The sequence below is a fragment of the Erythrolamprus reginae genome, chromosome 2, assembly GCF_031021105.1.
Source record: "Erythrolamprus reginae isolate rEryReg1 chromosome 2, rEryReg1.hap1, whole genome shotgun sequence".
NCBI lineage: Eukaryota > Metazoa > Chordata > Lepidosauria > Squamata > Dipsadidae > Erythrolamprus > Erythrolamprus reginae.
This window is the reverse complement of record NC_091951.1, coordinates 291,571,178-291,715,356: the sequence shown is the minus strand read 5'-3', so window position 1 is coordinate 291,715,356 and position 144,179 is coordinate 291,571,178. Positions and strand designations below refer to the sequence as shown.

The following is a 144,179-nucleotide window of genomic DNA, read 5'->3' as shown; positions in this document are numbered from 1 at the left end:
TCTTCCTAAATAGGAAACCCCTGTGGCCAATAAGGCTTTTGTTTTGCAGAGTTTCATTTGGTGCATCAGGTGTGCGCTTTTCTGGTTTTAGTTGTTCTCCAGACCCTCATTAATGCTTTAGTCCAGTGTTTCTCAACCTTGGCGATTTGAAGATGGGTGGACTTCAACTCCCAACGCTGGCTGGGGAATTTTGGGAGTTGAAGTCCACCCATCTTCAAACTGCTAAGGTTGAGAAACACTGCTTTAGTCACACCAGGGTTTGACTGTGACTATTGCAATGTGCTCTATGTGGGACTGCCCTTTAAAAGACTCAGAAACTTCAATTGGTCCAGAATATAATGGTGCAAGCTGTAAAGAGATGCCTTGGTTTGCACATTTGATACCTGTGCTTTAATGATGGGCTCTTGCTGGTATAGCTAATTGCATGAAGCTCCATGACTCTGGCGCAAAATTGTGGGATCAAGCACAATTTTGCTTCCCACACCTGTGCAAGTAGCAGAATTTTGCACGGGAACTCATGTGCATGCACGTTTTGGTAAGGATTTTTTTGCTTCCCCACATGCTGTGCTTTGCTGGTTTCCCTCTAGGTCTGATTCAAGATGCTGATCATGACTTATGAAGCCTTACCTCGCAGAGGACCTGTTTATTTCAGTGACTACCGATCTCCTCTGGTGTCTTCCTGATTGGTATGAATTAACAGAATGGATGTATTTCAGGTCCTTTCAATAAAATGGTGTCATCTTTTGTGACGCAGGGAATGTACCTTCTCTGTCATGATGATATGAAGTTCCCCTTGTAATCCAGATGGCTCTCAACCTAATAGCATTTCAGAAGGATTGAAGATCTGGCTCTTTTCCCAGGCCTTTGGCTAAGGTAGCTGGATACTCTTGTGATTTCCATTTTTGCCAAGTTGTTTTTTTAATCTACTTTTACTTATTTGTATATGGGAAGGGGGCTATGTTTTCTGAACTGTACTGCATTTTAATTTTAATTTTATTTTTTTGTAATACTAAGATTCCTTCAGGGTTGTTTGGACTCAACATCACTTTAATGAATCCAACTTAATTGAATTGATTGTTATTGTCAATATTTGAATGCAGTAGATAGTTTGTATTTTAGTGCTTTTTCTGTAAGGGTTTCAGATATCATGTTCTGCACCAAAGTTGACTAAAAAGGCAGAGAAGGACCATATGTTTTTCATATCTACTTTCCCATTTTTCATTTATTTTGCAGTACTTACATTATACAGGTTCTGTAAAAAGTTCTTTTTTTTACAGATTCTTGTTCACTATTTTATTGGATCCAGTAGACAAAAACAATAGTTGCAGTGAAAAGATGGTTTTTTTTAAAAAAAATATTGGGTAGGGGCTGAGCAGACAATTAACATTATAGCTATTAGAAATACTCTGGCCATACAGTTTTCTCATAATCAGCTGATGAAAAATCAGTAGAGGTAGAAAGTAATTATTATTTTTACTAATTATCTTATATTCACCTAATAATAATAAATATGTTTGTGGTTGCAAAGGGAGGGTACATATCTACGTGGTATGACTTACAGTCAGGGATACCCGGATGCGGGGGAACGCAGTGGGGTAGCAAAAATGGAGCTCCACCCCAGAGCACCCAATTTGCACTAAAAGATGTTGAAAGAAAATGCAGAGCATCCTGCATAAGCCACGCCCACAGTGTAGTAGTAAATGATATGTATGTAGGTGATTTTTAACTGTTTTTTTCTTAATATTTTATGATGTTTTTAAATGTATTTTATATCCTAGTTTAAGCTGCCCAGAGTCCTTCGGGAGTTGGGCGGCATAGAAATAAAATTAAACAAACAAACAAACAAATAATTTTGCTGATCTCAGAAGGAATGAAGGCTGAGTCCACCCTGAATCAGTCAGAATTTAACTCCAAGCTGTGGGCAGAGTTAGCTACAATACTGCATTCTAACCACTGTACCACCACAGTTCTTTATATCAGACATCACCAAACTTTGCAGTTTGGTGGCCCAGCTGGGAGGGGAGGGGAACCAGGCCACATGAGTAGTAGGCTGGCAGGCATGCAGCTCAACTGAGTGGCAGGTCAGCGTAGCCATGCAAATTGAGCTGCACTTGCATGCACCTGCATGCTGGCCTAATACTCACAGGAATTGAGCTGTGCATGCATGTGTGTGCACCAACCAATGTCCCCCTAGTGGGCCAAGGTCTGGTTACAAATAGGCCATGATAAACTAATGGGCCATGGACCAGTGGTTGGGGACCCCTGCCTTATATTGATCCAGCAGGTTAGTGATATCCCACTTGAAAACCATCACGGATCCACTGTTAGAAACCCCCCCCCCCTGCAATTTGCATACTGAGCAAATAGATCGAAAGATGATGCTGTTGATATGGCTGTGCACTACATCCTACAGCATCTTGAATTTCCAAAGATCTATGCTAGGCTCCTTTTTGTAGACTTTAGTTCAGCATTCAACATCATAATACCAGACTCTTTAAAAACAAGCGGCTCTGGGTAGCATACAAGAGATCTAAAAGAGTCAATAAATAATAAATAAAGCATAAAAACCAAAGTAAAACATTGAATAATAGATGAAGGGATATTAAATAAAGAGGGGCCACCTTACTAGTTCACATGTCCCCTGGGGTTCCTGTTGGTCTTGAGGAACCTCCAAAAACTCAACAGTGATAAAGCCAGCCACACCTCAGGGAGGAGATTCCACAGTATTTAGGCATCACAGTATAAAAGGACCACTGTTTATATTATATATAGGCCTTTATATTTTTTATATTGGAGAGGGATTATTTTACACTGTGGTGAGAGATGATGTTTTACTATATGGATTGTTTTTATGCTTTGTCCTTTTCCAAAATCCATTATTTTTTCCAACGTGCTATGTAATTTTTTAATCCAAAGTAAACTTGTAAGAATTCTCTCTTTCCTTTATCACTTTTTTTTTCTATTTTGTGAAGTGGATGCATTGTTTTCTTTGAGAACCAAATGGAGCCAAGAAAAGGAAAATTACTTACATTTTCTATTGTCTCATAATAGACGGAACAATACAATGTGCATGTACAGTATTTATTTTATACCCGAGGGAACTGACAAATTACAATCTTTAGACCGATTTAGATTCCTTAATACCTAGCATGCATAGCATACATAGCATGCATAATGCTCAGAGACTTTACTCATTTTTTTATTCTACATCTAATGTCAACAGAACTGGAGTCCTAACCCTCTCTGGGAATTTAAGCGCCCCTTATAATTGAGCTGCCTGTTTCTCTTGCCTGCTGATTCCTTCTATTCCTGCATAAGAAAAGACTGCTAAGAGCTAAGGAATACAGGAACTGATGCATGGAATAACATACACTTCTTGCTTTTTTGATGTTATTTTCATCTATGAGTCCCATTGGTATCTTTCTCTCCACCATTCCCCTCCCTCCCTCCCTCTCTCATCCTCTTTTTCTTCAAGACCAACAAATGGTCTGTTTCCTATTGATTCCCTATGTTTTGCAAAAACTTAACACTTATCTGGAAGCACCACACACACACAACAGCAAAATAAGTCAGCATGAGCTCACCTGGGATGAAAAGCCAGCCCCATCAGATTCTGAACTGCAGCTCTTAGCCTCCTTCACTATTGATCATTCTGGCTGAGGCTGCTGGATACGGTTGCTCAGCAATATTAAGGTGACACAACTACCATTCCAATGATCTATATTTTATTTTCACCCCATTAACTGGGACAAGCTTAGAACTGAACTCACACAGATTAAAGAAAAAAAGGGGGAGGGGGTTCCAACTTCTGCTCTTGTAGTTAGTTGAAACAGATTTAGCACCAGCTAATTCCTGGTGACTAAATATCTTCAGCAAAACACACACACATAACAAAACAAAATAATTTTTTAAAAAACCTTGTAGCTTTTTTGAGGACAATTCTACAGTTTCTTCATTCCACTTTATCACCCATTGTCTTTTCTTTAATCCTTCTTTCAGGGAGTTTACTTTTTCTGGTCCATTATCTGTTCATGGAACTGCAGTTTAATGTTTCCAAATGTAAAATAATGCACTTGGGGAAAAGGAATCCTCAATCTGAGTATTGTATTGGCAGTTCTGTGTTAGCAAAAACTTCAGAAAAGAAGGATTTAGGGGTAGTGATTTCTGACAGTCTCAAAATGGGTGAACAGTGCAGTCAGGCGGTAGGGAAAGCAAGTAGGATGCTTGGCTGCATAGCTAGAGGTATAACAAGCAGGAAGAGGGAGATTATGATCCCGCTATATAGAGCGCTGGTGAGACCACATTTGGAATACTGTGTTCAGTTCTAGAGACCTCACCTACAAAAAGATATTGACAAAATTGAACAGGTCGAAAGACGGGCTACAAGAATGGTGGAAGGTCTTAAGCATAAAACATATCAGGAAAGACTTAATGAACTCAATCTATATAGTCTGGAGGACAGAAGGAAAAGGGGAGACATGATTGAAACATTTAAATATGTTAAAGGGTTAAATAAGATCCAGGAGGGAAGTGTTTTTAATAGGAAAGTGAACACAAGAACAAGGGGACACAATCTGAAGTTAGTTGGGGGAAAGATCAAAAGCAACATGAAAAAATATTATTTTACTGAAAGAGTAAGTAGATCCTTGGAACAAACTTCCAGCAGACATGGTTGATAAATCCACAGTAACTGAATTTAAACATGCCTGGGATAAACATATATCTATCCTAAGATAAAATACAGAAAATAGTATAAGGGCAGACTAGATGGATCATGAGGTCTTTTTCTGCCATCAGTCTTCTATGTTTCTGTTTCATGTCACATGGGCCTTAAGAGCAGGCATTTCATTTATACAATCAAGTACAGCCCACTTACCAGGATCATTTCCAAGCTATCTGTCTGAGCCCAAACCTCCAAGTTAGTTTATTATTCTTGACTACAAGGAGAGATGATTTATCCAAATGCTTTTATTCAGTCCACCCTCGCCTTAAACAGCTACATTAAAGCAACAAGAGATGTTCCAGATAAATTGGATTAATAAACAAAAAAGGCAATATTTATTTAGAGACAAACAATTGCCTCTCTTTAGAGACAAACAAGACGGCATCATTCTCATGTCCTCTTAATTGAGTCTGAAAATAAACTCTTTTTAAAATTTATCCCCTGAACTGGCGCAGACAACACATTTTGTTCGGCACAAAAGTTTATTAACCCTTTAAGAGACGCCAAGGCTACCCCATTCTTCAGGATAGGTAGAAACAAGCAGCAGCTTTGAAAAGCGGGATAATATTTTGAAGAAAAACACCTAGGAAAGTATACCCACCCACCCCGCACAAACACACCCAAACGCGCAGGAATAAAGTCAGAGAGGATGGGGAAGAGAAGCCACAGAGGAAGCAAAGGGACGAGGGGAGAACTGGGACTGGGCGAGAAATGAAGGCTGGAGACGGCAGCGAGGCAGGCAGGAGAGCCCAAGGAACGCCCGCCAAAGAAAAGGTAGAAGGGAAGAGGAGGAAAGGAGAGCAAACGCACCACAGGACCTGTGACAAGAGGTGTGTATGGGGGGGGGGGTGAGAGGTAGGGTGGAGAGGAGCGAAAAATAAGTGAGCCTGAGGCGAAGGAGTACAGCAGGGGAGACAGGGACGCGTGGTCGGTGAGGAGAACGGCCGGAGGAGGAGCGGGCTTGAAGGGTCTATTTCAGCACCGCAGGAGCTTAGGTGGGTGGGGAAGCTCCAGCCGTCCAAGCCTTCAGCTTCGGGAGAGCCGACCGCCGGCCGTCACCTCTCCGCCCGCTCTTCCTCCTTCTCCCTCAGGGCCTCCCTTTGAAGTCACGTGGCAAACCGCCCCCCTCCCTTCTCGGCAGCCCCCCGAATTCCCGGCGTGGGGAATGGCCTCGGCTTTATTGTGACGCAAGCAGCCGAAGAAGCCGGCGCTCCGCGTCCCCAAGCCCTCCCGTGCCGCGTTCTGTTGGAGCCAGACGGCAGCAGCAACAGCGGGAGGAGGAGGAAGCCGGGGCTTGTCGAGCCGCCGCGGCGAGGAGTCCCCGGAGGAGCCGAGAGCCTTGAGAGAGAGAGAGAGGGTGAGTGCGAGCAAGTTCCACCTGAGGGAAGACAAGAAGGCACGGGGGGGGGAGCTCGGGCGGCTGCCACAAGTTTTGCTGCGGGGACTCCCCTCTCTCTTGCCGGCTGCCTGGATTTTTTATTATTATTATTAATTTTTTTTTTAGGGGAGGGCGGGAAGAGGCGGAGAAGGCGCCGAGCTCGGCTGGGACTCGGTCTGCCCCGGTCTCGCGCGGGTTGCCCCAAGGTTTGGCGCCGGTGTCTCTATAGTAACAACGCCGCGGCTGTGGGGCTCTTTGAATGGGAAGCTCACGCCGGCAAGCAACAGCTCCCAAGCAGTCGCCTGGTCCCTCTTGTTGCTCGCGTCTCTCTGCGCCGTTCGGCTTCCTCCTTTTGTAGCCTACCTTCTTTTTCTCTGTTTCTCTTATCCCCCCCCCCTTTCCCCTTCCAGCTTTCTGTTCAATCAACAGTTTCCTGCCAAGCGGGAGGCTCTGGATAACAAAATGGGACGGAGGCTGCCTGTAGTAGCAGGGAAACCTCTTAAATCTGTGTGTGCGTGAGAGAGAGGGAGAGGGAGGGAGGGGGAGAGAGTGTGTGTCTGTGTTTAAGTGAGATATGTTCCCATAGCCAACTATGGAAAGACCACATCTTATCCACTCGAAAAAAAGGGGGGGAGCTGTCTTAGACTACGGTAGTCTTTGAATGGTACCGTACTTTGAATGGGCGGCTATCAAACAGCGTATAGTAGAAACCAGCAACGTATAGTAATAGTACAGCACTGAGGATGAGAAAGGGAGGGAGAAAAGCATGCGGGCGAGCGAATGAGATCAACGAGGATTTTTAAAAAAAGGGCAACGGACCTTGAAAGTCCCATTTACAATTTGATTCGGAGATTTGCGAGCCACTTTTATGGACGGCTAAGAGGCTCTCTGAATTCTGACTTGCCTCTGATGGTGTGTAAACACCCCCTCCCATCCCCCCCTCCCTCCTTATCTCCTGATGCTTCCTGAAACAAGTCAGCGAGATGTGCGAACATTTCATTGTGGCTATTGTCAGAATGCCTACGGTGTATCTATTTATGTTGTTAAAAACGTTTTTTTTAAAAAAATAGCGAAATTGGTGGGATGTTACCGCCGCCCCCTCCCCCCCAAAACAAAGTTTCCACAGGAAATGCTAGCATTCTTTGCTGAAGTCCGTGCAATGAAGAAATGGTCCTCAGAAATAATCATTGTTGACAATTCTCGATGTTACTTTGAGCAAAACTCTCAGATGTAATTGGTTTTTCCTGTTGCATGTTATGTTTGCATGGAATAACCGGTGAGCAGGATGCCATAGCCCTGCTGTTAGTTTATGCTTCCTGATCTTGCTCCTATGGTGAATCAAGGGTCTAATCAAGTTGCAGTTGACAGGTATCCATCAGAGAACAAGAGTGTTCAGGCTTCTAAAGGATAAAAAAACCCTGAACTACTCTGCTGTAGTGTATTTTTTAAATGAAATCTAATCTAGAAATCATGTATTACTATTTTAACCATAACCATATCAGATCTCTGAAAGATCACCGTTATCTTAATTTCAGTGACTTCTAAATAAATTATTATATCAGCGCAGATTGCTTACTTCTGAGTCAGGTCTGTTTTACACTGAAAATATTTAAAATGACAGATATTCAAATTCCATGTAACAAAATTTAAAAGGAATTGGCGATAGATTGGGTCCAGTCTTCTGTGTTTTTTCAAAAGATGTTGGAGGAAAATGTTGTCCAATAATGGTCTACAAATTCTTTGTCTTTTGCATATCTGATGTAAGTTCTAACTGGTGTAAGTGCTATTTAGTGCTTTGTAAAAGATATCTGTCAAATACATGATAAGGAATCTAAGGAATAAGACTTAGAGATTAATATTGCAATTTGCTCATACAAGTATTCTAGTAAAAAAAACTGAGATATTTTAAACATTCAGTTGGTTGGTTGATTCAAGAATCAGGATGATACCTTTATCCCATATTTCATGTGGAGGAGAAATTGGGTGTGAAAAGCACTTTACTTTGGAGATGGGCTCAAGGCCAATTACAGCAAATTAGTTGCCATTCAGTACATTTTTCATCATTATGTTCAACTTGGAACATAAGGCCAGTGGCCTGCAATTCAGCATTTAACTTTTATAGGTAGTAAGAAGAAGTCTGCAAACAGGTTATAAACAGTGAAGGGCTACCAAAAGTTTACTACCACACTGTGGCCGTGACTTATGTAGGATGCCCTGAATTTTCTTTCAATATCTTTCAGTGCAGTTTGGGTGCTCTAGGGTGGAGCTCCATTTTCACTGCCCCACTGCATTCCCCCTGCCATCCGGGCAGTAGCCCACCCCTGGTTATAAAGGCTACAACATCCAGTATTCAAGAACAAATTATGTTCAGAGGATAGGCATATTGTCTCTGATATTGAAAATAATGCATACTGTAATAAAGTTGAGCAGTTTTATTTACTCTGCTTTTGTTATTTGCACATATTTGTATTATTTGCACACAGAAAAAAGACATCCACCTTTTCTCTTTATCATGTACAAGCATTAAAAAATTGCAGGAGCATTGATGGGAAGGACAAGATCAGGGTTCCAAACTTGTCCCCAAACTTTAAGACATGTGGACTTCAACTCCCAGAATTCTCTAGCCAGCTATGCTTGCTGAAAAATTCCAGGAGTTGAAGTCCATAAATCTTAAAGTTGCCAAGTATGAAGCACCTTGGACAAGGTGGTTTATTTTTGAAGGTTAAATATAATCCACTGGGCTAAGAATACAGGGCCCTGTCAAACGTGATTTCTTTGAGGGCTGCATCAGGGTTGTGTTTGACCTTGGGGGGGCTGGGATGGCATGGCCACCTCAATGAAACTCATGTTGCAAGCCACCACCAAGTGTTCTGCCAGTGAAAACAAGCTCCCGAGCTCCATTTTTGGCTAGAAAAGCCTCCTCCAACTCTCTGCCAGTGAAAACAGAGCTTGGAAGGTCTTCCATTTTATTGGCGGGCTGGTCCTTCACCATTTATGGTTTCCTGTGGGCCCGACCTAAGCACCCTGCAGGCCAGATCCAGACTTTGACACCCCTGCTTTAAGAAGATAATCACCTTACTGTGCAATGGTGTATGATGATCAAATGGTTTGCCTTCAGAATCCGTGGGTTCTCTATCGCTGGAGATTTTAAGAATAGATTGGACAACCTTTGTCTGAAATGGTATTTGGTTTCCTACTTGAGCAGGGATTTGGACTAGAAAACCTTCAAGATCTCTTCCAACTCTGTTATTCTGTACAGTCAAGCCTACCTTCAAAAGAAATAAAGAAGGAGAGTCTTCACAGGAATGTTTTAAAAGGGAAAGAAGAAAGAAACTTTCAAACATTTAAATTTTGAAGGGTTTTTTATCCAAACAGATTCCAGAAGGGATTCAGTTCCCTTTTATTCTATTTTCTCTCAACCTTCAAGAATAAGATGTAATTAAAGGGATTGAACAATCAGAAAGTGCACTAATTTATAGTCAACGTAATTACTAACTAGTAGTAACTTTATAGGACTCAGATTGTTGGGGGCACTATGCTGACTCTCTGCTTAAAGAGGGCTGTAAAACACTGTGAAGGGGTATATAAGTACTATTGTTATTATATTTCATGAATTTGCCTATTCCCTTAAAGTTTACAAAGTGGGTGCCATCACTGCATCGCTGTCATCCTCCTGATTGGAGCTTCAGCTGATTGAAATGCTGACTTTTTTTAAAGGAACAACTGAAAACCTAACTATTCACCCATACGCTAGTCCAAGACTAACAGTGTTTGATTTACTGTGATAAATATAACTTTTTAAATTTAAGGATGACTGATTTTATATATATTTGTTTTTATTCTGCTCTAGGCTATTTTGAGAGAAAGTTCTATTCAGAAATAAATTACGATTCTCATAATCTTGCAGTAGCAAATTTCAATTTACCTAAACACTGTGTGAGAAAGGATTTCCATTTGTTTATCTTGTACCGCTCATTATTCAGTGTAATTGAATAACCTCTCGTTCTAGTACTGTATTAGAAGAGGGAAATAATTGTATCGTTATTTTTCTATTCCATTCCATTGCATTTTCCCATTTTTGTACAATGATCATAACTGCACACAGATATTCCAAGTAATATTATAGTATAGATTTTATAAAAGCAGCTTTATTTTTTTTTAATTATTTCTTATTTCCCCCCCATCAGTATAATTCTTACCTTTTTATTATAGCTTTACACTAGATCATGGATTAAAAAAAAACCCAACCACCACAACCTATGCCTTTGATGTACTTTGGTGATGAAGTGGTTAGAATACAGTACTGCAGGCTACTTCTGTTGACTGCTGGCTGCCAGCAGTTGGGCAGTTTGAGTCTCACCGGCTCAAGGTTGATTCAGTCTTTCCTCCTTACAAGGTTGGTAAAATGAGGATTCAGATTGTTGAGGGCAATATGTTGACTCTGTAAACAACTTAGGGATGTAAAGCACTGTGAAATAGTATATAAGTCTATTGCTATTGCTATTTATTTATTTATTGCTCCTATATAAATAATTTTACACATTCCCTTGTTGAACTATATTTGTCATTTTCATTTCAGTCCTGCTGTTTTGATGGATCCCCTAAGCACTCTTTGCTGTCCTATTTTTTGTTAGGTTTTCTAAATAATTAAGTGTCATCAGTAAGCATAACCTCTTGATTCCAAATAATTTATAAACAAGTTTAAAGCACTGGTCCCAATTTAGGATGAGCAGAAAGTATTTGTTTTGACAGATTTCCAGTCTAATGGGAAAACTTTGTCAGGTTGATTAAAGGGTATAGAATGTTCTTTGCAAATAAACTTCAACAGTATTTTTGGGGAGAACCACTGTTGTCACTGGATAATCTAGGGATCAATATGAGAGAAGCAGCTTTTTTTTACAAAGGATCTTGCGCTGCAGGGAGAAAAAAGAGAAAAAAATCTCCCTGAAAAAAAAGTGTACTCTCTATCCTGATTCACCTTCATGTATTTTTATATGTGAAATTAAACGACAGCCAAAATTTGCTTTGTGCTGTCTTTCTATCTATCTACCTACCTATTTTCTAGGCCATCCAACTCCAAAGTGCCTGTGGTGTCTTCACAGGATTTATTACATCCATAGGCCTGTAGCTATGCACTTGACTCTGCAAAATTAGAAACCATTTTGATTTTCCAGCAAGAATTTTCATTCTACAGTGTTAGTCATTTTATCTTCAATGTTTTGTCCTGGCAAGGATATTGATGACTAGTAACCTGGTCTGAGTTATCACAGTCAGCAACAAAGTTGGCATCCAGTCCAAGGTTCAAGCAAGAGGTAAATAGCAAGCAGTTCCAAATACAAAATCCAATGTCAATCTAAGAGTTAAGTGACATTAAATCAACATCAAGGATAAATGTAGGCATATTATCAGAAGCTAATGGGACATTATTTCCAGCATAATGGAAACAATGAGGCTTAGAATCAAGGTCTTGTCAAACTAGACTCACTGAGTATATCCAGTACCCAATTCTGATATAGTATCCTTCCAAAAAACTCTCTTATGAGTTAGAGCTCTGTTCCCACATAAGTCCTTTCAAAGAGGACAATGGAAATATGCTTTATCTTTGGCTCTGAACCAACAAACTGTAAGCTTTCTATGCTTGGTGGGTTTTATCCTATCCAACTTTGAATCCTCAGTATGAGGCTGAACCAGTTGTGACCTTGACGTTCTTTCCTGCCTCCAGATTTAAGGAAAGAAAAAAAAATTGTTCAATGATTCTCTGTGCTATTTTAAAAATAACACATGAATACTTCCCACAAATCTATCCAGAACTGGCGTTTACCTAATCAGGAATAATCTCTGCTAATCTCCTGAATCTTTCTTGATCTTGTAGTGTAAAAGGATAAACAGGGGAGGAGGGTGTGCTGTTAGTCCTCTATCTAAGAACACTGATTTAGAAAATGCTACATATTTCTGAGCATTTTTACAGTTGAGTTCCTTAAGAACTTTGAATGATTTCCATTTGATCTCATTAATTTGTTTCATAATATAGCAAAAAAGGGGGAGTACTCTAAGCTGTTTAAGATAATCAGTTTGAGTCAGAGAAATATAATTATTCTCAAGTAATCAAGATGATATATTCAGGCAGATTATTCTTTTGAATTATAACTTAAATCATGCAATTCTGACCCATATAACTCCTTTTGTAATGTTCCCCTGATTTGGTATGAAGTGTAATTGTTTGGCTTAAATATTGGAGTTCACGATACAAAGGCCTACTCAGTTTTGCAGCTTGGTCTATCCAGGACGCAAAAATCCAGATGGTGGCAAAGTAACTGAGAAAGCTTTCTTTGCTGCTATCTGTTAACTGTGGTATTTTTGTAGCCCTACCTAATTGACATGATTACAGGGGATATCTGCATATCCCATTTAAAATGCCAGTTTTTTTGAGATGTAAAAAAATCCGACCAAGATAAATTGCTTCAGAATTTCATCTAGATATTGCCAAAATTGTGGATAGACTAGGGTTGGCGAAAATAAAGTCATTCAGTGTGCCTTATCATCCAGTGAGGCTTCAATTTGCTGAATATAAGCATTAGGTTTATATCTTAATTTTATCTCTTACAGATGGCTATAAAAATAACACTGGGTTTTGGGGAGAAAGATGAGAACCAAAATAAGTAATTGTACAGTAAATATTTAACAAATTTTCCTTACACAATTTTTCTGTTTTCCACCAACCAAATGGTGATGGGAAAACAGTCATAGGGCAACTTTTACAGCCTATATTTTTGCTACCAAGGTCTGCTATTCTTGTCTAACAGCTCTTCTACATAATTGCATATAACTTTCATAAGACATTTTTGTCTATCATACCAATGGCATAAACCATTGTTTACTAAATGTAGTGGCTGGTTTTATGTAGTATGTTAAGACACAAATAAACTAATAATATCCACAATCTCAGTCTCTCATGGAAATGTTGTTATAGTAGGTCATATTGTACAAGCCAATTTTTCTTTTGTCCCAATGCTTAGGTAGTGGTAACTCTGTGGATGCCATAATGCATCTCTATGGATGCCATAATGCATTACATCTCTGGAAATATCAAAGAAGCCAACTAATGGTTTCTCTACAGCATTTTATATTCTTCACATGTTAGTGCTGTGAGACTGCCTAACCCTGCTTGTTTTCATGACATTGTGATTCTTTTGCATCATTAGGCTGTTGCTGGATCCATCATTACATAAAAATGTTTTTCATGCTTCCACCGGTTCAAAAATTGGAATGGCAAAAATTCTGGATGATTAAATTGCTAACAGGAGACAGGAAGATATGTCAGTTGCAAATGCTTCATTAAAAATATTCAGTAGATACCTCTGATTCTTTGATATCCATATTTATACTGCTTCCTGGATTAAAGAAGTATATTTCTTCATATTATTATTAGATAAGGCATATTCAGAATATACAATATACAATAATACATAATAAGATCAACCAAAACAGTATCACAACTGTTTGCCAGTTCACTTGTGATCTATATATCCCTATTTTTCTCCAGCACTTGTAGTAATATTCAAGTTGTATTGTTAATTTTTAAAGCTTGTTTTTCAGCACAGTGCAAAAGTATGATTTGTAGTTGTTCTGCCTTGAAAACCTTTAAATATTTTCCCCCAAGTGAATATGGTTGCCCAAATCAAGATTCCATCTTTATTTTTTCATGAGAAGAAAATTTAGCAGGAACTTTTATAAAGCTAACAGGGCCCATTGACATCATTGTGGCTTTCAGTAGCATGTAAAATGTGCCAATTGTGTACAATATTATAAGTTTTGATACCATCCAACATTGGGAAATCCCTTGAAATCAATACTAGGGTAAATATCCCCTAGAGAAATACTGAGTTTTTCTATCCATTACAGAGTCACTACCTGTTGATTAGGTAGCTAAGCACTCATATTTAGCTGAAATCAGATTTTCCCTTTTATATTCTTCCTGGAGTTGGGCGATGTAGCCAGATGTCCATTAATTTGAATTCAGTTGTTAATGACTGAGCCTCGTCAAAGCTTCAAGAACACTGAATAACAAACAGTTTGCCTCTTAGAGGTTTGCTTTTATGCTTATTAAGCAATGGCCTCATATTTCTCATACCTTTCATGTCACATAACTTTTGCATATATTGTAACATTTGAAATGAAAATGCAAAACTCAGAAGCAGTCATTTGAGGAATAGAAAGGCGCAGCTAAATTCTTAACAATCCTGAGTCCTGACTTTAAATATTGACTTGATAGCATCAGAAAAAATGTTTGATAAAGAGAAAAAAATGCAGATGACTGTAATAGATGATTCCATCCATAATTGCATACAATTAAACATTAACTGAAATAAGAGTAGTGTGACTGGAATATACACCTAAGAAATATTTGAACTTCATTGTACTTATTCAGCTCAGTATGATCATATTTAATTTAAATTTTTTGTCGACCTTCATTTTATATTTCATTTTTTCCTCTAGAGCTTTGGCCTTCTTCCAGAAAATCCTGTAATTGTACATACACAGCCTTCAAATACAAAAAATTAGATCCATTTTGTTAAAAAGAAAGGCAAAAAGGAGACCAAGTAGTTAAGCATTGGCATAATATAATAATTTTATGAGACATGTCTGTGTGTATAAATGAAGAACAGCCAGAAGGAAAAAAGTGTTAATGCTTTGAAAACTGCTGTGTTTAATGACATACAGATTTTTTTTACATTAAAAAACATCAGGAAATGGATTCAAAGAGCTGCACATATTATTTCTACAACTTCTTTACAAGTACTTGTAACAGGTTGCATGAAAGGAGGTTTGTCTAGATATATCCTAAGCTTGAATAAATTTATATCATTTTATAAGATATGGCATTTGTTCTCTCTTCTTGCACAAAACTCTTCTTCTGTTTCATTAAGAAGGATGTTATCCAGCCATCCATGACTATGCTTGCAGTTTATCTTCCATGACCAATTGTTCCCAGAAGGAAATTAATGCCCACCCAATAACAGACATGAAGAGAAAAAAAACCCACCACTGCTTGGGAAGTTACTGGTGGTATTTCATAGGGGGATATATACTGTATGTTTGGTACGGTATTTAAAATTTTTGTCTTGTTTTAATCATAGTTGGTTAGAGAGTAGCTTTTTGTAGTCATGTTAGTTTAAAAAGTTTATTAGTCATTTAATAATGTTTTCAAAGAATTACTACTACAGCTTTTGCAGTTATATTTTATATGAAATAATAAGATGACATACATGTGTTTCAATTATTTTTTTCCATAACAATGCAAGACAGTAATATTGTTAAGTTTATTTCAGTCCCCTTGACCCTAGTGAGAAAAATGTATGTAACTGTATTGTAATTCTGCTATAGAAATTACTGTTCGATTGAATTCAATTCAGATGTTTTAAGTTCTTCCACATGAAATAGTCTGTGGAAGGATATGTACAACTAATGATGCATGCTTATAATAACTGGTATTGTTTATTGGCAGAGATAATATAAATATGATTGCTATAAAATATTTTACTTTACTGGCACAAATAATAAATTGAAGAAATGTTAATAGGCAAATCTGTAAAGTTCTCTACTTCCAAACATGGCATCTTTGTTCTTTGGAAATCAATTTGCAATTCTTAAATTATATTTTTGTAATAAAGCATTATTTAATCTTCAAAATTGAAGTTATAAAGTACAAACTTACAAAGATGGAAAATAACACGAATCTATTTTAAATACTTATATTCACACTTTATAGGTCATAAACAACACTTTGAATAGTATTCGGAAACCAATTGACAATCAATGCAGTCCGCAGAGTGTTGGAGAGACATGGGCATATCTTGGAAGGCCCAAGACTGCATTTTGCACCATCTGAAATTTCAGAACATTCTTCAAATGTAGCCCCATATGTAGAGAGCATTGCAGTAGTCGAACCTCAAGGTGATATGGGTGTGAGTGACTGTGAGAAGAGACTCCCAGTCCAAATAGGCTTGCAACTAATGGACCAGGCGAACCTGGGCAAACATTCCCCTCACATTGTATTGAGCTTAGATTACCAGAGGTGGTAATCTAAGCTCAGCCCCACGGTAATGGACCGATAGGTGGGTTTGTCCTTGGGACAGTCACTCCATCTTGTCGGGGTTGAGTCTGAGCCTAAAGAGCCTCCAGACACCAGCATATCACTTCCACTGCTTCACTGAATGGACATAGGGTGGAGATGTATAACTGAGTATCACCAGCATATTGATTGGTTGCAATAGGAATTGACTGACCTGCTTCTCAGCCAAAGTTGATGTGAGCTGTAATATGGTGATGAGCCTAAGGTCACCCAGCTGAGTTTTTTGCGTAAGGCAAGACTTGAACCCATAGTCTCCTAGTTTCTAGCTCAATGTCCTAACTAGTAGACCAAACTGGCTCATTGTCTCTTTACATAACTTTCCAAAATGCTGCACAATCTTGATAAAATTAGGAAAGGAGAATATCCATCTAAAATTGCCAAAATATCAGCATACAAAAATAACACAGTCTGCTACTATATCTAAAGAGTGCCTTATTATGATGGCCAGAGATTTAAGAATCAAATTAAGTAGCAAGATGAAAGTGAGCAGCCTTGCCATGGACTCTGAAATTTATTTATTTATTGGTTGGGTGGGTGGTTTTGTATGCTGTCCAACTCCCAGAGGACTCTGGGTGGCTTCCAAGGAATAAAAAAATGCATAAAAACAATATAAGACAATATATAAAAACTGTAAAAGCAGGATAGAAACAATATAAGGATTAATAAACCCAGCCAACTTACAGACTCTCAGTCACATACCTAGTAATCTAGGATTCCATTCACTCAATAATTCCAGGCCTGCCGGAAGAACCAGGTCTTGATGGCTTTACAGAAGGCTGGCAAGGTGGGAAGAATGTGAATCTCTGGAGGCAGTTTGTTCTGTAGAGTCGGAGCCCCCACAGAGAAGGCCCTTCCCCATGGGCCCACCAGCCAACCTTGCTTGGCTGACAGGAAGAAGGCCAGAGAAGGCCAACTCTGGGCTCTTATCAGCCACTGGGAAGTATGCGGCAGAAGGTGTTTCTGAAGATAGTCTGGTCCTGAGCCATATAGGGATTTATAATTCAGTTTATTATAATTCTGGCACAAGGTTGCACACAATGTTTTTCTCTCAGACTGTAAAAAATTGTGGAAGAGATGATCGGAATTTAAAAAAAAAATCAAAGTAGTCATATTTAAAAGGAGGGGAAGAGTAATGATGGTAGGCAAGCTGTACAAAGGTACCTCAATACTCAACTGCTTCAAAGCTCTTTGAATCAATGGAGTAAATACTGTATTTCTGCAATTAGAACCAGTGGTTCCCTTTTTTTAAACTACAATTGATTTCAGCAAAGAACTGATAACTGGGTCAATTTTTGGCACAAATCTGATAATTTCATAATGTTGATCCAGGGTCATTTTAAGAAAATAAAATACCATTCAAATGTGTCCCTATTAAAAACCGGTCAGGCAACAACAGAGCCAGCAATATAATTTTTTTATTAATGTATTTGATGAGCATCATACTTACCTTACAGAAGAAGTCTTGAAGAGTACAACAATATAGAAGAATATTTCCAGATCCTTTTTATCTTTCTTATTTTTCCATTCAATTAGGAAAGAATTTTGGCTCTAAATTATTAACACTTCTGAATATAGTTAAACACAAGCTATTTTACTAATTTCTGATTTTTAAAAAGTCTTATTTAATAGAGAATGCAAATAGTAAAACATTTGCTAATAAATCATTCATATCAGCTACAGTATTGCAATTTGATGTTCATACAGTGCCACATTTCTGAAAACACATGGCTAAAGTTGTTAAAAGCCAATCAATTTGCACTTAGCTATCCAAGTAAATCTTGGATTTATTTCAGGTATTCTTGTGATCAATAGAAATACAGTTTTGGTGATATTATTAGCACATTGTTTGAAATACTCCTTTGTGTGTAGTGTGAAGTCTATGATGACAGTTTTTATATTGCTCATGACAGTTTCTAATTTCAAACAATGAAAAAATAATTGTAAGCTTACTAATTGTATCCTCTGTTTCATGCATCCCAAGTATGGTATTTCCGATTGCATTCAGAGCTGCTGGAATGTGTTAAACAATATGGACTATACCAGTGATGGCAAACCTTTTTTTCTTCTAGTGCCGAAAGAGCATACGCTGCACTATTGTCCATGTGTGAATGCCCACACCCATAATTCAATACCTGGGGAGGGCAAAAACAGCTTCCCACACTCCTGGAGGCCCTCTGGAGGCCAGAAATGGCCTGTTTCCCAACTTTTAGTGAGCTCAGTTAGTGAGCTCAGTTTCGCTCTCTAAAGGCTTCCCTGGAGCTGGGAGAGAGTAAAAACACCTTCCCCATCCCCCAGAGGCTCTCTGGAAGCCAAAAATACCCTCCCAGAGCCTCTGTGAGCCAAAAATCAGCTGGCCAACACACACATGCATGCTAGAGCTGAGCTAGGGTAAAGGCTCGCGTGCCAGCAGATATTTATTTATTTATTATTTATTTTATTTATTCTATTTTTATGCCGCCCTTCTCCTTAGACTCAGGGCGTCTTACAACATGTTAGCAATAGCACTTTTTCACAGAGCCAGCCTATTGCCCCCACAATCCGGGTCCTCGTTTTACCCACTTCGGAAGGATGGAAGGCTGAGTCAACCTTGAGCCGGTGATGAGATTTGAACCGCTCACCTTCAGATCTACAGTCAGCTTCAGTGGCCTGCAGTATAGCACTCTACCTGCTGCGCCACCCCGGCTCCAGATATGGCTCCGCATGCCACTTTTGGCACTCGTGCCATAGGTTTGCCATCACTAGACTATACTATTTTATAAATGAAACATGAATGAATTTGTTGGGCAATGAAATACATTTTTATACTGTTGCAAAAAATCCTTAAAATATTAAAGATTTTTTGAAGTCTCTTGTAATGATATATTTGCACTGTTGCTATCTGGGAATCATATATTGCTTTTGATATAGGAAGGAAATCTGACTTTTGAGGTAATGCCTATTTCAGCTACTGACTGACTTTCTTGTTCTCCCTGACGACGATGATGATGATGATGATGATGATAATATAATAATAATAATATAACCACCACAACAACAGAGTTGGAGGTCTTCTAGTCCAATCCCCTGCTTATGCAGAAACCCTGCACTACTTCAGACAAATGGTTATCCAACATCTTCTTAAAAACTTCCAGTGTTGGAGCATTCACAATTTCTAGAGGCAAGCAGTTCCATGGATTAATTGTTCTAACTGTCAGGAAATTTCTCCTTAGTTCTAAGTTGCTTCTCTCCTTGATCAGTTTCCACCCTTTGCTTCCTGTTCTACCTTCAGGTGCTTTGGTGAATAGTTTGACTCGCTCAGGCAACCCCTGAGATACTGGAACACTGTTATTATGTCTCCTCTAGTTCTTCTTTTCATTAAACAAGACATACCCAGTTCCTGCAATTGTTCCTCATATATTTCAGTCTCCAGTCCCCTAATCATCTTTGTGACCAGAAGGAGGTGAACCCTTTTGAAATCAGAAATGTGAGAATAAAATAAGATTTGGAAACTTTAGGATGAAACGATCATTAACAAATGTTATTAAACTCAATGCTACTGTTCATTCATAATGGTACAATGGTGCATTTGTAAAATGGGATAAACTGTTAAAATATTTATTATCCTGCATTTTTCCCCTTTATGTGTTATTTTCCCATTGTGTAGGTGCCACTGCACCTTTTTCTCACAACAGTTCTGTGAGGTAGACTGGACTGAGAGACAATAACTAAGCCAGTCACCAAGTGAGCTTTTATTTCTGAAAATGAATCTGCACCTGGGTATCTTTAGTCCCAGTCCAATATATTAAATGCTACACCAGCCTGGGTCCCTGTCCAGCAATACAATTCAATAGTAAATTGATGACTTTTTGATTAAGTTGTTTTGCAGTTAATTTTTCTTTGTAAGTATTATTTCAGCTGTATGTCATGGATATAGCTTTCACCCTTAATGGTATGAAATTCATTCAAAGATTCATTCAGAGAAATACCTAAGAGTAATTTTCTCCTAAAACATGTATTAAATGAAAACTAATTTGGAAGAACCCATTCAGACTGCATAAGTAGATAACCCCTGTACTGATTATTAAAGCAGACATATCCTTTTGGGGGCTTTCATGTAATTTTGAAAATTGATAGTTCTGCTTTAAATAGTTGAGTTTACAGAGCATTTTTTTCAAATCATTTTCAAAGTGTCCCTAACTCTGTTTTCGAGTTCAACCTCAGTATTTCTATTTCAGAGATTTTAAAGTATTTCAGAATGGATTACATAACCCCTCCCAATACCAAGTTGAGACACTGAATATTCCAAAATGATAGCAGAAGGGTTTTGTTTTATCTCCCCTGGGTGTCATCACATACTTATACTTGATTCTGCAACATTGTGTTATTTTGCAAAACAGTATATGCTTTGATGTTGGCAAGGTTTTTTGGACAATGCAGCCCAGCACTAATTTACTTAATTGTTTTTATTCCTGGTTTTAAAGCTTTGCTGGTAGAAAGATAATGGAATTGGCATGAATGTCATATTGCATCTAAATGGTATTATATTCATCATCAGCTGAGGGATTCAATTGTTCCTGAGTCCTGACTATATTCTTTCTGTTCCTACAGAATGTTCCGTGTATTATATAGATTTTATTTTCCCATTTTCAGAAAATATGTGAATGGTTAGTAGTTAACCAATTTCAAATAGGGTTTGTATATTGATTATCCCACTACATTTTGGCTTCTAGCTGTTCTGTGATACTAAGGACACTTAGATGGATAATCTATCCCAGAAAAAAGGGATAGGCAGAATATGATTCTAATTTTTCTGATTATTCATATAATTTTGATAAAATCAATCCTGATATCATTCTGTCATTTGAACTGCATATTGAACAATTGCTTTGATAATTTAAATGCCAATGGGTATAACAGTCTACTCCATGAAGTGAATTTACTTTTGTTGCCAGAGTGAAGATGAAAGGAGGGATTTGTTGTGCTCATATCCTACTTTCCATGTGGATCTAGTTGACCATTATAAGGAAGGAATACTGGGTTAGGTAAACCTTTGGTCTCGACCAGCAGGTTTCTTCTCTCTATACAATACTGGTACCTTTCTATATGATGGAAAAGAAGGGAAGAAGAGAAGAGAGAAGAAAAGAGAAAAGAGAAGAGGAGTTGGAGATAGGAATCATAAGTATTATCATAATTTATGAGTATTATCATCATTTACAAATGAAAAATAAAGGACTAGGAAATGTCTGTTGTGTTTTTTCTACTGATCAAGAAGAAGGACTCTGGACCCAGCATTTAACACTGCTTGCTTTACTGAAACTGCCAGAAACTAACTCCAGTGAATTTGAAAGAATTACAATATATACCAGAGTCCAAGGTAACAAGTAATTGCATAAGGTCACTAGCATATTTAAGCAGCCAATTAAGCTGATACACTACAATGATAAACAATATGTGACTCAGTAAAGGCAAAGGTGCCTCTGGACAGTGAAATTTGTTCTAAAAGTAGTTCAATTTGCAGTTCAACATTAATCTGTATAGTATTGTGGAAATTATAGAAAACCATTTACATAGCTCTACCTCAGGACTGCTATTCCTGACATCATACTATAAGAAGTACAAAACATTTATAGTTGGGAGTTCCTTATTTGCATGAGATTGCCTGGAGTTTAGGATTTTGTGTAAATATTACAATAGGAGATATGTAAAGTAAGGAATATATTTACAAACATATTTTTAATATTCATTATCCTGGTAAAGTGAAATCCCAATAAAATACATCTGGTGGGTCAAAATGACATTATTTATTTATTTATTTATTTTATCAAATTTCTAGGCCACCTTTCTCCAGGGGACTCAGGGCAGTTTACAGGATAAATGTTAATTGAACTGTTTAACATTTTAAAAAAAACGTTTGGCTGAGTCATTTGTAAAACGTTTAATTTTTTCAGAAAATTAAACTGTACAGTGCTGTCAAAATTAGTGGAGAAAGTTAAGGGTAGATTTATCAAATGCTTTTGGTGTGATTTTGAGCCGGGGTGGCGCAGCAGGTAGAGTGCTGTACTGCAGGCCACTGAAGCTGACTGTACATCTGTAGGTCAGCGGTTCAAATCTCATCACCGGCTCAAGGTTGACTCAGCCTTCCATCCTTCCAAGGTGGGTAAAATGAGGACATGGATTGTGGGGGCAATATGCTAGCTCTGTTAAAAAGTGTTATTGTTAACATGTTGTAAGCCACCCTGAGTCTAAGGAGAAGGGCGGCATAAAAATTGAATAAATAAATAAATAAATAAATTTCATAAACATACTTAGGTCACACATTTAAAACTGAAGACTAACTTCAATTTCAATATTAGGATGTACATACCGTAAAATCACCAGTAAATTAGGTTATGAGAATGTTAAAAAAAAACCCAAACATAAAACTGTTTGAGATGATAGCACCTCAGGACTACTTGTATTGTAAATCCGCTAATGTCTTTTCTGCTGAAAATTCATTTCTCAAAGGTTTTATCCTTTGGAACCAAACATTTTAATTTTATGAGGAGGTTGGTAGCACCTGTCCTGACTGACAAATTCTATTAACAATAACAATAGAGTTGGAAAGGACCTATTTCAGACAGATGGTTATCTGGCATCTTCTCAAAAACTTCCAAAATTGGAGTATTCACAACTTTTAGAGGCAAGCTGTTCTACTGATTAATTGTTCTGTTAGGAAATTTCTCCTAAGTTCTAAGTTACTTCTGTCCTTTTTAGTTTCCACCCATTGCTTCTTGTTCTACCCTCAGGTGCTTTGGAGAAAGGGTTGACTTTGTGGCAACCCCTGAAATATTGGAACACTGCTATCATATCTCCCTTGGTCCTTCTTTTCATTAAACTAGCCATACCCAGTTCCTGCAACCATTCTTCATATGTTCTTCATGTATTAAAAGATATGCTTTTTAATGCAATTCTACTTAGCTGTCCTTATCTAATGTCTGTTTTTAAGATAAAACAGTGTCTAGAATGCCATGATGTTCAATAGATGGAAGAACCTAAATATCTCTTCTGTTTCCCCTCAACTTTTATTAAGGCTTTTTGGCCATAGATGATTTTCCCTCTGATGTGCTTACCCTACAGCCACTCCGTTCATGCCTTTTCAGTTCCAGATTTTTGTGAATTAAGCCTAGGCCTGAAACTGTAGAAGAAATAAAGGTGCCTGAAAGATCAAAAGTTTCAAATCTGTTAATTTAGTTACATTTTTAAATTAATGTAGAAAGCTGCTTATGGGACTTATCTTTTAAAGAATGCTTGGAAATTTGCAGATCATACTATTTTATATTAAATGTATTTAATAGAATCTTATCAATTTAAAAGTAAGAAAGGACGATGATCTTCAGATTGGGTAGTTCCATGTTCTTTGTTTTGAATGGCTTCTGCTTCTTTCTGTTGAACTTGTCCAGCTACTGTGGTCTGGAGGTGGAGCTCTTGCCTCACAATCAGGAGGTTGGGAGTTCAATCCTAGACAGAGACAGATATAAGGACTCCTGCTTGGGCAAGGGGTTGGGCTATATGACCTGCAATTTTCGTTCCAACTCTGCTAAAGCTGAATTTTATTCTGGAAGACTAATATAATAGTCTTATCTAAATTGTCTAAGAATGTAGTTCCCCAATAGATGTTCAGTTCCTCTTGGAACTGAACTAGAGTATGGCTAATCTCAATAGAGATATTCATAAGATTCATAAGATTTTTCTAATTAAGATTTTATTAAAATTGATTTTATATGAGGAATCGTTAGCCTCATTGATCCAGCAACCCTATGAGGTAGACAAACAGTAAACATGACCAGATAAGTAAATTCAACTTTTAAAAAGATTACATAACAGAATCCTGTAAGTCTGAAAGCATTACAGCCCCCAAATCAAATTTTCAAGCCTTTTAGTCTTGGGTGGTGGAGCAGAAGGGAGAATGTTTAAGTAAAAAAACCCATCCATCTACCAGAAGGCATAGTTGAATAGGCTCTCCTCCTGTCCCTTAAAAAGCTTCCTACCATCTTTAGGTTTATCTTGATAATGGTCAAGTGGGCATACTTATGAACAAAATGAGCAGCAACCACCTATTTTTCTTAACTTTAGGAAGGCTTATGAGGCTTTTTATGGGGACAAGAAATATGATACCAACTGCTTTGCACAGTGCCCAGTTCCTTCTGATGTTCTCAGAAAAGTATAATGAAGACACATTTGAGGCAGTCTGTATACCAAAAGGCATAGCTAATCTCCAACCTGATTGTAGAAGGCAGAGTGGAAAAATTACATTCTTATCTCAAAGCTATAGTATAGAATTTGAAGCCGTATGCTAGTAAAGTGGACAGTTAGCTTTCAATATGATTGTTGTCAGTGACTTGGCAGTTGCCTTTGATATTGTATGGCAGGCATGTGCTTTCCCCCTCTCCAGGTTGTGTTATTTGGAAATTCTTTGTTGAAAACAGCATGAAAATTAGCATGCTTTTATCCCTGCAGGCTTTTCATTCTTTTTTAGTGTTCTCTCCAGAGAAATAGCTTTAGATTACATATTTTATTGACAGTTTTTTAAAGGCATCTCAGTCCAGTATTCATATCCTTTTTTATTTGCAAGATATATTTTTCCCCTAGATGTTCAAGTAGGCTCCTTGAGAATGTAAAAACCTCTGCCTTATCTGTGAGTAGTTCTTTTTATTGCTATGCTGGCTGATTTCAGACTAACATTTCCCACTAGAGAGAGCATGATTGCACAATATTCCAACCTAGGCACTAAAATATATTCAGAAGAGTATGATTTAGATTTGGAGGCTTTTTAACTAGTGTAATATTTATTCAGAATCAATATACATAAATAGAACATTTCCACAAATACATTTTGAACAGAGTTCAAGATAGAAATTTGAAAATGAATAACAATATTTAGTCAGTAACTGCTCCACATGCTATAGCTGATGGGTTTGTTTCTTAAAGGCAGCAAATAAAATGGTGTGTGTGTGTGAGTGTATGTGGAGAGAGAAAGTGAGAAAACGAGAATGCACTTGTACAACAATATCCAATAAGGAATACAATTTATATACATCAAGAATTCTGATAATACTCTGTGCATCACGGCATTTGTTCCAGAAGCATTTTGTTTTGTGCATTTTTGAATTGTTTTATTTTGTGTATTTATTTTTTACAAGTTACTTATTGCCTCAAGATGAGGCACAATTAATTTCTTTGTTGTTTATACAAGAGGTGTAAGGATAGATTCATAACATCTACAATAATTTGTAGGGAAAAAAGAGAAAGAAGCAACTCTCTAAAGGTGAAGGCATAAAAATCTGAAAAATAGTAGCCTGTTCTATTACAGGATGGTGTAACAGGATGTAGGAAGTAACAAATTAGCTAAGAACAAAGAATTAAACAGGTGTTATTTCTCAATGAAACTCTCTTTTTTAGCTTTCAGCAGTATTCATGATTTGATTTCTGTTGTTAGCCTATTATGTCAGCACTCTGGAATTATTAACCCCAAATGAATAGGTTACATAGTTTTTCTATGCTTTGAGTTTCAGCTTTGTAGTAACAATATTAATATGTTTCTGGTTCAGAGTTGGGTCTAAATTTTTACTAAAGATAATTGAATGATATAAGTACCGTATTTTTCAGAGTATAACGCTTCCCTTGTTCCTCCCTAAAAGAGGGTGAAAATTTGTGTATGTTTTATATTCTGGATGTAGCTTTTTCAAAGCTTTCCCCCCCCCAGCTCAAGCTAAGTGCTAACAATCTCCCAGGCTTCCTACTCTCTCTGAAGAAGGTTTTTTCCTGTCCCAAATCTTAGCAGGGTTGTTTTCATTCCTACTCCCTCTGAAAAAAGGCTTTTTCAGACCTAATGGGATAAAATAATGTGCTGAAGCTGAACAGACTAAGGACACTAGCTAGATGAATACCTGGTAGGTAAATATTTTGCCCTGTTTTACTCCCCAAAAAGTAAGGTGTGTTTTATACTCTGGTGCATCTTATACTCCAAAAATATGGTACTTGTTATGAGTGATGCTATACAGTATTCACTATATTGTATATTTCTTGATCGTAAAATGGTTTGTCATTATTAAAAACAGATAAATATGTATAGTTGAAACATTAATATATGTGTGTAGCGAGTATAGGAGTGGGATCATTGTCAAGCCTATCAAAGGGTGATAACTGTCAAGCCTATCTATTTTTCAAATTTGTTATTTAATATTTTTACCTTATTCTGACATTTTTACTTCAGCATCTATAATACCCTCTTTCTTCTTGCTATTTTTCAACTCGCCAGATTTACAAAGGTTTTCAGTCCATCACAGGAAATTTCTAAAAAAGAACAGCTGGTAAAATCTGAAAGTTTATTGCTTGCACGCATAGACATCACATCATTGGATTGTGGCCATATCATATATATATACTGTATGTATCAGACTGTTAAGTCTCACTCTGAGTTTCTTTTAACACTTAGATTTTTTTCTTCCAAGGCAACAATTACAAGTACAGTGGAAAATGATGTGCAGCCAGCCAAAAATATACATTCATAATGTAAATTCTTTTTCACATGTGCAACATTAATTTTCTTTCAGTGTTGCTTTTAGACTTCAACATATTATTCTTTACAGGTTCTTTTATGCTATTGTCTATATGGAAAATGAATTAACTACAGGTCTTGTAAGATGTTAGAAAATTAAATAATGTGGCAAGATCTACTTATTTTCTTGAATTTGCCATTGTCTACATATCCTGAAATACCTAGCCAGTAATTTAGTATCTCTCACACACATACCTGATGTATCTCTTCAGATCCCTGCTTGCAAATTTCCCATGTTGACTAGTAGATTAATTGGGAATGTGAGAGGGAAAATGGAATGATCCAGTTAGTCCACTTTACAGTACTCTCTGGTCGGCTTATAATTTAAAAGCTTTATTTGCATATTGCCCTCATGTTAGTACTATGTACAAAACAGTTGGGTTTGTAATATGTAAACAAGCTAACAATGAATGCTTGTATGTATTGAAGTACTATAGCTTCAAAAGGTAGTGTTGCAGATTGCCACAAGAGGGAGCCAGAAAGCATGATTCTCTCTCTGTCCTTTCTGCTGATTCTATGGGATGGATGTAGTAAGCTCTTTGTCTTTGATGATGGTTTGATGTATTTGTAAACAGTAATGTGTTTCTGATATGTAAGATAAAGATAGGGTTATAATAGTATTATTGTATTGAGAGATATTGACTGATTTGAATGTGCATGACCAGACTTTTTAACTTGACTATGTTATTTCTAAAGTAAACACTATTTTATACACTTTAATGTATCTGTCTTGTATGACTGAATAATTACTTATATCTCCTAGATATCTCTGCTGGCATCCCACATTTTCTTTTGTGCATGTCCTTGATAACTCAACGGTTCTATACACTCCATAACACCCCACAATCTGTATCCTCATTTTATTCATCTTAGAAGGATGGAGTCAACCTGGAGCCCTGTCAAAATCAAATTCCAGGTTGTGTGGAGAATTTGCCTACAATACAGCACTTTAACTGTTGCACCACCAGGGCTCCTGATTTTTAGTGGTGTTTCAGAATAAAATGTAATTAAGCACAATATTTAAATAGTTCCTCTTTACCATGTTTATAATAAGTTAGTGTAGCAACAAAGTTTGGTTACTTTCTACTATACTAGTATACTTTGGTTACTTTCTACTATACTATCCATTGATGGTGCACTAGCAGTTACATCATAGTAAGCTAGTAAATCACAATCATATTACATGTACTAATTAACTGATGAAAGATCTGTGGGAACTTAACTTACTATAAATTCATTGCCAGATAGGAAATTGGAGAGATAGTTTCCATACATAGAATGGACTGATCAAACAATTTACTAGAGGGAGTGTAGCTGCTCACATCAGTTAAATATTTGATAATAACTTTAATTAGCCATTTTGAAAGATGATTTATTCCTTACTGGAAGTGCTCTTCTTTTCCCACCAAGTTATAATTGGGGATATTGTATTAATTTATTTAAATTATTTATATGGTTGTCTTTATCAGAATAGTGGTACTTTTTTCTTGTCTTTGTGGACAAGAGCCCAAACGGGTACAATTTAATTCATAATTGTAATAATATTTTTTTCATTCCTACAGCACAATGCTTAATTACAACATTTGAGTGTTCAACCTATTCCCTTGTCAATATATTTAGGATTATTGCTGTAAATGGCACAATTTAAAATGGCCTATTTAAAGTATATATATTTTTCAAACTCGTGGGGTTTTTTGGGCGTGTTTATGTTTCAGTATGACTTCAGTAAGTGTTTGTGGTTTGGAATTGTTATTAAATTATCAGTGTGTTATACACAGAATTGTTTTTCAATGTTTTCCTAATCAGAAATAATACTATGAACTATGATTTAATTGTTCTCAATAGATATAATCATTTTTATCAATATTCACATGTAAGTATTAACTATTTTATTTATTTATTTATTTATTTATTTAATTAATTAATTAATTTGTATGCCGCCCCTCTCCATAGACTCAGGGTGGCTCACAGCAGTGATAGAAACAATGTACAATGCAAATCTAATAATACGAAGTTAAAAACCCATAATTTAAAAAACATGCACACAACACAACACACCATACATAAATTATATAGGCCTGGGGAAGATATCTCAATTCCCCCATGCCTGACAGCAGAGGTGGGTTTTGAGAAGTTTATGAAAGGCAAGGAGGATGGGTGCAATTCTGATCTCTGGGGAGAGTTGGTTCCAGAGGGCCGGGGCCGCCGCAGAGAAGGCTCTTCCCCTGGGTCCCGCCAAATGACATTGTTTAGTCGACGGGACCCAGAGAAGGCCAACTCTGTGGGACCTAACCGGTCACTGGGATTCGTGTGGCAGAAGGCGGTCCCGGAGATATTCTGGTCCGATGCCATGAAGGGCTTTATAGGTCATAACCAACACTTTGAATTGTGGCCGGAAACTGATTGGCAACTAAATTACTATGATGATGATTTTTTTTTGCATTTGATACAATAAACAAATATTGAGTTTCCTTTCATGTAAACTGAAAATCTTCTAACCAAAATGATTCCTATTATCAGTTACATTGTGGTCAGGAGAGTCAAACCTGGTAAGGAAACATAAAACATATAACAAAGAGCTTCCAGAAAGGATCACTTATTATAGATTCAAGTGGTGTGAAAGTGTACAGGAGGTGTCCTTGTGTATATTTCTACTTGAAATAGAGTGTTGCCTACATCCTTGAGCCCATGAATTATTTCACTAATCAAACTGAGATTTATTGTAACACTAGAAAGTTACAAGTATAGCAAGATCATACATAACATCATCATCTTGAGAGTACAGGAACTGTATTTTAATCAAAATAGCCATTACGAGTACCATATATTTCAAGAGCTCTTTCAAATTCAGCTGAATGCAATTGACTTTGAAAACGTACCTCTCTAAATGTAAGGATCTAAGAATAAACTGAAGCCTTCTACTATTCCGAGATGCCAAGAGAAAAAAAAGAGCTATAAAATCAGTACAGAGGCCCATATTTGAAAGAATAATCTCACTCATTTCAATTATTTTATATATGTAAGGTTATTAAGAAATAATTTTGAAGTCACTTGTATGAAATGGCTTTATATACAGTGATACCACGTCTTACAAACGCCTCATCATACAAACTTTTCGAGATACAAACCCAGGGTTTAAGATTTTTTTGCCTCTTCTTACAAACTATTTTCACCTTACAAACCCACCGCAGCCGCTGGGATGCCCCGCGTCCGGACTTTGGTTGCCAGCGAAGCGCCTGTTTTTGCGCTGCTGGGATTCCCCTGAGACTCCCCTCCATGGGAAACCCCACCTCCAGACTTCCGTGTTTTTGGGATGCTTCAGGGAAATCCCAGCAGGGGAATCCCAGTAGCGCAAAAACGGGTGCTTCGCTGGCAACAGAAGTCCGGAGGTGGGGTTTCCCAGCAAAGGGAGCCTCAGTGAAATCGCAGCATCGCAAAAACACAGAGGTCCGGAGGTGAGGTTTCCCATGGAGGGGAGCCTCAGGGGAATCCCAGCAATGCAAAAATGGGCGCTTTGGCTGGCAAAAGGGGTGAATTTTGGGCTTGCATGCATTAATCACTTTTCCATTGATTCCTATGGGAAACATTGTTTCATCTTACAAACTTTTCACCTTAAGAACCTCGTCCCGGAACCAATTAAGTTTGTAAGACAAGGTATCACTGTATTTGTTAAAAAATATATCCACTTTAGTCTCAATAGTTTTCAAGAGATTATATGTTGCTCAATAAGATCAATGTCAGCTAAGTTGAATTTTGACTAAATGTAATTTTAAATAAAAAGCAGATTCTTCAGTATGACGTTCAGGAAGTATGCAAATAAATGAACAAATTCATTTAATGAGAAGGCAGGAAAACAAATATTGTGTTGGCCTTTCACTTAACCCTAAGTTACAAAGCATCAAACCAATTCATTTATTTTCATCTATTGTAATATGACTAATAATAGCTGTAGTATTTCTTTTTAATTGCATTTTTTATTCATATTCCATAGGGTTCAAATTTGACTGAACAGAGAGTAATTTGAAGCCAGGGGAGTGAATGCCAGAACTACTAGTTCATTCTCTGGCTAAAGTGTAGAGACACTCAGCACCTTGTCTCTTTTAAAGTCAGAACTAGCTTTGAACTTAGATGCACATAGATCTAATGACTTGTGCTGTGTAATATCTCTGATTTTTAAATGATTTTGTTTGAATTGGCAGCAACATCCCACAAGTCTGTTAAGTAAATTTCAACAGCATTAGCAGCCAGTCTTTTGTAACTGCAGTTGCTGTAGATCTGAAGTTCAGACTATATATACTGTATATGTGTGTATGTGAATGTATATATATGTGTGTGTGTGTGTGTGTGTGGGTGTGTGTGTGTAGATTGTTCTGAGATTGGGGTTTGCCCCGTGTAATATTTTGCATGTCTATGCAACGTTTTGGTGAATCACATTCACCATCATCAGGCTGAAGTTGTAAGCTTCGTGCTGCTGTAGATATAGTTTGTTTATATATATCTGCAGCAGCACGAAGCTTACAACTTCAGCCTGATGATGGTGAATGTGATTTCACCGAAACGTCGCATAGACATGCAAAATATTACACGGGGCAAAACCCGAACTCAGAACAATCTACATACATATACCCGTGAAAATCTATGAAAACAAATATATATATATGTGTGTGTATATATATATATATATATATATATATATATATATATATATATATATACATACATACATACATACATACATACATACACGCATACATACATACAGTGGTACCTCATCATACGAACTTAATTGGTTCCAGGAGGAGGTTCGTAAGGTGAAAAGTTCGTAAGATGAAACAATGTTTCCCATAGGAATCAATGTAAAAGCAAATAATGCGTGCAAATCCTTCAGGAAAATCCCAAACTTTAGAAGGGAGGCGAGCAGAGGGCAGGGAGGAGCAGCTAAAGGGGGCGGGTGGAAGAAGCAAGGCTAGGCTAAAGGGTGAGTGGGAAGGAAGAAAGGCAAGGGGGGAGCCCCTCCCTTTTCTTTCTTAAAAAGACACCCTTTCAGTTCCTTTGCAAGCAGGTTGTTCTCTGCAAAAATTTTCCTCACCCAAGCTGCCCCTCCCTCTTCCCTTTTCTTTCTTAAAGAGACACCCTTTCAGTTCCTTTGCAAGCACGTTGTTCTCTGCAAAATGTTTCCTCCCCCAAGCTGCCTCTCCTCCCTTTTCTTTCTTAAAAAGACACCCTTTCAGTTCCTTTGCAAGCACGTTGTTCTCTGCAAAATGTTTCCTACTCCAAGCAGCCCCTCCCTTTTCTTTCTTCAAAAAAGGGGAAAAAAAGAAACCCCTTCATCCCAGCTTGGGTTCGTAAGGTGAAAATAGTTCGGAAGAAGAGGCAAAAAAATCTTAAACACCGGGTTCGTATCTTGAAAAGTTTGTTAGAGAACATTATAGGAATATGTAAACTCAATCTGGTGAAAATAAGCATTCTACTACCAATGAATGGTTGAAACTAAAAAAGTTTGAGAGGAGGGAAGTATTTTCTTTATGTTCTCATGTTCTTTCTACTTCAGTGTGTGTGAGAAGTTACAAGACATTGGATATGCAAGCAAAACAAAAAGCAAAACAAAACCCCCAATGATTTAGAATAATTTCTTTTTATGCAGATATAAAAGCAACAGAATTGTTAATCCAACCCACCTGCCTCAGGTTGCAATGAGTTTGTGCAGACTATAATACAACTTCTAGCTAACTTGACACTGAGCTTTTTGTCTATGTGCTCCTCTTTGATTCTGCTCATTTAAAATTACATATTTTGCTTCTGGAAAGTGTTCCTTTCAACTTCCACACGTGTATGTAGTTGTCCACTTTAGCCTTTTCTAAATTGCTTTCTTCCACCACAACTATAATTCTACCAACTGTGCTGGTGGGTGCTAGACCTTGTAATGCTACACATCTGGAAATTATTGGGTCACAGAATCCTATAGCACAAGGGTCCCCAACCTATGTCCATGGCATGTCAGAAACCGAGTCACACAAACAAGTGAAGCTCCATCTATGGGATGCAGGCAGCACATGAAACAATGTCCCCTCCAGTTTGTAGAAAAAGCTCTCTCCATGGAACTGGTCCCTGGTGCCGAAAAGGTTGGACGCTACTGCCACAGTACATCCATGAGAAGTACACAACCATAGATGCATAAACTTGAACTTTGAGATTTTGAATAAGTGTGAAATTTTCAGAATTGCTTGTAACTGAGGCCAAATAAAGATTTATATGTACATTCACTTGCTGCTAGAAGAACATGAACAAGTCCAGTAAATATTATGTAAGCATGTCAGATTGAAGCATGGTATTATAATTGAAAAATCTAAAATAAGTAATGTCTCAACAACTGTTGGACAGTTATATACGTATTCCATGATGGATGGTTCAAATCTGCTGTTCCATCTTTGCTTAGCAAAAGGCAATGATCTTTAGTTTTTGTCATAAAATGTTATAGAAATGTTTCTATAATAGCCATGGGTTCCCTATTGTAACTTCCACCAAACAGCAAAGGAGCAGTAACTGGAATTCTATACAATTAATAATGAATTCAAAATGAAAACCACAATAACTTAAACAGGGAGATTATTTTTTATTCACGATGTGTCAATAACATGGGAAGTGACCCAACTTCTTCTTAAAATCATTTAACGCTGGCCTTTGGAAGGGGGTTGATGGTATGAGAGATCTTAATTTATTATAAGGAACATACGATTACTTTCTGCAACCTGGATAGGTTAAACTTTTGGTAAATACTAACTTCCTCAAATTATATCCTGGGAAAAGAATCTGTGCCAGCTGGACATGTAATTACATTAAATGAACAATTGTAAAAAAAAAAAAACCCTTCTAAATAAATGTGGCTTGCCTTTTTCTCATAAAAGATAGGTCCACATGCATTTAATGTAATATTACTTTATTGTCAAGTAGTATAATAACCAAATGTTCAATTTTGCATATTGAAAGCTATTCTGGTTTAATGGTTAGCATGTTGGACAGGATGATATTTTACTCTTCTGTGTTAGAGAGCTGGTGTGAACTGTCTTGGCAGTCTTGCTCCCAGCCTTGTTTACCGAGTCTACGGAGAGGGGCGGCATACAAATCTAATAAATAAATAAATTTCAAGTTTGCTGTGAAAGTAAAAAAGAGAACTGGAAAGCTATATATACTTTTTGACTACCTAGAAGAAAGGAGAATTTAAAAGAAAGGAGAAGGAGAAGCCCAATTGTCAAACTTGTACTTAGATCGCAGCTTGCTTTTTAATGCCTTCAACTGAAATGGAGGTTGTGCTACTATATAGAGGAGAAACTTTGTTCATAAAATTTACTTTATCCTAAGATACATTAGCACAAAACTAGTTTGGAAATGCAATGCAGATTAATACTGACAAAATTCTGCCCTTAAATGAAGCCTCAATATTGCATTCATTGTTTATTACTAAACAAAGGTTACGATCTCCAACCATTGGGAACTTCTTAGAAACTTCTTGTTGTCCACTGTTGCAGAAAAAAATGCTGGTCAGTTTAATCATCCTTAAATATGGTTATGCCAGCCCCATTTTTGTTATAATAGGATTACATCACCAAAGGGATTCAGATATTTGAAATTGAATTTGGGATTATTTTCATTGGATTTAACTAAATTGAATTAGGTTTATTTGCTGAGTCTTCTATCATTTTAGTCTATATTTTGTTTACTTTGCTTTGTTCTTATAATTTTCAGGAAATCAACTACTGTAAAAGTAAAATACTTCTTTTATTGCAGTTATTTTGTCATAAAAAACAAGAACCATATAATGTGCTCTTATAAATTGATAATATATTCTTTCTATAATGATGAGGTATTCTTAAATATATTGCAAGAGTACATAAACTCTATTTTGACTTTTCTCAACCCTTGAATTTATCCTTTTCTCATTGTTTTATCTCTATGGGGAGATTCCATCCATATCAAATTTATAACACATATAATCATATGGGTTGTCTCATGGTATTTTATAGTGATACCCTAAGTAAATACAGAATGTTATGGTCTGGTCTTTTCAGATAGATTATTGCTTTGAAGGAAGAGACTGAGCATGTGTGTCAGGAGGTGTATTTAAGAAAAACCTATAAAAATGTACTGTAGAAGAGTCATATAAAGAAAGAGATGGATCTGTGCCAACAAATTAGATTTTAGAATGCGGATAAAAATGCTTGCTATGTCTCATTGTATACATTCTTCATGTGATTATTTCTGTGCATCCAGCAAAAAAAAAGAAAAGAATGTATTCTGCCATCTGCTGAACGGATACATCTTTGTTTTATTTAAGCATAGCTATTGGCATAAGATATTGAAAATGACATGAACAAAGCCTGGTATGTCAGGGAACCTGAATCACAGCTGATGCCATTAGCAACCAAGATTATGTAGTTATTTCCAGCTGAGTTGGATTTACACTTGCACTCCGGCACTTGCCAGGTCTTTCATTGATTTTCAAAGATACAGAAAATTACGGTGATAAAAGTTCAAACTATTGAGCTACTTACATACAAAATCAAGCATTTTCTCTGATGTTCTTGTTTATTTGGAAGTGAAACAGGATTTTGTTGAACTATCCAGTGTGCTGAGCCTTTGAATTAAGAGCCAAAGTAGAAGTCCTATAAAATATTTCTTTGTGTTTAACGTACAGCATTTGTAGCAATGTAAATGCAATCATGTTGGAGGTTGAGGAATAGTCATTGCATTGGAAAAGATCCTGCTCTGATAAGGATACATATAGTCCTTGACTTATAACTATTCATCTAGTCATCAATCAAAATTACAAACAGCACCAAATGCATACTTACTTATGGCTGTTTTTCACACTTATGTTGTTGCAATATCCCCATGGTTATGTGATCAAAATTTGGATGTTTGGCAACTGGCCTGTATTTATGATAGTGTCCACAAGCTTAACAACTGAATAGAATAGAATAGAATAGAATAGAATTTTATTGGCCAAGTGTGATTGGACACACAATGAATTTGTCTTGGTGTATATGCTCTTAGCGTACATAAAATAAAATATACATTTGTCAAGAATCATGTGGTACGACACTTAATGATTGTCATAGGGGTCAAATAAGCAATGAAGAAGCAATATTAATAAAAATCTTAGGATATAAGCAACAAGTTACTGTCATACAGTCAACATGGGAGGAAATGGGTGATAAGAATGATGAGAAAAACTAGTAGAATAGAAGTGCAGATTTAGTAGAAAGTCTGACACTGTTGAGGGAATTATTTGTTTAGTAGAGTGATGGCGTTCGGAAAAAAACCTGTTCTTGTGTCTAGTTGTCTTGATGTGCAGTGCTCTGTAGCAACGTTTTGAGGGTAGGAGTTGAAACAGTTTGTGTCCAGGATGTGAGGGGTCAGTAAATATTTTCCCCGCCCTCTTTTTGACTCTTGCAGTATACAGGTCCTCAATGGAAGGCAGGTTGGCAGCAATTGCTTTTTCTGCAGTTCTGATAGTCCTCTGAAGTCTGGGTTGCAGCACCAAACCAGACAGTTATAGAGATGCAGATGACAGACTCAATGATTCCTCTGTAGAACTGTATCAGCAGCTCCTTGGGCAGTTTGAGCTTCCTGAGCTGGCGCAGAAAGAACATTCTTTGTTGTGCTTTTTTGATGATGTTTTTGATGTTAGGTGACCATTTTAGGTCTTGAGATATGATAGAACCTAGAAATTTGAAGGTCTCTACTGTTGATACTGTGTTGTCTAGTATTGTGAGAGGTGGAAGGGTTTCTCCTAAAGTCTACCACCATTTCTACAGTTTTGAGTGTGTTCAGTTCTAGATTGTTCTGGTCACACCACAAGGATAGTTGTTCAACTTCCCGTCTGTATGTGGATTCATCATTATCTCGAATGAGTCCAATCACTGTTGTATCATCAGCAAACTTCAGTAGTTTAACAGATTAACTATGTTACTAACTTAACTTCAGTGATTCACATAGACTAGAACAGAACAGAACTTTTTTGGCCAAGTGTGATTGGACACACAAGGAATTTGTATTGGCGCATAACATATGTTTCGTAATATAAGACACACTTTAGTTTTGGGGGAGGAAAATAGGGAGAAAAATCTAGTGTCCTTAGTCTAGTCAGCTTCAGCCCATTATTTTATCCCCTGGTTAGGGCTTAAAAAACACCTTATTTGGAGAGAGTAACAATGGAAGAGCTTGCAAGCTGGTAAGAGCTGGCAACATCGTTAGCACCTCGTTAGGGCTGCAAAGAAACATTCAGAGCAAGAAGAGCAATGAAAAATACCTGCAAAGACCTAGGACTTGGAAAACATTCTCCGCAGAGAGTAACAATGGAGCCTGCAAGGTAAGAGCTGGGAAGATCATTAGCATCTAGTTAGGGCTGAAATAAAAGCTTTGAAAAAAACCTACATTTATAAGTGCAGGGCATGTGCGTAGGCTTGGGAAGGGTTAAAAATGGGCCACTGGAAGTTTAGGAAGTTCAGAAACAGGCCTGTTTCTGACCTCCAGAAGGCCTCTAGAGCCCAGGTAGGGCAAACCCCTCCCAACGTGGTACAGGAGGCCAATTAGGCCACAGCCCACACCCATTATAGCTATGGACAGAACCCCTTGCAAAAAATTTTGAAGCCCACCCCGATCCGATCCAAAGCAAGCAAGAATGCTCCCTATCTGGTTTAGGCCATCCTTTTAAAACAGCAAGTGTTTATCCTGGATTTATTTATTCATTCATTTATTTATTCATTTTATTTTTAGACTCAGGGTGGCTTATAGCATGTTAGCAATAGCACTTTTTAACAGAGCCAGCATATTGCCCCCACAAACCGGGTCCTCATTTTACCCACCTCGGAAGGATGGAAGGCTGAGTCAACCTTGAGCCGGTGATGAGATTTGAACCACTGACCTACAGATGTACAGTCAGCTTCATTGGGCTGCAGTATAGCACTCTACCTGCTGCGCCACCCCAGCTCAGATTCTTTGCCTGTTTTGGATCTGAAAAAAAACTAACACAGATCACTTAATCTGATCAGAATAACTTTCCTTTGCTTTTTGCTCATAGTGGTAGAAAATAGCAGGCATGGAGAGATAAACTTTCTGCTTGGATTATAGAAGCTAGAAAATCTGAAAAGTGCATCCCAGGGCCATTGGTAATAAATTCACCCATAGAAAAATTAGAGATACAGTGCAGTGGACTAATAGATAATCTACTCAGGTTCTATTATTCACAAAAATCTTGATTTTCCTTGATATGTCCAAGGATTTCTTTAATGTATGAAGGGTAAAAAGATATATTTTAGATTCGTAATCACAGCCTGTTAAAAAGTGTCATGGTTATAATAGATATATGGATTTTATGTTAATCTTATGCAATTCTAATACAAGAATAGGCATATAGTAAAGAGTTAGAAATAGTGCTTCTTGATATTCAATCTCTTCTAAAAAATTAGGAAATAACAGTGTAGCCATAAATATGGAAGAGAAAATAAATGTCGTTATAACTATTTGTTTTAATAATTTATGGTGTAGAGTTTTCACTCCCTGTAGTATGATGAATTTAACAGCTGGACATCTGTGATCTGCCTTCATTTGTACTAGGAAAACATGGTTCTTGGCAAAAATGCAAAGCCTGACATAATGCTACAACATTTATTCATTATTTTATGGAAGGAATAAGAAATGAAATGCAGTCTGCACATAGAGAAGGTAAAAGCAGATTTCTATAACTTTACGCACACACTAGCCTTGTTTCCTACTTCTATCCTGAATGTGATTTTTATTCTTTGTATAATGATCAAAGCAAAAATGCTTGAATGCTATGATACAGAGAACAATATTGTCAAGAAAATGTTACAGAGGTCAAACTCTTTCATCAAGGAGGTTGTCCAGAGCATCAAACTAAGTAAGGTGCCAAATTTCAAAGATGTAACAATAAAAATAATTTTTTTGAGGCTGAATGTGCTGATTGCATGGTTCTACAAAGGTACATATATATGTTCACCCGAGCACAAAGCCGAAGCAATTTCAACCAAATTTGGTAAACAGATGACTTACTCTCTAGAAACAAATACTCCGGAAGTAAGACACCCCTAGCACCTCTGTGTGTATGTTTCAGCATAATTCTGCAATGTCTTGAGCAATTTCAACCAGACTTCGTACACAGATGACTTACTATCTGGAAACAAATACTATGGAGATAAGACACCCCAACACCCCTGTGTGTGTATTTCAGCATAATTCTGCAACGTCTTGAGCAAATTCAACCAGACTTGTTACACAGATGACTTACTATCTGGAAACAAATACTGTGGAGATAAGATACCCCAACACCCCTGTGTGTGTATTTCAGCATAATTCTGCAATGTCTTGAGCAAATTCAACCAAACATGGTACAGATGACTTACTATCTGGAAACCAATACTGTGGGGGGTAAGAGACCCTGAGCACCCCGTGTGTGTGTGTGAGTGTGTCTGTGTGTGCGCGTGTGTGTGTGTGTGTGTAGGGGTTTGTGTGTGTAGGGTGTGTGTGTGTATGTATTCCAGCATAACTGTGGAATACCTCGAGCAATTGCAACCAAACACATGCACAAACCTAGGGATGCTAGGGGTCTCTTACCCCACAGTATTTGTTTTCAGATAGTAAGCAATCTGTGATGCTATGGGGAGCCTTGCAGTTGTGACTGGTGCCTTTCCAGGAACTGTGCAATGAGCTCTTCTCTAGCCAGCAGAACAGTGACGCATTGAGCAGCCGCATCCCCTTCATCACGGCACGCTCCATCTGGTCATCCATGAATGACACTCAGCTCCCTGTTCAACGCCCACCCATCCCAACAGGGTTGCCCCAGCGAGAATTGCCACTGCCACCACTTGGCTTCCTCTGGCTGCTATGGGAACCTCAGCGCCACAGTGGTTTCTGAGCGGCATCATGCACAAGTCCCAGCAAAGCATCCCCTGACAGCAGCTGGGTACTCCACCATGTGCAAGGGGGTGGGGGAACTTGCTGCCTCTGCTGCGGGGGACACTCACTGAGCTGACTGGTGGAGGCAGTTGAAATTGCTTAAGGTATTCTAGAGTTATGCTGGAATACTCCCACAGACACACCCACAGTCCTAGGGGTGCTACTCTCCGAGCTTCAAACAAAGAGGGCAAATTGTCAGGGGAAGTGCCTGCTAATGCAGACAATCCCCTCAAAGGCTGTTCCCAGTAGAATTTTTCCCATACTGTTGACCAGGGCAATTATTTGACACTATAGATATAATTCATTCCTTTTCCTGTTTAATACAGGATTGGGATAAATAAATACCCAAGCATCACTAGTATAATATGATGATGAATCCATTTCAGAAACACATCTAAAAATGAACAATACACTTTTCAAATAACCAGAAATGCTGATAGAGATTCAATATATGAATACAATCTGCTCATGAGAATATATATAGGAACACATGCTGAGGTTATGCATTATAAGATTGTTAAATCAGCTAGACTAGTTCTTTGGTAACTGGACTCAATGAACCTGTAATTTATAATGTATGAGTTAATTGCAGTGCTTCATAGATGATTTCCTATCAACACTAGGGAAATGTAATTTTTTTTTCAACCTCATTGTGACTATTTCACATATTCAAAGTATAAAGCAAAGAGCTTTGTTTTGAAATACATTTTTTTTAATAGTTCTGCTTTGAAAATTCCAGCTGTTTTAAGCGCCAGGCTTGGGCTGTTGATTTGTAATTGGGCTAGGTTTTTTTTTTAAAAAATGTTTTTTTAAATACTGTTTCTAGCCTAACCAGTATACTGGCAAGAACCAATCATGTGCTATTAAGTGCATAGTCAGACAAAAGAAGATGATAGTTTATAGTTGCATATTTGTCAGGTAGTAATACGATTCATGACAACAACCTGGTAGCTAAGTTATTTCTATTGTTAGCAAGCTTCCCTATTAGAAAATTACAGGTGAGCTGCAAAATCATTAGGCTGCATTGCATTTGTAATTAGAGACTGCAGAATTCAATCTCCCTTCTGAAGTATGGTGACTCTGCTTTAAGCTTTGCCACTGTGAAATTAGTTGAATCAGAGGTGGATTTCTACCAGTGTAGTCCAGTGCGGTAGTCGAGCAATGGCCCGCCCATTGTGCAATTTGCGCACAACAACTCCTGTGTTGTCTTTGCCGGTCCGCAAAGTGCCATTTTTAAAAACTAATTTTCAGCTATTTTTTGCTTTTGTTTTTATGCGCGGAAGCAAAATCAGCGAGGGATGCCCATGCATGATTTTTGGCAATTTTTTGCTTCTGCACATGCATGGGAGTAAAATCACTTGAAATGTCACTATGCGCATGCAATGCACTGGTATGGAGGTAAGAGGAACCCGTCCCTGAGTTGAATGATTTCTGGAAGTAAAGTCTCTAAACTGAATATGCTTTATAACAGTGTTTCCCAACCTTGGCAACTTGAAGATATTTGGACTTCTGGGAGTTGAAGTCCAAATATCTTCAAGTTGCCAAGGTTGGGAAACACTGCTTTTTAGGAACTCCAGATAAAGTATTCTGGACCAGATGACTCTTGAAACCACTTCTAGTTTAGTTCATTTATTTCTTGAAACCCACTGAATCATTTCAATAGAAGAGAATTTGTGCAGTTCAGACAGCACCAAGGACCCATTGAATTATTTCAGAACAGCATGGTTTGGAGCCGGGATGCATAGCTTGGAGGGGAAACTTAATGTTTTAAACTTGTGCCAGCTGATGCAAAACAGAAAGCAAGCCAATATTAGTGTAAAAAGCTTTATTGCCATGCAGTAAACTTACTAAGAGCAACTGAGGTTAATTAGCTGGAGAACATGAGACTTGCCTTCAAACTTAAAACATCAGTGATCACTTAGCAGGAGAAAGGCAGACATGGAGACACAAACTTTGTCCATAACCATCCTGAGTTTTAGCAGCAGAGAATTTCCTGAGTTGATCTCAGCATCAAACCCAGGAACTGAACGCAGGGCAAAGAGCAAAAATAACAAGATATGCAGGTGCAGAGTTGTTTTCAATGAAAAGGTAAAAGCCTGGACGCTGCTGCCCTCTACTCTCATGGAGGTGTGCTGATTGCCCTTTATAGCTACAGAATGTTCTCAGACCAGGTGCTATGCTAGAATATAGCCTTTCATTATCTTAACAGATCTGCCCCAACTGATAGCTGCTGAGCAGTATTAGGTTGCTACTGCAATGGTGGAGGACACCCTCCCGGTAGCAAAAATGGAGCTGCATGCACAGTTCCATCTGACCAGAAAGCGGGCACATCAGTGTGAGATTCAGCTTCTGCGCATGCGCCGGAAGCCAAATCATGTACGAGGATGTGCGCATAAGCAAGATTTTTGCAATTTCTGCTGATTTTTTTTGTTTCTGCGCATACACAGAAGCAAAAGAATCGGTGAAAATTACTGAAATCTAACACTCGTGTGTGCCCTCACTCAAGATTTGGCTTTTGACACATGTGCAGAAGCTGAATCTTGCGCCGATGCGTATAAGTGTGTACCTGGGTTTCAGAGCTCTGCGCATCGGTAGCGGCGGTGGCGAGGAGCCCTTGCCTGCAGCTGAGGCTGTCAAAGTTTTTCTGGTCTGCCTCTTCAGCCTCTTGAGTTAGAAGATTTAGAGCAAACCATAACAGGAATTCTCGACTTGAATCAGTGATAAGCCAGAGCAATCACAGCATGCAAGGAAAAAATGATAACAGTATACTAAGGGTATTTTTGTTGAGTTTACACCAAACAGCTTGATTGCAAAGACAAAAAAACCCTTTAAAATAGTAAACATATTAAAACTTTCTTGATCTTAGTAAGTGGAATGCCAACATGGAAAAATTGTTCAAAGAGATTTTTTGGGTACGTGTGTGCAAAAATAAGGCAATCTTACAGAGAAAATGTTGTAATTGAAAGAATTGTTAAAGTAACAAGCTGCTCCCTGATTTTTATTTGAGAGCTATATGTTCCAGAAGTTTTATTTAAACTGAAAACATATTATGTTTTCTCTGTTGAAAAGGGGAAAGGATGGAATACTTTTTTAAAAAGTAGAAGACTCTTAGCAAAATATAGCTTTGTATTCCAACAGTTTATATGAGGATAATGTATTTTAATGTTTTATAAATCATCACCTCACCCAAATTTTCTGGAGTTTGATCTTACTCAACAAAGAATTCATGTCCACATACTATTAGGGCACCGGGGTGAAAAACAATAGACCAGAAGCTGATCCTAAACTTCCTAAGTTTTCAATGGCAAAAACACTTGAAATATGTCACTGTTATTGTTTCAACAAATTCAAGCCCCTCATAACATTTCAAGTTGTGTCCCATAAGAATAAAGCTATATCCCGACATTGAATATTTTTGTTTTTACATGAGAACTAAAATGTCTTTAATATGCAATGATTCCAGAAATCTGTATTACTGTTCTTTTGTATTTTTACAATACAGAAGAGAACTGCATACCGTGTTTCCCCGAAAATATGACACTGTCTTATATTAATTTTTGCTCCAAAAGTTGTACTACGTCTTATTTTTGGGGGGTGCCTTATATTTCTCAAATAAGACAAATTCACAGGCAGAAAAGCTGACTCCCCAAAGAAAGTGTACCGTACGGTACACTGATTACGGTACGGTACCTGTCAGTATGGTACCCACACACACAAACGACAGCACTTATATGGTACAACAGTATACTCCCGCTATTGCAGCTTCCGGCCACCAGAGGAACTATAGTCTACGCACTGTAGTGGAGACTGTAATGGCGGTGAGACAGCAGCAGACTGTGTCTGCTGTACTAGCTGGTACAAAGCAATAGAAGGGCCCAGCAGGGGATGCCACATTATTACGGTACCGCTATGAACAGCTTTGAATGGTACAGTATGTTTTTCCACCGTACCGTATGTAAACTTGACTACACCTTATTTTCGGGGGGTGCCTTATATTAGCAAATTCTGCAAAGCCTCTGACATGCCTTACTTTCGGGGTACGTCTTATTTTCGAGGAAACAGGGTATCTAAATGTAGCTTATCTCTGTTAATACAAGAAAAGGGAGAATATTTGCAGTCCCTTCTTTTTTGGCATGTCTTAGTGGTGAAGTGATTAGAGTTCAATACTGCAAGCTACTTCTGCTGATCACCAGCTGCCAGCAGTTTGGCAGATCGAATCTCAGTAGTCTCAGGATTGACTTAGCCTTCCATCCTTCCAAGGTTGGTAAAATGAGGACCAAGATTGTTGGGGGCAATATGCTTACTCTCTGTAAATTGCTTACAGAGGGCTGTAAAGCACTATGAAGCGGTATATAAGTCTAAATGCTATTGTTATTGCTATTAATTGCAATTAAAAAATCTAACTGATAAATGTTAAAATCTCTGACCAGATTTTTCACATAGCTGAACATGATAGTCAGTAAAAACATTTTTAATGATAAATGTGTGAAATGTTCATTTATTAACAGTTTGTATATGATTTGTCAGCATCTTTCCACAATTTATGCCACATGAGCAGGAGTGAAATGCTCCCAGTTCTCTCGTGCCTGTCAGTTGTCAGACAGCCAGTTGTGAAGGTAGAATGAGGCTCCACTCACCTATCTGGATGCTGCCATTTGGGTTCTTTTACCCTCTGTGCTTGCATAGAACACTTTGTGCACACACAGAGGGTAAAAGAACCCAAATGGCGGTGTCCGGGCAAGTAGGCGGAGCCTCGAGCTGCCTTTGCGACCAGCTCTCCAACGACCGACAGACACGAGCGAAATGGGAGCATTTCACCCCTGACAATGAGGATTTGAGGTATATTAATATAATCCATTGTTAGGTGTGCTTTTTTTTTTTTTTTACTAATTTTTAAATTTCTTTAAAGAACAATTTTGCATAGCACTTTTTCATTTCAAGAAATACTTGCAGATATATAAACATGCAGTCCTCTCTCTCTCTCTCTCTCTCTCACACACACACACACACACAAACACAAACGTTTAATTGATATATTCCTTGTTGAATATATTCCCTCAATTAATGCATCAGATATAAAAACTGCGTTTGGTTTGGTTTTAAATGATTATCAATTCCTCATTCAAAGTTGGCTCACAGAATATTCTTTCTCTATACACTGAGTACTTTTGATTTCCCCCAGGCATATATTCACAAAATTAATATCACAGATTTTGATTTCCTTAGCAAATCAAAACCTGTGATTTAATATTATCTACCAATGTATTTATATTATTTGCTCTGCGGGCAATATCAGGTTAGTCAATTCCTTTTGCATATAAGCTTATTTTTGTTTCAATAGCATTATTTTATCCTGCCAAGATGTCTAATAATACCTGTCATAGTCCATGTTCCCTTTGGGGATTGTTAACATATTTTACTTATGTGCTCTGAACTACCACTATTATCAACAAAGAGCAGCTTTTAAATGTTGACCTTTTGCCAGAGGACAAATTTCAATTGGTTTCCTAACCACTCTTTGAGAAGTTCCTGCCTGATTCCTGTTATTTTGCATTGACTCTTTCATTCATGATTCATCTCAGACCAGGCTCTGGAATATGGCTTGTACTCTGCTGCTCTTAAATATTTTCTCCCACTGAAGAACTGTGGGTATTGAAGAACTCCTCCTTGGCTGATTTTATACAGAGTCTAAAGGTACACTTGTTTTATTTAGCCCTTCATTTTTATTCTGCCAAGTTGTTTTTCTACTGCAGTTTAAACATTGATTGGTTTGCTTTCATAAACAGGATATGTGTATCCTTATGAGGATTTGGTCATGTGAAACCTAGAAAGAAAGTTTAGTTGGTACAAATGGAGGAAATAAACTTATTTTTCTAGTTTTCATGGAATGTGATCTATCGATGCTTTTCCAACCCTGTTTGAGGGCTGTTACAGGGAACATTTTGGAATTTATCCCAAAGGTACTTTTTCAAGAGGCAACTGGACTTTCTGGTGCAACCAGAAGAAAGGGACCATAACATGGATGCCTGAGAATCCCCATAGACATTTTGGAATTTGCAAACTCTGAAATTTATGGTGATACATTTGAAATGCATTTTGTGTGCATTGTTTCCATCCAGTTTCTTTAAAAAATACATTTAATGTTCTGATTTTCCCCATGATGTCTTTTTAATGAAATTGGTTGGATCCAATTGGGTTATTGTACTATAGTGATGTAACTATTTAAAGAAATAGAGCCTTGTGGGCTTTGCACTGGATAGACATGTAAAACTATAGAGAGTAATCTACTTAGTCCATAAAGGGAAAGGCCCTTGTTATATATGAAAAGAAGTTATCCTTAAAATCTGGACAGCCCACAAATTGCAGAGACCCCATATAACTTCTCTCTGAATTAATGTTAAAATGTGGTGATCGAACAGCAGACATTACTGGAAGTCTCTGATCATCTGTGTTATTCTCAGTGACCTCCACATTCATATAATGGAGTGTGATCAGTTATTAATTGTGCAATACATTTTGATAGCTTTTGTGTGCTAGCTTTAAACAATACGTTTATTCTGGCTTGCTTCAAATGTACCAGATCTCTATGGGCAGCTATGAACTTTTGAACTTAGGGAGACTTCTGAATAAACATGATAAGGGATAAGGTAATCTCGCTCCCAGAATTCACTTCTCCACCGAAATCAATCACATTGTTTTACTCAGTGGCCCAGCTGCTAGTCTTTTGTTTTTCTTAGAAAAAAAGTGTTGCTTCTAATTCATGTATGGGCTTTGAAAATGCATCTAACCCTCCCATTTAAATTTTATGTAAGATGACTGAACACATAATTTATCCTGTAACATTTGTTTTTCTTGGCACACTCTGTTAACAAGAAGAGGAAAAATGAAAGGGGGAAAAAGAAAAGCTGGTGCTACAAAGATGCTCAGTCAATGAGAGAAAAGCCAGACTATGTACATGACATTAATAGAAACAATGTTATTTTACTTCATTTAGACAGAGGAAAAATGAGCAAAAGAAGTTCTAGCAGGTAGAAATAATCAGTGCTCCTGAGACCATATTACAATCCCTTATCTAGCTTATTACTGTCAAAGCAATGTCTTGATATGTCAGATTGTCACTTTGTTTGGATATGCGAATTTATAGCATAATACTGTTAATAGACCATCTTTCTAGTAAAACGTTGTACACCCCCCCCCCCCTATTCTTTCTCGGTTTTGTTTTTGAAGTGTTTTCTATAAAGCATCAATATAAGGAATGCAAATGTAAAATTGGAACAAATAGACTTTTAAGACAACATATTTTTCTAATATGCTCAAGGATTTTGACACAAAAGGAGCAAAACGAATTCTAAAAAGTGCTGCTTAACCTTATTGTGCAGATCAAAATTTTCTTGAATGATGGTTGGAAAGATTTTGATTTTTAAATGTACAATTTTTATTTAATTTGTTGCCAAGTACCATATTTTTCGGTGTATAAGACACACCTTTTCTTCCCTAAAAGAGGCTGATAATTAGGGTGTGTCTTATACTCTGAATGTAGCTCCCCCCCAATTAGCTGCTAACGATCTTCCCAGCTCTTACTTTGCAGGCTATTTCATTGTTTCTCTCTGCTAAAAATGATTTCCAAGCCCTAAGTCTTTGCAGGGTTTTTTTCATTACTCTAACTTGCTCTGAGTAAGTTTCTTTCCAGCCCTAACCAGGTGCTAACAATGTTCCCAGCTTATAAGCTCTTTCATTGTTACTCTCTGCCAAGAATGTATTTGAAACCCTGTCTTTGTAGGGCTTTTTTCATTGCTTTATTTGCACCAGATGTTTATTTCCAGCCCTAACCAGGTGCTAATGATGTTCCTAGCTCTTACCCGCTTGCAAGGTCTTTCATTATTAGTCTCTGCAATGAAGAATGTTTTCCAAGCCCTAAGTCTTTGCAGGGGTTTTTCCATTGCTCTACTTGCTCAGACTGTTTCTTTCCAGGTGTTAATGATGTTCCCAGCTCTTACTGGCTTGCAAGATCTTTCATTGTTACTCTCTCCGAATAAGGTTTTTTTAAAGCCCTAACCAGGGGATAAAATAATGTGCTGAAGCTGACCAGACTAAGGACGCTAGCCAGATGAATACCTGGTAAGCAGATTCTTTTCCCTATTTTCCTCCCAAAAAACTAAGGTGCATCTTATATTCAGGTACATCTTATACTCCGAAAAATACGATAATCGATTAGCACTGAAAAGCATTTGATTTTTAATAAAAGAAAATAATAAAAAAAAATAGATATTTCACTAATTGCCCAAATTTTGTGAAGAAAAAAATTCCTTGATAAATTTGAATGATTTAAGCCTGAGAAACATAAATATATTTAAATAAAGCAGCTTATTTTAAATAAATTCTACTAGCAGATTTATATGTAATATGCTTCAGTAGAAAAAATAGCATAGGAAATAGGAATTTAAAAACAGTCGCAAGCCATCAGGACAAAGCCAGTCATAGTTTCTAGCATTTTGTTTTTCACAGTGGTCCACCAAATATCCATGGGCTGCTTTCAAAAAAAGTGAAGACATAATCATTTCTCTTAATTCCATTGCAGCTCATAGTTGGCTGCACGCTGTTACCTCAATTCAGAGGTAACATTGAGACCACAAGAGACCAGCCCTTGATAGACCTGTCTGTCCTCCATCAATGTACACAACCATTTTTAAAGAAAAACTCAGCAGGATAGCAGTTATTATCACATCTTGTAGTAAGTACCGTAATTCCACAGCTAATTATGCACTGCATAAGGAAATGCTTTTATCTCACCTGATTTAAGACTCATTCAATCTACTTTATTGAATGGCTCTTGGTCCTAGAATTAGAGAAAGAAAGAACCAACCAATGGATCAAGATTCGGTTGATCCAAAAAACCCCAAGCCCTATTTTTAAAGAAAAAAAATGCTAGGAGGAAATTTTTAAAAATAAATGCAATGATAATCTATTTCAATAAAAGATTAAAAGCAACCAATGTTCCCCAAAGGTAAAATAACCTTTAAATAACAAAAATCTAAAAAGTTACACTAATAGGCAGGTATTAGTAAAATTCAAGATCATGTCCTCAAAAATATTGACAGATGCCATGCAACATTTTGCAATATTGTATGGAGCACAATTTTCTTTCTTCTTTCTCATAATAGGAAGTTAGTATAAAATTAAATAGACCAACCTGGGACATGGAATAATAAAGGAAAAATTAGGTTTCTTCAGCTATCATTATAAAAGGAAGAATGGAATAATATATGAAGGGCGGATTCAATTGCAATAAAGCTACAGGGGCAGGTTTAGCAGGCTATAGGGACTTTATTAACCCCATGTATAGGATAGAATGTCAAATCTGGCCTCAGAGAATAATCTTTGTTGGAAGTAAGTGACATAACCCAACTAACCAGTTGCCATATAGGGCTTCCTCTTTAATCTCTAGTGTGCTTTAAGATCAAACTGCCTTACTTAAAAGCCTTTCTCTTATGATTTTATTGGCCTAGATATATTCTAAAAATTGCAGAACATCTAAAGGAAGGCACATAATGAGACTTATATAAACATTTCTTGAAAATGCTGAATGAAAACTGAAATTGGTCCAACAGGATACAGTAAAAGGAAGTAGCCCTATGGGGGAATAATGGCATTTTAACTAGTAATTAAATATTAACAATCATGCTCTTCAAAGAACCAATTTTTAATGTCAGGGCTGATACATATTTAGGTGCTTGAAATGCTGCTGTTATAAATTTAATTTGTCCTGTTTGTCTATGACTTATAACTTACAACCTCTCTGAGAAACTATAAAGAAACTGAACTAAAAAGTCTAGTAACAAATAGTTGTAGAGCTGAAAAATGTATTTTTCATGCCTTTTAAATGGAAGGGTTTTAGAAACAATGAAAGAGCTTTTTAAATATCTGGACCTGGGATTAGCAACCTTCTTCTGCATAGGAACCAGAGACTACACTACTACAATTTTGTCCCCTGCCTCACAACATAAACTAGCATTGGGCAGGGATTTGTTTTTCCACCTCCACGAAGACAGCTGGTAAAGCCATCATATAATGGCTGCCCAAGGAAGCATCACTCATAATGGTTTAATGAATAGTTGTTCTCTCTTCTTGCAAGTTAGATGTATTTGGGGGATTGTGGGCTTGATGACTTCAGCTATTTAAAACTCATTTGCTCATTCTCCCTTCCTCATTCATTCTTGCAATGTCTGTTTTAGGTGCCAAGCATAAATCTTTCTAATTTTACTCAGTGAACTAATTGGTTGATACTTAGCAGAATCACACGTCCCTGCTTTTAAAAAATGGAGGAAAGTTTATAGCCAACCCAACGTCAAGGTCTCACCAGCTAACATTAATTTCAGCATTTCAGATTATTACTGTCACACATCTTTCCTGGTTTCAGGTTACCTACCTGGCCGGACAACCATAAATTCTTCCATCTGGGGCTCCTAAAGATATCCAAAATGAACTTCCCATGTCACTATATGAATCTGATTTATTAGGAGAAAAAACAAACAGTGATATGATATGCCAAAATAAAGAGCTGGGTTTTTTTCAGTGCTGAAGACAGAAATTGCTACGGCTTCATAGAGGCCTATTTTAAGTCTTCAGAATAAATATTTACTCCCTTCCCCCACCCCAAGTAACCTGAAAGTAGAGATTTGTAATGTCTTTGTATCTCAGATTAGTAACTTAATGTCATAATGGGCAAACCATTCTCTAGATCAGTGATGGCTAACTTTTTTGGTACCGAGTGCTGGAAGAGCACATGAAAGCATGCACATATGCCCACCCAGGGGTGGGCAGCAGGCAGGATGGGGTGGAATGCAGTTCCACCGGCGGAAATGAAGATTTGTGCGCAGCTCCAGCAGATCGGTGGCTGTCACTTCCTGGATTACTGGTCTCGGCTCGGCTCTCCTTTTTCTTCCCTGCTGCTGCTGCAGCTGTGTCTGCTCTCCTTGCTTTTTTCCTCTTTCCTCCTTCCTGGCCTCAGACGAGCTTCTCTCTCTCCTGCCCAGCTCCCATCCAGCCTCACGCAGCCACCTCCCACCTGAGGTGCAAGCAGAAGGCGTGGGTGGAAGCGGCGCTGGCAGCATTTATGCTTCCGGCAGCAGCCGTTCGCCTAGCTACCCAGCTTGAGGTGTGGGGGTAACCCGGGAAGGAGAGCATGGGAAACGTGAAGCAAATTGTCACCCCATCTAGCGACACTGATAAGGTTGTAAGTCGAGGACTTAACAATTCATTTGAACGATGATGATCACTCAAGCCACTCACACCTGATCACATGGCTGGCAAGCCATTCCTACCCAGTCACATGACCATTAAGCCACACCCACAAAATAAATGACACCCACAGTATGACAGTAAAAATTTTGGCTGCCCATTACTAAACCCACCCATGCAATGTGCGACCCCCCCATGTGTGCCCATATGCATGTGTGTGCCCCCTCACGCATCGCCACACATTTCTCAGAGAGGAGCAGCATACAAATAATAATAATAATAATAATAATTATTATTATTATTATTATTACACCTGTGCATGTGCAATCAAGCCCCTGTATGCACCACACACATGCACACATGATCCCACCATGCGCCCCACCCTCTGCATCTGCATGCACCCCTCCCCTGCCCATATACAGCAGAAACCTCAAAAGCAGCTGGCTTGACAGGACCCAGGAGAAGAGCCTTCTCTGTGGCGGCCCCGGCCCTCTGGAACCAACTCCCCGCAGAGATTAGAATTGCCCCCACCCTCCTTGCCTTTCGTAAGCTTCTTAAAACCCACCTCTGCCGCCAGGCATGGGGGAACTGAGATACTCTTTCCCCTAGGCCAGTGATGGCGAACCTATAACACGCGTGTCAGCACTGACACGCGTAGCCATTTTCAGTGACACGCGGCTGGACAAATGGGGAGCTTTAGGGCAGCGGTCCCCAAACTATGGCCCGCTGAGGCCATTTACCTGGCCCCCGGCAACGTACGAGATTTTACCATAAGCTCCCGAATCTCCCCTCCACTCTGCTGCTGAGCGTCTGGCGGCGGCAAGGAAGAAAGCCAGGGGGCGGGGAGGAAAGCACCCTATGGCAGAGCAGCAGCAGTTCCTCTCCCTGAAGGCGAGAAATAAATTGGCCAATTGCAGGGCCGCTTTCCTCCCCACCCCCTGGCTTTCCTCCTCCTCCAGACGCTCAGCTGTACACCATCTTGGTCCCTCCAGTGCTGCTTTTTTGCTTTTTCGCCGCCCCACGGGAAGCCTGGAAGCCCTGCAAGAGCGGCTGGAGGGGGCCGTAAGCAAGCCATCAGGACCCCCGCGCACTAACTTGTTGACGGCCATGCCGTCCTGGATCGTGGGGAGGGGAGCTCTTCTCCCGCCAAGCGACGGCGAGGCCCTCCCAATGCATGCCCACCCAGGCCCCGCACTTGGAGCCGTGGCGACGGGCCTAGCCTCAGCTTACTTGGCCCCGGCGCGGCTGAAGCGTGGGGCAGAGTAGGCGGCGGCTGCTTCAGGCCCGCCCCCGAGCTGAGCTTCCTTTGGCTTCCTTCAAGGCAAAGCTGCAAAGCTCACCTGCTGTCTTGAAGGAAGCCAAAGGAAACTCAGCTCAATGAGGATCGGCTGTTGGTCTCTTCAAGCTGCTGCCGCCGCCCACTGCGGAGATCCCTTCGCCCGAACAGAGGTGGCGGCAGGTTCAAGGGACCAACAGACGGTCCTTTTCGGGGCTGCGTTGTTGCAGCGTCTGAGGCCGCCGCCGCCTCTGCTTCCAGGTGAAGGGATCTCCGCAGTGGGCGACAGCGGCTTGAAGAGACCAACAGCCGATCCTCATTGAGCTGAGCTTCCTTTGGCTTCCTTCGAGGAAGCAGGTGAGCTTTGCAGCTTTGCCTCGAAGGAAGCCAAAGGAAGCTCAGCTTGGGGGCGTGCCTGAAGCAGCCGCCACCTACTCCGCCCCGCGCTTCGGCTGCACTGGGCAGCTCTAGCGGGTGCGGGGCAGCAGGGCAAGCCACGAAGGTGGCGCAGCCAAACGTGGGTCGAGCGGGAGGGCACTGAGTAGTAGCCGTGGGGCGGCAGTGGGGTGGTTGGCTGCAAGGTACCGGCGGCGGCTGTATGTGTTGCAGGACGCCATACATTGCTGCACTGGGCATGGGGCTGGCACCTCCGTCCCAGCCCAGCCAGCGGGCCAGTGCCAGCAATGTACTGCGACCCAACGTCGGTGCCACCGTCTTGGAGCTCCTGCTTGCAGCCGATTGCCCTGCGGCGTATTGCAGGGCAGAAAAAAAAAGAAGAGAGGAAGGAAGAGAGAGAGAGAAAGCAAGAGAGAGGGAGAGAAAACAGAAGTGAGGGGGAGGGAATGTGAGAGAGAAAAATGAGAAAATGATGGAGGGAAAGAACGAGGGAGAGGGAAACCAAACAAATGAGAAAGAAGGAAAAAAAGGGAGAGGGAAGAGAGAAGTGGAAAGGAGGGAAGGGGGGATGGAGGGAAAGAGGAGAAGAAAGAAGGAGGGAGGGAGGGAAGGGAGAGAAAAGTGAACAAGAGGGAGAGAGAAAGGGAGGAAGAGAGGAAGGAAGGAAGAGATACATATAAAGGGAGAGAGGGAGAGGGAGAGGGAGGGGAAGAGGGGAAAGAAGGAAAAGAGAGAATGAGAAAAAAGTGGAAGGAAGAGAGAAGGAAAGAAAGGAAGAGAGAGAGAGAGAGTGAGCAAGAAAGAAAGAATGAGAGATGAGAGAGGAAGGAAGAGAGTGAGAGAGTGAGAGTGTTTTTTTCTCAAGGTGATACACCACCCGAGTTATGCTCGGTTTTTTGGCGAATTTTGACACATCAAGCTCAAAAGGTTGCCCATCACTGCCCTAGGCCTTTACAATTTTATGCATGGTATGTCTGTATGTATGTTTGGTTTTATAATAAGAGTTTTTAATTGTTTTAATATTGGATTATTATATGCTGTTTTTATTATTGTTGTTAGCCGCCCCGAGTCTGCGGAGAGGGGCGGCATACAAATCCAATAAATAAATAAATAAGTGCACGTGCATGCACAGTATAGCTGAGCTGAAGTGCAGCTCGCGTGCATGCATGAGATAAAGGAGTGTTAATGCATATGCTTTGAGAATGCCTGGTAGTGCAGAATTTTTGGCAAAAAGTGCAAGAGGATATTAATAGGATGTTAAATATACAATGGATAATTACTAAGGAAATGGCAGTATAAGTTAAAAGCAATGCGATGGGAGAATTTAGAGAAATAAAACAAGCAGCGATAGAAAGCGCTCAGGTGGTAATAGTCTTGGGTTGGAAGGATACGATAAAATGGACAATGCAAAATTGGTACCGGTACATGGTGGACCATATTCAATTTGAGATTATGGATAAAAGGATGAATTCGGTTAATGAAACTGACTTGCAATAAAGGATGGGACGATGGGACAAGGTAAGACTATATATGGCGAGTAGAGTCCGAGACCAAGCTACAAGGAATAAGTTGGAACCACTCTATAATATGTAAACAGATAATTTGCTCTTGAGTTAAAATGGTATACAGTATACAAGAAACACCCCCGATTTGGTGGTGGGGTGTGAATGCTTGTCTGGTGGTGGGTACTACTCACAGAGCAGCTGTTTTATGTTGTGTGTGTGTTCATATTCTAAAAAATCAATAAAAATAATTTTTTTTTAAAAAAAAAGATAGGACTCTGCATGCCACCTGTGGTATGTATGTCATAGACTTGCCATCACTGCTCTAGATTTTATTGCTGACCTCACATAACAAATCATTCCTCAAGGCTTTGAATATTTTAACATTCATGAATCTAGGCATGTCTCATTTTTTTTACTGAATTTGCATAATTGTCCACAATCTCAGGTTTTGAAAGGAAAACCTTTCTAGTTTTCATTCTACTTAATAGATATAATTCTTGCCTCATCCTCTTCCAGTGGGACTATCTACCTGCAGATCACACTGAGTTTTATGTTCTTTTTGAACTGTGTACCTTGTTCCAGAGGGCTTTTACAATACAGAAGCAAGCCCTTTATTTTCATCCCTTTCCAGGATATATAAGAGAGGGACAAATTATGTTTCCTTCTGCATAGCTTTTATTTTAGTTTTCTTGCTGGAAATTAAGATTTGTTTAAAAAGCTAATCAAATTAAATATCAAAATAAAATACAAGCTATACCAATCTTCTCTGAGTACACTGAGATTATAATTCTGAGAATTCCCAATGTAGCCTTTTGTCCAGTACTACTAGAGATCGGGAAAAAAATTGGATTATATATTTAGGTACTCTAGTTTAATCCAGAATAAGTTATTTCTTACTTTTCATATTGGTGCTGATTGGATAAGAGCAATTTATTTACAGTAGATGAGGGCTGTCCAGAAAAAAATGATTTGGAGTATGTAGAGGCACCCATGTTGTATCATCAGTATCTCCTTAAAAAGTGGCTTTTTCCTATGCTTTGATTTAAGGAGATACAAAGAAAACATGCATGCCCAGGTCTGCTTCAAATCACCTCTTCCTTTCCAAATCTAGATTGCTGCTCAGCTGTACTTTACCTAATTGAAGGTCTTTTCCCAGTTTATAGCCTTTTTTAGAACAATTTTATTTATATATAAAAAAGGAGAAAGACTCTTCCACCTGTAATATATAATTATACGAAGGCCTCTCTAATTAAAAAGCAGATGACATGTTGCTACTGGATACAGCAAGGCTTCAGTCCAAAACTGCAGTATATATATTTCTATTGGCTTTAATGGATCCGATATTTTAGGACATGTTCAAGGAATATACACATTTGTCTCTGCCACTGACAAATGGAGATGCCATGTGAAGCAAAGGACAATAGGCAAGGGACAATAATTCTTTATTGTCTATCAGACAAAGGACAATCATTCATTATAAATTGATTGATTGAGTTCACAAACACATATAAGCATAAAACTGTTACATAGATTTTTAAAAATCTGTGAAGTTTTGTGCCTATATGTGTTCGTGAACTCAATTTAATTTAATCCTGAAATCCTAAAAACCATATTTGGCTTTTTCCATCTTGTATCCTTAACATTTTGTATCCTCGGAGTACTTCTTAGTACTCTGCTCAGCTGAACTTTACCTAATTGAAGGTAAAGGTATGGAGGAAAAATCCACCACCTTCTGCTCATAAGGTTCACTGTCAGTTCATGGGATCTTAAATATTTCATCTCTTCCTGAAAGTATCACTTGCAATATATATTTTGCACAGAAAAAAGGCATTTTGTAGAGAATGATAAAAAGGCTTGGAGTGATTGCTTCAAGCTTTTATTTGAACAGAGAAAAATACTTGTTTCTAGTCCTCTCCTTTCCTAAAGATTCATCCCAGACACAATTTGGACTATTGGGAAAGTTGAGGAGAATGGAGTGCATTATTTGATTTGGGTTTAAGTCACTTAACCTACAAAATTACTATAAAGAACACAATTTTTAGAATTATATATTAACTCTGAATAAACCTGATTCAATTCAGCTAATACAATGCATTGATAAATATACCTAGTTCTCAATATAAAATGAACAATATTATTAAAGTTATCAATTAACTGTCATGACATTTTTATCTTTTGATAAAGATTTATTATTGCTTTTAAACTGACTTGAAGACTTCTGAATAGTGCACAGATAATTATTGTCAAAACTCTCAGTTGACTTTTTATGATTCTTACTGTATTCTGCAAAAATTTACTCAATACTGAAAATCCCTCAGAGAAAGTTTTGTGTGAATTTAACTTTAGTATCTAATATTAGAATGTTAAAGTTTTTGCCAAGAGGAGTCTGTAATTATTAGACTAGTTTGAATGTTGTAATCATGGCTTATCAAATATCAGTCCCAGTATATTTGGAAGGCAACAGTTTAGAAAATCTTGACATTCCATTGCCGTTTATACTATGATCATTACACTGGGATTAATATATATTTTGACTTTTATTCAATCTGACATCCATAATTAACTACTAGGCTATATCTATGTATTTTATTTTATGCATTGAAGCTGTAGGTATCATCTCAAAAAGCATTTAAATACATAAAATACAATACATAGATATAGCTTATATTTCAGAGGACGCCAATTATGTTCAAATACAAGTATTAAAATATAAAAATGTGAAATATGGAAAAATGAGTTTCTTTGGTAATCCATCAAATCAACAACAAACAAGGCAACACCCCTTTTAAGGATACAATAAATACAGATAGTGATATTTATTGAAGTGAAACATTTTTTGGAGTCTAGAGGCCATAAATTATTTTGTGGCTTCTATTACTCAATGAAAAAAACCTACCTAAATTTGAGTTAGATATTAGTGGAAATAAAATTGTAATTATTTCTCCTAACCATATTCACAAACCACCTGAAATCTATTCACACATCCCCAAGGTTTATGGGCCTCCAATTAACTCCTTGATCAACATTATCCCTGCTTTATAGCAATATACTGTAGATGAACCTGCAATGAAATGTAAATTTCAGCCTACAAGAAGAAAACTTCATTGATAAAATCCACGAGAAAAGAATAAATGTTACTTCTACCTCTTTGCTCCCTAGTCTGTACATCTTCTAGCAGTACCAGGCCTTCATATTTTATCACTACAAGTGGGAGAAAGATGAAAGAGAATGAAAGAAAATGTAGAATAGCATACTAAGGTTTAATATTCCAGGCAGCCAGTAAACCACATCCTTTTCTGTTCCCTTGACCCCAATCTTTCCATTTATTTTCTTCCTTTCTTCTCAGTTATAGGGCATGTTGTTCAGTAAAAACTTGTGTGGCTGAAGTATTTTTAGAGAAGCAAGGCTTCCAAGTTGTTTCTATATTCCTGTAACCTTTCATTAAAGGATACCCTTGTGAGCGTACATAATGATAGCACCACATGTGATGATGATGAAAGGTCACTTAAGTACATTCACTTAAAAAACATTGGCTGGGTTTTGTTTTTCATTTTTGCATTCTACGAAGAGACTGACTATTGTATGCCAAGTTCCTTGGCTCTGTATGCATTTTGAAAATTTACCAAAGGGGGCAAAAATGAGTTTGATAAGAAATTATACCAGTCTTTTTGAAGCTGAAAAGCGATAAAGATCAGAAAAATTCTGGACATATCTACTGAATGGAAAACATGGACTCCTGGATTAGCACATGGGAGATTGTTTTCTGCTCTATTTTAATCGCATGCAGCGCGATTGGAAATCCATTGCTGATTTACTTCACAAAGAGATGCATCCATGATAAATCACGAATCCCATTGATACTTATAGTCAACCTTGTAATTGTCCATCTTCTATATAACCTGGTGGTGAATGTTTTGAAGATTGTTTATGCATCTGGCGTCACGTTGGATTCAAATAGGTGCAAAGTTCTTGTTTTCTTCACGAACTTTACTGCTACTCTTGCCATATGGTTCACATTATACATTGTTTTGTTCTACAGTTTGAAATTGTGTCGTCTGGTGCATCCTCCAGCTGAAGCTACAACTACAGAGTGTTGCAAGTGTCACTTGTTTGTAGTTGGTATACTTTGGATTTCTGCTTTTGCATTTTATTGCCCATTTCCACTTCACACAGGAAAAAAGGATGAAGGGTATATGAAAAATGAATCAACGGGCAGTTTCATCTATACCAAATGTAAGACTGAGTATAAAAATTACTCGGTGAAGTTTTTCTATGGAAGATTATTTCTCGTGGCTATTGATCTTCTTCCACTTATAGCGATGCTTCTTGTTGGATTCCGAATAATACAACTCCTTTGCGAATATAAGAAAGCAGCATGTGGATGCATATGGGTTGGGCATGATGCTAGTGAAACTGAGATTCTCAGAGCATGTAAATTTCTTCTGTTATTAATACCAGTTATTATTTCACTTTGGACTTCTAATTTTATCCTAATTAGGTGCCTGAAGAATTTTAAATTTAAATACTTTGCACCACCTGTCCTGACAATTGTATCTTCAGGATATTCAGCTGTCAGCCCTTATTTCCTCATGCTGATTAACTACAAATTAATAATAAAAGTGAAGTGTTTCTGTTATAAGGTTGAGTCGAAAACAGTTTCTTTATCAACTGTATCTTCTGTAGATGTTTCTCCATATGCCTAGCAACCACAATTTGGTGGTGGTTTTTTTTTTTAAAGAGTATCTTTAAGTGGATAGGAAAGATTATGTAAGAAGGGGAACAAGGATTTGTTTGTATCTACTGATGTATTTACTGATGTAGATTACAGGGAAGATATATCTAGCATCTTTGTTCTCCCATGGCTTCTTGAAACTACAGTGATAGAATCTTTATATGGGCAAATTATTGGCTCTACCAGCAATATTTATTTTATGTATTTAAAAATATTGGTTTTTTCTCTTTTAAAAAACACAAAACAGCTTATAATATTTGTTACAAGCAGTAATTATATTTTTTTAAAAACAACGGAGAAGAGCAAAAGGCAAAACACACATAATCTTACTGCTCTAAAAACATTCAAGAATATGGATATTTTAACATGTCAAAAAGTTGGAAGTCTGGGAAGATACCACAGATTTCCAGAATCTGAGCTCTGGTTGTTTTTTTTTTAAACTGTTGAACTTAATACCAGCACTTTGCATTGAACCCAGAAACAGACTGGGAGATGAAACTGATTTGTGTCATTTGGATGGCATCTTCAATTAACCAAAGACTATACTTTGTGTAAGCGTAAGAATAATTTTCTTGCAATCCCTCAAAACATTGAATTACAGTAGTGTTAAGTTACCAGGAGGAAATGACTAGATGTAGGTGCAGACTCAGTTGTAAAACTGTCAGTATGTCAGAAACAATTCATATGTACAATCACAACTGCATAGTTGCCGCATAGTAGAAAGAAACAGTTGGCCAAATAATACCTATATTCCTGAATAATTATGACTTTACAGGGGGGTTCTTTCATGAAGAAGCTATGCATAGACCTCTGCAAATGGTTAATAATTACCATAGCTCAATAGTATCACGTTGGGGATGTGCTAATTGATAGAGGTTGCAAATACCATTGTGTAACATTTTTGCAACTAAATTATCACATAGTATCTGGCATTTAATTCAGACTTACAGATGCACTTTCTTGCTTTCCGTGGTATTTATATTTGTCAGATAGGTTGTTGCTACTGGGTAATCTACATATTGTGATTGTTCCAAAAATGAGCAGAATCATGTTATATTTTTGTATCTGAAACAAGACACACCTCTTGCATAAAATCATGACTTCTGGCTAAAGTATTTGGTTTCATTTATCCTTAAAAACTAATATGACCTTTTCTGAAATCCTAAATGAATTCCCATCGTCTGCCTGCCCACCTATTTACTTACATACCTACTAACCATTAGACAACACCTTTATTAGAACCTAACAAAAAGTCACAAGAAATAAGTATGTTTTCTGTTATCAAAAAATTATTAAGTGTTATAGTATTTTGATCAATTCTCATAACTTACATAAGATTATTTATTTGTTATGACCTGGTACTAATCTCTTCTAAGCTTCTAGGGTAGAAGAGAATCTACTATCTTAGCAATTTTTATGCTATAAAGTACATTAGAATCGATCAAAAAGCTGCAAAAATGTTGGCAGAGGTAAATATTATAGTGTTGTTTGTATAAAACAAGTAAATATTAAATATTAATTTTTTAAAATTTTCAAATTCAAAGTATATTTTTAAATCACAAATGTTGATTAAAAATAAAAAAAATCATAATGGACTGCAGTTTGCTTGTCAAATAAGTTTTCACTAATTCATACATTATAGAAGAATCTTTTAATTTTGGTGGCACTTCATCATATATATCTGAGGCTAACATTAGGTATTCAATAAATCTTTATAATGGAATAACCATTCTGTTTACCATAAGGACAGTGATGGTCTCCTACGGAAATAGTCAGGACCACAGTTCCGGTAGCAAAATTTGGAGCTCCACCCCAGAGCACCCAATTTGAATTGAAAGATGGAAACAAAATGCATAAGCCACGCTCATGGTGTGGTAGTAAAAATTTTGGTAGCCCATCACTGCATAAGGAACACAGGTTTTCTCAAAAAAAATGCAACTAGTTCAGAGATTTCTGAAAGAATGGATGTACTGTGTTCAGAATGTATATGAGTACATATTCTGGATGTCTATATGTTTATGATACTCCAAGAGAAATCACCACATTGATGAATTATGCATTACTTTGTAAATGAATTGTGAAATTAGCAACCCCGAGTCTGTGGAGAGGGGCGGCATACAAATCTAATAAATAATAATAATGTATTTTTAAAAATCACAGAGGTTCAAAGTCTCTCTGCCACATCTTCTGTAATATCGACTTTCATCTAATCTCTGCAGCACAGAGATTATCCGAAAAGTTGCCTGTCCCCTGGGAATATGACCAGTTAAAACTATATTAATCAGTCTTACATGTTGCTGGTTTTAATATTTGTTTTGCTTTGGCTGTTTTTAGTCCATTTTACATTTGATACGGTTGGTTTTGGATTGTTACTTTCATCATGCTTTGCATTTGCATCCACACTAAATAAAGTTTTGCTTATTGTCATTTTTCAAAATTTCAATATTGCACTATTTTGGTCGGTTATAAAATACGGTGAAAAGTTGGTTTTATTTATGTCCTATAAATAAACAAATGCATAGATAAGAAATAAACATTTTTATTAAAAGAAAAATCTCTTGCTTAACTATATGAGAATGGTGGCAGAGAGCTTCTGAGTACTTTTGATATTTTCTGAAAAAGTGTCCTGATATTGGGATTAGACTTCTTAACCCAAAACATGTGCTGTTATTAGTGAAATGAAGTTTTGTTTATTCAATTGATTCTTCTTCCACATCTTTTACCTGATATGATTCATGATACCAATGCTATTAGATTAAAATTACCTACATCTTTTATTTTTCTTGCATTATAATTGAGTAAAAATAAATGGAAATTAAAAACATGATTGAGATTTACATTGGTTCTTCTCTATATGTACCAATGAATGCTTAACCCTTGAATATACTGCCTGTTGCCTAACAGCTGGTTCATGGTGTCTAAACCAAACCCAGCATTAACTTGTGAGTGTCCCCAAAACACTTTCTATATTACAGTAATTTAAAATTAATAGTATAATGTATAACTGATTCCTATCATCTCTGGATGGAAACCTTGTACATATAGACATACAACAGAAATGCTGTAACATATGATGTGAAGAGAATGCCTATTTGACTAATCCCTGCAACTGTTTTTCCTTTTGAAAAAAGGGTCAAAATTGCAGGGATTATACATACATTCTTTATCTTGATTCAGTTCATCTACAATGCTAAACTATGGTTTAGTGTCAAATATACCACCCTCACCCTTCTCTTTCCAATAAGCCCACAAGGAAAAGATTAGAAACTTAATGATGCTTTAGTGTTATGTCTGAATTCAGTCATCTGGGTTGCATTCATATGTCTATATCAGACTTTTTTTTGTCAATTTATTTCTGCCTTTACAGGCTCAGAAAAGTTGGTTTTATAGCTAGCTTAACTGATCCAATTAAATCTTAATTGTTCAGCCTGAAACAAAGGGCTTGCCAGCAAATTGAGTTCAAGCCTATAGAGCCTAAGCAGACTTGCCAATTCTGAAAAGCTGCAAATGCTGAAATTCCATTTTCATTCACTTGATTTAAAACCAGAGGAATACAGCAGCATCTGGGAAGGCTGTATAATAAACATGGTTTCTGCTCCTTCCCTTTCCAGAGTGGAAAGGAGCTTAGATCAAAATGTGCTAACAAGATGCATATTAGGAGAAAAATGTCTTTTTCTAAGGTTGGTAAGAGCAAAAAAAAAAAATCCATCATGCTGACACAATAGGGATTTTAAGATAAAATAGAACAATTAGATAAAGTTTTCTAAAGAAGATTGTTCTGTATCTTTTTTTAAAGAAGACTCTTCAAACTAATAAAGGAGCATGTTTGTAGTTCAGAGTTGAAATAAGGAGTTATTGGTGCTCTTTCGGCTTGGGTTTTTTTCTTGCAGATGTTTTATACTAAACTAAATAACATCATCAGTGAGAGTTCATTCTTCGAGCTTGTGGGTTGGTTTCTGAATATTTCATTACCAGGCTAGGTAACACCGTTAACAGAATTTAGGGGTTGTCAGTGTTTTTCTGTATATAAGGGCTTCAGGTGTGGGTGTGCCAAGTGAGGATCTTGTGATGGTTCAGGTGTCACAAGATCTTCTGCTGACATACCCACACCTGAAGCATTTATAAACAGAAGAACACTGATACTGACATCCCCTAAACTCTGCTAAAATGTTACCTAACTAATAAAAAAATGTTTGGAAACTAACCCACAAGCTCGGAGAACTAATCTTCACCCTTATCCTGAACCCAAGCTATAGATATTTGCCACTACAGTGATACCTCGTCATACGAACTTAATTGGTTCCGGGACAAGGTTTCTAAGGTGAAAATTCCATAGGAATCAAAGGAAAAGTGATTAATGCATGCAAGCCCAAAACTCACCCCTTTTGCCAGCCGAAGCGCCCGTTTTTGCACTGCTGGGATTCCCGTGCAAAAACGGGTGCTTCGCTGGCAACGGAAGTCCAGAGATGGGGTTTCCCAGCGCGGGGAGCCTCAGCGAAATTGCAGCATCACAAAAACACGGAAGTCCTCGAAACCCCACCTCTGGACTTCCATGTTTCTGTGATGCTGCAATTTCGCTGAGGCTCCCCTCGCTGGGAAACCCCACCTCCAGACTTCCATTGCCAGCAAAGCACTTGTTTTTGCACTGCTGGGATTCCCCTGCAGCATTGCAAAAACACGGAAGTCTGGAGGTGGTGTTTCCCATGGGGGAGAACCTCAGGGGAAACCCAGCAGAGCAAAAACAGGCACTTCGCTGGCAACAGAAATCCAGAGGTGGGGCATCCCAGTGGCAGCGGCTTGGGTTTGTAAGGTAAAAATAGTTTGGAAGAAGAGGCAAAAAAATCTTAAACCCTGGGTTTGTATCTCGAAAAGTTTGTATGATGAGAGGTTTGTAAGACGAGGTATCACTGTATTGCAAACATCATCATAATTATTATTTATTAAATTTATATGCTGCCTCTCTCCAAAGACTGACATCATCAGTGCAAGGTTATCCTAGTTTTGTTAATGAAATGTCTGCAATAAAACAACCGAAATCAGAGAGCACCAAGGACCCCTCATTGTTCAAACTAAATATTAACCGAGTCACATGTCAGGCTTTTCCATATATGAATCTTGTAGCTTATGGGATATTCTTTAAAATAAAGTCTTACACTATGTAGGTAGTACATGTACTGTTGGATGAGAATGCATCAGTCAGAATTCTTTAACTTTCTCATTAATCCTGTGGCTTCACTTTAATCCTTTTTATTTGAACAGTATAAAAGAGAAGTGACAAATCTTATCTTAGAACATAGCAAAGGTTGTGCTGCATCCGGTCAAAGGCTCTTCCAATCCAGCCTTCTTTGTCAGGTGGAAACCATATAGAAGCATTCAGGAAGTTCACAAACAATGCCTGCTCCATTATTTCTCCCTAAGTAGTGGCATTCAAAATTAGCAAACAGCCACTTGCAACTGGTAGCCCAGTCTTCCCTGAATTTAGCCACTTCTAAATTCTAAAGTGGGAGTCATTGTCATAATTATATAATGTAAAAAGTTTGTTCATAAGCCAATATTTCTTTGTACTAGTCTTAGAATTTTCCCACGCCTAATTGAATAGATGGACTCAAGTTCTCACAGGTGAAACACAGATAAAAACACATACCTGTCCACACTTTCTACATCTTACATGATTTTACTCTTGATGAAAAGTCTATCTATCTACCTTTATTCCAAGATAAGTCCCAATTGCTCAGTATTTTATTTTTTACTGAGGAATAGCTTTAGCCTCTGAATAATTTTCCTTGCCCTTGTCCTGCACAGTACACAATCTAACTTTAGGAGATTGTTATTTGGCACAGTTCGCTTTTAAATATAGTTAATGTGTTTTTTTTAATTTCAGCTGTTTATATACTTTCCCCTAAAATATTTTGAATTAGTTTACAATTTGTTTTTTTTAATATAGCAATATTTTGCCAATATAAAACAAATAGAAATAAAATAAAATTATTAAACAGATTCTCAACCATTGACCCAGGAGCCACACTTTAATTGAATTAGCTACCATATTTCCATTTTTCCCGACCAGTTACTGCCATTTGAGATTCAATTACTAAATATGTAAAGTTTTGTTGTGCCCTTAGACTTTTTAACCAGGGAACTATTAAGGCAAAGTTTTCAAGGTGACAGAATTCTTTCTCTTAAACTTAAAGTGGACCTCTTGGTGTTGTACATGATAAGGTTTCCACTTCCTTCCCTAATAATGTTTTATGTCCTCATTAGCTACATAGTATTTCTTAGAAATCTTAATCTCAGAATTCTTTCCAACTAAGTAGCAACTATATAGAAGAACACATTTATTTATTTATTTATTTATTTATTTATTTACTTACTTACTTACTTACTTACTTACTTACTTACTTACTTACTTACTTACTTACTTACTTATTTTATTAGATTTGTATGCTGCCCCTCTCCAAAGACTCGTGGCGGCTAACAACAATATAAAAAGACAATGTAAACAAATCTAATATTAAAAGACAATCTAAAAAACCCCAATTTAAAGAACCACTCATACCTACAAGCATACCATGTATAAATTCTATAAGCCTAGGGGGAAGGGAAATTTCAATTCCCCCATGCCTGATGACAGAGGTGGGTTTTAAGGAGCTTGCAAAAGGCAAGGAGGGTGGGGGCAACTCTGATATCTGGGGGGAGCTGGTTCCAGAGAGTTGTGGCCGCCACAGAGAATTTATTCTATAGTCTTATTTTCTGAGCCAGTAGGAGTCTCAACAGAATAACAGAGTTGGAAGGGATCTTGAAGGTCTTCTAGTCCAACCCCTGCTCAGGCCATAGACCGCATGCCAATTTATTGTTTATTTATCAGAGTTGAAAGGGACCTTGCAGGTCATCAAGTCCAACCCCCTGCTCAGACAGGAAATCCTACAGTACCCCAGCCAAATGACAGTCCAATTTCCTCTTGAAAATGTCCAGAGTTGGGGAGCTCACAGCTTCTGCTGGCAGGCCATTCCACTGGTTGATCGCTCTGACCATCAGGAAGTTCTTCCTTGTTTCTAGGTTCAATCTGTCCTTGGTCAGCTTCCAACCGTTGTTCCTCATCTGGCCCACTGGTGCTCTGGAAAAGAGTGTGACCCCCCTCCTCTCTGTGGCAACCCGTCAAGTACCTGTATTACAGTGATGGCAAACATTTTTTTTCCTTGGGTGCCAAAAGGGCACACACATGTGCAATACTGCCCCACACCCATAATGCAATGCCCCCATGTACATGTGTGCACAACCCCTCACACTGCTCCCCTATGCATGCACACAGGGCTCAGTGAAGCCTCCAGAGCCTGTGGATGACAAAAAAATGGACCCAATGGCCCAAGTGTAAGTTCAGAAAATGAACTTTCAGTTGGACTGTTGGGCTGTTTTTCACCATCCCCAGGCTTCAAGAGGTTTTCCTGAAGCCAGGGAAAAGCGAAAATGACCTCCCCCTGCCCTCCAGAAGGCCAAAAATCAGCTGGCCAGCACTCTGGAGCTGACATAGGGCAACACATTAAGGGCCCTCAGATATGGCTTTGCCTGCCAACTGTGGCACACATGCCATAGGTTCGCCATTAAAGCCCTATACTATTCTGGACCAATGGCTGTCCAATCTCATTTCAAAAACCTCCAGTGATTGGGCACCCATTTGAAGGCAAGATGTTCCAACAGTTTATTGTTCCCATTGTCAAGAAACCTCTCCTTAATTCTAGGTTGCTTCTCTCCTTGATTAGTTTTCATCCATTGCTTCTTGTCATGCCTTCGGGTGCTTTGGAAAATGACTCCCTCTTATTTGTAGCTGTGTTAGTTTTGGGGGCATCAGCATAGTGCTTGCTGGCTGATATTTAAATTATTTATTTGTTTGTTTGTTTGTTTGTTTGTTTGTTTAATTGGGCTTATATGCCCACTAGGAGTCCAAAATATTTGTATTAGGACTCTTATATTTGTATTATGATCTTAAAAGAAAGAGATACATAAAGTTATAATCTTGCATTCTACATTTTAAATAGAACTATAGAGCTATTGAGATTAGGAAAAAAAATACCCAGGGCATGACCTATTCAGTCAAAATTAACTAATTTTTAAACCCCACTAACTTCATTGGAAAAGATATATGTGCTTAGTGGGAATTAAAATAAATGGGAATTAAAAGTGCTTAACTTTGCTGAATTGTGGCTGTTGTAATCAAGAAAAGCATGTTAGAATAGATTACAAGCTATTATTATTTAAGACTTTAATCTTGAAAAACATCATTATATTCTACTTGGTATGCAAATACTGATCCTTCAATATATTGTTAATGTATAAAAATGACATATAAGTTGCACCGGCTGCATTTCCCTTATGAAATTAATATTTATTTCCTCTCTGGGATCTGATTATGTTCTTTGTGTTACTTGGTTTATTTTAAGCTATACATTTGTTTGGTCTGTAAAGCTCTTTGGTATTTATAAATCAAATATCATTTTCCCCAGACATTTTTCTCTGGGTTGGAATATAAAATGATATTGTGTATTGTGAATAAGCAGATTAATTTGTTGTCACAGCGTATGAGTTACTTTAACATTAATTCTGTACAACTGATAATAAACAACATGGCTTGCAAAGACTACCAGCCTATTTTATCTATTCCTGAAATCTTGGGCAGAAATCAGAGTTGAGAAAAAAAAACATAAAAGCCATCAAGAATAATTCATGGCTTGCAAGCTAGTCAGCAAGAGGCAGTTCACATTTCTACTGGGATTTGAGAATAAAATTTCAGAACGCTTCCTTCATTTAACATAGAGCAACCTTCAGAAAGCACCATTTACTGAATGAAGGAATGAATACACTTAGGGCATTTTCTTGGTGATTATGTTTATAAAATCTTAGCACCCCCTGCAGCTAGTAAAAATCCTACTGTAGCCCCACCCAGTAGAGTGTTTCTGCCAGAAGTAAGGCATATAATATATATTGCCTTTCGTAAGCTTTTGAAAACCCACCTATGTCGCCAGGCATGGGGAAATTAATATACCCCTTAGCTATTATGATTTATGTATGGTTTGTTTGGGCTGTATGATTACTTTTTAAAGGGTTTTTTAAACTGTTTTTTTTAATCATTAGATTTGTATACTATGTATTGTTTTTGTTGTGAGCTGCTCCAAGTCCTTGGAGAGGGGTGGCATACAAATATTATTATTATTATTATTATTATTATTATTATTATTATTATTATTATTATTATTATTATTATTATTATTATTGCATAACCTTCTTAATCCTTAGCTGATTCATTACTCCGAGCTTTCCTTGAATGTTCAATAATCCTTTTTTTCAAAAGGCGAGTGGCTTGCTTGTTTCTTAAGGAAAAAAGAAAAAAACGTTTTGATTCTCATCCAAGAAGCTTCATCAGTTTTGAACTGATAAAGCTTCTTGGATGAACAATTGAAAAGAAACAGTTCACGAACTGATGAAGCTTCTTGGGCGAGAAGCAAAATGTTTTCTTCTTCCCCAAGGGGAAAAAACCAGTCCAGTTTTTGACTCTCCACAGACATTCACTCAATAATCCTGGTCCTAAAATTTAAAAGGATCTTCTTAAATCTACACTGAAATTCAGCTGTCTTAAATAATAAAACACTTTATTAATATTAAATAATAAAATTTAGAGATCTCACTAAAAACAGTTACAAAACTAAAGCCACTATTTCCACTTAGTTTTGAAATTGTTCCTTTTTAAATAATTAATAAATGTAATTAACCTCACATGTTCAATCTCTCATTTATCTGAGATGTGTTTTCTTTTTAAAAAGAGAGAAGGCTTAAACTCTAAGGAGCTCTTCTCCAGCTGGTGCTGATAACTATGTTCCCCAGGGATATTCATGCACATAGGCCATTTTCACGAGCCTAGGAGTGTTTTCAAAATATGGATAAACCTCTGCTGAAAACTTATTGAGAATATTTACCCAGTGTCATGATCAATGTAAAGTTTTTTGCAAACTGAATAGTTGTGACTTCAATTATCATGTCTGCTTTTAAATGCTTTCCTTTAGTTTTATCTTTATCTTTTTCTCTTTTGAAACAGAGCTTCGGTATTCAGCTAATCTAATGAAAATGTGCAGAGCAGAATAATGGAAGCTCCTGAGTACCTAGATTTGGATGAAATAGATTTTAGTGATGATATTTCTGTAAGTATGAGGTTTTTCTATTTATTTCTGTACAATTGTTGTTCCTTTAAATACAGGTCAGAATGATCCAGCTATTTCATCAAATAAATATAGTGTTGGAAAATGTTTGGTATCTTTAATAATTTAATCTTTTGGTTAAAAAACATAAGCTGTTATTCTGCCAAATGGTCACCTAGGCCAAGGGTCGGCAACTTTAAACACTCCAAGAACCAATTGGACACATTTCCCACAGAAAAGAAAACACCGGGAGCCACAAAATCCTTTTGACATCTAAAATGAAGATAACACTGCATATATCGTTTTTTATCTTTATGCTAGGGATAAAAAAACCTGTAGTGTGTTGCATTTATGAAATCAATGACCTGCTACAGAGAAAACACATTTTTATTTCTGCATGCAACAAAAACATTTTGAACTCTGAAAAAATAGATGCATCAAAAAGCTCAATAAATCACATGCCAGCAAGTGTCTCATATTTTGCGTGATACAGAGCCGCAGCAAAAGGGATGAAAGAGCCACATGCGGCTCCAGAGCTGTGGATGGCAGACCCCTGATCTAGGCCGTTATGTCTGTTGCATCTTTCAATGCAGGAATCCAAATTGAAGTATCAATCAGGTTGCTGTTTGAGCACTTAATCAAAGACAAGTCCACATCTCTTAAGGAAATATGGTGACGTGGATTTAAATTTATATTTCATGTTTTTTAATTAAACATTTTAAATCTTGCAGCCTGTTCCACATTTCCAGGAGATGAGACTTGCATCAAGCCAGCTGTCCATGTAATGAGTAATTTCCCTCATTGTTCCAATGTAAGAAGAGTAACCCACAACCCTCCCTATGTTAGTAGACAATAATTCTTATCAACCATGTCATGCTGATGAAATTGAGGTTGAGCAACTTCTATAAAGTCACAGGTTAATATCACTAACTTTGGATAGTTTCATATGTGCTATGATATTTATTCTTGAGCTTTTCAAAATCAGTCAGAACTTTGCTAGAACAGCTAATGTTACAACTAGCAAGAACTGTGCTGCAGTTCAGCAAGTATTACTCATGAACCAGAAAGAAACAATTTGAAATACAGTGATACCTCTACCTACAAACGCCTCTACTTATGAACTTTTCTAGATAAGAACCGAGTGTTCAAGATTTTTTTGCCTCTTCTCAAGAACCTCTTCACCACTTACTAACCTGAACCTCCGAAACTGTAACCGGAAAAGGCAGGGAGAAGCCTCCGTGGGGCCTCTTAGGAATCTCCTGGGAGGAAAGAGGGCCTCTACCCTCCCTGTGGTTTCCCCAATCACACGTATTATTTGCTTTTATATTGATTCCTATGGGGAAAATTGCTGCTTCTTACAAACTTTTCTACATAAGAACATGGTCATGGAATGAATTAAGTTCGTAAATAGAGGTACCACTGTACCTTCTTCTTCTTCTTCTTAAGTCTGTGGAGAGGGGTGGCATACAAATCCAATAAATAAATAAATAAATAAATAAATAAATAAATAAATAAATAAATAAATAAATAAATAAATAAATAAATAAATAAATAAATAAATAAATAAATAAATAAATAAATAAATAAATAAATAAATAAATAAATAAATAAATAAATAAATAAATAAATAAATAAATAAATAAATAAATAAATAAATAAATAAATAAAAAAATAAATAAATAAATAAATAAATAAATAAATAAATAAATAAATAAATAAATAAATAAATAAATAAATAAATAAATAAATAAATAAATAAATAAATAAATTGTTAATAATACATACATCAGATGGAGTTGTTATGTGCAGAAGGCCATTGAGCCTGATCAGCTCTTTGCTTCTCCTAATCCATCAGAGTTACTTTTCTTCAAGGATAGCCTGAAATTCTGTGCTGTGTTATGGTCTGCCAGTGGCCTATAAAGCTGGCAGCAGAGTCAAACAGTGAGGAGGCTGGGGAGGAAAATGAGTCAGTCCTGGAGTCTGGATAAGGCTCAGTGTCAGAAGCAGAGATTCAGCCTGGGCCATCTGGGAGGTTTCTGGTGGCTCCAGAGGCTGGCATGAGTAAGGCAGAGGAGCAGGGGGACCCTGTTCTCAAAGCATGCATGCACAGAGCTGCCAGAAGGCAAGAACAGTTATGAAGGAAAATGGGCTACTTGGGAGTAAGGCTTGGAGATGATTGGCCCTTCCCATAGGATATAAAAGTGGAGCAAATGGATGTGCTCATTGCAGGAAGCAACTTTGTTCAATTCGTGTCTCAGCAACTCCTTTCTGATTCCCTGTTCTGTTAGGCCTTGCAAAGTTCCTTGCCAATTAGGTCTTGAGCAGTGTGTCAAGAGAGATAAAGGATGGTGATATCAGGTTTTTTTCTGAAAGACTTTGGCAGACCTCTAATTAACATTGTTTGAGACTTAATACGGCTGGGAATGGACACAATTCACAACCGTTAAAATAAAAAGGGGGTTTTGGGACTCCGTTTGTGTTTTACGATTTATTGGGAAGCCTAGGCCAGAACATGCTGATTTGTTATATCAGAACAGAATATAAGTGATGATTCACAACTGAAGCCATGATCCATGACATGTCAAGATTCTGTAACTCTCTTAAGCTATGCTATAGTTAAGGCAAAAAGATTCAATTGTAGTATTGATGTGCTGAACCATATATGTTCCAAAACGCAATCCAATACTTAATTATCTATTTCAAATATGATTAAAACTTGCAGTGAGCCTAGACAGTGCTCTATTGATTCACTTGAGTAGAATTTAGAGTTATTACCTTAGTTTAGAGTACAGGCAAATTCTGAGAAGGCATCAGCCAATAAATAGATTAAAATATGAAGGAATCTAAGCACTCTTTAAAGTTCCAAGAATGCTTTTATTAACCATAATTATGGGGGGCATGTTATGTCCTAGTGGTGAAACTACCTAAGTTTAGTATTTCTGTCTGTTGGAAAAGAGAATAAACTGAATAGGGCAGTTACATGACTGTAATTACAAGATGTGGAAATATAGAGTTGTATTTTGAATGAACAACACATATATTCTGTGGTTTCATTTCCTTATTCCAACCCCTTCCAGGACCATCCAAAGTTTGTAATTCTGAGAGCTCAGTGTTTCACTTTAATAGGAATTAAGAATCCATTTAGCCTGTAGTACATTTAGCAAACCTAAATTCAGTAATCAATTCTGATTCCATTATTAAAATGCTATCATTCCTAGGCACACACTTTGCAAAATCTTACAGAACTAATGATGCATCTTATTTCATGTCCATAATGAGATTGTGACTACAGATTATTTTGTTATGAATACTAGTAACAATTTTAAATCAAATAAATGTTAAATGCTTAGTAAGTGAGGGTATTAGACATATTTATTCAGAATTTCTATTTTTAATCTGGCTTTTATGTGCCATTGTTCTCTTTTGTTTAATTTCCATTTGCTTGAATGTAGGACAAATTCTGAACAATTTTTCTTTCTTTGTGCCCGATGTTTAATTAAGGCAAGGACTACAAATTTATTAGATAGTGATCCGGTGCTCATACTATAATATATTCAGAATAATTGTCAATTTATCAGCGTAGGATAGAGGAACATATCCCAGAACCTATGGAAGCATAAAACAAAGCAACCTTTTCTTCCTATAGCATCTCACTAATGAATGTTACTGTCACTTCCAGAAACAGATGATACAAATTCTCCAGTCTCATAATGAGTGCTGTAAAATCCCATTGATGACATGCAATTAAATAAGGCAGTCTTGTGCCTTCCCAACAATGTCAGTGGGGGTGGGGGTTTGGTTTTCTTTTTGGTTGATTAGAGCATTTCAGGGTAATACTCTGATCAAGAAGCTACCAAGCAAAAAACCCCACCCCCACCAACATTGGCAGGGCAAACTACTATATTTAAACAGTACACAAACACCAAACTCACCAGAACTAATTACATAGCTATCTTAGTAATAGAGGTCCTAGGGCAAACGCCTCCTAACACATCACCTGAAATATGAGGGTGACATGAAGTAGAAGAATCATGCTGGCTAGGACATTGGACAGGTGGCAAGAAGGTGACAAGCAACAGGGAGAACAGAGAGCTATTTAACTTGGTTTTTGCATCTGGCTTTACACAAAGGGGGAAAAAACCCAATCCAACCTATCAAAAATACCACCACAAAAAACATATTAGGAACACAAGTTAAAATAGGGAAGAAAATGATAAGTGAATACCTGTCTATCCTAGACAAGTTTAAATCACCAGGACCAGATTAATTATATCTCAAGTTTCTGACGAGATCACAGAACCACTGAACTATATCTTTCAAAGATCTTGGAGCATCAAGGAACTATCAGGAATGTACATGCGTGCATGCAGGAGAACAGAAACTGCATGCACAGCGCACGGGTAGTGGCAATAATGGGAATCTGCCCCTGATCCAGATGTACAGTCAACTAGACATTGTGGTAGTAGATGAAGACCAGAAGACAGTGGTAGTGATAGTTATAGTAGTGCCAAGTAGCAGCAACATTAGGAAGAAAGAATATGAGAAGCTGGAGAAGTTCCAGGCTGAAGGAAGAACTTGAGAAGAGGTGGGTACTAAAGGCCAGAGTAATCCCAGTAGATGCTTTAGGACTGTGATTCCTAAACTGGAATAGTGGCTCCAACATATCTTGGGAACATCAGAGCTCTCTCCAGAAGAGTGTAATGCTAGAAACAGCTAAGATCCTTTTTATTATTTTATTTATTTATTTTGTCAAACAATTATAGATTGGTAAATTGTACAAATAAAACATTATATAAGTAATGATAAAAAGTAACAAAAGAAGACAATAGGACAGGGACAGTAGGACAGACTCCCATGCCTCTTTGATTGAAAGAGATACATACTGCCCATAAGGACTTTCAAAATATATTTGTTTGTTTGTTTCCTGGATCACACTGGTGCTGTTCTGATATTGTTTCTACTCAATTGAATTCTGTGTTGAGAAGAAACTGGATGTTAACGAAACAGTCTAGTCAAAGGTATGTTTATATCTCACACTACTTACCAGAGCTTACAAAACTTTTGCCAGACCCATCCTCGAATACAGCTCATCTGTTTGGAACCCATATCGCATCTCAGACATTAACACCCTTGAAAATGTCCAAAGATATTTCACCCGAAGAGCCCTTCACTCCTCCACTCGAAATAGAATATCCTATGAGACTAGACTTTCAATTCTGGGCCTAGAAAGTTTAGAAGTAAGACGCCTTAAACAAGATCTAGGTATTGCCCACAAGATCATATGCTGCAGCGTCCTGCCTGTCGGCGACTACTTCAGCTTCAACCACAACAACACAAGAGCACACAACAGATTTAAACTTAATATTAACTACTCCAAACTTGACTGTAAAAAATATGACTTCAGTAACCAAGTTGTCGAAGCGTGGAACTCATTACCGGACTCCATAGTGTCATCCCCAAACCCCCAACACTTTACCCTTAGATTATCTACGGTTGACCTATCCAGATTCCTAAGAGGTCAGTAAGGGGCGAGTACAAGTGCACTAGAGTGCCTTCCTCCCCTGTCCTATTGCTGTCCTATATCTCCTATACCTTTCTTCTATTCCTACATCTCTTCTTCTATTCTTTCGTTGATATGTTCTATTACTATATCTTCTTTTCTATTATTTCTTAGATATATTTTACTATGAGTATCTCCTCTATAACCTTCATCATGTATTTTACTATGTGTATATAGATATATACCCACTAAAACCCTCATTGTGTATTGGACAAAATAAATAAATAAATGTTCAGTAGAAGCAAAACATCCCTATTCTATAGAAAACAATGACCTATATATAATTTATTTTAAAATTGCTTCACAATAACATAGCTCCTTAAGTAAGTTAAAAAGAAAAATATAATAGCCATTTAGTGTTTGCTGGAGTTATAATTAGCTTCCTTCATAATGTGTGGGTTCATTTAAACAGTGTTTCTCAAACAAATGGGGCAAAACAAAATTTAAAACTGACTTTCAAGATAGTTTGATAGCTATTTCCCATGAAATTGGATAGAAGCTAAGTAATGGAATGAAGTGAAAAGTTGTTAGTCACCTAGGAAAGAAGTGAGCAATATTGTTTCTTAGTTAGTTAGAAACAGCCACCCCGAGTCTGCGGAGAGGGACGGCATACAATATTTTAAATGTTCATATGAGGTGGAGGATAGAGAGGAGAGATTCAAGATCGGAACAGAAGAAATTTTTTGCAAATAATTGTATATATATTTAGTGCAGTTTAAATATAAGGAATTGCCATTCCATGAGAAGGAAAACAATATACAGAAGAAAAGTTTTGGCCTGACAAAATTCACTGCAGTGAAATACTATATATTAATTCTATTCCAATGTGTAACACTTGTAAAAACAATTGGAAAAACAACAACAATATTACCTGCAGTCAACAAATCAAAAGTTTCTATAAGGATATGATGTTCTTTTCTCTTGTAGCTTTTTCACTGGTAAACCATCAGTTGTCAGTTCATTTAAGAAAATATTTCACATATTCTTCAGTTATTAAAGTCTACAAATGGAAACTCCTTTAATCCATTTCAAAAGGCTATGCTATTTTGAGGCTACGCTTTAACCCAGTAGTCTCAAATTCTGTTTTCTAATCTCTTCATGAATGGAAAGAGGGGAAATGCCTTTTGCACCATTTAATGGTGCCAAAAGGCTTTCTCCTCTGAACAGGAAAAATAACTTTCTATAGAAATAGCTTTCTCTAATATAATATTTTAATTCTATGTGAACTCTGTTATAATTATATGTTTTAAATAAATTAACAAAAGATACATTCATTTAACAGTATCCCAAAAGTTTTTTGTTAGTGTTTTATTTCAGTTAAGGCATTTAAAATATAATGACTGTTGTTGGGACCTAGTTTTTTTAATGTTGAAAAGGGCTCTTCATACTTGAAAAAAAATCTGATTAAAAAAAACCACCTCTTATTCTTTAGGAACATACAGTTAGATATTTGCTTCATAATGTTGATAGAATGTGCTTATAACCGAGCTTTGTTTCTGTAGTGACAGCCAAGCTCTGTGGGCTGCTGGAAACACTTGAATGTTGAGAAAATATTGTGGGTATTTTTGCAAAATTTCCTGCATCAGAGGTGTCCATTCATAAAAGAACTGCCATGATGAGGACCAGTTACAAAGCACTGTTCTCCCAAATGATGCCAACTTTTTAGGTTATAAGTATAAGAACAGAGCAGGATGGAACTAATATTTACAAAAGGACATTACTATGTGTTTATCTATTGGCATGTAGAAGTATGAGAAAGAGAGGAACCTAGAATTAAGAAAGGAGTTAGGCTAAATGAACATAATGATGCAAAAAGACATTTAATAGAATTAATACTTCTTTCTTTATTGCCAACATCTGCTTTGAACAACATAAATATAGTCACTTCATGTGGAAAACAGCAGATGAACATCTTGCGAATCAAATAGAAATAGCAATTCAAATACATAATGCAAAATAATAGATTGGGAAGTGCAATCCGGGACAATTCCAGAGCCAATTTTAAAACCAGCCATGGGTTATTTAATTTAATTTATTAGATTTATATGCCGCCCCTCTCTGGGGACTTGGAGCGGGTCACAACAATAACAACAATGTAAACAAATCTAATACATTTAAAAAACATCGAAGTTATTAAGGGTCAAATTTAGGGATTCAGCCCTTCTATCCAGGCCAGATCAGGAAAAGAACTTTACATGAAATATTGAAATTGAGATCTATCGATAGAGGCTATAATAACAGCATCTTGAAAATAGAACAATGTTTTCTCTTCCCTCCCTCTTATACCAAGAGAGTTAAGATAGGGTAAGTTGACATTTCTTTCTTGACTATTTTATTTTACCAGCTTCTGTTCATGTATTGCTAAGTTTCTGTCTGTCTTTTATACTTAATCTAACATTGTCCCAGCAGCTCTCTAATAAAGGGTTAAGCATATAAAATTAAAATGTTGAGATGTCAGTAAGTTTATGATCCATGAAATACAGAATATAAGACAGAAGTTAAAAACAAATTTAATTCATATAAATTGTCCAGAATAGTATAGAGTGGTGATGGCTAACCTTTTCATCACTGCCTGCCAAAAGTACGTGCTTGTGTATGCACCCATAATGCAATGCACAACCCCCTGTATGTGCCACATTCCTGCATGTGCAAACACATCTGTCCCATGTGTGCCCCACCCCAAATATGTGTGACCCCACCACATACACATGCACGTGTCGCCCCCATGCATGCCATGCATATGCAGGCATCCCCATGCTCCCCACATCCCTGTGCGTGTGTAGGCATCTCCAACATGTGTGCTGCCCCCACATGTGTGGTAGAGACCCAAAAACCAGCTGGCCAGTGGGAGATGCACATTCATACATGATGAAGCTCACCTGTGGCATGGGTGCTATAGATTCGCCATCATGCGTATAGAGCAGACCTGGACAAAGTAGGGCCCAACCACTCTCTGTAACCGGCCTGGCAGCTATATGTGAGTCTCGGTTTTACCTAGCAGCCGGTGGCTTGAACGTCGGCTGGAGATCGTTGGAGCTGCTTGAGAGAGGGGGGGGAGACCTGCAGGCAGCTTGTTCTCCAAGGCAAAAGCCATGCAGGAAAAAAATTCAGAGTTTGGAGTGGCTTGCAACACCCGTAAGTTTCCCTGCATGGGCTTGGGCAGAGTGTTCATATAGATGCGAGAGAAAAGAGCTGCAGCTTGCAAAAGCCAGTGTGGGGGTGGGGAAGCTTGTTAAAAGCCATGCAGGAAAAAGCTTTGGAAAGAGGAGAGAGAGGGGGGGAAGAGGGGAGGGGGGGAGGGGGGAAAGAAAGAGAGGGGGGGAGGGTGGGAAATATAAATGATACTACAAAAGTTTTTCTTTTTTATTAGAAGCTCTGTAACAGAAGTCTTCAAACTTGGCAACTTTAAGATTTGTGGACTTTAGCTCCCAGAATTCTCCAGCCAGCATAGCTGGGAGTTGAATTCTGGGAACTGAAGTCCACAAGTCTTAAAGTTGGCAAGTTTTGGGACCCCATCTTTAGGCGTGCTGGCAATATGACAGGACATTTCTTATTTATTAAAATAATTTATATTTCATTCATAAAATATGAAACTTCCACTTAGAAAAGAAAAGGAAAGGCGGAAAGGAATGGAACAGGAAAGGAAAGGGGAGGGAAGGAAGGAAAGGAAAGGAAAGAAAGAGGAAGGGAAGGGAAGGAAGGGGAGGGGAGAAAAGGGAAGGACGAAAGAAATGAAACGGGAAAAGAAAGGAAGGAAAGAAGGAAAGGAAAGGGGAGGAGAAAGGAAGGGAGGAAATTATACAGTATTGAGTAGAACTGAGTTAATTATATTAGTCCGGCCCTCTAAAACTCTCCCAATTTCTCATGTGGCCCCTGGCCCCATGGCAAATTTAATTGCCCACCCCTGGTACAGAGCCTCCTGCTTGAGCCAAGAGTTAGACTAGAAGTCCTCAAACGTCTCTTCCAACTCTATTATTTTGTATTCTGTGAGACAAAAGGCACAGTAAAAAAAAAGAGAGAAAAAATTCCAACATTTCAAAAAGGAAATTATCTAACTTTCATACATAACTAACATGTTCACCAGAAAAACTGAAGGATCCAAATTTAGGACAGCCAGAAGTGTAAAGAAAACTAAAAACAAACACCCAGTATCAACTGAGGAAGGAAAATGAAAGGTAAATGAAGGGTATTTCAAGCAAAACATTCAAAAAAGGTGAAGTACAATAAGAAAAATAAAAAGACGTATTTTCAAAATGCTCAGAAAAATCACAGGAAAATTTATGGGTAAGGTAATATCTAAGAATAATAATAATAATAATTATTATTTATTAGATTTGTATGGAAGAAAGGAGACAATTCAGTCAAAGGTGGTGGTGGGATTCGTAATATTTTTACTACCGGTGAGCGTGGCTTGGTGGGCATGGTGTGGCTTGGTGGGCAGGGCTTGGTGGTCATAGCAGAGGAAGGATACTGTAAATTCTCCATTCCCATCCCACTGCAAAATCCCCATTTTCTCCTGATTATCTGGGACTCGGGAGGCAGATAAGAGATGGGGGTGGGGCCAGTCAGGGGTGGTATTTATTGGTTCCCTGAACTACTTGGAATTTCTGCTTACCGGTTCTCCAGAACTGATTGGAACCTGCTGAATACCATCTCTAGTTAAAGGTATATTCACCTTAGCAAAACCTTAAATCAGAGGTCTTCAAACTTGGCAACTTTAAGACTTGTGGACTTCAACTCCCAGAATTCCTCAGCCAGATGGCTGGAAAATACTGGGAGTTGATGTTCACAAGTCTTAAAGTTGCTATGTTTGGGGACCCCTGCCTTAGATCAAGGTTTTCAAACTGCTTTGTAGAATTCCCCAAGAACTTGATGAGGTTCCATCAGTGCCTAAGAGCAAGCAAATAAATCACATGAACATAACCAATTTTCTGTCACTAAAAAAGCATTATATTTTCATCACAGTTTCTGGAATTATTACACCAACAATTTCCATAAGCTGAAAATATTTTAAGATCCTTGATCTAGATCATGTGAGAATCAGGGGTGGGTTGTAGATCATTTTGTGGCCAGTTCGCTCAGGGTTACACCAGGTGCAAATGCACTTTGCGCATGCACGCGCCTCTGCAGCAATCCAAGAATATCTTCTGTGCATGTGCAGAAGCAAAAATTAGCTTCTGTCTATATACAGAAGCAAAATCCAAGATGGCAGCACTCACGGACCAGCACCGACAGAACTGACTCTGTGACGTCATCACTGATTTACTAACGGTTCTAAAGAATGCATTAGAACCAGTAAGAACCCACCTCTAGTGAGAATATGGAGTATCTTAAGATGAATGATCAAAACACTTGACAATTCTTTTGGCACTCTTTATAATGAATAAAGTTTAGCACAATATGTGAACAGCCAGTTTGTCTATAGCTTACTTTTGATCATTTGCCTATAAAGTTTTTTTCTACCAAAGTCAGCTTTGACTATTGTTCCAAGATTAATGTGTGGGGCATTTACACCACAGATGTGTGAGTGCTATGTTGTGTAATTTGTGTTTCTTTTTTGTATATTAAAAAGTTAGGATTATATACTATAAGTATTCAAACTTTTTTTAAAAGGAATATATAAAGTCTGGAAGTAATTGGATCATTCCTGACTATACCATTAGAGTTAATAAATAGGAACATTATTTTTCATGTTATAATTCAAGTATCCGTATTGTGGTTATATTCCCCTGACACATACACATACAAATTATTTGATCAATGATCAGAACAATAAAACGGTTGGACGGCAAATTACATTTCAATAATATAACATATAACCAACAATTTAAAATGATACATCAAATTCTAATGACATAGCATTTAATGTTATTTATCCTGGACATAATATTTATTCTTTGTTACAACAGATCTAATCCTGCATTGATTAGGACACTAACAAATTGCAACAGAACAGCTAAACAAAAAAATTAGCTACATTGTAGCTGATGTTAGATTTGTTGTCTGATAAAAGAATAATATTAATCTGATTGTCCTGTCATATGTATATGCCAGGTAATCTGAGCCACACTTTTCATAACATTTTGGTTAACATTTTGAGGGTCTGATTATGGTTGGGCTTATACATGATTAATACAAATACTTTTTAAAATTACTGTACTACATACTTCTGGATCAGTCCTTCTGTGGACAAGCCAAATCCAATTTTTGAGATGTATTTTGACATCTAAAAATTTCAGTTTATCCAAGAATTTGTTATCTAATATTGATTTTTTTTCTAGTCCTGCAACTTCAATCTAGAAGGTAGGTATGTAGTTTATGTGAATAATGGTACTTAAAAATGAAGGGCATTACAGAAACAGAGCTTAATACCTCTGTTTCTCCTCATATGTACAGTGGTACCTCTACCTACAAGTGCCTCTACTTATGAACTTTTCTAGATAAGAACCGGGTGTTCAAGATTTTTTTGTTTCTTCTCAAAAACCATTTTCCACTTACAAACCCGAGCCTCCGAAACTATAACTGGAAAAGGCAAGGAGAAGCCTCCATGGGGCCTCTCTAGGGACCTCCTGGGAGGAAACAGGGCCTCTATCCTCCCTGTGGTTTCCCCAATCGCACACATTATTTGCTTTTACATTGATTCCTAGGGGGAAAATTGCTTCTTCTTACAAACTTTTCTACTTAAGAAACTGGTCACGGAACGAATTAAGTTCGTAAGTAGAGGTACCACTGTATTATATAGAAAGCATTCAGATCAATGATAGGTTGCTGCCAGTTCGGACCAATTCTTTAGAACTGGTAGTGCTGACTCCAAGCCGAGAGAGAACCGGTTCTCTGTATCAGTGAAAGTGGGCCTGCCCACCCGCCCCTGTGTTATACTGATCTTTACTGTATCTCTGCTTCTGAAACCCAACTGATCAGGAACTGAGATTGAATTGTTGCTCTGCAGCTGTTTTCTGTGCTCCTTGCCTAGTTTGCAACATGGAAGTCCTATCCCCTCTGAACTGTGAATACGCAGCCAGCAAAGTATGCAGTGAAGAACTCACTCAGCGAACTGGCAGCAACGAAAAGCAGAGCCCACCCCTGATTCAGATATTCTGCATTTCCCAACTATTCAAAAGAATATGGTTATGTAAAAAGGATTAGACTTGTATCTTATATTTTTAAATTAATTGCCCCTTCCCCCCAATGAAGACTTATTAGTATTAACACTGGATCTGCCAATATTAGATCCCCTAGATCTCAAAAAAACCCACCACCTTAAACTGGTTGGTTGGTCTACACTCTATTAATTTAATATTATGGGGAGTAAGATATTGTTGACATAGGTGGAGTTTTCCCTTCCTTTCTTCCTTCTTCCTTCTTTCCTCCCTCCCTCCTACCCTCCCTCCCTCCTTTCCTTCCTTCTTTCCTTCCTTTCTTCCTTCCTTCCTTGTCTGCCTGCCTTTCTCTGTACTAGACTAAATTTAATACATTGTATGTTAGCGAGTATTAGCAGCATTTTTGCCCATTTTGTAAAGTAGAAAAATTAGCTTAACAATGCTAAATTATATGACTAACTAAAGACTTTCCAAAAGGAATTATTGCAATTTACGAGATATTTGATTGTTTAAAAGTGAATCCAATGATTCTTCATAAGCATTGGGTTGTGTCAAAATAGAAAGAAACCTTTGTTTTAATGCTTAATCCTTGAAAAGTTGGTTTATTTTCCTTTATAAGATCATAGCATGCCAGAAAATATTTTGGGATTTTTTTTTATTTTTAAGACACCACTTTTAAAAACACAGACTATGTAAACAGCAAAAATCAAAATCCATAACCAATGGAACAGTGATCTAAGAGTTCTATAATGTATCCATTACTCATATTCTATCAGCCACAATGCTGGCTTGGATGTTTAATATGATATTTCTAGAAGCACAGAAGACTAGATAATTACACTGCAATTTAGATGAATTTCACTTTTTATGTTTTTAAAAAGCAAACAAGCCAGAAAGTATTTTGCCATTTGGATGTTCCTCTCATTTATTTCTTTGATCACATTGGGCTTATCTAGGAAATGTGAGTAACTCCTTGTTTGGTTTTGAAATCTGCTGTGGGAAATGCATATGAATTGGATTAGTTTTTGCAGATTATATAGTTAGTTGACTTGGTATGGTTGAATTTCATGTAGGCTTTCTTTCTTTCTGATAGATGAATCCCTATGTCTTAAAGCAAAACTTTGAGCTATATTCAACAGTGCCTGCCCACCATCAAAATGGATGCATACACTACATAATAAAGTCCTGGATAATATATTATTCCATTAAAATGAAGCAGTTCTTTTTTTTTACTTGCAGCATGACTGCATTTCAGTTAATACGTGATTCTTAATTGTTATTTTTCAGTACTCGGTAACTTCCTTCAAGACCATCCCAGAATTACGTAGGAAGTGTGATTCACAGAATGAAGACAGAACAGGTATTCCACTTTATGGATACTTCACTTTTACAGTTGGTACAGGGCAGGCTGGTTTCTCTCCTCCCTCCCTTCCCCTCACCCTAACAGTCTTCTCACAGCTCATTTTGTGTGACAGCTTTCCGTAACAATGGGTTTTTTCGTTGCTACCATCCAACCCCAAGCCTAACCTCAGTTTTTTCCCCTTCTATGTTTTTTAAGATGTTAGATCATTAGCAAGGGCACCAACAAAAAGTTCCATAAAAGGATTTGATGCTAGACAGAAAAACATAGAGTTTAATCTCAGCAACTCCAAACCACAGTATATGCAACAATTTACTCAAAAACCCGAGAAACCATTAGTGACAAGACATAATGATGCAGGCGCCAATGAAAAAATGTTGGATACATTTACTGCACAGATGGTCATGACCAGTTTGAAGCATAATGTTTTGCCAAATTCTGAAACTCTATCAAGAATGCTACAAGATAGAATCTACTCTGCAGCATGCTGTAACAGTTAAGATGAAAGCAAAGTTTTTGAGTTTAATAGTGTAAACTAAATGAAGAGTCATGGCACTGAGATGAGAAACAGCTGGAGATCTCCCCCCTCACACAAAAAAAGTGCATTCAGTGTTGTTTTTCAGTTTGTAAATCGGATTAAGTTCTTTTGTTTCTTTCTTCAACATGAAGCAAATTGTATGTATCGTATCTACATGGTGCTTTGAAAACCTAATTATGCTTAAATCAAATGGTGGTTTCATTAATATTTTAGAATGTGAAATGCCCATAGTAGTGATTTGAACCTTCAGTTTATGTTAAACATTTGCAAGTATTTTATTTCTGTATCAATTTTCACATAGCAGAAAATTGCCAACAATTGTAACTACAACATTCTTCTATTGAATTCATTTGCCACAGCCATTAATGACTAAATTGCCCATCCCTTTTATGGTCTCACACAAGGGAATAACAAAAACCAATACTTTCCTCTTTTCTCGTATTGTGCGAGAGCTCCATACCCTTATATAACTATAGTGACAGAATCAGTTTCTGCTGCTTTTCTTTTTTTTTAAAAAAAAAGTGTGAATGCTTGTTATATGGATCTGTCCATATGTGTTTTATGTGTATGTAAAACCACTGCAATATAATGGTTACATTTTCGGACTAGGTGCAAGGGGACCCAAGTTCTTTCCCTCCTTTAGGGATGGAAACTGATTGGGTAACGTTGGGCCAGTCAGTTTATTTTAGCTCTAGTCTAGAAAGTCCAAAAACATAGATTTAGCAACTAATCAGAATGGTAGATTACTGCCCATAACCTTCAATAAACAGGTCTTAATCTACTCCAACCACTGGATTTACTTGGGATGATGATCATTATAATTAGAGTCATTCAGCATGGTATTGCTGAAAACTTAAAATATCCATTCAGAAGATATATTTTTTTACACTGTTTGCTTCTTTATAAGGAATCATGAAACATTTCCATCTCAAATTGCTTCTCAACCCAAAGACCAATAGAAGAGAGAGATATTGAGTCTTACTGAAAACAAATCACATAAATAATACACATAAACCACATTTACTTTTTTATTTATATTATATTTATTTATATTATATTTTATGTGTTTAAATAATATATTATAACCCATTACTTCCTCTTCACATTTCCCCCCAAAAAAACAATCCTTTGAGATAGTTTGGACCAAGATAAAAAACAGACCCACATCATTTAGTGAGCTTCCTTAGACCTGATCCCAGGTCTCCCCAACCATGGTCCAGCACTTGAAGCACCACATCACCCTGACCTCAATGTCTAGTAATTGACAACCCTTATTTTATTGACCTTGTCTATATTCTTGAATCCTCTAGATCAGTGTTTCCCAACCTTGGCAACTTGAAGATATTTGGACTTCAACTCCCAGAATTCCCCAGCCAGCGAATGCTGGCTGGGGAATTCTGGAAGTTGAAGTCCAAATATCTTCAAGTTGCCAAGGTTGGGAAACACTGCTCTAGATCATAGGTCTTCAAACTTGGCAACTTTAAGACTTGTGGACTTCAACTCCCAGAATTCCCCAGCCAGCATAGCTGGAGAAATATCCCCAAGAACAACCTCTTCTTTTTATGGAATCTATGTTTAGCAGCCTTTCACTTTGTTGACAATGTTGGTCTGTCAGAAGTAAAATCACAATTTGCCCTCTCTTATCCAGTTGAGAAAGGATGATTGAAGAAAGTATCTAAACTAATAAAAAGGAGAAAAAGAGAAAGGGAAAGAAAATGATACATTATTAGTATAGAGATGTTTTCAGTTTTGTAAAGATAGAATCAGCCAATGACTTCCTCTACATGTAGAATGTGGAATATCTCAGCTTTTCTCTAGTCTCAGCAGTTTCTTTCTTTCTTTCTTTCTTTCTTTCTTTCTTTCTTTCTTTCTTTCTTTCTTTCTTTCTTTCTTTCTTTGGTATGGATAGGCAGTTGAAAGGGTTTCATTTTCTATTTTTAATCAATCATGGTTTGACTCAAAGAACTGTGATTCATCCAAACTATTTCTTAAGTAAGCCAACTTCAAAACATGATTTGTAAGATGATTAATTATGCTCAATTGCAATTACACTGAAATATAAGCAGAAACTTCCAGTCTTTTCATGCCAGCCCAAGAGGGAATATTTCAAAAGTAAAGAAGCCAGTTGCTCCTGACCAGCATCTAAGACATTTTTGCCAATTACTGTATGACAGAAACTGAAACAGTTTCAGCAATACTTCCTATAATTGAAGTATATATGTGATCTGTCTTCTACCCATTAAAGATGGACTAAGCAGTTCGGGACACATACAATTCTCAGCTTTTATCTGCATCTGAGCTGGCAAACTGCCAGTCATGCCCTGGCTTGGGAAGAAAGACTACTTCTTTGACATGTTGCACTGGACCCTGGCAGCTCCTGAGTGGAGAGAGGGACAAGCAGGGACAGTAACAGGGCAGCAAAAGGTGGACTAAGCAGGAATTATTATTCAGGGCTGGACTCTGAAGTGGGAAAAGTCTTTATGGCAATGTTGGGAGCAAGTTCTGTCATCATTCCTGCTTGCCTCTCTCTCCACTTGAGAGCTGTCAGGGTTTAGTGCAGCACACCAAAGAAGAAGTCCTTTCCCCCAGGTACAATTGGATGATGCAAATAAAAGCGATATATGACTCCTGCTTAGCCCACCTTTCACACCTTTTGTAAAGTGAAGTGAGGAAACCTTTGGAGGAATGTAGACTGGGGGGAGAACCTTCACTTCCCTGAAGCAACCTTCTTTTGGAAATCAAAGCAGAAAGCCCAACATTGCAACAAGTTCTGCCCACCACAAGTTGACCAGGGTGAAGTGCCCCACTGTGAGTTATCCCACAGTGGCCAGTAGCCTCCACCCCCAAGCTGGCTTTGTGCTGGTTCTCAGATGATACATAGGATCCTATGAAAACAGACAATGCTTTAGGCAAAGAAAGTTAAAGTAATTCCTGCACGTTGTTACTTAGAATCTTAAAGCAATGCCTAGAAAGGTCTTATTTTATAGACAAATTTTTGAAAAAGAGTCAACAGTATTTCAAAGGAATGAATGAATTCTAAGGTATAATATATTTGGGCTTGAATTTAGTCACAAACTATAGTTTATGGCAAAGTATTGGGGAAAGCCAACCATTGTAACAAACCCTAGCTTAATCAAAAGTTGAAAGTCCTTGGGTCTATGAAGCTCCTTGTATGGAAGAGCAGCAATAACTCAAGTTCTGTTCTCTTAAATGTTTCTCTTCCCAAAGGCTTTTTTAATTGCCTTTTTTTTTGGGGGGGGGGTGTCAGTTCAGCATTCTTTCTTATATTACATAATCAGAAAGTTTACTGGATTAATTAAGTCATCAATTGTCATTGATTGTTGCTGACAGGACTTGTCAGTGTGTTATTTCACATAAATTTTAACTTTAGGATAAATTATTATTCCATATTTTAATTATATTTTTATTCACTCAATTGTTTTTTCTCTATAAACCTATATAAAATTTACTTCCTGACTGAGAATAACATTTCACCTGTCTGATAAATAATGCCCTAGTCTGCATAACCTTAAGATTTGTCAAATGTGTCAGTATGTAAGAAGTATCAATTTGCTTTTTAAGGCAAGTTACCATCTTGCCAAATAGCCAGGTTCAGAACTTTACTGTGAAAATGAGACAAGATAATTATGTATAATGAATTCAACACCCTTTCAATACTAAAAGAAAGGAAACCTAAATATAGAAAGTAATATAATTGAATATATGGTATAGACTTTAGAATTAGTCATGCTTAAAATCGAAGAAACTAGATAATCATAAAAGTCCCATTCGATATTTGAAAAATTAAGTCCCTTTTCAATGGTCTAAGCCAAAGCACACAGTTTGGAATTTTAACCGATAAATATGTTCTACAGAACTCATCTCCAAGTTACTATGAATTTTGCCCAGGAAAAAGAAAAGAAAAAGATTAATTCTCTTCTTTGATTTCATGATTATGGAAAGGTAGGGTTGTTGGGGGTTTTTTTACCATTGCCTAGGAGTATGGTCATTCTCAGTATAAATTTGACAGGCTGTCTAACCCCTCCCCCCTTTTTTTTCTTTGATTAGTCAGATATTCTAAAATATGAAATATTAATTTTACCTTTAAAAGTGATGAAGAGTTAAGTGCAAACTAACAAAGTATTGATGGCTTGTCACATCTACTTGCCTAGATTCTTATGTCAAAGAAAAGTGTTTTCAACAGTGTTGGACACAATTCATATTTGGAAAGCTTAAGAGGTTTTTGTCAGAAAACAGCTGGAAAACATGTGGTATCCATTCCCTCTATCACTTGGAAAAAATTTCACATGTAAATAAAGCCTTCATAAACGTGTTGCCCTTTGAACTCAAGAGTGTACACAATATACAAATAATGTCTAAAATGAATGGGATCTAGGATAACAGTTAAGCTGCATCTTGTTGATGGAGTAATAAATACTACCAAGGTATATATCATTGTAAATGCATTTGGAGCCATAGTAACAAGTCTAATCAGTTTATGGTTTTAAATATGTATTTTTTTAATTGTTTGCTCTGCAAACAATTTTATTCCAATTGCGTCTTCAAAAATTATGTTTCTCAGAGACTGCACATGAGTGCAAAACAATTGCAAATGGAGCATCACTGCATGTTAAAAGTGACTTATGAAGTACACAATATTCTCATTTTTCATTTCTAACTATACCACTTGCAGACTAAATGCAAATATTGCTATTATATTAACTATTGGTTTAAACATTTTATCCTGGTTATTTTTTTAAAACAAAAACCTGTAATGTCTTCCAATGTCACGTGCTCCTATATACATTGAATCCCCCCATTTTCTTTCAAACTATCACCATTATAATACTGGCGGGGGAGGAGGGATTAAAAATACTCCAAGTTTTTATGTACATATTTTTGTTTTCTATTTTATTCAAGGCTAAATGCTAGTCTTTTGGCAGATAAGTTAAAGTATTAATATTATTACTTCTTTTGCAAGTTAGATCTAATTCTTGCTTACAAACATACATGTAAAAAGATATAAGCGTACTTAAGAAAACTTTTCCACGGTATTTTTATTAAGGATAATTCTATTTTCTGGAGCTTTTGTTCGAAGTTTGCAGAATAATAAAGCATGAGCCACACAATTATGGAAGAGGAATCGTTCTAAATTGTCCTTCTGTCTTCTAGTGTCCACCACAAACTGGAACTCAGGAGTTTCAACACTCCTTGGAAACACACAAAAACCAACAGGCATTGCAGACATGTATAGCAAATTCAGACCAGTAAAGAGGGTTTCACCACTTAAACACCAACCCGAAAGCTCTGAAAACAATGAGAGCGATGACCAAAAGAATCAAAAGGTAGACTTCAAGAAAGGTGATGATTCTCCATCCATGATTCAGAATGATGATCAAACTCCAGATATCGGCGACAGCCTAAAAACTAAATGTGTTGAACCTGGAGTTTTGCTCGGTGAGCTGGAGCACTATGATTTGGATATGGATGAAATTTTGGATGTGCCTTATATTAAATCCAACCAGCAACTTGCCCCTTTTATAAAGGCAGCTCCCGAGAAAAGGATTTTGAATGTGTATTCAACACTGAATGGTCTTAACAGCAAGTCCAGCCCTGTAGGGGACACTGAAAAAGCCCCAACAGGAACAACACAGTTCTGTGTTCTGTCCCCTGTGAAAGGCTCTCAGTTGAAAAAAGCACAGTCCATTGTCACTGATCAGCATAAGCAATTAGTGGAAGAACATGAGTTTCCACAGCCACTCATTAAAAGTGGTTCAGTCCATGAACCTGAAGCCCACAGCAAGTGCTTCCTCAATAGGACTTCTACTGAGAAAATGGAAAAGTCTACATCCCACTGCCACTTGAGGACTTTCCATCTGCAGAGTACCGAAAGCAAGCATGACAAAGTAAGCAGCAGTGTCAACTGGAACAGTTCTGGAAATTCAGAAGAAAAGAATGAGGATGTGAAAAAAACTAAGAGCATCTTAAATATTGTGAAAGAGGGACAGATTTCACTTCTGGTAAGTTTTTGAAATAATTCGTCAGGCGCTCGAGACAAAACCAAAAATATTTTTTCCCTCTTTGAATACAAATGATTTTTTTATCTGCAAAATATACATTATAGCCTGCAGTGAAAATATATTTTAAAAGGTTTATTTAGCAAAATATATATAGTACCTTTGTAATTTACATGCAACTCTGTTTTTCAAACTGGTACATTTTCAGTTGTTTAGTTACTAAGAGAATGAGTTCAATTTCTATTTAGAGGCCAGTGTTAGAAACAGAGAGTCTTCTGTTTTGTTCTAATTATTATTCAGGAGTGCTTATCCCAGCTTATTGAAACAGCTTTCATGAACAGGAGTTCACACACAAGCCCCCATTGGCCTCTAACCCACACAAAGAGTCCCAGCTCTATGATCAGACATGGAAAAACGCATTTTGAAAGTAACAGTGCACAAGTGAATAAGGTTGATGTAAGGAAAACAAGTTTTATGTGCACTGTTCACTTTATACCTGGTTTTGCTTTGATTCCCCTAGACCATGTTTTCAAAAACCGTACAGTGGTTAATTAGATTTGGTAAAAAACAATAGATGCTATTACTTTATTAGACTGCAATTGTAAAAGCTGTGAGTTACTCTCTTCTCTGTGATATTTGATACAGCTTGTCTGAATAAAAGTATTAAGGGCTGATCCTAGCCATATCTCTTCAACTGAATCCATAGAATTCAGTGGGGCTTAGTCCAATATTAGTATATTTTACAGTCTAAAGGTGTCAGTTATCCAATTTTTTTAAATTACTGCCCCCTTTGCCTTTTCTCTTTCCATTTGTTTATTCAGCCATTTAGTGTTTGTGGGCTTTTTTCCCCTCTTTACAACTAGATCAGTTGTGATATCTTAATTCACTGCTGAGCTTTCCCTATTGGGATAAGCTGGTGTTTTTGTGTCATATTACTACTAAAAAACTGAAGATGATGTTAATACTAAAACAGTAATGGTGTCACTAAATTCTAATTCAACTGGTAAAAAATGCAGGATAAATGTTACAATCACAGAGTGGAATAAGCTTGTGCATTTATTTTTGCTTGATCTGATGAACTGGTAGACAGAAAATAAATCCACACAATGTAGTGTTATATTGTTCTAAAGGAATCCCCTGGGAACAAGGGACTATTGTATTACAGTAGATCAATATTCATCTTTGCCTAGACCAGCTCTGCCTTTAAAAATGAGTGGCATTATGCAATTAATTTTCGGTCTTATGCCTAGAAGGAAACACTGTTTTTTAAAAAACGCTCTAGGGCATTCCAATTATTTTCTGTCTTTTCTTTGAAGAGTTATAGATGGTTATATGTGGACACATGATATTGGACATTGAGTCCCAAGCTCTAATTCACTATTTTCAATTTTTTTGATTATGCTTTTTTCACACTATTCGTATAAGGCTAGTTCCATTGATTCTTCGGATACTTAGATATGACTGTTACCTTAACAGTTAATTATTCTGAAATACATGAAAGCTTATAAAATCTGTAACACTCTAGCAATTTTTGCAGATCTAAATATTTCTGGTATTGTCTGCTACAAAGGGAAAAATCAATAGAGAGACTTTAATTATTTTTGAAACCAGGGTTCAAAGAACCTACGGTATGTGTGGAAAAAAATAATTGTAGCCATATTGATCTATCTGGAAAAAACATACTTTTCAATTAGCTTTCTTTATTAGAATCATTCAAAGTAATACATTTACATTAATACATTAAGAATTTATTGTTCTGTTCAAACAAACACCCTACGCTTTATTGTTTTTCAAATGTTTCAATAGGTCAGGTGTTTTAAAAAACAAATGATGGAGAGAAGCCAGGTAGGAAACCTTGAAGTTCAGAATCACTTTGATCATGGTGAATGTTGATTAAATTGTTAATTGTAGTTGGTAGTTGCAATAAATGTTAGGCTTCACCAAATATTAGAAATAATATCTTATATCATCAAGAATTACAGAGAATTCGAAAATGTTCCATCTGCTTTGTTGTCATTTTGTTGCTCCTAAAATGGTTATCATGCAGATAATAATAATAATAATAATAATAATAATAATAATAATAATAATTTATTGGATTTGTATGCCGCCCCTCTCCATAGACTCGTAGATGCAGTTATGGATTTTATTTGAACAGAACAATAAATTCTTAAACCTATGTCAGATAAATAATAAGATTTGGGTGGAGACGAGAACATGCTACACATGGAAAATACACCATTTGGTCTTTTCTAACTTTGCCAACTCACATTACAGTCTTTGGGAAGATTTAAATCTGCAAAATTAGGGCATAATTTCTTTTATTTATTAAACTTATACCCCACTGTAGTCAACTGACTGTCACCAGTTCTCAAGTTATATAATAAACTAGCAATTAAATGAATATTAGTGATAAGAAAAATGCAAGAAGAATTTAAAATGGTGTAATACAGTAGATCAAGAATGAACACTCTGAAATAATTTGGTTTTCAATAATGTCTTAAAAGTCAGCAAGGAGGGGGTAAATCTAAGGGAAAACCATTGAGAGCATGGGAACTACTTCAGCACCCCTCACATCCTGGAAGTCATCTTCAGGCTGGTGTTTCTGTCCTTGTTCTAGGGTGAACACAGTGAGACCTGAGCTGCCTTCCCTCTATAAATACTGGTGGGTGGGTGGGTTTGGTTTGTTGGCTCAGCAGCTGCATGCTGTTTTGAAACTTTGTGGTGAGTTCAGTGGGGTAACACCTGGGGTTGTTGATATAACAAGGACAGAAACATCAGCCTGAAGATGACGAGTGGGACCTCGTCAAAACATCGCCAGAAATTTCTGAATCCTACATGGGAAGAAACCCGAATATGCCAAGACCGTCATATCTATCTATCTATATAAATAAAATGACAATTCTATAAAATATTATCCACTCCTGATCTGACTCTCATTAATAACTTCTAGAAATTAAAAAAGATGTATTTAAATTTCACAAATGAGTTATTGTTTTTTTTACATGCAGGTAGTTTTCAACTTACACCATTCGCTTTGCAAGTAAAGTCCAGGCAGATCTACCTGGGATTACTTACAACTCAGATTTGAAGTTCCAGGGGTTGAACTCCCATTCCCATTGCTCACATGACTATAATTCAAATGCTGAGAAACTGGGTCACATTTATACCTGTTTACAATGTTCCATAGTTACCTGACTATGCTTATGATGGTTTTGCCAAAAAAAAACCCAGCATTTACTTCCAGTTTTTGGCAAAACCACATCCATAGCAAACACTCAGTTTCATAACAAAGATGGCATTCCCTTAATGACTGTCGGGATTTGCTTAATGACAGATGCACAAAGAATCATAAAATTGGGTCGTTCACATGACTGACCATTCCATTTTACATTTTACTGTCACAAGTTCTGACTGTGATGGACAGGCTCCATTACATCGTAACTTGAGAGCTACCTGTATTAATTTAAAAATATCCAATACACATAATCTATATTTTCTAACATAACAAATATAGGAGCAGCTAATAGAGCTGACCTTGAAATGGTGTAGGGTCTCCTGGGTGTGTGTGTTGGGGGGGTTGGACTAGATAGCCTACAAGGGCCCTTCCAACTCTGTTAATCTGTATGTTATCTGAATTAATGAATTAATGCTTCCAGTTTTTATCTTTTTCATAAGCCACATCTTGCAGCGGACAATCTGGACAAAATCCATGACGAAAGTGGCAACAATCTTTTACACGTTGCAGCATCGAGAGGACATGCTGAGTGCTTACAGCATCTTACTTCTCTAATGGGTGAAGACTGTCTGAATGAGCGGAACAATGAACAGCTAACTCCAGCGGGCTTAGCAATAAAGGTAATATAAAGTTCTATGATGATATTCAAGAGATATGGTACCCATTTGTCAATGTACATTGCTTAGACATAATAATATGAATTATGTTGTGTGGGGATTTTTTTAGAATACAATAGAATAATTTATTGGCCAAGTGTGATTGGACACACAAGGAATTTGTCTTTGGTGCATATGCTTTCAGTGTACATAAAAGAAAAGATACATTTGTCAAGAATCATCAGGTACAACACAATGATTGTCATAGGGTACAAATAAGCAATTAGGAAAAAAATCAATATTAATATAAATTATAAGGATACAAAGATACAAGCAACAAGTTGCAGTCATACAGTTGTAAGTGAGAGGGGATGGGTGATAGGGACAATGAGAAGACTAATAGTAATAGTCTTCTCTATTCTTAGTTAATAGTTTTACAGTAGTGATGGAATTACTTGTTTTGCAGAGTGATGGCATTCAGAAAAAGACTGTTCATGTGTCTAGTTATCTTGGTGTGCAGTGCTCTATCATTTTGAGGTAGGAGTTGAAACAATTTGCGTTCAGTATGCGAGGGGTCAGTAAATATTTTCACAGCCCTCTTTTTGACTCGTGCAATATGCAGGTCCTCAATGAAAGGCAGGTTGGCAGTACTTATTTTCTTCTGCAGTTCCAATTATTCTCTGAAATCTGTGTCTGTCTTGGCGGGTTGCAGAATTGAACCAGACAGTTATAGAGGTGCGGATGACATGTGCGGACGACAGACTCAATAATTCCTCAATAATTCCTCTGTAGAACTGTATCAGCAGCACCTTGAGCAGTTTGAGCTTCCTGAGTTGGCACAGAAATAACATTATTTGTTGTGCTTTTTTGATTATGTTTTTGATGTTAGTTGACCATTTTAGGTCTTGAGATATAGGAGAGCAATAGGACAGGGGATGGAAGGCACTCTAGTGAATCTGGATAGGTCAGCCGTAGATAATAGATACCGTAGATATGATAGACACATGACTACAACAACATCCTTGGACAATGCTGGCTTCCTCTGTTAAGAAACACAGATCAGCATCCCCTAGAGCCATGATGGCGAACCTATGCCAGTGTGCCACAGTCAAGGGCACGTAAAGCGTTGCCCTATGTCAGCTCCAGGGCACATGCACACACTGGCCAGCTGATTTTAAGCCTTGGGGAAGGCCATTTTCACCCTCCCCAGGCTTCAGGAGGTTTCCCTGAAGCTTCCGGAGTGCGAAAAATGGTCCAAAGGGCAAACCGGAAGTCTGTTTTTCTGAACTTCTGGTTTGCCCATTGTGCTGCTTTTTGCACTCTGGAGGCTTCAGGGAAGCTTGGGAGTGAAAAATGACCCAAGAGGGGGGTTGTTGTGTGCCAGCATATTGCACGCTCGTGCACTCTCATTTTTGGCACACAAGAAGAAAAGGGTTCACCATCACTGCCCTAGAGACGGACAGAAACTGACAGGAGAAACCTTTGCCTTTTTACTGAAATCAAGAACAATGTGAGCAGTACTATAAAAGCACATATACCGCCAAATGGCCAGCAGTTAAGACAATGACTTGTGCACTATTACGGAGAACCAGCCTTCAACTTGCTGCTCTATGGCCTTTATTACCATTGAGTGTTTCCCTTTAGCAACAGTGCTCCCTGGACCGAGAACAAAAAAATTAATACAAAATTAATTTGAAAACCACAATGTATGATTACTCAAATAAATAATTCATACTATGTTCAAAGAATTTTACTCCTACCTAAGCTTGCATGAGAATGCAGCCTTAGGTTACAAACCAATGCACACTTACTAGTTTTATTGAACTCATGGATAAATCTACGCAGAAATACCGGAGTGTAGTACACACTTAATTTTGAGAGGAGTCTGTATACGTAGTAGAGTATTATTTTCAAGTACTATAATTGTACATTATAGGAGCATTAAATATTTATTTATTTATTTATTTATTTATTTATTTATTTATTTATTTGTTCGTTCGTTCGTTCGTTCGTTCGTTCATTTATTTATTTATTTATTTATTTATTTATTTGATTGATTGATTAATTGATTGATTTCTATGCTGTCCTTCTCCTAGGACTCATGGTGGGTCCTAGGAGAGTAAGGCTAATAAACCAGCTCCTGCTTAAAAATGACTTAAGGAGAATATCTAGAAAGACACAGGTATCCTGTCTTTGAATCACTTCTAAGACAGTTGCAATTTATGACTATGAAAATGAAGAATAAGCTATGTTACAGGTCCATACAGAATACAATTGGGAGATCCACCAAAAAGATTTCAATTTAATGTTTTCATTAAATTGCCAGTAGATGGGCTTTATGGTTTCTTGACCTTATAGTTGCCAGTGGTGCGGAGATATAAACATATACCCATAGTTTGTGCAGCTTGGCTGCATTATTATTCAGCCCAGTAGTGGGTTCTAAAACCCGTTGCTACCTGTTTGCATGCGTGCGTGCACGATGCTTCTGCACATGCACAGAAGTATCCCGGGTGGGTGGGTGGAGTGGCCTGAGTGGGTGGGTGGAGTCTGTTGCCACCGCCACTACCAGTTCACAGAACCGGGCTGAATCAAGAGCAACCCACTGCGGATTTAGACTTTAGTAATCAATCTTCAAAATTACTTTTTGAAATACATATAGCTCTTGGAAGGGGGAAGGCATCTTAAATGTTTTTATTGGATCTTAATGTTCTTTAAATATATTATATCTTGTTTAATTACTGTGATGTCTGTCTTCATTGCAGTACTTTGCAAAACAGACATAGTAGTCTTTTTCCACTGCAGAAGTTTCATTCTAAGATGGTCCTTCTGTGTATGCTGTTATATTTTACAAGTACTCAGCAATATTATAAAATGTAATTTTTCTTGTATTTCATAGCTGTCAGCTGACATTTTTCCAGAAGAAATGTGTTATTTTTCAATGCATTAGTATGCATGTCTACTAAGAAATAAATCCTTTGGACTTTAGTGAGACTTGCTGCCAGATAAGCATACAAAGGAATATAGCTCTTTTGTGTTCTTATATTCCTGAAAGGTTTTGAAAGAGTATGTTTATTTTCATTAGATAATGTGAGAAAGCTTTAATATCTATGATGTCTTAGTTTTAAATGTGCAAATTGACATAAAGATGTATAAGAAGTACCTATTTCATCTTTATTTATACAATCACAGTGAAAAACGCTTTAAATTTTATCCAAAAAGTAACCTATTTTCATAAACCTGCTGCAGGATATCCTTGCATCATGGAATCATATTAGTGTCACCTAACATTGTTATTAAAAGTGGGGAAATGCAATAAATATATAATGAGCATACTCTAACCCTTGTTGTGGGTATTATTTTTGCTAGAATATCAAGATTAAAAACACAGTTGTCTAACCCTTTGATTTCTCTAACAAGAGACCCCATAATCAGAATCAGAAAAATTGGGGGGAAAGTCAAGCTGTGGAGAATTTACAGCAGATATTTCGGGTTTGAAATACACCCTTACCAGACAGAACTATTGTTTCCTTTTGTATTAACAATTAATATCCTGTGATCTATTATCTTCTTCTCCCTCAAAATCTGCATTTTATTAAACAATGTCAATTTCATGTTTAGATTATTTTTAATATTAACGTTATGAATTGGGATAAGATGGTTCTTCCAGAGTGTTAGAACTGTAGCAGTCATTCTGTCTGGGAAATGTGGGAACTGTAGTCCTGAACATCTGGGAAGCAGCAGTGATTGCTAAGAGTTTGCGTGAAATAAATATATATTTACAGGATAATTCTTACAAGCATGCCATCAAGGAAACACTGATGCATTCAAGACTATTTTAATTCTTAGGCCACTTAGAAGCAAATGATGTTTGCACAGCAGAAATGACTCATAAATTGTAAATAAGTCTGCAGTCAGTGCCATTATGATAATAAGCACATAAGAAAGCAGCCTGGCGTGTGAACTATCAGGACGTATATTTATTTATTTGTGTGTGTTTGCTGTTGTGATGATGGCATGCTTACAAATAAGCGGAACTGGAGGGAAAAAAGTCTTCCTTTTCTTTCTTTTTCTTAGAATGGTCAGCTGGAGTGTGTGCGATGGATGGTGAGTGAAACAGAAGCTATTGCAGAATTGAGTTGCTCTAAGGATCACCCAAGCCTTATCCACTATGCCGGATGCTATGGGCAGGTACAGAAAGAAAGATATCACATACATATGTATATAAAATAATTGATTCAGGTTGCCCTCACTACATTATGTATTCTGCTTATCCATAAAAATAGGAAGTAATATCTGTACCAAAGATTCAATTTTTCCCCTTGAGTACAGGTAGTCCTTGTCTTATAACAGTTCATTTAGTGACCATTCAAAGTTACAACAACATTGAAAAAAGTGACTTAGGACCATTTTTCACGCTTATGGCAGTTGCAACATCCCCATGGTCATATGATTTACATTTGGATGCCTTATAACTGACTCATATTTATGACGGTTGCAATGTCCCAGAGTCATATGATCAATTTTCACGACCTTCTGACAAGCAGAGTCAATGGGGAAATTAGATTCATTAACAAATGTATCAGGACAAGTCGTAAAAAGTGGGAAAACTCACTGAACCACTTTCTCATTTAAGCAATATAAATTTGGGGCTCAATTGTGGCCGTAAATTGTGGATTAACTGTGCATTGTTTAATTGCATTTTATGCTAAGTTTGAAGGTTGAGACTGGCACAACAGGAGCCAGTGGTTTCAAAGTTTAAAAGAACACTCATTAGTTCTGTCCCACAATCATCAAAAGAAGAGACAAGCATAAGACTCATAGACTGACTCCAACCCCTTTGAACTGCTGTAGGCAAGTCAGCTGCTCTGTTTAAAGCTTTGCTTCATTGCTCTTGTTTGCAATGAAGTTTCTAATCAAGCTGAATCATGCCTGAGAATCCTCAGACAAATCAACCCAAGGGCTGAATAAGGCAAATATCTGGAGAATTGAAATTTACTTTCAACCCTGAAGTGAAACCTAAATGCAAAGTCCTTGTTAAGTGTTAAGAACTGCAGAAATAAATGTAAAACAGTTCTAACATATAAGAATTGCAAGGTACTTTTTAACATACTTCAGGCAAAAGATAACCCATATAAACATCAGAATTGGCTGTAGGTCAAGGGAAATATTTTTACAAGGAACTAGTGTTTTTGAATGGATTCAATACACAATTATTTCCTCTAGCACTTGGCACACATGATATCTGTTTTTTGAGTAAATACTTCCTATGATAGGAAAGGTTTTCAAAAAGGGTTGGGGGGTAGCACTAAAGAGTAGACCCCTTGATGTCAATGTTGCCCTGCAAAGCTTGTACAGGATGTTTTGCTTTTGGTGGGGGAAACTCTTGCCTTGCCTTAGTTCAAGGTCTGAATGCAGGAATATCCTTGAACCCAAAATTTTTCAGAAAAAATAAAGGAGCCAGCTGGATCCTTGCCAAATGGTGACATCATAAGGAGATGTAGATTGAACATTTCTCCAGTGATGTGTATCTTTAGAGGGTGGGATGTCAATAGCAAAAATGAGCCTTGTTTACTTTCCAACTCTGTATACCAAACAAACTGGCTCAACAAACATATCTTTGGTCTAAATAGTTGGGAAGAAATCCTGTGTTTTATTTTAATGTGCAAAGGAGACCTGTTTGGAGGGTTGGAGTTCATCTTTAGCATTTTTAAATATTTTTATACTTCTGCAAACCTTGGAATTCCTCTGAAGTTGCTCAAATCTATTTTTCCCCCAATGATCTCATTTTGGCACCTTTTTCATTGGCAACGTCTTCTTCAATTTGTTAGGAGTCATTAATTCAAAAAGCTGAGTGTATGTAGGTTATATATGATTGTGTATAAAACTGACAAAATGGTCACTAACTAAAAACTAGATTTTCTACTATGAAAGAATGGCTCTGAAGAAAAACAAACTTTAGATTACATAAGCCTTTTCTTCAACATATAAATCTGTAAGCAGCATTCCATCTTCTTCATATGGTTTCTGAACAATCTTAAGTACTTGTTCCAATGAATATTGCTCAAAAATCTGTTGTCTGACTGATTACAGATTTTTGGTGTAACAATTTTAAACTATATTGATTAATTCATATTGCTGTTCTAATAATCCAAACCAAATCAGCTTTCAGCTCTGCCAAGTTTTTTTCAGGACTGTGTGTTGCTATACATTTTCTATATAATTCTACCTCTATATTTTATTATATGTCAGCAACAACTGTTTTGCCTCAATAACACTTACACAGAATTTTATTATAATTTTACTAATCTCATTCTTCCATTGCTGTAAATGAGTTTATCTTGGGGGAAAAGTATAAGTTTATTGCAGTCCACTGCCTTTATTTTGCCTGCTTCACTGATGATTTCTAGTGATCCTGCTTCCATTTTATAATTAATTGTAGCATTTAGAAGCACATTTGTGCTTGATCAATGCATAAATAGATTCCTATGATTTTATTTATTTGCTATATTGTTCAATCTGCTGAGGAGTCATGGGAAATTCTACATCTCAACATAGTTATAACATAAGAAGTGATAAATATTAAGGATTCATTCATTCATTCATTCATTTTATTTGGATTTCTAGGCCGCCCTTCTCCAGGGGACTCAAGGCAGTTTACAGCATTAAAAAAAAAATACAAAGTGGACAGTTATAAAATCCAACCATAAAAGCTACATTTGAAAATCCAAACATTTTAAACCTAATCTTAAAAACCCAAAACATTTAAAACCATTCAACTGACTTCATCCTATCACAGTCATACTATTCGGCTGGAGAAGAGTGTCAGGATACTAAGAGACTGAATATAAATGAAATATGAATAAAGAGATATATGCTACCTTTCAAATATTTGAAGGAATGTCTACCCTTAGCTTCAGAAGCTCACTAGTTGATTTTGGGGCAACCCATCTCCTAAGGAAATTGGGAGAAGAAATCATTATGCCTTTTTCCTGGAAGATCTAAACACAAGACAGGATAAATCCAAAAAATAAATAACTTCCCAACAAGAAGATGAAATCAACAGCGGATCAATTACCAAGCAAAACAATAGACTTTTTTTCCTGGATATGTTCAAGCAGTGGCTCTTGATAGAGAAATTTTAAATTGAATTCCTTCAATGAGAAAGTGGCTGACCTAAAAGGCCTCTTGCCATTCCACAACTTGGAGATATAGAATAACTATAAGATATAGAATCATAATAACTATCTTTACTTAAATTAATTTTAATGAAATATGATTTACATCAAATGTATTTTTTTGCTAAGTCCCTGGCCATGATTTTTAAGGAATGTGGAGCTTCAACATACTACTTAGATATGAGGTGGAGGTGGGGCTTAAATGTTTAAAACATAAATGTCATCAGAGATTTGTGCATTTATTTATTTACTTACTTACTTACTTACTTACTTACTTACTTACTTACTTACTTACTTACTTACTTACTTACTTACTTACTTATTAAATGTATATCCCATACATCTCACCTACAAGCAACTTTAGATGGTTTACAACCAGGGGTAGGCTACTGCCCAGACGAGGGGGAACGTAGTGGGGTAGAGAAAATGGACCTCCACCCCAGAACACCCAATTTGCATTGAAAGATGTTGAAAGAAAATGCATAAGTGGTAGTAAAAAAATTGGTAGCCCTTCACTGTTTACAAGAGTTAAAAACAGCAAAGTAAAGCATTCAATATTCAGATAAATACTATTAAAATTACCAAAAGTAGCAAGGACAGGAGAAAAGTGCCCCCAGAGTGCACTAGAAACTTTCCCTCAGTTCAATAATCCCCCCTAGTATGATACACCCCTATTGGGGACCCAAACCAATTGTCAGATCCAGGTTTTAAGGACCCTACAGAAGACCCAAGCAAATGGGTGTGGCACAACGTTCTGGAGGGCAGGAGCCATAGCATAAAAGGCTTTTCTCCTGGAGCCCTCGTAGCAGAATTCCTTGACTGATGGTGTCTGCAGCACGCCCCTTCTGCCAGTGCTGGTGGGGTAGGCCAATCCCATAAGGGTGAGACAATTCCTCAGATAGCCTTAGGCAATGCCTTAAAGGGCTTTAAAGGTAATAATCAACACCTTGAATTATATCCAGCAGCAAAATGGCTCACACAGCACCGGTGTTACATGGTATTACACTGGTATTACTAGGGGCCTCAAGAACTACGGTGCAGCTGCATTCTGTACCACCTGTAGCTTCTGAATCCTCTTCAAGGGTTACCTCATGTAGAGAACATTGCAATGTCCAGCTATGAGATGACAGGGACTGAGAGTCTGAGCAAGGGGACTGGTGATGATTCAGGAATAGTTAGTCCATTAAGAAAATATCTCCTTGTAATGGTAGTTTTCCAAACTACCAGCTTATTCATTGTCACTTAAAAGATTGAGCTGCTCACTATATCATAGGAAAGCTGTTAGAAAGACTCTTAAAATGCCTGTGACATAATGTGTTGGGAGATAAATAGGTTCTAAGTGGGAAATAATTCAGCTTCTCATCTTCCTTTTTCTGCCATGAGAATGATTAATTTCAGTTTGGGGTACCAAAGAACTGGATCATGCTGCCCCATGATTTATTAATGTTGATCTTATTTGCTCCCAATATTTAATTACTCTTTTCATTTTAAAAGAAAAAAACACAAAAATGCTAAAAAGATATTACAGTAATCCAAATAGCCAAATATAAGTAGACTAATTAGTTTAACAGTCATTATACAACATGGGTGACAGTACAAATAGTACAAATTTGTTATAACTTGGAGGAAATCATGTGCCATCAATAGACAGGTGCTAATAACAATATTCGGGGTGCTGTAGTTCAGTGGCTAAGATGCTGAGTTTGTCAATCAGAAGGTCAGCAGTTCAGCGGTTCGAATACCTAGCGCTACATAACGGAGTGAGCTCCTGTTACTTGTCCCAGCTTCTGCCAACCTAGCAGTTTGAAAGCACGTAAAAAATGCAAGTAGAAAAATAGGGTCTATTTTGGTAGAAAGGTAACAGTGCTCCATTCTGGCCACATAACCACGGAGATGTCTTCAGACAGCACTGGCTCTTCAGCTGAGCACTGTCCTTAGAGCTGGAAAAGACTAGCATGCGTGTGCGGGTGAACATTTAAATTTACCTTTTAATAGCAATCTTGCCTGAACTCAAATGCTATAGTTAGGAGACCATAACTAATATATAACACAGATTCACAATGCTATCTTGCATTTTTTTTGCATTAAATCTTTATTGATAAATAGCCAATAATTTTTATTTAGTTCAAATATTTAATGTCAAGAAAAGAATAGATGTTTTAACTATATCAGTTTTGATTGCACAAATATTTTAAAGTCAATCATCATAGAAATATCACAAAATCTTATGCATATTTACTCAACATAGTTCAATAATGCTTACACCCCATATGGAAAAGTATCCAACTGTAGGATGAGAGTAAAATTTATTTTAAAGTAAAGAAAGTAAATTTTATTAATATTCAGTGGAATTTTAATAGCATCTAACACTAGTTTTCTATGACCTAAAGATGCAACTGGTGTTAAATTATGTTGTGCAGGTACTAGCTAAACTTGTTGTGTTATTTTATACCTGTACAATATATATATATACAGTGTTCCCTCAATTTCTGCGGATTCGAACTTCGCAAATAGCCTATACCACGTTTTTTCAAAAAATATTAATTAAAAAATACTTCGCGGGTTTTTTTCTATACCACAGTTTTTCCCACCCGATGAGGTCATATGTCATCGCCAAACTAATAATTTTTGCAAATAAATAACACAAAAAATAATTATTGTTAATAAATAATTATGTTTATAAATATCAGGATCACTAAGTGTCTTATTCAATGGTGAGTACCAGTAATAATGGTGAGTAAATGGTTGTTAAGGGAATGGGAAATGGTAATTTAGGGGTTTAAAGTGTTAAGGGAAGACTTGTGATACTGTCCATAGCCAAAAATGGTGCATTTACTTCCGTATCTCTACGCGGAAATTCGACTTTCGCGGGTGGTCTCGGAACGCATCCCCCGCGAAAATCGAGGGAACACTGTATTATACTACTTTAATTATCAATATTTACTGTGCATATTTTGTTCTTTACATTTGTTCTTTACTTTATAAAATGTCTCTTTTCCCTACAGGAAAAAATCCTTCTATGGCTTCTTCAGTTTATGCAAGAGCAAGGGATTTCTTTGGATGAAATTGATCAGGATGGCAATAGTGCAGTTCATGTGGCTGCTCAGCATGGATACTTAGGATGTATACAGGTAAATAATCAAAACAGGAATAGGCCTGCCAAACTTGTGGCCTCCAGTTGTTGCTGGGTTACAAATCTTAGGCGTCCCAAATAATATAGTGAGGGATGATAGCAATTGATAGCAACATTTGGAAAGGCACAAATAACAACATTGCAAAATATTGCTAACTTGAAATGTAAGATCTATTACATAGATGACAGTTGATTTATGCTATGTTCTAGAAAAGTGTTCCTCAACCTCGGCAAGATATATTGACTTTAAGGGAGGGATGTCAAACTGGTGACCTGCGGGCCAGATGTGTCATGTGCAGGCCACGTCCACGAATGGAAAAACAGTCATGAAACGTCACATGACGTGGTGAGTTTGACACCCATGCTTTAAGGCAGGGGTAGGCAAAGTTGGCTCTTCTATGATGTGTGGACTTCAATTCCCAGAATTCATAGCCAATCATGCTAGGTCAGGAATTCTGGGAATTGAAGTCCATATGTAATAGGAGAGCCAACTTTGCCTACCCCTGATTTAAGGTATAGACTTCAACTCCCAGGATTTGCAGTCCACATATCTTAAAATTGTTTAGATTTCGAAACACTGTTCTAATATACTCAGAACAGAATGAAGCAATATGTTTGGCCTCCAGGAACATTGGGAGGTATTGTTTCTAGCTAGATTAGATTAGATTAGATTAGATTAGATTAGATTAGATTAGATTAGATTAGATTAGATTAGATTAGATTAGATTAGATTAGATTAGATTAGATTAGATTAGATTAGATTAGATTAGATTAGATTAGATTAGATTAGATTAGATTAGATTAGATTAGATTAGATTAGATTAGATTAGATTAGATTAGATTAGATTAGATTAGATTAGATTAGATTAGATTAGATTAGATGCCGTCCCTCTCCGCAGACTCGGGGCGGCTCACAGCAATGGATGTTATGTTGGATCTTTTGAGTTTCTGTTGGTATCATGAATCAAGATTTCAATTGCCCTATGTTGAGCTACATTCCTCCCCCCCCCCAAAAAAAGAAAAAAAATTGATCAACTAATTCAGGGGGGGAATTATAGTGTTCATATCAGTGATCTGTACTTAATTTTAAATGATATTCTAGAATATATATTTTTCATTAAAAAGTATATGGAACTAGGCTCATACTGCATATGAAACAAAATGTTAAAAGTTATGATATTTACACAGTGTATTATTAAAGTAAGCAAAATATCTTCACAATCCCCAAGGCATGTCACAATCTTTGAGCACCCCTAATATTTGGAAATTAAAAGTTGCAAAATTTGACATACCTTAAATTACTCATGTCTCCCACACCTCTAATATCTTTTAAGTGGAATATTAAGTGGAATGTTTTTGTCCGATGATCTGATTTCCTATGGGTGCTCTGTTTATGTAAATGCTAAACCTTACTATGACCCTGGAGTCCTTAGCTTCTGAAACTCCCAATAAGGAAAAGGGAAGTCATTAATCTTTATTTTATAATAGCAGTTACTTATTAATAACAGTTTGATCAAAGAATTCAGCTTTAATTCTATGGATTAGTTATTGCCCTAACAAGTACTATCAGGTTTGGCAAGTGCTCTGCTTATTATATTGTTAAATAGTATTTCAGCTAACAAAATAATGGCAACATAGTAACTCAATAGAATGTATTTATTAAATAAAATATAGGAAATGGAAAATGAAATTGAAACTTTTGTATCCATGGTGAGTGATTTAACATTAAAAGCTAAGGCCATCATTGACATGACTTGTTCTTTGAAGTATTGCAAAGTATTACATCACATTCTTTGGATCCTTTTAAAGTTAAGAACACATGAAAGACCTTGAAGGAACAGATCATTAATTCTCCTACTTCATTCAGTTTCTAAAGATCATCTAAAAATTATTGTAACCTTCTCAGCACAAATGCTATATCTCATCCTTTTGTCGAAGAGACGGAGTAACAACACGGACACAAGAGCTGGATTTAAAACTGGGTCATTTTTATTAACATAAATTAGCATAATTTAATTTAAATAAATTAGCATAACCACATAACTAACTATGACCCAAACAATGGACCTGCAGGGTCAAACAAATACTTCTGGGGCGGAAATGACGTAGCAATAAACATTCCTGGGCAACATATGGGCGTATCTCGATGCTAGTCCAGGTGAGGGACCACTCCCTCACCTGAGACCCTGCCATGCACTTGCATGAGGGGGGTCCAGCCGGCTAACCCCTACCCGGGGACTTCAAGGTGCGGGACCCAAAGACAGGTTCCCCCCAACTGCTCAGGTCGCTTCCACCACAAGCTTGGAGAGAACCTGTCAATCATCCCCAAAGATGCCCAAGGGAGAACGCGCAGTTGCTAAACCACCACCCAGTTTTCCGCCCCTAACCTGCCTACCCAAATGACCAAAGGTAAGCCAATCAGCCTAAAAGGTGCAAGCACCCCCTAACCGCACATCCATCTCCCCAGTGTGGAATGGGTGAAAAAATGGCCCGGCCTAAGGGGCAAAGCCGCAAAAAATTCCCATTCGCCCCCCCTAGGGGCGACCCATAATAACACACTGTAAAATAGGGAGGGCGGGTGGGTATCTTCTCAGGCTGCGAGTCCGGGCGAACAGGCTTGGCCCAGGGCCTGCAAGCCCTTAAATAGGGCCAGCAAGCCCCGCCCGGACCACGCAGCATGTCAGGCCATGTAGGCCTGACTCTCGGCCGAAATCTCGTCTCGCGAGATTTCGGCCGAAAACAAAATGGCGGCTGCCATGGGGAGTCCGGTGTCTCCCCCGACCCTCCGACAAACGCTGCTGGTGGTAAGTCGCTGGCGCTATTTTCTCCAAATAGCTAAAATATATTGCTTATACGAGTTCCTTTTATGCTCCTTCCCCCTGAATCTTGCTGCATTGACCATGTCTAGTTTGATCCAATCAAGCAGGACTGAAACCACTTAGACTCTCACAAGAAAACCTACGAATGTAGAAAAAGTTAAGATTTATTGAAGAAAGTTAGACCATAACCGGGGGAAAAAATCAGTAGCTTCAGTTAGCTGTATTCAGAAACTAACTTTACTCATTTTAAAAAAAAGCAGTTCAAATGCTTTTGTGCTTTGTTTTTGTTCCTTTCCTATGTAATAGTCTACTTGGTCCCAGCTTTGAAGGATGCTGGCCTTGTTTTCCTCAGTGCTTTGTTTTTGAAATGGTGAAATGTGTTCTTATTTTGTTTTCTTTTTTACTAGCAATGTGAGAACTCACTCTCCCATATCTCATCTTACAGTAATAGTTTGCTAGATATCTCCAAGCTGGTTTCATTAACTTTTGTGAGGAATTACAACTCCCATGATTTTCAGACAGAATGTCTTTTGGTTTTGTTAGCTAATTCTTGAAGTTGTATACCTATTATATCTGGTGGGAATTAAACTGGGAAGGCTGCCATAGATTTCTCTAATATATACTGAACCCACTGCCACTCAATATAATAGCTGCTCTTAATATTTATATATATTTTAGACTCTGGTAGAATACGGAGCAAATGTGACTATGCAAAACCATGTTGGAGAAAAACCTTCCCAGAGTGCTGAACGGCAGGGATACACCATGTGTTCACGTTACTTAGTAGTAGTGGAGACGTGTATGTCACTGGCATCCCAGGTTGTGAAGTTAACAAAACAGCTAAAAGAGTAAGTATTAATTGATTGCGGTATTCCCATTGTTTTCAAACAGGGCTTTATTAATGTTTAATTTAAGCTACTTTATGGTTCATGCATATCTCTGTGGTAGATTATGTAATACTTTGAGTTGAACATGTACCAACAGGCAGTGAGACTAACTGCATATTTTATTGTTTATGTTTATGTCCCCTTGGGACACGTGATGGACATACTGAAAACACGTTCCATGGATAAGCATAAACTGTGAAAAGGTCCTCCAGGAATGCTATCTGAGCAAAGAATGTTGAAAGAAACCTGAATTCCCTAAATTGTGAGACTAATGACACATAAAATGTAACTTGTAACATACAATTCTTACTTTCAATTCTATTTTTTCATAAATAATTTTATCTACCATCAAATCACAATTTCTTTCATTATGCCATTGCACTATATATATATATCTTTCCTAGTCTCCCTTAATTTTCAAATTCAGCAAAAAAAAAAAACATGTGACACACACACACACACACACACACACACACACACACACACACACATATATATATATATATATATATATATATACACAGAGAGAGAGAGAGAGAGAGAGAGGGAGAGAGATGTGGATGTAAAGCATTTACATGCTTATTAAATTATTCATAATTTCTCCCTAAGAATCTGCAATTTATTCAAAATTTTCCTATTCAGCACTAGCTCAGTTGATAAGAACTGGAAAGCAGATTCACCTCAGTTGCTTGATTAAACAAGGAGAATGCCTTTCCAAACCTAGCTCTACTGTTTTATTGACAAGTAGTCATCTAAGATTGTTAAGTGTACTAAGGAAACTGCCACAACTCACAGTCTGGGTTGGATGATAGACCAAAGATTTCTTGCTGGAAACAAAAAAAGCACAGTTGATTCCAGAGAATTGGGCAATCTAGTTCTTTAGATTATTTGTTTGCTTAATTTCTATGCTGCCCAGTTAGTTAGAACTGATTTTGTATAACCAGATTGAAGCCAGCTACATGCTAAAAATTACGATGATGCCAAAATGATGACACAGTGATGTCAGGATTAAGTACTTGGCATGACATTGTCAAGTACATATCATTAAGTCTTATCATTTGCCACCTTTTGGACCACCACCTGCAGACATTGAAGCCTATTGTTTTGCAAATTTTTATAAGGGATGATACCTAAAATTCATTTGTTGTGAGTGTTGAACACTTGGTTTTTAGGGTTACTTATTCCCTCTACTTAATAGATCCATGTATTTCAAGACAATATCTCTGTGATAGTTGATATTTATGAAGAATGCCGAACACTTCAAGTCTACATTGTTTTGCAACTTATAATTGCCTTATGTAAAATATATCTAATGTAGTAATCATTTGCATTGGAGACAGATTTGGTCTCTATCAGGTATTTAATTCAAGAAATGTTAACACTGAAAAATGTTGTTGGAAGACAAAAACAGATAGAGCCACAATAGCCAGAAATAATAAATGGAAATAATTCATAAATCTGCAAAAGAGGTAATCTTGCAACTTTGTGTTACAAATCAGTGCTGACAGATAGTAGGGGTGTAAATAGCACAAAAGGGAAATATGTAAGCAGAAGAAAGAAAGGGAAAATCTTCTGTGTTTCTAGTTCTACAAACTAGGCTAGCGGTGAATCATTTAAAATACATATTGCCATTTCCAGATCCTTTGCTATGGTGTATGAGCATTTTCATTTGTAAGTACCACAGATTCAGCCTACATATGGTTGAAATCATGTGGATGCTTTCTAGCTTTAAATTTGTCCTTTCAAAAGCTCTACAACTGAGAAGCGAGTTAATAATCTATGTCCTTTGAGCCAGGAAATTATCCACTTAAATATACCACAGCTGGACTTGTGCTGTCAGTTTTGTTCCACATTTTAAGCAAATCATTCTGAAAGTGAAAGCAGTAATGAGGAGATGGCTGCATTTTTATGCACACTCTGGCACTCTGAGAGAAGGAAAAATATAGCTGTTCTGAAAATTTTCTGTTTCAAAGGTAAACATTAGCCAAGGTTTTATAGGAGAGGGGAAAAAGGTACCATAGTGTAGAATATAGTAGCCCACTAGCCAAATGTGTAATGGATCAAAGCTGTCAATTTTCAAACCATTTACAGGAAGCACAATAAATTTAGGATACTTGGTATATGCCTTTGTGTATACTAGTAGAGCAATTACCTAAAGAATAGAATGGAATGGAATGGAATGGAATGGAATGAACCGTTGTTCTCCTTACCAGAACAGTCATTTTTTTTAGACTTTTTGACGTTAGGTGACCATTTTAGATCTTTAGATATTATAGAACCTAAACATTTGAAGGTCTCTACTGTTGATACTGTGTTGTCTAGTATTGTAACAGGTGGTAGGATGGGACGGTTTCTCCTAAAGTCTACCACCATTTCTACAGTTTTGAATGTGTACAGTTCCAGATTATTCTTATCACACCACAAGGCTAGTTGTTCAACCTCCCATCTGTTTGCAGTTTCATCATTGCCTCAAATGAGACCAATCACTGTTGTATCATCTGCAAACTTCAGTAGTTTAACAGATTGATTGTTTGAGATGCAGTCATTGACATATAGAGAGAAGAGAAGTGGTGAGAGTACAGAACCTTAGGGGTGGGGTGGGGGGCTATGCTAACTGTACAGGTATCTGATGTGATTTTGCTTGGCTTTACCTGCTGCTTCCTGTCTGTTAGGAAATACAAAGAAGTATAAAAATGTAAAGAAAATAAAGTCCTGTTACATTACCACCTTCATGCTCATTACTATTCCTTGTTCTCAAGTATATCAAAATCCCACTCCTTGTAGTAGAAGTAGGATACTGACATGGTATACCTCCTCATAACTTATATATCATTCTTTCCTTACAAATCAATAACATATTTGCATATTTTCCATCAAAGAGATCAGATCACGAATTGACACTTATAACTGAAAAATGACAGATTGTAGCCCCTCACAGGATATCATTGAACATTAAGCAGTTTACCTTACAAAAATTGGCAAATATCTACTGTAGGGGAGGAGTAAATTAATTAAATTTAAACATTAACAAATAAAACACAATTTCTTAACAGTAATTTTAATATTTTTTGGTCTAACTAGGAACCAGAGGGGTCTAAGCAGATTGCAAATTTGTTGAAATTTTTAAAATGAGGTTTCGTGTCAACTACTTTTATCTCCTCCAAATAGTTTTACAGGTCTGGAAAAAAGCTTTTCTTTTCTTACTGTAACAATTACAAACATTTCTACTGCTTGTTACTCACTTAACATGAATAAATAAGAGAATGGAGAATGGAGACTCCAAAATGTGACACCACATTTCCTTAAAATGCACAGCAATTTTTGGAAGTGGATGAAAAGAACTAAACAAAAAGACTTGAGCTAAATGAATAGAATTAAATATGAAGCAGTGAAATTATTTGGGATGAAACCAACCTGAGGAAGGAGTGTTTTAGAGTTTTGTATAAGAGTGAGAGTTATGTAGTGTTGAGTATAATTAAAATAAATGCTATAAATGTCAAGAAAAGGTTAATGAGAAGTCATAAAGTGAGAATGTTGACAGATGTAAAGCTGCAGGTAGAGATAGTGTAACTGTAGAAATGTTGAAATATGTATGTGGCTTGCAACTTGCTTAACATGTGTGCAAAGGCTGCATCTGTGTCTGATGACTGGAAGGATGGTTTTATTGTTCCCCTGTAGCAAAAGTGACTGTAATAACTACAATAACTACAAAGGGATGAGTTTGTTAAGTGTGCCTGGAAGGATGTTAGGCAGGATTTTGATTGAAAGTGTAAAAGAGGTGATAATGAGAAAACCTGAAAAATACACTGTAGTTTTATGCCAGGCATGAAGTATACAGATTTTTGCTCTTGAGGCAAGTTGTTTTAAAAATGTAGGGTGAATGGATCAAAAGAAAGGGAGGATTGAATAAGATACGTTGGGTGGAGTTTATGACATTCTGAAAAAGAAAGAGAATTTGAGAGAATTTGGCTGCACAATGCAAAAAGGATGTTGAGACTCTAGAAAGAGTACAGAAAAGAGCAACAAAGATGAATAGGGGACTGGAGGCTAAACATATGAAGAATGGTTGCATGAACTAGGTATGTCTAGTTTAATGAAAAAAATGACTAGGGGAGACATGATAGCAGTGTTCCAATATCTCATGGGTTGCCACAAAGAAGAGAAAATCAAACTATTCTCCAAAGCACCTGATAGAACAAGAAGCAATGAGTGGAAACTAATCAAGGAGAGAAGCAACTTAGAACTAAGGAGAAATTTCCTGACAATAAGAAGAATTAATCTGTGGAACAGCTTTCCTCCAGAAGTTGTGAATGTGAACAGTTTGTCTCCAGAAGTAGACAACACTGGATGTTTTTAAGAAGATGTTGGATAACCTTTTGTCTGAATTGATGTAGGGTTTCCTGCCTAAGCAGGAGGTTGGACTAGAAGACCTCCAAGGTCCCTTCCGCCCCGAGTCTTCGGAGAGGGGCAGCATACAAATCTAAATAAACTAAACTAAACTAAACCTTCCAACTCTGTCATTCTAGTCTAGTCTAGTCTAAGAACAGAAAGGGGAGAAAGGGATGAGTGTTCTGCTTTTTAAAGGAGTTGCTGAAAAGTATGCTTATCATAACTAGTCATTTAAAGCTGGTGATGGGCGAACCCAACAGTGTTCGGGTTCAGCAAGTTCGGACGAACTTTATGCAAATTTTGGCTGAACCCGAACCGAACCCGAACTCGAACCCGAATGGGGAATCCTTCCCACGAAGAGATTCCGGGGGCGTAGCTTTGATGTCACCAGAAGGTTGCTAAGAACGCCAAGGTGATCACTTCCTGGATTCCATTGAGCATGTTTATTTTTACGTGAAAGGAACGCCCTTTGCTTGCAGCGCTGCTGCGGTGTCCTTTTTCGTAAAAATAACAATGTTTGTTTTTACGTGAAGACCTCCCTTTGAAGGAGCTGGGGAATCCCTCCCACGAAGAGATTCTGGGGGCGGAGCTTTGACATCACCGGCAGGTTGCTAAGGACGCCAAGATGATCACTTCCTGGATTCCATGGTTCGTGTTTGGCATACCGAACACTGCAAAATTCGGTACGGACCCGAATTGTGTGGGTTAGGTTCGCCCATCACTATTTAAAGCCTATTTTATTTGTTTATTGTGGCAATGGCATAAGTGAGTTATTCCAAGTTCCATTTTGTAGGTTTAATATTATTGTGTTATTGAAATATGGCATCATAAGACAATAACTATAGCTAAATAAATAATAATGTCAATACAATAAATAAAATGCTAGTATTTTAATTTTACTATATTTTTTTCCATAATTAAATATATTCTGTCTAAAAGTATTTACCTAAAATATCCATTAGAACATATTTTCAAGAAATGTCTAACATCTAAAACACAGTATTTATGAGAAAAATCCACAGATAGTTTACTAAAGAAAAAAGAAATAGAAGACTAGTTCACACCCAAACACACACACACACACACACACACACACACAATGTGATTCAATTAAATTATTTTTTAAAAAATTAACAATAGGAAAAGGGAGAAATAAAACTAAATCGCTGGCAGTAAAATATTTGTTTAAATATAGAAAAAGAGATCACTTCTCCAGAGTATTGTATAGCAAACAGCAAAAGGAAGCCTTTCAAGGATTATAGTATCTATTCTAATGCTTGAAACAGTTGCCATGTACTGGAAAGGGGATTTTTAAACAAGGATTTATGTAGAAAGCTTACACTTTTATTAAACATAAATCTTATTGGAAAGAACTAATAGATTGATGTTGCTTCTTGGTTTTGTGCCTGTTTCTTTCAGTAACATCCAAGACATATCAAGACACCAATTTGATATTTGATGATGGTGCATCATGATAGTATGAAAAGTGAAATTATCAGAGTTTTTTTAAGATTTGTAAAAATAGGGGAGGAGAATGCAGATACTGTCTTGAAGCCACATGGCATGGACTAACCAATCAGTGCTGGTTTCTGTTACAAATTTTCTGCTCAGTACTTTGTTTTATGGAAAATGTTATGGCTGACTAGAGAGGTTTGGGCACATTGCCATAGACATTTCTCCAAGCAAATGAGCAGTGAACGGATATTATTTAAATGTCATGCTGCCTGCAAGATAGTTATATAGTTAATTAGAATTGGGTACCTGTTTGACTTCCTCAGATGAGAGGATCTTCACTAAATGTAAATCATTATTATCCTTACTCTCTAAATTAAAATTATGTGTTCATAATTATTCTTTAAGTTCTGAATATCTCTTTTAAATATTGTTAATGAAAGCTAAAATAAGGGTCATGCTTTAAAATAAAATATATAATCTAGTACATGGTAGTTGACCACAATGTTCAATACAGAAGTGGTAATAATCTATGAAGCAGAAAATTCCATGTTGCTATTAACTCTATAAGCCTATTTAGTATAAAGTACACTGCCTTGTTTCTTTAGTTTTGACTTATAAGCACTGGCCTCAGTTCACCTTCATTTTGTGTTTGTTGAGTCACATTATTCCAGATGAATGCTGAGTAAGTGTACTTGCTCTCTACTAAATGATTGTCTACCATGCAGGAAATGGAGGAATACGTTTCACAATTTAAAAAATAATAATTAATTTATTTATTTGTTTGTTTGTTTGTTTATTTATTTATTTATTGGATTTGTATGCCTCCCCTCTCCGGAGACTCGGGGCGGCTAACAGCAACAATAAAGCAGTGTACAATAGTAGTCTGATGTTAGAAACAATTAAAAACCCATTAATATAAAAAACCAAATATACATACATACATACCATGCATAGAATTGTAAAGGCCTAGGGGGAAGAGGGTCTCAATTCCCCCATGCCTGACGGTAGAGGTGGGTTTTAAGCAGCTTACGAAAGGCAAGGAGGGTGGGGGCAATTCTAATCTTTGGGGGGAGTTGGTTCCAGAGGGCCGGGGCCGCCACAGAGAAGGCTCTTCCCCTGGGTCCCGCCAAGTGACATTCTTTAGTTGATGGGACCCGGAGAAGATCCACTCTGTGGGACCTAACTGGTCGCTGGGATTCGTGCAGCAGAAGGCGGTCCCTGAGATAATCTGGTAATAATAATAATAATTGCAAGTTTTTCAGTTTCTTCCACGATGAGCTAATTTTGAATTTCTTTTATATTAAAGGTTTCTGAACTTTTATATTAAAGGTTTCTGAATGGGACATCTCACTACAGCCAAGTCACCCCAGCCAACTCATCCTGGTCAACTTGCCCTGGCCAACTCACCACAGGACCACTCACCATAGGATATTTTAATGTGGATAACTCAAGATAGGTACAAGTAGAATTGCAGTTCATCCCAGCTTTGAGGACTTCTAACTTGATAGGGTTCAAAATTAAAGCAAGACAAGGCTTGCTGCAATTCACTTAAGCCTCTCTTGAGTTATCCTATATCCTTCCTCTGCAAAATGGCCAGGTCAAATCAGCTGGGGTGACTTAGCTATGATAATTCCAAATTGTATATTTTACATTATACTATAAACTACTTTGGAAGGTCTGTAGTTTTAAAAAGCAAGTAAATAATTATTTACACCATTCTGTGTGCAGGTGGTCATTACAGTCATTCATTTAGTGACTGCTCAAAGCTACAACAGCACTGAAAAAGTGACTTATGACCGTTTTTCACACCTATGACTGCTGTAGCATCCCATGGTCACATTATCAAAATTCAGATGCTTGGCAACTGGTTCACATTTATGACAGTTGTAGTGTCCCAGGAGCATCTGATTATCTTTTGTGACCTTGTAACAAGGTCACTGGGGAATCCAGATTTGTTTAACAATCATATTACATATCACTGCAGTGATTCACTTAACAACTGCAGCAAGAAAGATTGCAAAATGGGACAAAACATGGGTCAGGCATGGGGGAACTGAGATATTCTTTCCCCCTAGGCCTTTACAATTTACGCATGGTATGTCTGTATGTATGTCTGGTTTTTTAGTTATTTTAGTATTGGATTGGATTGTTACATGCTGTTTTTATCATTGTTGTTAGCCACCCCGAGTCTACGGAGAGGGGCGGCATACAAATCCAATAAATAAGTAAGTAAGTAAGTAAGTACCGGTAAGTAAGTAAGTAAGTAAGTAAGTAAGTAAATAAATCTCACTTAACAACTTTCTCACTTATAGATAGAATATAAATAGAAATTGAATATAGAAATGTTGATGGTCAATTGTGGTTGTAAGTGGAGGACTACCTGTCCATCTATCAAGACTATATTAAGTAGACAAGTAAAAATGTACTGCCTAACTAAAATTGAAAGAAATTTTTTTTAAACTTTTCCCTCAAGTCTTTGGTAAAAGAGTTAAAGAAATATATTGCCAAATTTCAATGACTCTGGTTTAATCAGACACCAGTAAATTCCTAGTTGTGAATTCCAAAGCCTTGGCAAGCTGTTCTTTAAAATACTAATCTCACAGTTTACACCAACAGCGCTGCTAGTAATAAATAATATATATAATACAAGCAACTTTCAGAAGGTTCAATAAAATGATCAAAGCACTATCACAAGGATTAGAAGCAATTTGCAGAACACAGATCTCTTTTGTGTATGATGACATTTGTATATGTTCTTTGAGTACAATGGTTAGGTTAGGTTAGGTTAGGTTTATTGGATTTATATGCCGCCCCTCTCCGCAAACTCGGGGCGGCTCACAACAATAATAAAAAACAGTACAGTACACAATCCTTAAATTATAAATGAGCAGGGCCATTTTTAAAGGAATGTATACTAAAATGATTGTTCCTCCTTTAGTACATTGATGGACAGCTCTTTTAGGAACAAAAATAACATAACAATGTAATATTTCTTCCAGACAGACAGTAGAGCGTGTGGGTTTACAGAACCAACTCCAGGAGCTTCTAGAAATTCAGAGGACAGATGGAAAATCACAGTCAACATCTTCAAGGTAACTAGGCTTATAAAAGTGGTATTCAGTTTCCGAACGGGTATTTCTCATCATTACTAAACAACTAAATTATGCTTCAACTAAAATTTGAATACGAGTTTTTAAAAATGTAACAGAAATATCAATAAATAGAAATTCATACTGAATCCAAAATACAGAAGAGGTTCTGATATGTCAAGGGCAAAACTATGGTTATTTTGCTTCTACAGAAATTCATAATAATAATTATAATTATTATTATTTATTAGATTTGTATGCCACCCCTCTCCGTAGATGGTAACAAATCTAATAATTAAAATATAAAATAACAGTTTTACATTAAAAAGTCTAAAAAGAAAAAAAAAACAATATATAAAATACATACACACAAAACTACATAGGCAAGGGAGGGATATCTCAGTTCCCCCAAGCCTGATGACAGAGGTGGGTTTTAAGGAGTTCACGAAAGGCAAGGAGGGTGGGACAGTTCTAATCTCTGGGGGGAGTTGATTCCAGAGGGTCAGTGCCACCACAGAGAAGGCTCTTCCCCCGAGTCCCGCCAGATGACATTGTTTAGTCGACGGGACCCAGAGAAGACCAACTCTGTGGGACCTAACCGGCCGCTGGGATTCGTGCGGCAGAAGGCGGTGTCGCAGATATCCTGGTCCGGTGCCATGAAGGGCTTTATAGGTCATGACCAACACTTTGAATTGTGACCGGAAACTGATCGGCAACCAATGCAGACTGCAGAGTGTTGGAGTAACATGGGCATACTTAGGAAAGCCCATGATTGCTCTCACAGCTGCATTCTGCACAATCTGAAGTTTCCGAACACTATATATAACAATATAAAAATGGAAATGTGAGAAAAAGACTTTCTCTTTTTTTTTATAAATTTCTTTATTGAGTTTTCACATGTAGTTCAAATCACACATTATTCTGTTTTACAGATTATAAACCATCTCTTTTAAAATTCTTATAATAAATTTTTGAGAAAAAGACTTTCTCAATATTAATTGTAATCTCAATAATAATTTCTCCAATATCACATATCTGTAGCATACATAAAGTTTTGCAAAGATCCAAGGTACTAAACTGTATCTAAATCCACATTATTTGGTTCTGTGGTGAGTGTAGTTAGTCTGGTGAGAGTAATATCAAACGTAAAGAATCAGAACACTAATTAACCAGAGCAGTTTGTCTATTTCTATTTATCTATTTACAAAAACCTCACTAGACTAAGTGCAATAACTATAGAACAACTAGATAAGCACTCCAGGATTAGGAGGTTCTGCTCACCTTCACTTCTTCTCCCTCAGAAATTCCAGGCTAGCCAGTCCCTTAATTCCCCTACCCCCAATACACACACACACACACTTCAACTGCAAATTCCACCATACTGATATAGTTACTATTCAAAGTGTAAAGTTCAAAATTCTATCCAAATTCTAGTCATTGCTAAGAATTCTAATCTGACACTTAATCTGCCCATCTGGAGACACTCCATACCAAGATGGAGAAGGCTGCATCAGATCACTTGTTTAACCTAAACTTCCTCAGAATGTTCAGAACTATCCTAATATGTAAAAATGGGGTAGAAAGCAGTTATGCTGCTCTACTCATATTAAATTTGAATATAAAGGCGAGATGTCTTTTCCAGTGTTAACATAAGGACTATCAACTTAATTATAAATTCTGAGGCTGTCTTTGCTGGTGATGAAGTTAGCACTGTGGTTGACTATTAATAATACTATTACTATTCCCATGAAGTCAAAACTATTTTTGATTTGATTTGATTTGATTTGATTTGATTTGATTTGATTTGATTTGATTTGATTTGATTTGATTTGATTTGATTTGATTTGATTGCCGCCCCTCTCCGTAGGCTCGGGGCGGCTCACAGCATACAATAAGACAATTCACAATAAATCTAATAAATTAAAAAAAACATTATTAAACCACACCATACATAAATTATATAGGCCCGGGGGGAGGGAGGGGGAATGCCTCAATTCCCCCATGCCTGATGGCAGAGGTGAGTTTTAAGGAGTTTACGGAAGGCAAGGAGGGTGGGAGCAGTTCTACTCTCCGGGGGAAGCTGGTTCCAGAGGGTCAGGGCCGCCACAGAAAAGGCTCTTCCTCTGGGACCCGCCAGACAACATAGTTTAGTCGACGGGACCCAGAGAAGGCTAACTCTGTGAGACCTAATCGGTCTCTGGGATTCGTGTGGCAGAAGGTGGTCCCAGAGATATTCTGGTCCTATGCCATGAAGGGCTTTATAGGTCATAACCAACACTTTGAATTGTGACCGGAACCAATGCAGACTGCGGAGTGTTGGAGTGACATGGGCATACCTGGGGAAGCCCATGATTGCTCTCGCAGCTGTATTCTGCACAATCTGAAGTTTTCGAACACTTTTCAAGGGTAGCCCATGTAGAGAGCATTACAGTAGTCGAATCTCGAGGTGATGAGGCCATGAGTGACTGTGAGCAATGAGTCCTGGTCCAGATAGGGCCGCAACTGGTGCACCAGGCAAACCTGGGCAAACATCCCCCTCGCCACAGCTGAAAGATGGTTCTCTAATGTGAGCTGTGGATCAAGGAGGATGCCCAAATTGCGGACCCTCTCTGAGGGGGGTCAATAATCCCCCCCAGGGTTATGCTGATTATAATAAAGTATAATATTAGATTTTAACTCACAAGCTATGAACATCAAATATAAATGTTTATTAGAAAATTCTTCTGTGGGAGACTAGCAAAAACTGGAAATAATAGATCCTACCTTGCAAATAAACTTGCATTCTTAAATGTAGCATCAATGTGCAAGTCCATATTATATTCCAAGTAGATGAGGTCAAAAATGCAAGGAAATAGGAATGCATAGGAAAGGGGAAGAAAATGTAATGGAAACATCCAATTTGCGTCTGTATAATTTTGTTTGTGGTCTTCTGTACTAATTTTTTCTTTCTTTCCCCACTGAAGTTCACCATCATCACCCATTTCTGGCAAACCTCAGTGGAAACAATCTGATACAGATGATGTGACTCCACCAAAAAGTAAACTGAACACTCATGATGTGATTCAGATTCATGGCAGTGCAGGAACTCACCACCCTACTCGGCCCAAGGTGAAAGAGGAGGAATCTGATAAAATCCTGCGCCAGTTGCTGGGGAAAGAAATCTCTGAGAATGTCTGCACGCAGGAAAAACTGTCCTTAGAATTTCAGGATGTTCAGGCTTCCAAGAATACAAAGAAGGTGCCTTTGGAGAAAAAGGAACTGAAACTAGCAAGACTGAAGCATCTAATGCAGAGGTCCCTCAGTGAATCTGACACAGATTCAAATAATTCGGAAGACCAAAAGAACACACCTGTGAAAAGAATTGATAAGCCCAGGCCACGGCCTATAGTGGAAAATACTGAAAGCACTGAGAATTTGCATTTCATGATTAAGAAACATGCTTTGGCATCCGGGCGCCGGTTTCCTTTTGGAATTAAAAGCTCAAAATCAGTGGATGGTCACAGCCCTTCTCCCACATCTGAAAGTAGTGATCCTGATAATGAATCCCATTATCAGACTGGAACCGTGTCTCAAAGCCAGGTTGGGGGAGACCTCAGTCAAGCCAATCCTGATACTACGATTGCTCCCAAAATAGCCACGAGCCCCAAGAGTGCCCTCAAGTCTCCCTCTTCAAAACGCAGGACTGCTCAAAATTCAAAACTCAGAGTGACATTTGAGGATCCCGTGGTACAGTTAGAGCAAACAGAGATTGGTTTAAATGGAGAGAAGGACAAAGAGCAGAATAAATCTCTTCCGCGGCCAACACCGAATGCTGACACTGGGGAACAGCAAAAACGTCCATTTGGAACATTTCGATCCATAATGGAGACACTGAGTGGCAATCAGAACAATAATAATAATTATCACTCTTCAAGTTTAATCAAGACCTCATCACCCTTTACCTCATTAGGAAGAAAAGCCACAGATAGCAAGGGAAATCCAGCAACTTCTACAAAAGGAAAAAATAAACCAGTGAGTTATTATAAAAGGTTGAGGGAATCCTTGTGCTTTCATTAATAATTATGGCCAGAAATGAATGCCCAGAGTAATGATATATGCATTGCAAGATTAAATTAAAATAAGCTCATCATCACTTGGGAAACTTAGGAGAGGTAAATGATAATGTGGGAACATCTGGAAGGAGGCAAGAAAAAAATTGGAAAGGGTGTAACACAAAGATTTCTGGTTTAACTTTTTCAAAATGTGAACCGTAATGCAAACTTTTTTATTTGCTTGGATGAAGTGATGACAGTAAAAGCCAGCTTGCATTCTCCAGTGCACATAAGAAATATCAGAGTGTTTTGTTTTATATATAGGTCAGAGATGAAAGGAATATCTCATCATTTTGATTTGGTGTAAATTCAAACTGGAAATAGTTTTGATGTAGTTGGTTCTTAAAATCCAAACCTCTCAGCAAAAGATAAAATATTCTATATTTCATATATGGAGAAAGACATAATTGGATAAGAGTAATAAATATTTTATTTGGAATACATTATAGAAATATTATTAGGGAGGCATATCCATGCAATGCTGTTAAACCAGAAATAGGAATACAGCCATATGAAGAAATTCTAAACTATAAATACATGAAGTACCAGGGGACCCAAGCATGGTGTTACATTCTGTTTCCCTTACCTAAATGCTGTGCTTGGCAGCTATTATAATGTGTTAAAACATTCATATGGTCTGACATGTTCCAGCTTTGAATGATTTTCTTTTCTTTACAAGTGCAAACCTTTCTGTTTCAGCATTTATGCTAGGAAAAAAAACACCAGTTATGGAGCATGCTATCTTACTTGAAGACATTACCAGCTATTATATAAAATTATTTAAAATAGTTTATTTGTGTTGACCATATCATGTATAAAGCAACTGAAATGTGATTGGCTTATAAAGAGATAGGTGAGTGACAAAAATAGGGTAGTTATAAAGCATTGGGTAATGCTGCAGCAAAAGTGAGGCAAAAGGATCAAGATTAGGAAGTTCAACCTTTATTTATAAGAATGATGACTACTAGGGAAAACACTCAAATGATGGGATTTGTGGAGAAATAATTTTTCCTAGAGATCCAAAGAAAAGGGAAACATTTCCAAATAGAATTCTCCCACAGAGATGGAAGTTATGGGAGAAAGAAAAGAGAAGTATAAAAACAAGTTTTGCCAACAGTATAGGGTAGATTCAGGTTGCCAGCATTTTTTCCTGGATCCCAAATCCCTATCCACTGAAAATAATAGGAAAAAAGAAAACAGTTCAGTCTGTATTTTTTGGGAGGAGGTGGATGGAAGAGAAGGTTGATTTTAAGTAGGAAAATGGTTTATGCCTAAGACACTCTTTTCTCCATTTAAAAAACCCAATGTTCCCAAATCTCATGTCCAATTAAGGCCTTAGCTCCATCCATTGGCATGCAAATCAAATAATATTTGAGCCAACAGAAGCTCCATACTTCTGATTAGGAATTTTGGAAGGCAGCTTTGATAAAATAAGTGAATGGATCATATTTTACAGTCCCATTACAAGGAAAAGCAAGAATTATATTTATATAAAGAATTTTTTTAAAGAATAAGCTTTCACAGAAAGCCAGGGTATAGTTGATTTGGTTTCAAAACTGTAAGCCTAAAGATAAGTTCCTGTAGTGTTGAACTAAACTAACATATGAATAAATTCTACCTCTATGTTGGTTCTAGTAATGAAGATATGAAGGAGACTTAGGAGCCAAAGCCCCAAAGTGTACTGAAAGGCAGGGCAGATGATACATTTGTCTATAGATTATGATTTATTGGAATCATATATAAGTGGTTGACAGAAGTCTTTTTTCCTAAGACTGTATCAGGCAGCCAAGTGCTTCTTTGTTTATGTGGTACCCCTGATAACTCATTCCAACTCTGCTGAAAACTGATGCCGTGGTTTTCTGCAGTTTCGAGATAAGGAGCATTCCCAAACTATAAGTCCCAAACTAGCATTTTCTAATTTTTACAAACCCAATCTCCTCCCAAAAAAAAAAAAGAAGAAGAAAAGAAGAAAATCTCAGTTTGTCTGGATGTGATGTGCCTACACCTATTTGGCATCACTGATTCTATGCCTTAGTAATTAGAAAACTGTCCGTCCTGTTATTATAAAATGATTTAGTGACAATTAAATGAGAGAAGACAATTTGTGGTGAGGAACATATGTATTTTTTCAAGAATACCAAGTGAAGATCTATAATTTTTTCTCCTTATTTTTTGTTGGGGAAGGTCTGTTTTTATAATAATAATAATAATAATAATAATAATAATAATAATAATAATAATAATAATAATAATAATAATAATTTATTAGATTTGTATGCCGCCCCTCTCCGAAGACTCAGGGCGGCTCACAACAATAATAAAAAACAATATTATAGCGAAACAAATCTAATATTAAAAAAGAAGCATATAAAACCCTATCATATTTAAAAACCAAACAACACATACATACCAAACATAAAATATAAAGAGCCTGGGGGAAAGGTGTCTCAACTCCCCCAGGCCTGGCGGTATATATGGGTCTTGAGTAGTTTACGAAAGACAAGGAGGGTGGAGACAGTTCTAATCTCCGGGGGGAGTTGGTTCCAGAGGGCCGGGGCCACCACAGAGAAGGCTCTTCCCCTGGGGCCCGCCAAACAAGATTGTTTAGTCGATGGGACCCGGAGAAGGCCAACTCTGTGGGACCTTATCGGTCACTGGGATTCGTGCGGTAGCAGGCAGTTCCGGAGGTACTCTGGTTCAATGCCATGTAGGGCATCTATGGCATTCTGCATCTATTTATTGTCACCAAGGGATGTATTGGTGAAGAATTTTTTTAAAAAAAGTATTTGCAGCATTCGTTCCTTCAAAAAGCATTATTTCAAAACTACCCAATTTCAGCTTTATTGATGAATGTGACCCAATATCAGATATCAGCACTATTTCCTTTTTTAACCTGATAAAGTTGTAGACACTGTCCAATGTGGGATTCATTCTTGTATCTTTATGTCACCAAGGGAGAAAATTACTATTGTGTGCTAAAAGAACATTCTGATCTCTAGGGTGCAATAGAAACAATTATTCCTTCCATTCAGACTCTAGTTAGACACTGAAGATTCTGCATGCCTTTTTTTCTTCTTCTTCCTTTCTTCCATTCAGTATTGTCCAATTCTTGGTAAATAGCCTGGACAAGTGTTGCTGTTTTCTTGGCAAGGTTTTTCAGAAGTACTGTATTTTTCAAAGTATAAGATGCATCAGAATATGTGACACACCTTAATTTTGGGGGAGGAAAATGGGGGGGGGATCTATCTACCAGGTATTCAGCTGGCTAGCATCCTTAGTCTGGTCAGCTTCAGCACATTATCTTATCTCCTGAAAAAAAATCATCTTCAGAGGGAGTAGCAATGAAAAAAGCCTGTAAAGTCTTAGGGTTGGAAAAAAAATCATTTGGAGGGAGTAGGAATGAAAAAAATCCTGCAAGCCAGGATGGTTGTTAGCACTTCATTAGGGTTGAAAAAACCCTTTTTCAGAAGAAGTAGCAATTAAAACAAGCCTGAAAGCTGGAAAGATCATTAGCAACTCATTACGGCTGGGAAAAAAGCTATATTTGGAGTGTAAGACGCACCCAAATTTTCAGCCTTTTTTAGGTGGGTGAAGGTGCGTCTTATACTCTGAAAAATACGATAGTTCACCATTACCTCCTTCCTAGACCTCAGAGAAATTGACTGGTCCAAAATCACCCAGCTAGCTTTAGAGCCAAGGTGGGGCTGGAACTCACCATCTCCTGGTCCCTAGCCTGATGCCTTAACTACCACATCAAACCAGCTCTCTATCTGCATGCCTATTCCAATGCCAAATTGTAATATAGATGTTCAGGCCATTTGTTGAAAGCCTTACCTTTTTAATAGCTGTCTGTATGTTGTGCATGTGAAAAGCTTGCTGCATGGCCCCTCAACTGAAAAATGCATTGCCCTTCCTTAGGCTCTTTGTTCCAGCTATACCAGTCTTTCCACTCGCATGCTGATTGAAGACCACCTCGATAACAACGCATGGTATGTCCTGATGTAGACTGAAAACATTTTTATTGCTTTTTATTATTTTCTCATTGCATCTACTACTTATAACTGTTAACAGCTTGAGCTGATGCAACAATTGATGATAACTGTAAAAGAAAAGAAAATTTTGATCTGCTAAAAAGATACCATAAATTCTTAAAAACCATTGCTAGTATTTATAGTTGAACTAACTTAAGAGTTCCATGGCACAGTGTGCATAAAAAACACTAGTACTCATAAATTCAAAAATGCCCTTTAGTTCTGTTTGGCATTGTGTAGCCTCTTGAATGGAAGTCAAACAGCAGATGAGGATGGAAATTAAATTTCCTCTTATGCTTAGGCCAAGTCATTCCACTTATATTTAGAGAAAGTGTGCCTCATGCTCTGTTGGCTCATGTCTTTCTATGTTGTCTTTAAACTCTGATTTTCTCATGCAAAAATAATGTTAAGTAGGCCAAAATTAAAGTGTTTTTTTTCTCTTTTTCATAAATATAAATATACTTGTTGGAACCCGACCTGCATTTCTGTGAATGAAATACTACTTCTGTTTGGAGAGAGAACCAAGGTTTAAGAAATGTTTTCTGCTGGTAAACGGCTTGTGCCAAGTGTCTTTTCTCCTTGCAGCCATCAGCCTTCCACTCACATGGTTTTGGAAAGTTTCTCAATTCTCCAGAGTAGTAACTATATAAATAGGCTTATTGCTGTGAGCACAAGTCATAACAATGTAGCATAGCATACAATGCAAGAAGACAAAATAAGAAAAATGATAAAAATGCTACATATAAGAAAAGTGGATCAAAATAAAACCAGGTCTACAATTAAGAGCTTTAAAAATGCCTTCATGTATTTTAATGCCAACAAAGCAAAACAAGCAACTTAACTATTATCAGTTAAAACTATCTACAAGAATTTGGATGTTCAAAGACGAAACTCTTGAGTTTGTCTACTACCATTAATTTGACCCTGATTTTATCATTAATGGAGAGAACATAATGAATAATGATCTCTGCTTGACTGGCACCCCAAGGGTAGGAAAAGGCATATATGGTTTTTGTAGGAATTTCTACCAGGATGGAAATTTAGATGACTGTACTGCAAAAGTATATTCATTGGCATCCTTTTCAAGATGCTTACCTTTGTTCCAAGAAGTAATTTTCCCCAGAGGTTCTTCAGACTGTTTTTTTAGGGCTGCCATAAAATCACCGAAAAGGCTCCTACAGCCTCCTTCCTCTTACGTTTTAAAATTAACTACATGTCTGGATCTAACTCAAAATTTCAGTTTTTACTGGACACTCATTTGGAAAAGATTTGAACTATAACTAAAGATCTCCATAAGCTTCAGTGCAGCCACCCCTTTTATAGTTGTTCCAATTCTTGGAACCTAGTTATTTTAGCAGTTTATTACCCAAGGTAATGAAGAAATTGGCAATGATAAAACAAGAATGGCAATAACATTAACAATAACATTAGTAACAGATTTGGAAGTAAGTGTCCTGATTTAAGTTATGAAATGTATTATAGGTTTTTTAATTCCATATATCCTATTTGTCTTTTTTAGAGAAAAAATTCACATGCAAGTTTAGGAAAAATAGATGATGGATGGATAGAAAGCAGGTAGGTAGGTAGGTAGATTAGAGAGATTAGATAGATAGATAGATAGATAGATAGATAGATAGATAGATAGATAGATAGATAGATATAGATAGATCCATCTGTTTCTCAGGGTTGAATATAATATATTCAACACTACTTGATTAAACCCTGAAAAACAAGTCCATCTGTCTGTCTGTCTGTCTCTGTCTCTATCTGTCTGTCGTCTGTCTGTCTGTCTGTCTGTCTGTCTATCTATCTATCTATCTTTTATCCATCTGTCTTTCTAATTATCTATATATCATCTATCTATCTATCTATCTATCTATCTATCTATCTATCTATCATGTTTTATCTGCGATAAGTATTTTAATCACATTTCTCATGAAATATTACTTTTACTACATTCGTACTTACTCCATAATGAAACTACAGGATTCAATATTTGTTAGTCTGTCCAGTTTTAGAAATGCATAAACTCATTTTTTCATTAGATATATGTGTTCAGATTACCAATATCCATTTAATATCAATAAGCAAATTTGGTATGAATTATTTGTAGGAAAGAAGGAAGGCTACCCATGGCTACAAATTGTAGCCACGATATGAACTTTGTGCTTAAATAAATGCTGCTGTGAACTATAGCATCTTTACAGAAGCTGTTATTTTTACATTACTTCTCCACTACTTCCATTGAAGACAGTAACAATCTTTTAATACACACCTTTAAAGATGTAATAATTAAAAGGATTATATATGTAGAGGCTAAGACTGTCTCTGCTTTTCCCAATATAGGAAGCAACTTTTTCATTTTCTTAGCTTTATCTGAGAGCAGCTTGTTCCCATCTCTTTAGAATTTAATGTGAGCCATAAGAAACATGTCTATTGAGTCAGAATTTTATACTTTGATGGGAAACACTGACTATACATTGGCTTAAATCTGGAACATGCTATTCTATAAATGAAAGGTAGCTTCTGTTGTAGAATGTATTTGGATCCAATGAAAGAGGAAAATAGTTTTCTAAAGTACAGTATGGGAAATTTCAAAAACTGCTCCTAAGAACATAATACTTTCCAGAACCTCATGGTAGTTGGCAACAGGAGAGTTGGTAAAAAAATAGTATCACCACTTCTTTTGTGATAGAATAAAATTCATAGGTAGTGTTAAATTCATAGGTAGTGTTAATTGATATTTCAATTTCATAACTAATTGCTCTTTCTAAAAATAGAGCAAATCTATCTTAAGGAGAAAAAGTGTAAAGAAAATTTTATTTTTGGCCTTTTGTCTGCAATCAATAGAAACAGCTGCAAAAAAAGAGGGTTTTCTTAGTTAATATTACTATCCCAAAAGTTCTTGCAAGCATTATCCCAAAATGTAATATGTGTGTCTGTGGTGTGGCTTGGAATTATGGCAAACAAAATATTTGCCAGATATAAAACATTGGGGCAGGGATGCCTTCTCAACTGGACAAGTTTAGATCATCGTGAAGATCATTTTAGAAAGACCACAATTGGTTTTTAAATATAGAACATGCAATCATGATGAGTATGAAGTATTTTTCTTGCCGAGTTACTTGAAATAGAGCAAACTACTCTTTAAAAATGTAGTATGAAACCAAGCAAAACAACAGATTTGCTATATACAACTCAAGCATTTCTGGGTTTATTTAGCTACAATTTCTGAATTTTGATTCCTTACATTCTCAAGTTGGTGGTCTGTGTTCAAAATATTTTACATATAATCAACACACAAAAAGCCTTAGTTTATCTAAGAAGCTTTTAAGCTGCATGGTTCATTGTTAAAACACATACTTTGCTTGCATGAAGTTCCAGAAAGCACTATAAAAATCTTAGAGTTAGTCCTGATGTATAGAAATAGAAAAAAAAACTAAGAACAAGATGACATGTCCTAGAACACAGCATTTTTCAAACAGCAATGGAGTGGATTGGGTTGAAGGTGTGAGCCTTCAAAGTTGTCAGTTAGAAATTATTGTAATGGGTTTTCTCTTAAATTATGCTATTTATCATATTTGCAAGGAGGGATTACATACATGTTTATGTATGCACTGAAAACTTACAATAGCTGTAAGGTTTTAAGCAGGTAACCCACAAGTCCTCCTTTTAAAATGTCATCAAAATTACAGAACATGGATTAAATCATGGTTTTTGTATGATGGTTCTGACCAAAAAACATACAAACAAACAAACCTGACCACAGCTTTTATTTATCCCAAGAACTGATGTGTTACCACGCTGTATTTCTTGCATTACTCCCATAAAATAGCAGCATACCCATCAAGGGCCATTCATATTACATGCCATTCTAAGCATTTTTCTGTAGAACTGATAGGGATATTTCATTTATTAAAAGTTTGTTTTCATTTGTAAATTATCTTCAAACCAGAAAACTTGAGGCTACATGGGGCCTTTTGAATCTCATTTGATGCAATTATATTGATGCTAAAAACTGTAGTAGATAAACAGAAAGACTTTATGAATTTAACTGGAACAGGGGTGATTACAATATTTATAAAATTGCATTGAATCAAACAGCATCACATTATTTCATTTCTTTTACATGGTTATTCTACATATATGTGTATACTTGCTAAACTCGTGGTTTTGATTTATTTGTGGAGTTTTAAATTTTATTTATTTTATTTATAGCTTGCCTTCTTTTTGTACAATTCAAGGAAGGTATACACAATGTTTCTTCCTATTTTCCTGAGAAGAGAAATCTTGTAAAGTGAGTTGGGCTAAGAGAAAATGATTGACCAATGGCTTCTGTGTCTAAGGGATGACAAGCACACACATGCTCTCAATTTCTAATCCGCTACCTTAACTACCACATCAAACTATAGACTAGGAGGGTTCAACCTTGACAACTTTAGCATCTTTAACAACTTGGCAATTATAGCAGCTTGACAACTCTAGCAGGGGTGTAGACCCCAACTATAGACTATAGTAACTGACCACATAATCAATCAGTTAAAAGGAAAGTTAATTGAGATAATTGACAAGCATTGTTTAAATTAGATTTTGACAACAAAGCAAATGCTATATGAATGGGAATGAGTGGTTGTTAGTGTTAGTAGGGTTTTAGAGTAATTAGTTAAATTAATTGGATTTTGGAGATTCATACTGTATATTGTTTCTTTTATATGTTGTAAGCCGCTCTGAGTCCTTGGAGAAGGGCTGCATATAAATCCAATAAATAAATAAATAAAAATATGCAAGTTTCAGAGCCGAAATTCAGCTGTCTGTCCTACTAATGCATAGTGCAATTATCAGTGCTATTATTATTTTTTTAAACCCAGCAAGCTGCTTGTGGCAATTTTTTGTCACATGAATGTATTCATATTTAATTAGAGAATATGGAGAGTAAAATGGAAAGTGACAGCTTCATTAGCGATTTTATGATGTTGCTATTCTTTAAGACTGTTCTTTCTAATATCAATGAAGAAGGGAGCATGTGTTGAAAGTTGCCTACTGTGAAAGCATTGACCTAGCCAGTTTTCTGTCCAAATTGCAAATCCTAGAAGTACAGAGCACTGTGCAAAGTTACTGGATATTTTTGAAATATATCATGGAAGAAGTTTTAATTTTCTTTACTTACATATTCCCTATAGTTCCTCTATAAATGCAAATTCAATTCTTAATTAACAGCTATTTATACAGTGCAAAGCCAGTTTTGCAAATCTATGTATAATATACAGTTTTATAATACTATGATTGTATTTGAATAATATAATCTTAATGATCTATGCATTGGGGGATAAACAGCATATTTTTACAATTAGTGTCTACTTAGACAGAATAAAATTATTATGAAAAAGTCTGCTTATTATTTGCATACTTTTTAATATCCAGATGCATAATAGAAGAACTTCTCATATTCAAATTTAGTTCAGCATTGAAAGATCTGTTAACTCCACATAGTTTATCATTCTGCATACTACGATGTAAGGAAAAAATTAACTGGAATTTAAAATCATTTCTCATTTCCCAATCGTAGAGATTTATTCCAGGCTGCTTTGGTAGAAATAAATCATTTTTTTTATAAAAGTTGGATTTTTCCACAAGGTAATTGCCATAGTCCAAGTGAGTATGCCATAATTGTCTTTGACAGCAGGATGGATGGAGATTGGAATACAAATAATCTCTCTGGTATTTACTAGCTATAAGATTAAAAATTATATGTTTGATGGTCCACCAAATGTCTGCCAATTTAAAACTCATGCTACTTTTGGATTATGATTAACTACAGGTTATTTGATCATAAATGTTTCTCTTCTTTCTTGCTAGGCATAACAGTTACAATGAAAAACCTCAGAGCTTTTACAGCAAAAACTGTTTTGAAGAACCAGAGCTGCAAGAATTATTCCTTTGACTAAACATTTCATTGGATCTCATAGTCTTCCTCCAAACATGGCCTGAAATCTTCCCTCTTGGAACTCATCCATATGAGATACTAATTTCACCAGCAAAATAACAAACTCTTGGGATGCCTTAAATTTGTAGCCATTAGACAATATACAAAAATTAATCATGTATGTGTCTATGTCACTTTTTGTAAAGTGTTCTGTTTAAGGCAGGGATGAAAAAAGCCATGGATTGGAAACCCAGTGATGCAAGGATCCTTCCAAATAATCATCTGACCTCCATTTTTTACATTCTCTGTTGCATGGGTATAATGTAGCGTGCCTGTATCTCTCTTTTTCAAAACCTATTTGTGTCTGTTTAAAAAAGAAAGAAGATAAAAGAAAGGCTCTATAAGTACAGATTGTCCCTGAGCCCAAGGCAATGGCTCCCTCCCTCCTTTTGGTCCCTATATTTTGTCACTCTTTCTGAATGTTTGTATAAAAGAAAATAAACCAGTATTAACCAAAACAAAGTGCATACATGACCAAATGTGTATTCTGCTTCATTTCTTTTAATTATCTTTGTGATCCAATTCACAAACGCAAACAATTGAAACACTATGCTTTTTATTTACTTAATAATATAAAAACTATGGTTAGGATCTTTTGATATATCATTTTTACAGCGATGCTGAAGTTTTGATCTCTGATCATCATCTTGTTTCATGAAGTTTTGACCTCTGATAATCATCTTCACCATCATCAAAAAATTATAGGAACTAGAATAAGGATTTGTTACACTAGTGTTCAGTCAGCTCACTGAGAAGTAGATATAGAGTCCATAAAGTAAAATAACAAGCTCGGTGTATCTATTCAGCTTTGAGTAGATATATCCTCTGTCCCAAAGTCAAGTGAACTTGTGCTCCATGGTTCATGCAGTACCTACCTAAAACATTAATACAGTAAGGCAGGCAGAGTTAAACTTGATGTTGCATTATAATCTCTAAATACAACCTTGGATGGATTTCTTAAGCAAATAATTCAGTCTAAAAGAAATTATATAGAAAAGCTTTTATGTATTCTTCCAATTAAGTCTTATTACCTGGACAATTTTTTTGGCAAGGTTTTTCAGAAGTGATTTGTCATTGTCATAGAGCTGAGAGATAATGATAAGTCAAAACTGCCAGTTGGCTTTATACCTAAGACAGGACTAGAACTCATTGCCCCCAATTTTTAACCTGGTGCCATAACTATACTCCAAACTGGTCTTCTTAAAGCTTACTTAAAAGCACTTGCATTATTTTACTATCCAAAGATGATGTCTGAGAATTCTGCCTGAGGCTAGTAAAAATGATAGTGTCATTCAATATAAACAGTGAATTTGATTAAAGAATTAACTTAAGTCACATATTGTAAGCCATGGTTACATCAAATTGTGGTTTATTCTCTAAGTGACAACTGAATAAATTACTAGACTAAGCCATACATTGTTAATGTTAATGTTGTTTCTATTATTACTATTCACATACTGTAATGTATTTAACAAAAACAAAAATTAGACAAAACCCAATGATTCATTACATCCAGGCATGGCATTAAATTGTGATTTTCTAACTGGTTATACTGTTGGGCACCCTTACAGATAAATTATACTATATAATCCTGGTTTACTTTAACTGACATGAAAGACTAATTGATCTGGACTGATGCTTATGCACTGAGTTTGTTTTGATTTTTCAATTTTTTTTTTGAAAAATCTATTTATAACCATCATTTAAGTATGTTAAATGTATTGTTTTCCTTTCTCTTTGTTTTTCCATATTTTTTTCACAAGAATTATTAAAATGTTGGGAAAATACCAAAAACTTCAATAGAACTAAGATTACATCTTTTTCAACAACAAATAATATTTTGTATTTATTGGACTTCACAGCAAATAGAAATATTTATATTGTTGGAACTGCAATGAAATTAATGCTTTATTTAAATACATCTTTCAACAGAGTCCAAGAATTGTTCCATTTGGGAAAGAATTCAGTTTTGAGATTCAATATTTTCAGAAGTCTACATTCTTTTGAAGTTAAATGCCTATCACATCACAAGTTCACATCAGAACAAAGAAAGCCTGTGTTGTTAATCTACTGAACAGCTAAAAGCATTGTTCAGCATTGGGAGTATAAATTTAGGACTTCCAATAGACCAGAGGTCTCCAACCTTGGCAACTTTAAGACTTGTGAACTTCAACTCTCAGAATTCCCAGTTGAAGGCCACAAGTCTTAAACTTGCCAAGGTTAGAGACTCCTGCAATAGGCTTGCAGTGCTTCTCAAATAGTGGGGCAGGCTTCCCTGGGGAGGTGCGGAGTAATGCCGGGGGAGGCACATGGCCCCAGGAAACACTTTTTTTTTGTCGTAGAGAATAGGGCTTTTCTGCACTGAACAATAGCACACAGCACAGAGCAGGAGATATGAAGTGCAGATAACAAGCCCTTTAGAGACACCATGGAAAAATATTTAACAGGGATGAAAAGAAAGGAGGAGAGAGATGAAGATAATGAGACAAACGTAAGTCTTGCCAATGCCAAAGCAAGGAAATATGACAAAGCATATGTAGTACTTGGTTTCACTGTGACTACAGTGGGAGACGGGGAAAGACTGGTATGTTTACTGTGTCTAAAAATGTTGGCAACGGACAGCATGAAGCCAAATACATTAAAGCCTCACTTAAACACAATCATGCTGATAATCTGCTTGAGCTTTTTTCAGCGAAAACATGCCGAATATTGCACACAATTGTCCCAGTGGAGAGTTGGGGGGGGGACAAAATGTTTACTTCTTACTAGGGTGGCATAACGGAAAATAATTGAGAAGCACTGGACGATAAATCTGATACTACCAGAAACATGAATCAATATCTTATCAAACTAGATTAGCTATGGAAAATTATAATGAATTGTGATTTTTATTCTCTGAAATGTTCATTGTATAACATTTATGTAAGTATGTTTCTCTGTGAGTATTTGTCCTGTATGTTTTTGTTTGTTGTATTATTAGTTTGTTTGTTTCTTTGTTTGTTTTTAATTCAGTTAATAATTTTTTTTAGTTAAAAAGAAAAGAAAAGAAGGAGGTCAGGTATTCAGGATCTAACTCTGACCAATAGAGGAATTGATCTGTGGACTGAAATTGCCAGGCTCCATGGGGGAAAGCAGCCATATCATGCTGAGGTTTAAAATAACTGGGGCAGGAAAAGTTTGGAACATATATTGAATTTCAGGAAGGTTCAATGCATTCAGATGAAAGGCTAGAATTGTACCATGGGTCAAAATCCTGAAGGATAAACAAGAAGATTGGATGAGCATGAATACCAAATTGCTGAAAGCCTGCATGTAAATAATCCTAACGAGAAGAAAAATGGGGAAAGCTTTAAGAGGGCTATAAACAGTGAGCTCACTGTCAGGCTGAAAAGCAAAAGGGAGGTACCGTATATAAAATGCCTTCATAACAAAGCAATACAAACTGGTAGCTCAGGCTTGTAGGCACTTTGGGCTCAACCTCAGAGAGAGGAGGAGGCTGGAAAGTATCCCAAATGAGGAGAAACATTGGCAGTTAAAGAAGAATTGAAAAGGCTGTCTGTTTTTCAGTAGAGAAGTAATCTGGAGTAATAAGATGTAGGCAGAATCTCTTAACACATTACTTGTGCCTTTCATCTTTGCATAGTCTCTTATAGGATTGGGAAAAGAAGGTGCATGTTTCTAGACTGATAAAGCTACATAAGCATCCTCTCCCCACTATTAGTTCAAATTAATTTCCTGGGCCAGATGGTGTACCAACCAGGCTGTTAAAAGTGGCAGAAACATTCAGTATCACCCACGATGATCGTTGAAAACTCCCAGAGAAATGCTGAGCGGCCAAAAAGACGAAACTAAGAAGTCATGTCAGACTAAGCTTGTCTCTATTTATGACCGAGGGACTGGTTTGACACACAAAGAGAATGCCGTGGGTGTAGTGTGCCTTGATTTCAATCTAGCATTTGCCAGAATTCCTTATGTTATTGTGTGCAATGTATGTTAGAGAATAGTGCAATACAATGAATTTGCAACTGGTTAAGCAGCCACACAGAAAGGATGCTTATTACAGCCATCCATCTTTGGAGAGTGCAGTGGTGTGAATGAATGTATCACCTTTCTGCAACTATAGTACATAAGCTAGAGAGCTCCTTCTGCAGGATTGTGTGGCTAAGCTCAGCAGCTGCTGCACAATCCCGGGTAAAGGTGGTTTTAGTCTAAGGAGCTGCTATGTTGGTACCTGTTTCAAAGCGTATTTAATTAGTTATCCAGTGATGTGATGCTCGTGTTATTTGCTATTTGGATGATGTAGCATGAGTACAAAATGCCCATTAGGAGAACTATGGAAAGCATTACATTATTCAATACAGTGTCTTTTAGTATCGCAAGGGTGTTTTTTCATGATGTTTTGTGCCTGGTAGTCAGTGCAGACAATGGAATGTACTGCAACCCAGACATGCCAGTGTCAGAATCAGTGACCTCTAATTAGTTTCTGGCCGTGGTTTGCTTTCCAAGCTTGTTTCAACTCCGTTTCTAAGACGTTTTATTACCAGTCTAGACAACATCAGCAGCAGGTTATCATCATGACCTCTAATTAATTTCTGAAGTGTTAAAAACTTGCTTCTTTAATAAGGAATGGAAATGGCTTCTTCTCTTTAAATATCATTGCTTATAACATCAATAACACTAATCTTAAATGTATTTTAATTAATAAAGTTAATTAATATATCAGTTTTGGCCATTATTGTTTTAATGCAATTTACTGTTATTTTTTTCTCTTCATTTTATTTTTCCTTCTTACTCCCACCCCCCTTTTTCTTTATTTTTTTTTCCTCTAGGTTGTTTAATATCAGGTTTTCTCTTTTCTTTCTCCACTTACAGCTTTCCCCTAATAACTAGCTAGGTTTATCTTTTTGTTGTTTCAATGTTTTTGAACTTCAACTAACTTCAAAAACATGTGGGGTAGGGCATGTTATTTGGGATTGTTATGGGTGTTGGGACTGGTCTTTAGGCATCATGTGAATTTCGTTGTATGTAGCGATGGGTTCCTACTGGTATGGTCAGGTACGCAGAACCGGTAGAAAAAAATTGAATTTTTTCCCTTTTCCCCCTTCTGGACTCTGGGTATGTTTTTCCTATCACCATAAATGAGATTGAATGTGTAGGTAATTTTAGAAGAGCTGTGCATATGTGTGTGTGTATATATACATGCATATACACTTTATATAGTAAATAATGTATATTTTTGTGTGCCTGTGTATAATACGTGTGAAAACATATGACATATATACATAGAATTAAATAGTATATTTTAGATGTTCAGTAATAGTAAATAGATAGGGAAATTGTATCTCTTTGAGGAGAGGAGAGGCCAGGCACCCTAATCCTAACCCAAACCCTTGACGCGAGTGATGTCAAATTGCCCACTTTTAAGCCAGTCACATGACCCTTAAGCCATCCCCCCTGGTTACCTGATTCCCACGCCACTCCCACCTGGTCACATGACTGGCAAGCAACATCCATACAATAAGTGGTAGTAAACATTTTTGCAGCCCTTCACTGGTTGTATGGGTATACTCTGACAATAAAGTATTTATTTATTTATTTATTTAAATAGTAGCAGCTATAAGAAGAGCCTGTATTTCCTTCTGTGTAAGGGAATAATTTGTTGCATTTTGTGTACAGTGGGTGAGTATGGGGTGAGCTACATGCTTTTATTTATTTATTTATTTATTTATTTATTTATTTATTTATTTATTTATTTATTTATTTATTTATTTATTTATTTATTTATTTATTATTGTTAGAATTGAAAAGGACCATGAAGGCCATTGAGTTCAACCCCCTTCCCAAGCAGGAACCCTATAGTACACCAGTCAAGTGGCAGTTCAATCTTCTTTTACAAATATCCAGAGTGTTGGAGTTCACAACGTCCGCTGGTAGGTTGTTCCATTGGTTGATCGCTCTGACCATCAGGAAGTTCCTCCTTATCTCCATGTTGACTCTCTCCTTGGTCAGCTTCTAGCCATTGTTCCTCATCCAGCCCTCTGGTGCCCTGAAGAATAAAGTGATCCCCTCCTCTCTGTGACATCCCCTCGTATACTTGTAGACTGCTATCATGTCCGCTCTGGCCCTCCTTTTCTCTAGGCTATCCATGCCCAGTTCCCTCAGTCTCTCTTCATAAGTCTTGGTTTCCAATCCCTTAATCATCTTGGTTGCTCTTTTTTGCACCTTCTCCAGAGTTTCAATGTCTCTTTTGAAGTGTGGTGACCAGAACTGAATACAGTACTCCAGGTGTGGTCGGACCAGGCCGTAGTAGAATGGTATTAATTACATTTTTGTTCTGGTCAGGTGAGTACTTAGAATGGAATAATCAGCATATTCTGAGCTGCTACCTGTCTGCCTCTCTAACAGAGACACCAGAATTTATGTGACATTGCCATCCCTGGTTTTATTTTTTAACTTACTCCCCTATATTAGAGTTCATATAAGTTCATGGGGAGGGGGGGCATTATCAGCAAACTCCCGAGACCGTTTATGTAATTTTCCCCAACATTCTGTTGACTTGAAAGAATGATAAAGAAATGATAAAGAATGACTGAATATCTAAATAGTAAATAAGAACATATAAAAATAAAGATATAAATATTTTAATAAATAATAATATAAGTGAGGAAAAAATAAAAAAGAAGAAAATAAACAGAGAGACAACCCTACATTCACTCACACTGATTGTATTACCTAGCGGGTAATGAAACAACTGCAAGGAAACTAAGCTCAGAAAGCACCAAGGACAAAATTGTACCCTGAGTTACATATTTTCTCTTCTATTGGAATAAAAATAATTACCATATTTTTTTGACTTTAAGATGCACTGGACTATAATATGTACCTAAATTTACAGGATGAAAAAAGAATAGTTTTTGACCTCTGTGCATCATGTTTTCAGTGCTCTGCACAGTCTGTTTTTGCGGAAAACAGGCCTGTTTTGGGGCTCCCAAGGCCTCTGTGCCTTGCATTTTCACCCTCCCTGCCCCCTAGAATCAGTGTTCCACATGGCCCATTTTTGCCACAAACGGCCCTGTTTCACCAAAAATGGGGCCATTTTTGGCCTGCAGAGTGCCTCATGGGGCCAGGGAGGACAAAAACGTGATGCGTAGAGGGCTTGGGAGCCTAGATATGGACCTATTTTGGTGAAAAAGGGCCATGCGGAGTACTGAAGAGTGGTAATGAGAGATGAGATGGTGAAAATGTGATGTGCATAGGGTTCAGGAAGCCAAAAACACCCTGACATTTGGTATATTAGATACACCTAAATTTTCACCCACTTTTCAGGAGGAGGTACATTTTATAGTCCAAAAAAACCCCACAGTATTTGCTTTTATAACTCTACTCTACTCTAAATCTGCAATGTTAAATATTCTGAACCACTAATGAAAATGTTAATTTAGCATGAACCTTATGAACATTAATAGTGTGCCATCCTTTTGATGGCTGAAAAGTCAATGCAAAGTCAATTTTCTTTAGAGTAGTATTTTTCAAACATGGCAACTTTAAAATGAATGGACTATAACTCCCAGAATTTCCCCAGACAGCACATGAATTGAAAAATGCAGGGTCATCTAGAGTAATGTATAATAAAATGGAGATCTGAAACCAAGTAGCAGACTTCTCCACACCACCTATAAAGCAAGCCGTTATTCAGTCTCCATCTAATTTCTGCAACAAAGCTGAATTAATTAAGACAAAGATTCTTTAAAACTAAGTCTGATTCCTAATGGAGTCATTATCACTGCAACTGGCAGCTTCAAAACTGACCTTGGCTGATTTTGAAAAAGCTAAACATGGTTATATTAGATTAATACCTAAATGGGAAGCTACCAGGAAAGTCCAGAGTTGTAGGTTAGTCTGCGTAGTTATCGTGGGAGAGAGTGACAAATCACTGATTCATTGATATATTTTGCATTTCCCTATTGGTCAGCTGAAGGAAGCATTGATTGGCTTTGGTATTCTCAACAGTTTGCATTAAGCAGAAATAAAGATGGTTGAGGGTTGGCATCAGATAAAGTTGAACTAGTTCCAGAATTGGCAAGCTCCAACACCACAAAAAGATGAGAAGGAAGAGTGAAGTAGAACTTCTATTTCTCTCTCCAAAAAAATATGGAAATGGATAGTTTTTCAACGAACCTGGCATTCATTGAGCTTCTGCCCTGATAAGAACCAGATACAATTTGAAATGATATCTAGTAATTGCCCCCAGCCATGATGGGAAAGATAAGACACAAATACATGCATGTACATAGATATATACCATAACAGAATCATGCCCCTATAAAGAATCATCAATATTTTTTTTTGCTTCAGTTCCAGCTCTTTTCAGTAATGAGAGGTTGAGAAAAACCTCTATTCTGGCAGAATATTTATAGGCCCCAAACTGGATATGCTTAACATATGTGGAATCTGTTTTCCAGATTAGAACCAGACTACAGCTGACATGAGCAAAGCAGATGGTGGGAGGGGGGTCTGTCGATCAACCCCCTTCTGTTGGGAAGCTTCAGTGCTGTCTTCTGAGCTTGTCCAATTATTATTTTATTGGACAACAAATGTGAATTTGTTATGTTATGTGGAATCCAAATGCCTTTTAAACAGTTCATCTTATCTGTTGCAAAGAAATCACATTCTCTAAATAGAAATAAGTGGAAAATTTTGATAAAGCCCATTGCAACAAATTGTGGATGGGATTATTAAAAAAATGTAATCCTTCTTCTCACAATATTGTTTCACTTCTACAAGTGATTAAATATATAAGGGAGAGGTTGAACCCCAACACGATTTAGCTTTGCAGTATGCAAATCCAAACATTACAGCTTGAACTATACATCACATAAAAACTGTAACATAGTTTGTTCATCATGTAGTATAAACTATGTAGTCTATAAGACATGGCTTAACAAAATATATGAACATTGCTAACACTTATTGTACCTTAGTGTAAATGAGAGGACCAAGTAAAAAGATGTATAGGAAGTCCTTGACTTACAACAATTTATTTAGCGACAGTCTATGGAGATTTTCAGTCATCCAGGTCATGATAGTCCCTGCTTTGTTCAAGAGGCAACTAGGCTTTCTGGTTTATCTTTGAAGGCATTTTGCTTCTCATCTAAGAAGAAGCAGCTACAGTGGCACCTCTACTTAAGAACGCCTCTACTTAAGAAACTTTTCTAGATAAGAACCAGGTGTTCAATATTTTTTTACCTCTTCTTAAAAACCATTTTCTACTTAAGAACCGAGCCTGGAAAAATTTCCCAGGAAATTTGAGAGCTGCACAAAGGCCTGGCCAGTTTCCTACTATTCCCCCTTTAATCCCAGCTATCTCGGGCGTTTCTGGGCTGCCAGAGGAGCCTTTTGGTGGTGCTTAAGGAGGCTTTGGCAGTCCAAAAAAACCAAAGCATTTTCCTTTCTCTGGGTGCTTGGAGAGGGAATTAACCTCTGCCAGCACCCAGAGAAAAGAAATGCTGCCTTCGCTCTGGGCAGCCCAGAGTGAAAGGAGCATTTTCCTTTCTCTGGGCACTTGGAGAGAGAATAAACTCCCTCACGCTGCTTCCCATACCCCCGGTGTGAGGTTGCCTCCTGGAGCATCTGGGTGCAGAAAGGCAAAAGGGGGCGCTTTGCCCTGGTAGGATCAACTTGGATTCAGCCAAACTAAGGAGTCACCACAGTGAAGGAAAGATGCTGGCTGCAAAGTGAGTGAGCAACAGGAGAGGGTAGCCCTTCATCATGGGAAGGAAGAGACAGCAGGTAGGAGCAGCAGCAGCAGCCTTTCGGTCAAAGGAGCAGGAGGTTCCCCCCTCTTGCCCGCCTGAGTTTCTCTGTCTGGCGCAGTCTATAGGAGGCAGCCTCGTGCCTGGTATATGGGAGGCGCGTGCTCCTTCTCACCGCCTCAGAGTCTCCCCTTTTTTAAAACCTTAAAGTTTTGGATTCCCTCTCACCTCACCTTTTTCCTTCGGCAGCGTCTCCTCTCCTCCTCCTCCTCTTCTTCCTCCTCCCACCCAAATTCTAAGCTTTTATTTCTTTCCTAATGGATTTGCATGCATTATTTGCTTTTACATTGATTCCTATTGGAAAAATTGCTTCTACTTACAAACCTTTCTACTTAAGAACCTGATCACGAAATGAATTAAGTTCTTAAGTAGAGATGCCACTGTACTTGGATAAGAAGTAAAACATCTTCCAAAAAATGCCCAGAAAGGCTCTTGAAAAAGCATCTTTGGGTCACCTAGTAACAGTTCAAAGTTACAACAGCATTGAGAAAAGTGACTTATGAAATTTTTCACACTTACAACCATTGCAGCAGCCCCATGGTCATTTAGTCAAAATCCAGACTCGTGGCAATTAGTTCATGTCTCTGAAGATTGCAATGTCCCGGGCTCATGCGATGTTCTGACAAGCAAAATGGTGGAGCCAGTTTCCCTTAACAACCGGGTTAGTAATTTAAGAACTGCAGTGATTCATTTAACAAATGTGGCAACCAAAGTCATAAAATGGGGCAGAAGCCATTTAACAAATTTGTCACTTAGCAACACAATTGTTGGACTCTATTGTGATCGTACATTGGGGACCAGGGCCGCTGATAGGCCGGTACTACTGGGAGTGGTGTCATGGGCCCGGCCAAATTGACAAATGAGGGGGGGCGGTTTTGCCACCCGGCCTCCTGGCGCCTGCAGTAATTTGTGCGTGGAAGATCCGATGTCACTGTAACTCTTCCCTCCCCCCCCTACCTTTAGCAAAAGCAACATCGAGTCTTCCACCAGCCCCTTGTAAACAGGTTCAGGCAGCAGGGCGGTGGAAAAGGAGGCGGTGGAGGCAAGAGGCTTGCACGCTCCCCCCCCCCTGCAGCACAGAGGCCTGCTGACCTCAAGGATGCCCGGGGAAGCAGCACGCAACGACAGAGCCGGTCAGGCAGCAGGGGGCCCCTGACGTCAAGACCTGCGACGGCCAGCAAAGCTGCTGACAGCAACCACCCGATTGCTGGGAAAGAGTTTCAAAAGCCTCCTCAGAGGTTTTAAAGCAGGGCCTGGAAGATTGCCGCCCCCCCCCCCCCTGCATTTTGAAAGGGAGAATCCAGCAGTGAAAAGAGATGAGAGCTGATCATTGTGAGTGCTGAGACAATGGGAGGAGTTGTAAAACTTCAGAGAGATGGGTGGGGGGAGGATGAAAAGGCAGGAGGGGCTGGAGTCGAGTGCCTGGCAGCACGTCTCTTCCACACCCCATTTCCCTCCAACACGACCAGGTCCCTCCCCCCCGGTTTTGGAGCCATTGGGATCTGTTCCGGGACGATCCTTCCTTTATTTCTTTATTGGCCAAGTATGATTGGATACACAATGGAGGAGAGATAAATATATGAGAGAGTGAAGGGGAGACAGAGGGAGAGGATGCAGGAATGAGAGAGACCTGGAAGGAGAGAATGAGAGAGAAAGAAAAGAGAGAAATGGAGGGAGGAAGAAGGAAGAATGAAATGAATGGAGGGAAAGAAGGTGGAAGGACCTTTGGGGGGTAATTTCTTTCTCTCTCAACATTCAAATAATACAATGCATCTCTAATTTTCCATGAATAAAATGCTGTATTTTCTTAGTAACTAATATCAATCATCCCAAAAGTTGCAAAGGTTTTTTTCTAATTTTGTCATCCAGTTACATACATTTTCTTTTAGTTAAATTCCCTCCTTAATGTTCCTTCAAAAAATATTTCTAACTTATTAACCAGTATGCCAAAGTGCTAAATTCCATTCCATTTATGCATTAATCCAAATCAGTGTCACCTACTGCATATCGTATTATAATCAATACTTCTAACTTTATTAAAACAGATCAGCAATTCCTAAATTCATATATCTAAATAGAAAAATAGAAGTTAAAAAAGAGCAAACAAAACAATACTCTAAGCTTAATCAACCCTTCTCAAACTCCAGTTTCTTCAATCTGAACAGAACTTTGAACCAAACCCTTTTTTTATTTTTTGTATCCCCTTTTAATCCCCTTTTCCATTTTATTCTTTCTATTCTTCCTTCTAGGAAGAAAGGATTTTGTTAGAAAAATAAAGAGGTTATTGGATCAAACTTTGGACACTTGACAAGTTAGTTATGATGGTGGCCATGTCCCAGGGTTATGTGAACATCTTTTGGAATGTTCAAGCAGCTGCAAGGATTAACTTTATGACTGTGGCAAGAAAGGTGGTAAAGTGATGCAGAACTTACTTAATAACCGTCTTACTCAGGAGATAGAAACATTGGCCTCATTGGTTCATTTACTGATGGTTCAAAGTCGCAACGGCCCTGAATAAAGTGACATGGCCCTTTTTAACACTTAGCACCTTCGCAGCAGCCCGATGATTGGAGGATCAAAACTTTGCTGCCGTTTCATTTTTATGACCGTTGCTGTGTGTCCTGAGGTCACGTGACCCCCTTTTGTTTCTAACCGATCCACGCCCAGGCATGGAAATGTGCCGCTCAGACATTATACTTTTCTGCTCACACCGAAAAAAAATTAGAGGAAACACTGCTTGAAGATATCTGGCTGGGGAATTCTGGGAGTTGAAGTCCAGATATCTTCAAGTTGCCAAGGTTGGGAAACACTGGCCTATGGGACTACCTTGCTTGGCGTAAAGCGGGAAATGATCCCCGGGGGATGGAGTGGCTCGGCGACTTAAAGTAGTTTTAAAATGGCGGGGGGCCCACACACTTAGGCTGTATAGGGCCCCAAAATTCCTGATGGCGGCCCTGTTGGGGACTACCTCTACTGTATAAAGTGGTACCAAGCAACCTGTCTTGCAGCGCAGGCGGAGTAACAGTCGGACACAAAGGTATGGGTATAATGGGGTCACTTTATTAAACCAAACTCTAAATTAATTATTTAACCAATTAAAACCACGTGACCTGCAGGGGTGCATAAATCAAATGGGGGCGGAGTTAACTTTCAAACAACCTCAACTGAGCAACTCTCGGGCGAAAGCTCCTTGCCTGGGTGCAGGGTCATGGTAAAATTACACCTGCCCCTGCCCCTTGCCACGCCCCCATGGCGTGTGGGATGGCTTGCCACTGGTCTCTGGTAAGCCCCAGCCAGCGAGCCTCAGGAGCGACCCCCTCCCCGAACCCAAGCCGGTCGAGCCCTGTAATCCGAGAAGGAGATCGCCCCTCACCTCACTAGAGGTGCCCCTAAAGGAGATCACACAGTTGCTGCTTACGCCCATTTCCGCCCCCTATCGGCCACAGCAGGGGGTGAAATTATAATGTGCAGGCACCTCTGCAGGTCCGCTATGAATTTGTCATTCCCCTTGTTTGTCAAATGTACCCCATCCTGTCTATATAACGCTATCTGGGATGCTCTGATGTCGGGGTGGTCTATCACTCCACCCCCCGCCTGGAGTACCCACTTCTTCACTGCTCTGTTGACTCTCTTCCTGACCCCATCTACCGCCTTAGGGTCTTTGGCATGCCTCCAGCACCTCCGTGGTAAAATATTGGACCACAACACGCGTGTGTCCGGCCACCGTTGCCAAATCACCTGTAAGCCGTCCCAAATGTGCCACAACAAGTTGACACCCGTCATTGCTCCCA

General features: G+C 37.3%; 2 protein-coding genes across 6 annotated transcripts; both read left to right on the top strand.

Annotated features, from left to right (window-relative positions):
* The first annotated feature begins 45,400 nt into the window (after nt 1-45,400).
* Nucleotides 45,401-131,038, top strand: SNCAIP (synuclein alpha interacting protein). 5 transcript variants are annotated; one of them, XM_070736319.1, is made up of 12 exons: nt 45,401-45,478; nt 69,016-69,118; nt 83,063-83,135; nt 88,846-89,693; nt 93,369-93,548; nt 97,599-97,712; nt 103,705-103,830; nt 107,330-107,499; nt 116,382-116,474; nt 119,435-120,482; nt 124,481-124,551; nt 130,450-131,038. In XM_070736319.1, the coding sequence occupies exons 2-12, from the start codon at nt 69,062-69,064 to the stop codon at nt 130,532-130,534; spliced, it is 2,865 nt and encodes a 954-aa protein (XP_070592420.1). In that variant the 5' UTR covers nt 45,401-45,478; nt 69,016-69,061; the 3' UTR covers nt 130,535-131,038. The 5 variants fall into 5 exon arrangements, with proteins under 5 accessions (XP_070592420.1, XP_070592419.1, XP_070592421.1 ...); XM_070736318.1 differs by lacking the exon at nt 45,401-45,478 and adding an exon at nt 68,843-68,913 and having other exon boundaries at nt 68,984-69,118; XM_070736320.1 differs by lacking the exons at nt 45,401-45,478; nt 124,481-124,551 and adding an exon at nt 68,843-68,913 and having other exon boundaries at nt 68,984-69,118.
* Nucleotides 57,928-58,902, top strand: LOC139159590 (uncharacterized). Its single transcript, XM_070736894.1, has one exon. The coding sequence runs from the start codon at nt 57,928-57,930 to the stop codon at nt 58,900-58,902; it is 975 nt and encodes a 324-aa protein (XP_070592995.1).
* Nucleotides 131,039-144,179: the final 13,141 nt, after the last annotated feature.

Excerpts from the sequence above, each read along its gene's own strand:
- LOC139159590 (XM_070736894.1), top strand. The coding sequence starts at position 57,928 with ATGGACTCCTGGATTAGCACATGGGAGATTGTTTTCTGCTCTATTTTA.
- SNCAIP (XM_070736319.1), top strand. The coding sequence starts at position 69,062 with ATGGAAGCTCCTGAGTACCTAGATTTGGATGAAATAGATTTTAGTGAT. Across the intron at positions 116,475-119,434 it reads TCACAGTCAACATCTTCAAG|TTCACCATCATCACCCATTT; the intron begins GTAACTAGGCTT and ends TCCCCACTGAAG. Across the intron at positions 120,483-124,480 it reads CAAAAGGAAAAAATAAACCA|GCTCTTTGTTCCAGCTATAC; the intron begins GTGAGTTATTAT and ends GCCCTTCCTTAG.